Source organism: Cololabis saira, chromosome 13 (assembly GCF_033807715.1).
Source record: "Cololabis saira isolate AMF1-May2022 chromosome 13, fColSai1.1, whole genome shotgun sequence".
NCBI lineage: Eukaryota > Metazoa > Chordata > Actinopteri > Beloniformes > Belonidae > Cololabis > Cololabis saira.
In genome coordinates, this window is record NC_084599.1 from 16,073,296 (window position 1) to 16,201,931 (window position 128,636).

General features: G+C 41.2%; 2 protein-coding genes across 2 annotated transcripts; one reads left to right on the forward strand and one right to left on the reverse strand.

The window, feature by feature from the left end:
• Positions 1 to 481: 481 nt before the first annotated feature.
• rasl11b (RAS-like, family 11, member B) lies at positions 482 to 2,754 on the forward strand. Its single transcript, XM_061737078.1, has 4 exons — positions 482 to 752; positions 842 to 898; positions 1,020 to 1,096; positions 1,630 to 2,754. The coding sequence occupies exons 1-4, from the start codon at positions 638 to 640 to the stop codon at positions 2,125 to 2,127; spliced, it is 747 nt and encodes a 248-aa protein (XP_061593062.1). The 5' UTR covers positions 482 to 637; the 3' UTR covers positions 2,128 to 2,754.
• A 957-nt stretch (positions 2,755 to 3,711) lies between these two features.
• Positions 3,712 to 112,655, reverse strand: scfd2 (sec1 family domain containing 2). The gene is made up of 9 exons (XM_061737079.1): positions 111,749 to 112,655; positions 111,422 to 111,590; positions 97,246 to 97,373; positions 86,595 to 86,770; positions 58,758 to 59,058; positions 20,370 to 20,515; positions 15,656 to 15,790; positions 10,562 to 10,681; positions 3,712 to 4,054 (listed from the first exon to the last, which is right to left on the reverse strand). The coding sequence occupies exons 1-9, from the start codon at positions 112,560 to 112,562 to the stop codon at positions 3,962 to 3,964; spliced, it is 2,082 nt and encodes a 693-aa protein (XP_061593063.1). The 5' UTR covers positions 112,563 to 112,655; the 3' UTR covers positions 3,712 to 3,961.
• Between the last annotated feature and the right edge of the window lie 15,981 nt (positions 112,656 to 128,636).

A 128,636-nucleotide genomic window follows, 5' to 3' on the forward strand; every position in this document is an offset into this window, starting at 1 on the left:
AACTGTTTTTTATTGTTGTGTTTTGATGTATTTGATGTAAGCCCAGTGGATATTTAAAGCTTACAGAAGGCTGCATTTAACTGCTGCTATGTCATTCCTGCAGTATTTCTGCAGGTGTTTTGGTCAGTGCTATTATATGTAATATAATATTATATTATTTGTAATTAGCACAAATTATCTGTCCCAATATGATAAAATCCACCACCCCCCCTGATTTTTTTTTACAACTCGAGTACTGATGATTCCCCTCCGTAAGTCTTGTTTTGTCAGTAAAAACAGCTGCAGCACCCACCTGCTGCAGCAGCATTTCCCCGTCACTGTTTTACACTTGCATGCTTACCCACGTGTGGGCGGGGCCAGCCAGCCCGTCAGCGTCCAATCAGGAGCGAGCTCCGCCGCCAGCGTCCAATCAGGAGCGAGCTCCGCCGCCAGCGCTATAAAAGCGGCGAGCGCGTCTCCGAGCAGCAGTCTGGTCGAAGAGCGTCTTAGAATCTGCTTAAACCCACCCAATATCTTCTCTCTACAACCTCTCTAGCAGGGACAGAGTTTAAACCTCACGAAGAGACCCGGACAGCTTTTTCTCCATTCCCCATTTCTTTCTATTTCTCTCCGTTTTATTGGACATTGATAAAAAACGATGCGCCTCATCCAGAACATGACGACCATCGCGGAGTACACGGCTCCTGAATACTCCGGCCAGAACCGGGTCATGAAAATAGCTGTTATCGGAGGCAGCGGAGTCGGGAAAACAGGTAAGAACAACGAGTCAAACCCAAGTCAACAGTTATAGCTGCATTACTGAGTGTAAATGGCTAATATTCGTGTTTATTGTTTCTTTTAGCGCTCGTGGTGAGATTCCTGACGAGGCGCTTCATAGGAGACTACGAGAGAAATGCTGGTGAGTTCAAGAGGATGGACTCCTCTGTGTCAGCTCAGCTGGCTTCAAAACACAATTGTGAGGTGCTAAACTTGTTTTTATATAATGTTCTTATAAATAACACTGTATTTTGTGTGCACAGGTAATCTGTACTCCAGAGAAGTCCAGGTGGATGGAGAACAAGTCACCATCCAGGTCCAGGACACTCCCGGAGCAGAGGTGGGTCCTGCTGCTGCAGACACAGAAATCAGACACTACGCACTTCAGTTCCTCAGGACTGGCTGCAAGATAGATCCCACAGGGGTTCACCTCAAGGAAAAAGAAATAAAACACCGTTATTCACTGTGCGGCTGTTATGATCATTTAAGCTTCTTTTGACTGGACTCTTTTTCCAAAGCCAAACATGAGAGTAGAAACTTTCCTTTTTTCCCCCCTCGAGCCTTTCATTCTGGCTGTCTAATCTTCCATTTAAACTAATGGCTGTCTGGGGCCACAGTAAATGATACCCTGATCCAGACTTCTCAGTCATCCACATCTCTCCGCTCTGCCAGGAGTAATCCTATCGCTCTTGTCTGGCTCACTCAGCATTCCAGTCATTACAAAATTCGAGGCACATAAAGTCGGAACAATCTGGTCTGAATTAGCTCGTTTTTTTTATTTAATTTTTTTTAGTTGAACATAAAAGCGTTTTTGTATAGGAGTCTTCCTGAAAAAGATCTGATTTAATCAACCTCTCTTTCTTTCCTCCTCAGATGACTGATAATGGTATCAGCCTCCCTGACCATGTGACCTGGTCCATCCAGTGGGCCGACGCCGTGGTGCTGGTGTACTCGGTCACAGACAGCCGCAGCTTCGATCTGATCCAACACTTGCATCAGCTGGTGGCTCGTACCGGCGGCGCCAACGTCCCCCCGGTGATCCTGCTGGCGAACAAGGCCGACCTGCTGCACCTGCGGCACGTGGACCCCCAGCAGGGGCCCGCGTTGGCGGGGACTCTAGGCTGCTCCTTCTACGAGGTGTCTGCCAGCGAGGACTACAACCAGGTGCACGGGGCTTTCCACAGGCTGTGCTGCCAGCTGGCCAAGCACCCGCCACCCCCGTCCGGCGCACCACACCCCTCCGCCAGCGCTGCCACGGAGAAGAGGCGCTCGCCCCTCATCCCACGGCCCAAATCTCCTAATATGCAAGATCTGAAGAGGCGCTTCAAGCAGGCGCTGTCGGCCAAGGTTCGGACGGTCACCTCGGTGTGAGGCGACGTGGCGAAGTGGTCCAGACTGACCACAAAGAAGATTCAAGCTTCTCCACTTGTAGCATCCTAACTGAAGAAGACAGGTGTGAGAAGAGCAGCGGTTGCATCTACTTGGCAGGGTGCAGATGACTCTTTGTAAAAGGTAACACCCTGTTGGCAAACGGGAGTTTGTCATGACATGTGACGTGTAAAGAGAAGCTGCAACGAGCTTCATCATGGATTCAGGAGAAGAAAAGACACCTAAGGAAAGGAGAGCTGACTGTGGCTGACTGAGACAAAAACTCTCGATTAAAAATACAAAGAATCCTGCAAACGAAGCTCTCCTGGCAACAGCAGCGCGGGGACTTCTTATTTTTAGCCCATTGTGGCAGTTCTTTTTTCAGACTGCTGCTGCATGGCTCCACTAAATGCTGGTATTATACCAACCACTTCAGAGCCGTGTGTGTGTGTGTGTGTGTGTGTGTCAACATCTGCCAAAATCATCACTGTGGGCAGGGGGGGTTCGGGTGGGGGTGGGGGGGAGCAGCAGACACAGGATGTAGCAAGTGCTGGTCGTGATCACTGATGCACTTTATAAAGGAATCATCCAAAGGGCTTGTTGTTATTTATTTGCTACAGCTTCACTTTGTGCACAATAAAATTATGATTTCAAATGAAATGTCTGTTTTTTTTTTTGTGTCATGCACATTTGATTACAGTGGCAGTAATTATATATATATATATATATATATATATATTTTAACACTATTGTTACTGTATATTTGGTACATCCACCAACGCCACAGAAATTGCGTTTAAACTGAGTCAATGTGGTGTCCTTGGTTAGATTAGACTCCTATCTGAAGGGGGTGACGCACTCATGTTGTCTGGCGCATGAATAAAGCAGCTTTCATAAAAGGGCTCAATAACAATACAGGTAGAAAAGAATAGCGAGGAGACAATAGAGTGATGAATATACAGCTGCTTTTGATGCAAGTCAAGCTAGAAGCTGCTGCAGTGCTGGACTTGAATCAACTTGACTAAAGACAAAACAAGAGGTGATGTAACTATAAGCTAACTGACAGATTTGTTGGTTTTCACAAAATAGAATATGATATTAAACACTATTTTCTAATAAATGTTTAATGTGTATGTAATTACGGTTGGATCATCCATTCAGAAGCTTATCAGTGGATCCTGAGGATCCTGTTACAACCTGTGAGACGCAAACAGGATCCATACAGCTTAATTAAATGATAAAGATTCTAGTTATTCAGTCCCAAGCGTGGAGGTGGGTGAAGCTACCGCGCTCCAGCTGATGGGACTCATGGAGAGAATAAAGCCAGTGGTGGTGGGGATGAGGAGTGAAAGTGAGAATCCAGGTTTCCAGCAATTACTTATGCTAAGCAGCAGCGTGACACCGTTTGTCAGGCTCATTTGTCACCATAAGATGTGGTGAGGTGATGACATTAACCCTAAGTGTATTCTCTCAGCACGCTCTGTCTTTCACACCATCATTTGTAACGAGTTCACACACATGACTGAAAACTGGCAAACAACCGAGTGGCATATGCAAAGAAACAGTCATCACATGGGTGTCTGAAGAGTGAGGAGCTTTATTGGAACTGAGTATTGTATGGATGTGGTTCATGAAAAACACAGCTAGAAGTCTACACCTTCGTAGAATTACGAGCCTGGAATGTTGATTCAGTTGGAAATCATTTCCTCAATTTTTTCCTGCAGCTTTTAAACATAGAAATCTAATTTCTTTGGCTCAACTCGCACCTGTTCAGGCATTTATGGTGCACATGTGCATCCGTGTGTTCACGTCTGTGCTTTTCCTTCATGGTAGGAATTTAGATGCCGATATCAGGCGCCAGCCTGGAGGTGCTGAAGAGAAGCTCAGGGATATCTGTTGGTCTGAGTAACCGGGTCGAGAGAACCAGCACCTGAAGCAGAGCAAAACACACACATTCAGGTTAAACTAGTGTCATCAAAAAAGTCTCATGCTAATACTTTCTTTGGACCACCATTAGGTTTTTATTGGCACATATACTGTATGATATGGCATCACTTTGATGAACTTATCAACTTAGTCAGAACATTTACTTTGACCTGTTGGTACAATTTGTTTATTGATTCTGCCAAGTTCTTGAATGGTGATGGAAGAGTTTCACTCCCGCTTCGAGTTTTATCCAGAACAGATTAAAGACTGTAAATGGAGTTAAGGTGTGGACCAGTGAATCCTGATAATGTAAACATTCCATCAGGGAAGAAATCGATATATTGATGGAAAAAGCTGCTTATACATCATATCCTGGTTGTAACCTGACCTTATTTATTGTAATAACTCCAGATCATGATATCACCCTTGCAGGCTTGTGTGGTAGGCAAAAGGCATAATGGGCGCATTACTTCATCCACTTCTCTTCTTATCTCGGTGTTCCCATCAGTCTGGAGCAGGATGTCAGACTGAGCGAGGTTTGCTTAGTAAAATGCAGGCTGTGACTTTTTGGGATCTGGATTCATCAGCTCACTCATAATATGGACTTTACTCCAAAGTCCGACTTTATTCGCCTCGGCACATTGAAGCTATGTTTTGGATTGGACTCAGTGAAAAAGATGTTTTCTAAAGGCTACACAGTTATCTAGTCCTAGAGTTCTCTTTGGATTTTGTAGGTGGAAAAGCTCTTTCTTTTATCATCATTCATTTTCATGAATTCTACAGACTTCTTTTTCTGATTTTGCTCAAGTGATCTTTGATTAAAATCATTCAACATTTCTTTTCTGACCACATTTCTGCTTACCACATCAGTTAGGGTTAGATAAGTTGTTTTTAGCTAAAACACATTATACTTTTCAACACTTTTCCAACAGATACGTTTTACGTATTCTCTCTGTTAAAGCTAGGTGGGGAGCCTTTTTTTAATTCTTTTTTGTTATGTGTGTGTGTGTCTGAAGTAATTAAATCAAACTCATAAACTGAGATCCACACAGTTCCTTTTTTCTTTCATTATTCATTATAACCCCCCCCTCCACACACACACACACACACACACACACACACACACACACACCCTCCACACTCCCATCAATATGGCAGCAGTGAACAGAGAGTGAGTTGGTCAGCCCTCCCGCAAGAAACAAGAAAACACAGTCGGTCATTTCTCGTCCAGTCCATGGCGTCAGTTCCAGATCCCCAAATCTGATAATCAAAAACACATAATCTGTAACCAGGAAATCACAATCTCTGAGAGTGCAATCATGTTTCTCAGTTATGCTTTTCTTTTCTCGCCACCATTTCTAAAACCATCTCTGTTTCCAAACTGTCTTTCTCAGATGCGCTTTTTCTTTTTGCAGCTGCAGGTCTGATATGAGTCAAATCAGCGTCGCTAATACAGTCAAACGGGAAATATTCTGAGCGTGGTAGCAGCGCGCCCGGAAAACCTTTGGGACGTCACATCCCCCCAAACAACTAAAATGCATGAAAAACTATGCTATCGTCATATCAGTTCATCTATCCATATATCTATCTTCTCCTTTGATCTATCTATCTAGCTATCCTTTCATTTTTTGTCTTTTATTGTATTTATATCGTTTTTATTTATTTTTTGTGTATTTGTTTGTTGTTTTTGTTTCTTGCGTTTTGTACACAGCATGGCTCATATCAGTCATTATAGCATCAGTTGTCTGCTTTTCTGTGCAAAAGTCCTGTTGAGATTGAGGTTGAAGACAATTTTTGGAGAATCTTGTCTCCATCTCTACCATGGCTATGTCCAAAATGTTGAGCAGAGCTCTCTTCAGAGCCCAGCCAGGAGTCATGGAGTCTTCTGCATGGCCTACAGAGGACATAACTGCACCTGCTCCTGCTCCTGTGAGCAGCGAGCTCATTGCTCTCTTTCTTGTATTAGGTGGTGCAGGCGTGCTGGTTAATGTCTCTCCACATCTCTCATCTGCTTCAGAGCCTGCAGAGATGCACCGACGACTTCTGAAGCACAGCACAGGTCAACAGAATGAGCCTGCAGCATGGCATTTGCAGACTTCAAGGAACCCAGAACGTTTAGGAGGAATTTTCCTATTTCAAAGAAGTGATGCTTCCTTGATCATCAATAGCCCTGATGCCTCTGTACACATATCAACAGCAGCAACAACAGCGGCTCCGTCCTCTGTAACCTCTGACAGGGACACACCAATCCGGGACACACCAATCCGATTACCGACCCACAGTCCAGTCGTTTAAGGGAGGTAACATCATAGTTCTGTGACACGTAATGATGGTGACAAAATGAGTGCAGTGATCCTGATAGATCATAAAAGGTTTTTGCACATGGCTCTGCGTGCATTGAATGGACCACTGCCAAGTGCAGCTGGTGGTTATAGCAGTGGATATAAGGAATATCCTTCCCCACCTTCTTTTGCAATAAGGCCTGAACCCCACAGACCTGACAGAAGCTCCATCATAGCACTGACTGATACATTCAGCTGCACTATAGCCTGAGTCAGAAAGATGCTCAAGAATTTGGGTGGAAATTAATTCAGAATTTAACTGACTGAGGTCAAGCAGACCAATCAGGTGTTCCTCTGGAATGCCTTTACAGCCAAATCTAACCATCACTGTCAGATCCTCCACATTGAATCCTTCCCTAGGTCCATCACTTTTAATGCAAAGCAGCTGGGCTGGGACAGATGTGGACGGCGGGGGCTGCGGTGCTTGTGCAACTAGAACTATAGGTGTACTGGTACTGGACTTGGCACGGAGTTTGTGCCGAGTCGTGGAGCAGTATCACCCGACGAGCCGGGTAATGATTCGGTCTCTGCTGCTGCTATTGCTGTACCACTGCTATACCAGTGCTGACTTTAGCTTTAGCAAAACAGAAAATCTGTGCCTAGTCGACTCGGTTCAATTCAAATTAAAAAAGAGATCGATAGAGAGACGGGGAGATAACGAGAACACCTTGAGAGAAAAAGTAACCAAATAATTCCGGTGACGGACGGCGGACGAAAACTCAGAAAGGTGGCTGAGCTCAGCTGACGGCGGTGCGTCTGTGTGCTCTGCGTGACTTTGAGTGAAACATGGAGTAACAAGCAAGTGCAGCGACTGGCCACGCCTCCCGTTGCATCTACCAATCAGAGAGCGCTCTGACCATTTTTCTTGAAATTTGGGATTTTTTCATGCCACCACGTTTGGGGGGGGGCAGTCCCAGCATCTGGCTCATGCCTATATCTGGCCCCATCTACCATGTAGAATATTAAGTGAAAAGAAAATCAGTAGGTTTTCCTGGTACCAGGTGGTGGTGGTGGGGGCAAAGTTCTCTTCTCGAGAGTCTGCCCAGTTCAAGTCTGCCCACAAACAATGCCATTTCCTTATCTCCTCATGTTGTAGTGCGGCTGCTGTCTTGCTCTCTACTAGGCGCTGGATGGACACAAGCTAGTTATTTAGGGCGCTAACTCTGTAGACATCTCAGCAGCCAAATACAAAGTCATCATTTTCGTGACATGACTGCACTCATTTCTTATCATTCTCTTTCTGTTTCTAGGTTGTTTTGGTAGATATTAACCGACAACTGTAGGAACTGTGACTTAGTGGTTAGCACTGTTAGCTCACAGCAAAAAGGTCCCCGGTTCGACTCCCTGGCCCGGCGGGGTCTTTCTGTGTGGAGTTTGCATGTTCTCCCCGTGCTTGTGTGGGTTCTCTCCGGGTACTCCGGCTTACTCCCACAGTTCAAAAACATGCGTAGTAGGTTGACTGATGATTCTAAATTACCCGTGAGTGTGAGTACGTCTGGTTGTGTGTTTATGTATGTGGCCCTGCGATGGACTGGCGACCTGTCCAGGGTGTAATGAGCTGGGATAGGCTCAAGCCCATGACCCTGCACAGGATAAAGCGGGTATAGAAAATGGATGGATGTACAAACTGCTCCTTTAATATCAGTGACCTAAAACTGCGTTTTGCATATGGACAAGAAGCCAAAATGCAGTTAAAATCCTTTTCCCTTGTCCTTGTGTAATGTGGACAGTGGTCACAAGGTAATTTGGTTTTTATCCCACCAAAGCTCAGCTGATAACTAGAAACTATTACAAAGAAAAAACTCACATTACAAACTTGGATAATGACAACTGTGCAAAATTCCACATATGTAATTTCATACTTGCAAAGCCTCAATCAACTAGAACTGCATGGCATATCAAAGTCTATGTCTGTATTCAGGTGCAGGTTGAGTAGAAAATGGCACATCAATATCTCAAATATCTCATAGCTCTAGAGTTTGAATAAGTAGTCGACAGTTTTCCTATGCTGGATAAGAGCTCCATTTCCCTGGGACAGTGTTGCTTTAACTCTAGGTCAGCGCCTAAACTTGGAAGCGGGTCTGTTTTTCATGGCACCGGGAGCACGCTTCGGGAAGAATTTTGTCCGAGTCCAAGACTGGGACTTTTCAGTGGAACTGTTCTTAAACATCTGGTTCACAGACATCAGCCACTGTGCTGAAACACTTGTGTCTACAGTGCGTTTCACATGTATACAGGAGTGTTAAGAGCGTGTGTGGGCCAGCAGGTGATTGTGTAAGCTCGACTTCATTCAGTTCCCCTGATTACACAGGGGAAGCTTTGATCGCTGCCAGGCCTCTCATTGCCTCTGTCCTACTTCTTAAAGCCTTTATTAAGACAAACCCACATTATTCAGCCTGGTGTCCAATTTTGTCTTTCTCAGACCCCCTCGTGAGCAGAGAAGGCGCATTCATCTGCATGTTTTGTCTGTCAGTGTGGATTGCATATGTAATAAGCACTTAGATCACCCAAACACACAGGCAGGCTTGGGGATACAAATGCTTGCGTATGCAATCATTGCATCAATACATGTAAAGATTAGATGATGCTCTCTCACCTTTTCACCTGATCTGAGCCACCTGTGTATGTGGGCCAGTGATTATGTACGATCATGCAATCGTATCCTCTGCCATAGTTTTCCACGGTTAGAGAGATGAATCGATTTAATCAAATGTCAATTAATTCTAAAAGCAACCAACCGCATGTTAACGATAGATGTAGAGGGTTTAACTTCTACAGATTTGCATTTCTGAATGCAGTTGGATAAATGTATAAAGCTTCAATTACAATAAGAAATCCTTATTAATTAAACATTCACACTAATTTTTAGTATAATAAAAGATATTGGATAGGAGTGGTGGTCACTGCCCTCACACATCAACTGGCAGTGAATTGTTTCTTTTTATACTTTCTTTAACTTTTTTGTTCAGTTAAACTACTCATAAGTGAGAGAAAATGGAAGAAAGACAACATTGCCTACAGTTATGATAAAATATTGGTTATATATGTTCAAAAGCCTTAAAGTGTTTTTCACCTAATTACATTTCCAATGTCATCTTAGCACTTACAAAAGGCTCCAGGTTCTGTTTAATGTACTTGACTATTTTTCATGGTATTGAATCAAATACTGACCTAAATGTGCTCACAGCTCTTCAGTCCTTTGCTATGACACAGACCCTTCTGTCCTTGTAATGTGCTCAGTTATTTTGACCATGTCTGAACTGTATTTTCTCTTATTAACTGAAGTAATGAAACATCTGTGGCCTGTAAATTGTCCCTCGGATAGACGTTTCCACAACAGATGGGTTTCAAATACGTGTGACAAATACAGGTTCTATCTGAGGTTGATTCTCACACAAAAACCTCTGAAATGTTATGCTCATTTCTATATTATCATTTCCTTCTAATGTTCAAAGGAAAACTTGTCAACATTTTTTTTGGGGAAAAATATCACATCTGGAATCATTTTTTTTTTGTTTTAAACACAAAATACTTTTGATTGTTGATTCAGGCAATTCAGACAATTCACTTGCTATGATTTACAAAGGATCATCCCATTAAAGATACCTTTTTAAAGTGGTTGATGTCGTACCTGATGGACAGAGGAGTTTCCGTTAACACAGGCAAATATTTCTCATCTACAGCCCTGCTCACATGTGAAGTTCCTCAAAGCCTCGTTCCAGGCCCACTGTCTGAGCATTTTCTAAGAGCATTCTTTTAGATAAAGAAGGTGTTTAGATATTTCAAGACAGTATTCAAGACCAATTTCTTGACATTGGAATTTCATTCAAGTACAGCTTGTGATCCTAATTTCATCCACTGTGTTTTAATGGGTTTTAAGACTGCTATTTCAATGCATTTGGCATATTTATTTATTGGATTTCTCGTCTTTTGCTTCACTGGTGTTTTATGTAATTGTATTTTATTACGTTTGGATTGTGTAATTTTCAGTTACTCATATTCATTAGTACTTTGAGTGTCAAAACAACCATGTGCCTCCCAGGATCAAACCATATCATGCCATCAACCATTCCATGACAGAAAAAGTAAAGTAATTGGTGTTAAAGCAAGACAAAAAAAAAAAAAGGTAATCTGAAAGTAAAATCATGCCAACTCTTGTGCCTTCTCACCTGAGCTCCTGGTTTGTGAGCGGTAACAGTCTCTCTGATGAGACGAAGCTCTGAGGGTGTGACTCCACCAACCATAAACAGGAAAAGCAGATTGTTGTCGCTTGGGTGTGGACGGCTCACCTGGAATGAAAATGAGACAGTCATTTTATTTTCAGGTCGTCAGAGTTGTTGACTCTGCTTCTTATTATCGACAAGTCTTTAAAAAATAACCAATATTATCTAGGAAAAACTTTTAACTAGGAAATACTACAAAATCTCCCCTCCATCTCATCATGCGTGCTTCTGTGTGTGTCTTATTGCAGACTCCCTGCTCAGCTGGACACCTGTGGTGTTGTGATGCTGAAGACAGTGGACTCAGCAGTCACTTTGGCTGCAAACAAAGCTCGGATGGTGAAGACTCCCCACACTGGTGTCATGATGGCCGACACGTGGCCATGAAAGCAGGTGTACACACCTGCTTTCCTACAGAACACATGCAGACACAAACAAATGTCCCGCATCCTCTGTGTAAGGAGCCTCCCACAGACTCAGGATTTGCTCAAACGTCCCTTAATAATGTCCTTCAAAAGCAGGATCAAGTCAAATGGTTCTGCTGACAGCGATTGGCTGTGGGCAAACAGCGGCAGGGTTCCATTGGCTGCAGCGCAGCAGCCGGGACAAGCCTGTAAATGCTAACCGAGCAATCAGAGCCGCAGGGGGTGGACCTGAGGGGAGAATGGCTGTACACGTGAGGCAGCAGAGGGCTGCTGTGATGCATGTTAAGGATGGCTCAACGTGTTTCTGGTATCAGAAGAACAAAACAATAAGAGGGAAAAAAAGGTGTTAACTAATGTTTTCAAGTCTAATCTCCTGTTATTCTGTTCAGTTTCGACATTGACATATTGGCACTGGTTGACATTTAAAGCACGCCAGCTCCATGTGAGAGCCTGCGTGCATCTATATACACACTGTTTGAACCATGTGCACAGCCATGAGATACACAGGGAGGGAAGGGCTATGATCTGAAAGGTGCTGCACAGTCTGGAAATGAAGAAAAGAAAACATGGATCTCGCTACCAGTCTTCAGTCCCCTTTGACATCATCTTCAATTCACATGTCAGAGACGATGAAAAAAAATCTTTTCACTGCCATCCATCCTGTCAGTCGATTCAAAACAGTGACCTTCCTACTCTGAATAGATGGTGTGTGTGAAACACAGCACAATAAAACTAAATTCAAATATGCTTGATGCTTTGATGTGGTTAAATGCTTTTGAACTCTTTGGAATTTTCAATTTCTATATTTCTGTACAAATATGGCCTTAAAAAGAGAAAAAGAGAACTTAATAAATAAATACAAAAAAGAGGGAAAAATACACTTAGATGCATGAAAGTGAAATGCATGCATTAAGATAAGTTTCATTTAAAGTGTTTTCCACGAATGGGTTGAGATTCAGGTGTTAGTTAATGTCTCAGATTTATTTAATGAGTTTGACCTCCTCAAAACAGGTATGTGAAGGAGTGAATCTTGATGCAAGCAAACTTTTCATCAAGATTCACTCCTTCACATACAAGGGTTGTTCCTGCACATCAGTCACATGCCAATACAAGTGGGAATAAAAATCCTTTCTAGGTAGTGGCTGAGTGACAGAGATTTCTCCTACTTCATCATCATAATGGTATGAAGAGTAACGTTTGAGCAACTTGAGGCCACAAATGGGAGAAGACTGAACAATAATGTGTTCATGGCAGGACACCAAGGAAAAAGCTGCTGTTATTCAAAAGGAGAGAATCCATCTGGCTCAGCATCACATGAATGAACCAGAAAGCTATGGGAACAATGATATTCAATGGATGAAGTAAAAAACCTTTGGTGGAATTCACTAATCTCCTTCCTCCAAACACAACACAGCTCATTTTAACCCCAAAAGAATCCTGTCCTTTCTGGAAGACGGTGAGGCTGTTATCATGCTGGCTCCTACTCTGATGTAAATGGGCCAAGATTCTTATCCTCAAGTTCAATCACAAGTGAGCGTGGGTCAAGGAGCATGATTAGAACCTCAAACACACAGGTTCTTTGACCAGAGAGAGATTGAAGAAAATACAGAGCTTTGGAAAGGTGAATTAAGTTCAGGTGAGGAAACCAAATAACTTCCCAGAGTAAACTGTTCAGTCTAAAGGTATGCACCCAAATGTGTCCTAGGAGCTGTGCAGGACTGATAAACAGCTCCAAGAAATATTTACTCACTATCATTACTGCACAAGAAGTACAATGTAGAAACACTGAGTGGCAGATGAAGGCCAGGATTGATTATTTTTAAGTTGTTCCATTTATTGTTATAATAAGCTACTTTTATTTTCAGTACTTAAATGCAGGTAAAAAGATCAGTTCAGACAAGCTGTAAATATACTCTATCACAGATATCAAAGTGAAAACTTGCACTCATATTTTTCTTAACACTGGCTCAGTTCACCTACGGTGTGAAAGCATCAAATGTGAGGTTCAAAACTAATTGCCCCACACGATTGTGACTCACTGAGGGCAGACACACATGCTGGAAGTTGCTGTTATCTACAGGATCACAACTGATGTCGCTTTCTTGAAAGCTAAAAAAGGGCAGCTGGTCCTGATTCTCAATTATTTCTACCGACACAACAACAGTTGCTTAAAGAAAGCTATAACCCATGAAGTGGCCGACCTTTGCTGGTGTCAGTTATACACAACAACAGTACTTACAGTCATCCAGAAAGCAGATATCTTGTACAACTGGAACTCTGTTTCAGCAAAGACTAAACATGGCAAACCAGACACACAAACAATTTGGTCCCAGACAGTTTGAAACGGCAGTCCCAAGCGATACTGTACAGTGTACAGTATCGCTGTGCAGTTACAAATCAGACAACAGAGTCCAGTGTGTTTGAAGGCATTAACTGTTCAGTGTGTGCTATGGTGAAAAATAGAGGATTTATGGATGGGCCGTACTGCATTAAAACGGTGCTCCTATAGAACACCCCAGAGCCAGAGGTTTATTGGCCTAGTCTGCCTGACTGTATAGTTCATGTGCCAACTGCCTTAATTTATATGAAAGGGGGCCATGGTTACACAACCGATCCAATTTCTGTCCCTGGGTAATCACCACTATGTGAGAGAGCCCAGATGTGGGGTATTCAGGCTGGGGTCTTTGAGCTGCTTGGTGGACGACGCCGATTAACCAACCAACCAACCAACCAACCAACCAACCAACCAACCAACCAACCAACCAACCAACCAACCAACCAACCAACCAACCAACCATCCAACCATCCATGGTGGGGAGAGACACTATGGATCCAATAAAGTTCTTTGAAAGAAGCAGCTGGGGACTTCATGTGAGGACCAGTGTCTGTCCTATTGGTTTTTGTGAAAACAGTCCAACTGTAATGCTTTACTCTCAGATTTGATTTACAAATGCAGCCGTAGTGAATTACAGTTTTTTTCAATAATTTAGTCAATAACATATTCGTAATTCTAACCTGGGCTCTAAGTGCTTAACAATGTGTTTGTCACACTCAGTACGTTTACATGCAGCAGTTCAATCGGATTTCTGATCGTATAAGACATCGTTCGGACTTTTAAACTGCATGTACACCTTAATCCGATCTACTTTGGACCTATTTCGGACATTTAATAATTGGATAGCAACACCTAGATAATTCGTTCAGAGTCGGAATTTTAACGCCATGTATACGGAGACATCGTATATTGCAGTCTGCGCATGCTGGAGAATTTCCTCCGGGGCATTCACCCGGAAGTGAAAGGAGAAGGCGTGTGTTTAATAGTTGTTTAAACACCAACATGGCTTCAGAAAGTTCAACTCACTTTTGGACGGACGAGGAGACCTGGTTCATGCTCCATCAAATACAAGAGCTAAACATTTTAAAATTATTTTTTTTTAAATTTAAGTGGAGGTCAACCGGAAGTGGCTCTTTGTTGAAATTGTTACCATGGTTACAGCGCCACCTATAGCGTCACGGAGTCAGCCATGCTCTGGCCATTTATCCGATTCTCTGAACAGCATGTAGACTCAGATTTAATCTGATTCAAGTGATTCGGTCTTCTGGATGTCTTTATCTGATACAATCAGAAATTCGATTTCTTTGCTGCATGTAAAGGTACTGACTGACTCACAGAGTCCTATCTCAAACCTGTCTGTCTCCAACATTCAGAAGAAGAAGCAGCTGAACAGACTAAACCAGAACAAAGCTGCAGGTCCAGATGGCCTCAGCTGCAGAGTCTTGAATGCCTGTGTGGAGGAGCTATGCAGGATTCTAAAGCATCTCTTCAACCTCAGCTGAACCTCCTTTTTTTGGGCCCAGTGCCCAAAAAAAAGGTGTGTGATGATAGTTTATCTAACATCACACATCATGAGTCCTGGAGATACTTTTATTGGTCCACCCAAGTAAGAAAACAAGCACCTTTCAGGACCCACTGCAATTTACACATCACCATTGGATTAAACCTGAATACACCATCAACCACCTGCTTCAACAATACTGCCATCTGGACAAAGCAGGAGGTACCGTGATGATCACATTCTTTGATATCACCAGTGCATCTAACACCATCCAGCCTGCATTACTACAGAAACTCCAGAAGACACAGGTGGATGCCTCCATAATGTCCTGGATTACTGACTACCTGGCAAACAGACCACAGTTTGCATGACTGAATGGTCGTGTGTCATCACCAGGCAATCAGCAGCACTGGAGCACCACAGGGACCTGTACTCTCACCATTTCCCCCTCACTCTGTACACCTCAGACTTCCAGCATAAATCAAAATCCTGCCATTCCCTGATGTACTCAAATGACTCCGCAGATGTGGGGTGTATCAGAGTCAGACAAGAGATTGAGTGCAGACTACTGGTGCACTGTTCTGTGTTTAGGTGTGGGATGCGATCGTCTCCTCTTGAACGTGAACAAGACAAAGGAGATGATAGATTTCAGGGAGAGCGCAAACTCAAATCAGGTCACGTTCAAGCAGCTGAAGGGGACGTTATTTCTCTCCACAGCAGGCAACAAGAAAATATGACCCCCTTACATGCACATATATATGCATTCATAAATAATAACCTACCTTCATGAACATGCTGAAGCCGGTCTTCAACAGGTCTGTGAGCCCTCCAGACATGTGCTCGATGTCGGGGCATTCAGGTCGGTCTGGGCTGAAGACTTCCTCCAGGATCTGTCGCAGGAACGGCCGATACGTGGCCTGCAAAATGGATTTTAATAAGCAAAAATAACAAACCCAAAAGACATCCGTGGTGATAATACAGTTTTATTTAAGTGTAGAAATATGTCAAGCATTAAATTTTACACCAACTGTAGGAATATAAAAAAATATGGGTAAATTGGATGAAGATCTGCTAGAATCAGTTTTTTCATAGCGTGCCCTGAGTTTACCCTTTGTGTGGTCGTATGAATGGCTTTGGGTGGGTGAGACGGTAGTTATAAACAACTCTGTTGAAGCAAACAGCCCGCTGACTCATGAGTCACTTCAGGAAGAGGAGCTTAAGCACCTCTGCCACCAGGACAGAAGAACCATGCTCTATTAAATGCGGCTAAAAACAGTTCTTTGGCTAATCATGTGTAGGCGGAAAGGGGATAAATTTATTTTAGACCCAACAGTTGTCAATATTATTCAACTATAAGATGATGCAATTTCTTTTTTATATTTATCCTTGTTTTGTTTTTTCAGCCATGCCAGCGATGCCTTTAATTATGACAACAACAGCAACAGCTCTGAAAAGTCTCAACATCAAATAGAAATGTCAGAAACCTAAGCATGGACCACTCAGGACTTCTAGGTACATGAACACATCACCATATGACATAACTCGCTCTCCTGAAACAGACATCTGCCCTACTTTCCTGTAGTTTTGAGCAGCCTTGCTCTCACACTGAAAAATCATTTCTCCTCCCACTCAGTTTATCAGAGAAAAGCGAGAGTTGGAATCAAATATGTCCTTGGAGAAGCAGCTGAACCACAGGGGCTCGATTAAAATCCCAGGTGACTTCTAATATTCTGAGAAGGTTCTTTACAAACAAAGAAAACTAAACAAAAGAAAAAAAATAATGTTGCAGCTGTAGCAAGAACTCAGGTTGTTCTGCCCAGATATCTGAGACAAAATGTACAATTGTTAGCTCTCATAGCTGAAAGATTAAGAAATCAAGGCAGATGTTTTTCTTTTCTCCATCAGAGACGTCTGAGGTGGAGTTAGGTCTGTTGTGAGAGATCAATACAGAGCTAGCTAAGACTTTGCAGAGATTTATCCGAGTAGTCTGAATAGCAGGAATCTTTATATAAACATACTGAATATGTTCCAGTCCTGGAATCCTGCATAACACTTTTCATCTAGATGAGATGAAAGTCAGTGACACTTTGAGGCTCTGTAGAAATAATAGGAGGAAAATAAAAACAAAACTTCACCATATTCATAAAGTTAAAGAAGCATCTGAGCACTCTGACTTCTAAAAAAACCCTGCTGATTCAAGCATTAAAAACAAACACACACCTACACATACAATACTGTTCAAATGCTAATGGCCACAGATGTTTCTGTCCACATTCTTCAGACACCTCACAGCTTCCCATTTCTCTCATAACTGTGGAGCAGCCATATAAGGACAAGGAAGCCCTGCACTCCAAGTTACGTAAACTGATGTATACCTGCATCACTATCCCTCTGATTTATGAGTCAATCTGCCTAAGCTAACCTCAGAGTAAACTGTAATGATCAGCGGCAGACTCAAACAATAGTGATGCGGGTGTAAACAATCAAATATAACCTGCGGGCGTGCACCACCCACTCTCATCTGATCTCTGAAAGGCTAGAAGCATTGCCATTAAATCATTAACTCCAACACCTACATGATAAAAACAATGCTTCTACTAGTCATATGATAATGGTGGTGTTTAATTATTCCTCTGCACATACCCACCCACCTTTTAAGGTGAGGTTCAGGCTCATCACGCTGATTTTATTGGCAGTAATAGATGAGCAAATTCATTTTTCTAAACATTGTAGTGGAAAAAAAAAACAGAAAGGAAAAAACAGACTGGAATGTCTTTTTGGTCAGACAAATCAGTATTTGGGATCCAAAAATAAAAAAAGGGCAGTCCACACTGTTATTAGTACCATGTCCAAAAAAGCCAGAGTCTGTGAAGGTATGCATCAGTGTTGCATTTCTCCATTGATGAGGCTTTGGAGCAACAAAACCTGCTCTCAGGAGAACATCTTCCAAGATATGCTCATCCATTTATCAAATCCTCGTTCCAAACGCAATCAAAGTACAAAGTGTTAAAAGCTTTACTGTCCGACTTGTTTTGGCATTAGTAGTTGCAGGTCTGAAATGCAGTGAGATGAAACGACGTTCAGGAGACAAGAAGCGAAATATCTTGACTATTTGCTGCTGAAAATAAAAAATAAAAAAAGTCTAAGTAAATGTAAGAATAACAATTTCACTTAATCTTTCTAATTTAGGGCTCTTGAACCATAAATAAGTACACTCACCCGTCTTCTGAGTGTGGACTTGAACGAATTACTACCCTGTTATTATGGTTTTAACTGGTTACATAACTCTCCCAGTTTGTCTTTAGTGCTGATATTTCAGACAACCAGGGAACTCAATACCTGCCCCTTTGCTGATGTCTGTATATTGGATCAGAGTCCTGCCATTACAGTTTGCATCATTCATACTTTATAATTATTTTCTGAATTTCAAGTGTTCAGTTCCTCAGATCGTAACATATGCTTTGGAAAATCCTAATTTGATGCAGTTCAAATATGAATAGGCAGTGAAAGGACACCTGCTTTCTGGTCTTATAATTAATTATGACTCAAACCAACAAAGGATTACCGGTACTGAAGCCAACAGATGAACTGCACCGTCCTAATTAACAACCTGATTATTTTTAATCTTACTTTTTGCGCTTTTTGCTCAGCAAATGATTTAGCTACAATGAGACACAAATCACAGTGTATGAAGCATCACTTTGATAAAACGGCCACCCAAAAACACAGAGAGAGCTAGGAAACATATCAGATAGCTGGTGCTCAGCACCGCTCATGCAAAAATACTGAGAAGAAAACATGATCAGACTGAGGTTTTTCAGCATCTGGCAGGATTGTATTTCAGGCTTTGTGGGAAGCTAAATTAAAAACTTACATAACCAGGTGAATAAAGGAGACGCCAGAAAGGGGTTGTGGCCCAAATGTGCCCACATGAATATCTGGCCATATACACTTGATTGAAAAAAGGGGATGGAGGATTATGACACTGGAGCGTCAACTTTCTCTTCATAGGTATCACATTACACATTACATGCTGCTTCGCTCACATAAAAAAGAAAAGAAAAGATGACACAGAACATCTTGATCTCCCTATATTTTTTTCAATGAACTTGGGAAGCCTGCATTATAAGAAAGTCATCTTTGTCAACAGGTATTCGCTCTATTGGTGCAGGAAACACATTCATCTTTTTTTTTTGGCAGTAACTGCCAGAACTCAGACAGCTCAGAACATTGAAAGACTGACAAACATCCTGGTCCTGATGGAAACACAGTGCTGCTTTTATGCTTTTACACAGTCATGTCAGAAACAACTTGAAGACGTATAAGACATTAAAAAGAAATGAAAAAATCAGGTCCTGATGAAGTTTTAAAAGAGGTAAATAAAACCTTTTGGAACTGGGGTTGTGAGACAGTCACCCGTACGGGCTCACGCTCAGTCTTATGGTCAATCAACAAGCAGCATAAGTTGTTACTGAGAGAAAACCCACGCAAGCATGGCAATTTAACAGGCCAACTCCACACCTCCAAACCCCCAGCTGTGATCAGTGCCAACCGCCGAGCCACTGGGATGCCCGTTTCTGATAAATCAAATGTAAAATTCTGGCATAGCTCAAAAACACCTCATGTCTGCTGGTATGGAGTTTCATTAGAGCACACAGCTGTGGGTAACTTGCACCTGTGTAAATGCCCCCATAATTGTCAATGATTTAATAATGACTACATATTATTTGACTCTACTTATGTGAGGAAAATGATGCCAAATCACAGTTGGTACACATCGCTACAGCAGGGCTGAAGTTAAAGAGTCTGGTTGTTCGGACCTGTCAGTAACTGAGAACATCTGGAGCACTACAGGACGAGCCCTGCGCTTGAATCCCTCACTGTATATACTGCAGCATACATAATCCCATGGAGTTTTCATAGAATATTTGAAACAGGGTGAGTGTTGGTGAAACACTTAAATAAGTTAAAAACATTTAGTCTTTAAATTTAGATTGAGTGAGAATGAGGTTTTGTATGTTGTTGCCTGAGAGTTGCGTAAGGGGCTTATGTAAGGACTGGGGAGAATGAGTCAATCACCTTATCTTAGGATAAGATTTACAAGCAACCAATAAATAACAAAATGAGAAATGCGAACCAGAGGTGGAAAGGAAATAGAAGCCTCTGTTATAAATTGTTTGTTCAAGCGCCAATGAAATTTCAAGGATGTTTCTTACACTTTGATGTCTGTTTTTATTTTTTTTTTTAAATTTATGCCCATATCCAACACACACAAAGAAAAAAAACTTTACCTGACTAACTTTTAGTCTCCTCAGCTGCAACGCCATAAAAAACCCAGCGTGAAGTTGAAAATGTCTTACATGAGCCTTTTGTGGACTAAATGTTCAGTTCTGCTGTTACGTGTGCACTAGACAATAAATAAACGTGGCACCGGAGCAGTGATGGTGGTTCATATGTGATATGTCAGGGCTTTCTCGTGTGTGCACTGTGTCTGACCTGATGGACTCCATCACTGGCGGTGTAGACGGAGCGCAGCTGCTTGAGCTGGTCTCTGGTGCGGCTCAGGCCTCTGAGCGTCTTGAACATCCCCTCCATTGCAGAATGGACCCGTTCTGTGCTCATCCCACCGGAGACGGTACAACCTGATTAAGAAGAAAGAACAAATGCAAACTCCTCAGTTTTAAAAGCACATGTGGTTAAAAAAATGGCCATAGAAGTATATTAGTAACGCTTGTCTGAATCGGTGGAGTGACGTGTTTATTTGTGCACAGATTTGTACACAATAACCACACATCATGCTCCTTCTGGCCTGAGCAAATTAGGATAAACGTCAATAAAACACACATGGCATGATGTATTTTGCAGGTCTTTTTCTCTGCTGGTGTGCACTAAAAACCAAATAAGATATATAAAAACAAATGCTTTTATTTGAGGAAACCAACAAAAACTAAGCCAGAACTGTGGTTTCATTTGGGTTTTATCAAAAGGCCGAAGTTGTTCCTGATAGCAGGCCTGAAACTTTGCTGACGCAGCTCTGTGACTGTGTTTTAATGGATGATTAGGGTTGCAGGGCACTTTGTAAACCCTGGCTAAGATCAATAGGTGCTTAACGACAAGGGACCTTTTGACATTTTCTGACAGCTTTATAATGACTACAACTTAAGCTCTCACTTCCTCCCAGTCACAGGCTGAGAACTAGGTCCTGTCTGAAGATTAGACTGGCCCAGTCTGTGATTTAATCAAAACATAAAAATGCATGTGGACCAGAAGGAAAATAAAAAAAAAGAAAGAACAAAACTTGCAAACAGAACTTTTGAGACGATGACAAATTAACTTCCATTTTACCTAAATAGAGAGAATCAGCTTTATGTGAATTATGTCACCTACCAAAGCACGCCAGAGTAATGTGCACCCTTGTCCATTTAATGTGTTTTACTATGTTGACAATGATCTCGTACAATTCTGAAGGGACAGAATGTCTGAAATGATTTTCCCTATTTGTCAAAAGAACAACAATGAAGAAGGGCAAGCAGCTCTTAGATGCTGTTGGAGTGCAGGTACAGAGTTCCCAAGGAGGTCTGAAAAGGAGCTAAATATCTCGACAAAATTGCCAGTCTCCTCTTGTTCCACTACAATGTCACCAGTTCTGAATTTTTTTTCTACTGAGTGGAAAAAAATGGTTGTGTGGCGTGAGAATGTGTGGAAAGAGGCTCAGGTTAAGCGCCCTGAACCTGTCTGTGCACGTGCGATGAGCGTAAACTGAACAATTATCCATCTGAGCGTACATCGTAGATTAAATCCAATTCCACATGTTTTAGTCCTTAAAGCTGTCGTGTAGTGAAGACAAAGCTAAAACATTAAACAGAAATGCTTTGGTCACAGCTAGAATATATTTGACAGCAAAACACATGCACATTTGGTTTCCATGGTTTCTATGTTCAAATCTCAGTAATTATAATCAATTTGGAACTCTGCTTCTGGTAATTTCACAAAATTATTTCCATCTTTTTCAGCACATTGATAGCTGTGTGTGCCTATTTCTAACTTTTTTTTTTAAAGAGGATGGAAATTTCATGCCTTTATCTAATAGTGACGGTGGGGATGGGGAAAAGTGGGGAAAGAAAGTACGATAAAGAAAAGCAGTACACGCATATAAAAGCCAAAATGGAATTCAACACTTCACTTTTTAATTTCCTTTCACAAAACCAGGTGCGCGCTGTTTTTGAAGGCGAGAGAGCGGATCAAAACAGTTAAGCTGTGTGGTGGACACCTAACCACCGAGCTGAAAGTATGAGGGTCTCCAAAGAAAAAAAACAAGAAAAAAAGGCAGCTGAAGATTGTTGGATAACTCTCTCTAGCCTGACGACTTGTCACACTGTTCTGACAACAACATCAGATACACTTGTCACCATGCTGGCGAGCACTGAACTAAGAAACCTGGAAATGTCAAAAACACACAACAGAGTGTGAGCTGCTCTTCGCCGACGGGAGGCGAGTTACCAGGAACTCCATCCTCATCGTCTATGACCGACTTCTGCTGCTGCAGAGTACAATCAAACTGTGGAAGCTCTAAAGCACTTACTTCCAGGTTACATAACAACAGATGAGCTCACATGTTGAACATCTGAACGAAAGCTAAGCCAGACACAGATACATGTGAGTAATATGTGAGTTTTAGGGATAAGACTAAACATGGAACATATGGTAAAAATCTAATTGTACATCCTGATTATAGTGACCGTGATCTAATGTAAAGCAAGCCTACGGAGTGTAAACTCAGTTATCTCACAGGCAACTGTTATCGTCTTAAGATAACCCACACAAGGCTGAAAGCCGACCTGCAAAAATACTAGGTTTTATTTAACTTGGCGTACGGTACACTAAAGAGTATGTTGAGGAATAAGCCAGTATCAGCACAGTTAGGTAAGGCACTCTGAGCAGCTTGGCATTTTCAGGACTTAGTCCCTTTCTTTTTTGTTCTCCGTTAGCTCTTCCCCAAGCTCATATAGATGATATCAAATTTAGCACAGCGAGTCTTTGTTTTGAGTTGCTGCCTTCAGGAATGTAAAGCGTCTGGCTCGCTGGCTTGCCCTCCTGTGCTGCCCGGACAGAGAGGTAAACTTTTGGGAAATGCAGCGAGGGTGAATGCGATAACTGTGAGATGTGGGTCTTATCTTTCCACATGCCCGAAGATGAGAAAAGCATCCTAGAAAAACAACTGAGTGCAAATGCTATAAGAACGAAAAAGAAAAGAAAACACAATAATGTGGATTTCAGGTTGATGAAATGGAGTGCACGTGTAGATAAAAGGAGTGGATCGAACTGGGGCTGCACGGGATTTGAGGGCGAGGCAGGAAGCGATGTTTAAATCAGTTTGAATCTCGTGTGCCAGCTGCAGGAGAGCCGGTTGACTTGCTGCCAAAGCATACAGTGCAGGTCCGGGGGTGGGCGTGGGCCTGCAGCAGGCTGGTGATGCAGGCTCCCCCGAGGCAGTCTGCGGTCTGGATGTTGATCGTGGCATTAGAAATCACGGGGAGGAGCGGGACAAGGTGTTGATCCACGGACACTCAGCTTGCCTGCGAGGCTGAACACCTGCGTCTGCATTCAAGTCACGCGGCGCGTCCATGTTACCGACCACACGGCAGCACACCCCATCTGAGGGAAGGACGTCATCTGACGCTTTCCACTAAACACACCCCACCAGAAATATGCAAACTGAGTCCCGGATCGTTCAAATCCTCCAGTATAATTCCTCATATCTACATGAAAACATGGTGAAGAGTAAATGTGAAGTTATTTGAACATCTTTGCATACAGCTGAGTGGAAACGGCTACGGGATTTTTCTAGATGGAATCTAAGAGATCCAATCCAATCTGGGTAATAGAAACTCGTGTAGTGAGATCTGAGAATAACCTGTGATGCTCTCAGAGAGGAGGGAACCAAGTGCAGCAGCACAGAGGAATGCGTCACCTATGAATGCAGCTAAGAGCTAAGAATAAAAGGGAACATTACACAGTAGGAAAATAATTCAGTCAAATATGACAGTGTTGTGTATTAAAAACCTACATGAATGAACCAGAGCTATTCAAGTCCATCCAAGTGGGTGTAAATAACTTTTATTTCTTTTATTTAACAAGCTGGCACAATTTACTGGGGTCATAACTAAATGTCTGTAACCTATTGTAGTAAAATATAGAATTACAGCAAACAAGCTTGCATTTAAAAAAAAAAAAACAAGTTCCTTCTTCCCTTTCAGTGTCTTTAGAGCTCGTTTTACAGCGACTGGTTTAAGGGGATTAGGGCTAACTATCAGTTCTGCTCCCCCTCCCTTTCTTTTTTTGAGGAGTGCACCTCTTGAGATGTGTCATGCAGCTTTGTGCTGCCCACTTCAGAGGTCCATCAAATACAAGAAGATGTGAAGTTAAAAATGATTGACCGTGACAAAACGTGACAAAACTGTCTGTGATGTCACAGAACTCTGCAAATGTGAATGCCTCAACGGATGACTGGCTTTTCAAGCCTCAAAGCACAGTGACAGGGTTGTTCTGTGTAAGATAGTCTATTTCATCTGTTGGTCACACCAGATGCCTGCTAACATGCACAAAAGCAACCCCCCCCCCCACCAAAAAAAGCCCATTTTCTTCTCAAAAACAATGTCAAGGTGGAAGAATCTAAATAATAATAAGACAAGTGTCTTGCCATTTTTTCTTAAATCTTAACCAATTGCTAATAAAAAACAAAACCATGTTACACCAACTTTTAGAAGTTCCCATCTATAGTGCTTGCTCCAAAGCAGGCTCTGAAAATTATGCATGAACGGAAAGGTTCAATATTTCATATATTTTCAGCTGGGTAATGCTAACTCACTAATTTTTACTGTTTTAGTAAAACCTGCTCAAGCGGTAAAAATATCAATAACTTGATTTAAAAAAAATGAACAAAGAAGCAGGAAATACAAGAAAAAGAAATCAAAGCAAAGTGGAAGCATTTGTGCTCATTATCGTCACTTTGCCATTCTGCTCACAGGAAATAAAGGCCTCTACTAAGGAAAACGAAGGAACATCAAATTAGAAAAAACACAGAGCGTTTCCTCAACAACCCTCAAAACACTGCAAAAGCTCACCTTCTACGCCTGAACCCACAACCAAAACTAATCACTGTACTTATCAGTGGAATGTAGACAATGAGACTACTTATAAATATCCCAGCTTATTTGGAAACCCGAACAACAATTCTATTCTGGTCCTAGAAAAGAATGAGAGTACGTGCTTTTAAGAGGAAGACAAACAGACAGAGAGGGAGACGAAGGACTGCAGAAGACTGTTTATGTTAAAAAGCAATTTATATGAGACGGAGTGATCCTGTGCAGATGGATGGAGATACTCGACTATTGAATCTCAAGATGAAATGGAAAGGTCCCTTTCGCTCTACATGATGCTGGATGCCATGGAAACCGCATCACTAGGTCATGCAGTCATCAGTTGCACGTAGTAGAATCATGAGATTGACGTGAGTAAAGCACTATAGCCATGCATGTTAAACTGCAGGAGGCTGCAGCACAGTTACCTCCAGTTCTATTGGCATAAATACAACATGACAACATAATATTGAACTAATCTGTACCTTTTTCATATTTATTTCGATATTTATTTCATATCCAAGTCTAAAAATGTAGAAAAATATTTGACAGGTAGTCAGGTATTCAGGATTTAATATGTACTAAAATGGTATTTAAAGCTCAAAAGCATTTTCTTAGAAAAACTCTATTAGCACCATGCAGTGATAAAGTTGTGAGAGAAATGTGTTGCACTCAGTTCTTTTACTTCAGTTAAGAATGATAAAGTGGTATCGTAGCATAATTAACTTAAATTAATTTAACATTGGCTGTATGTTTACATTCTGATATTATGATGAGGATTTTATTGAACTGATTAATTCATTTATTTGTGAAATTCTGCACTCTGGTTAAAGTCTGACAGGAAATTTGAAAATATTCAGATTTCGTTTACTATTTTATACAGCTGAAAAAATAAAGCAACCGCCTTCAGTGTTTTTCTTCCTCTCCGTTTCTAATTGGATGTTCAAGTCATGTGTGTTGTGACATGTTTTCTCTAAGTGACAAAAATCACCTCCACATCTGGCATAAAATTATTGACATATATACCCTGAAATATCAGACATACGTAAAAAAAGAACGTATAGAGAGCAACAAAATCATCAACATTATTGTGCTGATATTCAAACCAATTGATAAGCAGTATCCAATGTAGTATTTTAATAGTTTATTGAATATAGGTGATTTTCCACAGCATTCCTTTGCTAAACTGGGACATCACTCCTTGGTAATGTGTTGTTTACGACAGTGTTTAAATGTGTCTGCTTAGAAAATTAAGATGTAATATAATGAATCATATACATAGATTACACTAGGAATTAAAGTCACGGTTCTTAAATTGACCCATGATCAATCAAATTATGTGTGGATAATCAGAGTTGATTAATGTGTGATAATTCCAAATTTTAAGTACTTTATTAATCCCCAAAGGGAAATCAATTAAGATGGACTCTACCACTAGAACACACTAATAACAAGCTGAGTGTCTTTGGTGTCTGGTATTTTTAGTGGTGCACTATACCCTTCTTTAAAATGTCCTCAGGTAACACACTAAAACCCTCGTAGTGAACGACCTGGAAAACCTGAAAAAGGTCATAAAGGACTACCTGGACCGTGCACCACGATGGATGTTTTGTTCTTTTCAGGGCATCTCCCCGTCTCCTTTATGCTCTACTCAAGTGTTTGAAGTGAGAAAAATTGGGCAATGACCGAGGCTTCATGTCCATGCATGTGCAAGACAGTTTTCTGTCGTGACAGGAAAAAAAAACATTTTCTGATTTTATTTCTGATAATGAATTATTTGACATCAGTTTCCACTGAACTGTGATGCATTTGTTTTTATTCAGAGAGACTAAAGTCTCCTTCTCAGTCAACGTTATATAACTCATTTTTTAACTAATTCTCTAATTTCATTGTGTGGAAATCAAATATAAATAATGTTTGCATGTAGTTTACAGGCAAAAACCAGGCTTTTTATATTCAGTGACAAGTGAGTAGATGTTGGGGACATAATTGCCCGAATTAAGGCTTAATCCTTCCTGGAGTGGTCCACTTAAGAGAAAACACAAGACCTGTTAATCTGGGTTGCTTCACAGATTCTGTAGGAAGTACAGACCAATTCCTTGCATACTACTATGACTTTGAGTAGAAATGTGAAGAAAGAAGCGCACTGACATACACCCTGAGAGGCCAGTGTTTCAGCAGCAAGGCTTTAGACCACTGCTTCACGAGCCTGTGCGTGTATAGTGACTGTAACAATCCCACGCTGAGGTCGACTCACTGCTCTGTTGAATGGTTAGAGACGCTATAAAGCTGAATAACCGTGGAGACACAAAAGCCTGCATGTACAGATATCCTCCTACAATGTGAAGGAGGACATGCATACTTTTTGATATGACTGTACATACATTTTGTGTCTGTGTAAATTCAAATCAATAAATAACCCTCATCTAATTTCAACCAAATCTTACAGTTCTGTGATTCAATCATCTGCTGAACAACAATGCATTACATATTACTGCAGTGACCTTATTCACTTAACAAAAACTAGGCCAAAGCAGCGAGTTGGTGTGTGAGAACTACGTACAGGCCATGATTCAAAGCTTGTAGGATCATCCTGAGCCGGAATAACTAGACGTGATCTATAGACTTTACCAGACTCCCACATTGTTATGAAAACCTTTTGGCCCAATTTCCTTTACAGCTTTGTTTCAGTTTACCAATGATGGATCTGGACTCCATCTCAGCCATTGCAGCAACTGAATTGATTTCTTTTTCAGCAATTCTGTTGTAGATTAGCGAGTGCGTTTGGGACCACTGACCTTATTTCAATGAAGCGCTAGCTGCCGTAACGATTGATTCACATTCAACTCAGAATACTTTGGTGTAAAGAATGGTGTGATAACTTAAAGGTGATCTATTATGAAAAACATGTTTTTTCTTGCTTTAACATATATAAAGTGGTCTCCCCTCAGCCTGCAAACTCAGAGAAGGAGGAAAGCAGCCAAATTCTGCAGTGTCTGTACAGCCGCCCGGATGAGCCGTCCAGTCTGATGTGAATTCTACGAGCCATTCAGATTTGCGAATTTTTGTTACGTAACCAAAATGCAAACCACGCCCACAACTATAAAACCGTGTAACTGCATGCAAGCGTCCGACTATCGCTTCGCACTGCGTGACATTGGACGCTCTCTGTCCATCTCCCTCCAGCCAGCTGCCACTTTATTGAGGTTTTTGTAGTGAAATGAGGAGGAATCATAGAGATAACTTCTCATTTCAATTAAATGGATCAGCCGTTCTTCTTCTGTGACCGTTTCCTACAGCGCTTTCAACCGGCTTTCAACGCGAGCGGCAGGAAAGGGCCAGCTCAAAATGCCGCGCCGTGTCGCGCTGCGTCGCTGCAGCCAGTTAGGACAGTCCAATAGAAAATAAAGCAATGGAATTGATTTTGTCGCTGACGCTCGCTCGCATCGCATGCAGTTATGACACGGTGTTAGGACACGGTAACTCCGCCAGCCAGAGCTTCCACCATTTTTTAGTAGCGGTGTATCGCGTCAGGCAGCCAATCAGCACAGTGCCTCATTATCATAGCCTCCCCGCCCACTCAGAATCCACCATAGAGAAGGAGGTTAGAAACTGGGAAGATAAAGACATGGCTCAGAGGCTGAATTTCTAATTTATTTAGCGAAAACAATCAAAAGCTTGTTTTTAAGACATTCAAGGCCTGTTTAAAATAGGGATTAGATGCCATAATAGGTCCCCTTTAAAAGGTGACAAACCGTCACTCCTCCTTTTCCGTACTTGACCATTGATACGAGACGTTCTGATATGCTGTGTTTGGGTTTTACCATAGACTGTAAAACACAATTAATTAGGTCATGTGACTCATTGGTTTCTGAGGAGCGGTTTTGCAGCCCATTTTTCTTCATATGGGCTGCAGCCATGTGGTTCTGGAAGCCCAGTGGATCCCCGCCGACATGTTCTTGGCGGTGAAATCATAATTGACTGCCACATTTAGCCGACGCTGGGTTTGTACAAAAGGCTGGTTGTGCGGTACCATGATGACTACAGACGAGGAAGTGGTAATGGCTAGCCACTGGCAGAGCTGAATGTCAATCATATTAGACATAAATGTATTGCTTAATAAAAATTCCCCCGGTACGTTACAAAAAAAACCAAACATAATAAAATTTAAAAAAAATCACCCCCCTCAGAGTTGTCATGGGTGTGAACTCAAACAATTGAGACCAAGGCCCCGTTTACACGGAGCAAAAACGGAGGCGCTTTCATGCGTTTTGGCCGTTCGTTTACACGAAAATGCAGCTCAAAGCCCCCGAAAAACGATCATTTCTGAAAACTCCGGCCAAAGTGGAGATTTTCAAAAACTCTGTTTTCACGTTTGCGTCTAAACAGAGGAAAACGGAGGAAAATGGAGGAAAACGGAGGAAAACGGAGGAAAACGGAGGAAAACGGAGATTTAAGCTTCAGAACGTCATTGCACCAGAAACTCACCAGCGTCATGTGTGCAACCTGTGTTTACAATTAGTTTGGCCACCGTCAATATTTTCTTGTATTTTACCTGTTTTATATTCTAAAGTCACACTTAAAAGTAACTCCACTTCTCTGTCACTTCAAACGAAAGACTCTCGTTCCGTCTAGGAAGTAAAGCCTGAATTATGGTCCCGCGTTAAATCGACGCAGAGCCTACGGCGTAGGGTACGCGGCGATGCGGGCCGTACGGTGTGCGTCGCCGCGTACCCCACGGCGTAGGCTCTGCGTTGGTGTAACGCGGAACCATAAATCAGCATTAACTGAAAGTTACACGTGTCATTTGTTGATGTTTTTTCCAGGATTCTGATTGGCTGGCATGACGTTAACAGCGTTTTCATGCGGGTCCGTGTAAACGAGGATATTTTTGAAAACGTAGAGGGGAAAATATCAGTTTTTGTAAATACCCGGCTACGTGTAAACGTGGCCCAAAACGTTAGCCAGGTTGTGAATATGTTAATTTCTGTTCTGAAGTTAGCATATAGCGGTCAGTCAAGGAAACGCAACAAATCTTAGTTCTGCATGAGACCCAACCTGGAAATTAATTGGTTATCGCTTGGTTTTTACACATTATGGCCAAACAACTTCATTTTGGTCGCATCTGTGCAGAAATCTTGTTTCTTCAGATGTAACTGTGCAAACGTAAGCCAACGCTGCTATGCTCTTTCCAGACAACTTATTTCTCCTGGCTGCTCTTTCCAAACAAGCCAAAAACTTTGAGCACTAGTACATCCTTTTTTTAGTTGTGCTATCATGAATTTCAACACGTAACATGCTACTTGAGGCCTGGGGAGTGAGTTGTACCTTTACACGATTATTTTTTTGCATTTTCTTTCAGCATTGCACAGTCTAACCTAAAGGTGAGCTTATTGCCGTTTCTCTAGTGAATAATCTTTCTGACTGTGGATTGATGGATTGCAAATAGTTTGGAAATGGTTTTATAATCCTTCCCAGGCTGACGGCCAGCAAACATTTGATCCTCTAAGGTTTTTGCTTATGCTTTTATTCCTTGGTATTGTGTTAACTCACACCTGAATGCTCCATAAAAGCAAACCCTCAAAACGTGATGCCTTTGAAATCAGAAAGAATGTACTTAGTGATTTGTAATTAACTGGTTTTTGATTTTGAGAGTCTCATGAGAGCGTTAACATTAGCAGACTGGTTGCGTTAGTAGATGGAAAGCTGAGCTGCATGTGAGGCCTGCGAAAGTTCCACCGTCTACAGAGCCTAAGTCGCTCAAACAGCAGGAATGAGGAGGATTCACCTTGCTGCTGCCAAATACGCTTCATCTTTGATTTGCAGCAATAAATGATTTAATAATGAAGGTACTTGTTTCTCGCTTAAAAAGAAGTGGGTGGAAGAGCTTTTTGTTCGTCATGAAGGGTGATCAATGTGGAGAAAGCACCTTAAATCATAGGTTAGTGTGTGGAAATGCTTAGTTAAAGAATGCCAGCCCCTAATTTCAACATCTGACGGAATTACTTTTTAAGTAGATTAAGCGGTAAGCACACACAGCAAGTTGCAACTTCTCTCTAGATACTTTACCACTAATACAACATTTACATACAGGTTTTAAATGGAATTCCTTGGTAGACACACGCACAATATCAAGATGTTAAAACAAACTTTGATCAAACCATGATGTGTTTTGTGTATTTTTAGGTCAATGATCAGACCAGCTGAATTTGATTTTGACTTTTGGTAATAATTTTGTGTGGAAATGTGAGTGTAAAAGGTGGAGTGCAACAAAATCATGACGGTTACAAAGGCTCAGTCACCACCAAATCCGGAGATAATGCCCCAGCTCTGCAGCAAATGAAAAATTAATCCAATTCTTCATATTGAATAATGGCAAGCATGTTAAAACAACCACACTCCACATGGATGTCTGGATCAGTGAACCTAATATATGACATTTTAAGTCTTCTGTCTCATTAATCTTCCAGTAGTTACATAACCATATCCCTGTAGAACTGAGGCATATGTCTGCTGCATAATGCCTCTTTTAATTGAGTCAATTCACACTCAAGTCAAACATGCAAATACTAAAACATTTCAATCTGCTCCTTGTTTTAAATATTTACACTGACTTCCTATCTGTCACAGAAGATATTTTAAAATCCTGCTGTTGGTTCATAAATCTCTGGATGGTCTCAGGCCAAAATACATCTCTGATTTCCTGGTCCATTATAAACCAACCAGAACCCTCAGGTAATCAGGGCCAGGACCACTTTCTGTTCCCAGACTTAGAACCAAACAGGGTGAGGCGGCGTTTGATTTTATGCTCCTCACTTGTGGAACCAATTCCCAGAATGCATTAGGGCTGCTGAAGCACTCAATTGCTTTAAGTCAAGGTTAAATACATTTTTATTTACTGCTGCTTTTCAGTAATCCACCATAATGCACTGCAACCTTTATTTCTTGCAACTCATTTATTTTATTCCTTTTAACTGCCTGTCTTTAATATCTGATTTAAAAACTATTTTTAATGCATTTAAAAAATATTTTGGAATTTCCTTGTACACGAAAAGTGCTACACAAATAAACTTTGCTTGACTTCTTTTATTGCCGTCAATAAAAAAGAAGGAAAAATTTAAAGGAGTCTGAATACTTTCCGTACCCACTGTAGTGTGTCACTCACTCACATCCCTGAGACACGGATATTTGCACCGTAACCCTGTGATTTACAGGGTTACGGTGCACGGACAAATATAATAATACCAAGCTGAGCCTGCAGCTGTGTAAAACAAGACACGGGTAACTGGAAATATTACTCTTCTACATGTCAGTTATACTTGTAAGGATTTAATGGTGGTATGTAATTGCAGTATTAAATTACTTTTTTTTTGCTTGCTGAAACCAAAGAAAAAGAAAAAAGAAGATATTTTCATAGGGCAGCTGAAGACATCGTTGTCAACCCTCACAGCTCAATGAGAAGTTACCCACCACAAAACTATGCAAGTCCTTCTGGAGTTACATTTTCTCATAACATCCTGCGTTTTTACATAAATGTTCCTATAACATTAACAAGCACACTAACTCATGTTAAAGGAATATTACACTCTTTTTCCACGAGTTCACACCGTTTCATTGCCATGCTTTGGTCAATAAGGAAACGGTGAGGCAGTTCAACTCCTCCCTTTTCAACTATGCCATAGTATAGTAAGTTTAATCATTATTATTACCTTTTTTTATTTAATTGATTTTTTTAAATTTTACAAATTACACTCTGTAATCAACTTTGAAGAAACTTCTCATTGTATGAAATAAAACCTGGCCTTAGAGCTTACACCAAAGTAAGCTCACATGCTTTGCACCAAACTGACCTCCCGTGCTTCGCTGCTGCTTCATTCCTCCGTGTTTTTAAGGCTCATGTCAAGAAATGTTGCTTGCATGAGTTAGTTTTCACTAATGTTTGCAGGTGGAATTGTTGTTCTCAACAATGAACAATTCAAAGACAAATGGGAAATTGGAATTTCCAAATATAAACATAAAAAAAAATACAAGTTGTAACATTTAAGTCAAAATTCCTTGTCAGAATACACGAAAAGATATACATAGCATCTACAGTATTGAGCATTAAGAATAAATAAATACAAGAAAAGAAACAGGAAAAGTGCTTTGACTTCTCACTTTGAAGGTACAGCAAATGCATTAGAAGTTAAAGTGTGGATGGGAGAAGGTACAAAAATGATTCAATGGTACTCTAAAGAGCTGACTAAAAATCATATTTTTCCAAAGGAATCAGTGAGAGTCATTATTTTCACAAAGTAAATCATTTGTTAATGATGTAGCCTGTTCACGCTGACATGTAACCTTTTTGTGAACCATGCTAATATATTTTAGATTTGTTAATTTTCCCTACTTATCTGGACTTACATTAGTTTTCCCTGAAGAGCCCAATCTATGCTCACTTATAGGGTTGTTCATTTATTTCAGGTCCATAATATGTTTTTACATACTTATTACATATAATAATAATAATAATAATAATAATAATAATAATAATAATAATAATAATAATAATAATAATAATAATAATAATAATAATAATAATAATAATAATAATAATAATAATAATAATAATAATAATAATAATAATAATAATAATAATAGAGTGCATGACCACTGCATTTTCTTCTAAAAAACCTGCCACTAGTCAGACATTGTGCAAGTGTGTTTCAAGGTGATACTACCAATGGGACGCAATGTCTTCTATGGAAATAACCACCTTGGTGTTAAATGCAAAAATATAGTAATACAATATAATAAAATAGGTTTCCACCTTTTGAGCAAACTTGTATTATGCCTTCACTGTAATACACAACACAATTTGCCTTTTGTTCTGGTGCTGAGTCATCTCAATAACTGAGATTTCAAATTACAAATAAAGTATGTTTTGTAACTGATGACGCAAAACTCATCAACGCTTTGTGGAAGTGTGCGTGTGCTTCTAGATATCTGGTTGTCCGACTTCATAAAACGGTGTCACAAGGAGCTTATCAGCAAGTTTGTGGGATTAATGTTTCCGCGGGTGAAAAGGTAGTTGACATAGCAACCTCCTCAGAAAGGCAGAGAAGCCTGCTTTCACTGGAAGGCCACTGTTTACGTCAGGAAGTCTCTGAATCCTCGGGTGCACTTGTGAGCACTTAATTGTACTGCATGTGCAATGTATATGCACATGCAGCATACATGTATTTAAGAGGATTTGATTACATTTTTGGAGACAACAGTAATTTATGATGCAACATGTTGACTATCAAAATGTTTACAAAGAAGGGAAAATATAAAAAAAAAAGTTGTATATAAAAAGATGTATAAAATATTATGAGAAGTCACCAGTTGTAGCTGTTCATAAGTAACAACTTTTAGTGTCACCTGCTAGATTATTGGTGCAAAGTCACAGCTCAGTAGCACGTTAGAAAAACATGCTTTCCTTAGCACAGCATCTCGGTGAAAACATCTCTCTCCGGCAGGATGGGCACCGAACCCAACTGAACCTGCAGAGCGCTGCTGCACAGTCATACCTGCATGTGTGTGAAAGAATGTCATTATTAGCGCTGTGATGACTGAGTGTGTCCATGTGCCAGATTTGGAGAGGGAGAGAGTTGTTTTTTTTCTTCCTCAACTTGGTGAACTATGCTGAGGCTGTGTGCACGGGTCTGACTGAGAGCTCCAGCAGAAGTGTGAATGTGCATGTTGTCTAGTCTAGAGACACTTTTCATCACTCCTCAATTCAAGATCATTCCTGAGACCGGGCGTCACCGGCTGCAGATATCAGGTCTGTCCTCAGAAAAAAAAAAAAGCTTAGAGTTTCCTTTTTTTTTTTAATCTCTCAGCAGACACTGGCCATATCTGAGCACCTACAATTGCTGTTAGGTGGCCTTGACTGTGAAAATACACATCTCAAATAAATCACTTTGACACTCCGTGAAACAAAGACCCCTCTGCTATGTAAAAACAGGCAGTGGGCCATGCAGCCTCTGGAAACATGAAGCACTGATACACCAAAAGTAGCATTAGTCTGTCCTCTAGAGGACAACAGAGACAGGGAAAGTGAATGACATAAAGGTTTAAGAAACAGCAGCTTGTTTTGCAATAAGAATGCAGATGAATAAATAATGTCATATAGGTGTGGGACTGCAATTCCTTGATAATATAAATAATAGAAACATTCATCAAAGAAAAAATGAAAAAAAAACCTTCCTTTAAGTAAAAAAGTTAATTAATTCAGTGTTAGAGAGCCCTCTTTTGGCTGATGGCAGAACAGCACACAGCAAAGTCCTGCCACTGATCAATGACCGATCAAAACTGTAGCTTATACACTGAACAGTCTTTTAATTATGTAGGTAAAATGTCTATTGAAGGAAACAAGCTCATGCAACTACTAAATAAATACAAATGTACTGCCCTTCCAAAATAAAATAATCACATTATATTTTTTCCCCACGAAGGGATAAGCTGAAATCACAGCAAATATATATATGTGACCCTTTAGGATTCCAAAGAAGCACTTTTCAGCAAATGCTCATGTGACTGGCCATCAGGTGAACCTGAACTATTAGTGGCATTCAGACTGATATTAGGATGGAATATTGGTCCTCTTAATGACAAGATAGTTACTTGAAAATTTTACTTATCTACGAGCCAGTTTCCCTTAAATCTGCTGACATTTGTGTGGATTTTCTCTCTCACGGCTGCAACATTTTAATTAGGTTTGATACCGCTTTATTTGCAACTTAAATGCAATTATTACAGCTGCGAGTGAACAATTATTTACGTTTAGTAATGAATAAATGACAGTTCATTAAATTCATAATTATGTTATTTTGTTGAATTTGATCAATGAAAATTATTGTTTAGTTTGGAAAGAAATGTTGAAGTCAAGGCTGATGTATTTAATCTCTTCTACTTGGTGAGATATACAGCTCATTAATTCAACAATAGTATTGGATCGATATTGGGAATTGACCGATTTACAACCCCCCCCAGAGATAAGCATCGATATTGACAAAGAAAGAGCAAATCAGTGCTCAGGACAGACACATTTGGGTTTTACGCTGTTTAATGTTAATGCTATCAGAGTTAATGCTTCCATGGAGCAAAAACAGAGTTTAGTAAAAGATAGGCACGGCATTAGGAGGGTGATCTACGGACCGCTGCCTCGTGGCTTTGCTCCGCTGTACTTTGCTTGTTTTTGTTTATTTGTCACATATTGATGCAATCAACCTGGGACTGCATTAAATACTGCAACATCTCGACTCCCCAGGGACATATGTAAGGATCCTGTTGGTGGACTTCAGCTTGGTGTTCAACACGATCACCCCGGACGTGCTCCACTCCAAACGTACCCAGCTCACCGTCCCGGCCTCCACCAGACAGGCAGGAGGCAGCAGGTGAGAGTGAGAAAAATCACATCCGGCACCCTGAAAATCAGCACAGATGTCCAGATGTGCTCTCCCCCCACTGCTCTTTTCTCTCTACACCAATGACTGCACCTCCAGAGACCCATCCGTCAACCTCCTGAAGTGTGCAGACGACACAACGGTCATCTATCTCATCCAGGACGGAGAGGAGTCTGCACGCAGGCAGGAGGTGGAACAGCTGGCCCTCTGGTGGTCAGAACAACCTGGAGCTGAAAACAATCAAAACTGTGGAGGTGACAGTGGATTCCAGGAGGAGTCCCCTGCTGTAGAAACCCTCAGGTTTCTGGGATCTGCCATCTCCCAGGACCTAAAATGGGCAGCCGACATCGACTCCATAGTTAAAATGGCCCAGCACAGGATGTACCTCCTGCGTCAGCTCAGGTAGCTCAACCTGCCCTAGTAGTTGCTGATCCAGTTCTAAACTGCAAAAGTCCAGTCCGTTCTCTGCACCTCCATCATCGTGGATCAGACACCAAACAGGACGGGAACAGAGACTGAAACAGACAATCAGGACTGCAGAGAGAATCGTTGGTGTTAACCTGCCCTCCATTCAGGACTTATACATATCTGGAGTCAAGAAAAGGGCAGGAAACATCTCTGCAGACCCATCACACCCCGGACACAATCTGTTTGAACTTCTCCCCTCTGGCAGGCGTTACAGATCATTGTCCACCTAAACATCCAGACACAAAAACAGTTTGTTCCCCAGGCCGTCACACTGATGAACACTTGATCAGTCACACCGTGTCAGTAACCCCCCCCCTTCCCGAGTCCAAAACCAATCATTCACTTTGCACTTTATATGTCTCACAATGTCATATCATCCTCACATTGCTCAGTATCCTGGCTGCACATAATTGAACAGCTTATCTTCACTGTAAATAACTTATTTTGTTTTTTCTCTAGGTGAATGTTTGTTATGTTAGGTTTTTTATGTACATTGTGAGCTAAGAAAAACCGGAGTCAAATTCCTGTGTGTTTACTATAAAGCTGATTCTGAGCAACCCTCTCACACTGTCATTTTTTTAAATACAAGCTTAAATGGGAAACATTTGATCAAAGATACATTGACTCTTCAAAGACAATGTAATCAGTCTTAAAATCCATAACTCATGAAAAAGTATGTTTTTAACTGTTTTACAGTGGAAGGAAAGGGTGTGAACCCGTGGTATGAACTGGTTTAGCATCAAATTGCCATAACACGGGATCTGATCCTAACACACCATCAATTATAATTTCTCTTTATTGCAGCTGATCCAGAACACTGCTGCCCGGGTTCTCACCAGAACTAAGAAAGTGGACCACATCACTCGAGCTCTGAGATCTGTACACTGACTCCTTGTGCCTCAGAGAACAGACTTTAAAATACTTCTGTTAGTTTATAAATCACTGAATGGTTCAGGACCAAAACACATCAGGGACTTGTTGCCATGTCAACCATCCAGACTTCTCAGGTCTTCTGGTTCAGGTCTGCTCTGTGTCCAGAACCAAAACCAAACATGAAGAAGCAGCATTCAGCTTCTATGCTCCAGATCTGGATCGAGCTTCCAGAAACCTGCAGGAACGCTGAAACCCTCAGTTCCTTTAAATCAAGGTTAAAAACTCCACTGTTTACAGCTGCCTTTGACGGAAATATTTAAAGTATTCTGAATTTAACTTTAAAGAATGTTGATTTTAGTACTCAATTGTAACTTTACTTTAAGTCTACTTTTTTTAATTCTGCCACTGCAATGTAACTTTTTTTCCCCTCTTCACTTTTCATATATTTATTATGGAAATCCCCTTGAATTGCTTTGTTGCTGAAATGTGCCATATAAATAAACTTGTCTTGCCTTTATTAAACCCACGAATTAAACAGCTACAGTACTGGAGGAAAAGCAAGTGAACCTTTGGGATTAGTTGCTGGTAATGCTGCAGCCTTCAACGCTTTTGGTTCGGACGTTTTGACAAACTTCCAGGTAGAGTAACCATGGTTACTATCTCCATTTCTAAAGAACTTGTCTAACAGCGGTCTTTTGTGAAAACCACAGTTGAAAAAATAAAAAAATAAACAGTTTTTTGAACATGCATGGTTCCCATCAGCAGATGCTTCTTCTGAGCACTAAATTGAGGTGTCTTTATCAGTTCAAGCAGCTATAGACCACACCTCCAAACTCATGTTTCCAGTTGTGTCCAATTAGCTTTTCTTGAAGTAATTAGTCCTTGGGGTCACTGTTTCCTTCAGGTGGGTGAGGCTACATGGGTCATCAGCTTAAACACACTATTTTACTCCTCTTTTGTGAATTAGATGAAGATCAGATCACGTTTTACGTGAAACTAATGCAGAAAACCAGTTAATTTTCCCTGCCACTGTGTCCAAAAATACAGAAACTTGGAGGCAGCACAGCTGTCACAAGTTGGAAATGCTGCATTATTAATGATGAGGGTTCAGCGACAGTTTCTACACTGGGAGGACAAAGTAAACAAAGCCGGTGCTGCAAAAAGGCAATACACAAGCACGGACACGCTTGATGGATTACTTTTCATTTTTATGGGTCACTCTCAACAGTAAAAAAAAGGTGCTGCAGCAATATTATTTGAACTACTTGTCACATGTTGAAGGAACAAAAAGAGGGATTGAAAATTTGAAGGAGAACGTGTACTTGATAATACAGTATTTCAGGATTATTTAGTGCTTATCTATTCAAGTTCAAGTTCTATATTAATGACAACTCCGATTACTATTTGTCCAGATGCGAAGCATGTTGCATTTCTGTCATGCATCTCATTGGACATGACATGCATGTTACGCTATCATTGAACCGGTTACTTGAACATCTGCACTGATGTCATAATTGTGAGGCCTGAACATGCAAATGACTGTTTATGCGTTTCATTGGGGATCCCTTTGTCTAGGAAATCAGAGTCAACGTGGCAACATCTCAACATAGTTCCTGGAAGTGTGACTACGGTGGCACAGTGACGCGTCTGTGGGGTTGGAACCCCTGAAGAAAAGGGAGGTCAGAGACGGGGTTAAATAAGAGTAAACAAGGACTTCCTCCCCGAGGGTAAAAATCTGCACCTGGACTTCTCATTATTGCTGAGCTCTGAGTTGCTCAGCACCAGAGAGCACATGTGGCCCAGAGGAAACAAGCTCGCAGCGCTGCAAGTCTCTAATACGGCATCAAACACAGACAACGGTCTGGGGAAACACAGCTGCCAATAAATGCTCAATGGACCTCCTTGCCAGTTCTAATGTGCAACCATAGTTGCATAAACTTTTGTTGAAAGTAACAACAGAGAGGCTGCTGGGAGTTTATGATGCTCAAGGAGCTTCTCTACTCACAGGGAAGACCCAATACGCATTTATGACCCACCAACACTTTGATCCTCCATTTCACAGTTCACACAGGCTGTTTGCACCCTCTTTACACCCTCTCTACAACCTCTCAGTCCCATCCATCTCCCACTATCAGCACCAACACATCGGGCGCGCCTCTTTTTCTTTTATCTTTTTTTTAATCATGTGTTAATAATTTAACCTCTGTTCATCTTGAACTTTTACATGCAATAAAGATTCAGTGGTCGGGTTAAAACAACCAATGTGATCATCGTCATCATTATGAAGCCTAAAGAATAATTATCATGAGTTCTAAAAGAGCAAAAAGCTTGCTGTTCTTTTCCTCCTCTGTTTTCTCCTTCGGCCTCCCTGAGGTCTTCACCTGGGGTCCTGCAGGGCCCCCGAGCACGAGCTCCATACTGCGGGGAGCAACATCCATCAAAGGTGGAGCAGAAAAAAGAGGCGAGGAGGAGGAGAGGGTAGCGGGGGTGTCCTCTCTCTCTCCCAGCATGGTCTTTTCTTCTTCTGCAGTCCCTCTATCCTTTTAGAGGCCTTTAAATCTCTCACAGCCCGAGGAATCATCTCCTGCCAAGACTCTGCTGTGGTCCAGACGCACACGCACAAACAAATATGCAAAAACAGAATGCAGATCCACCACGACGTGTCCACATGCAGGTGGGACAAAGCGAGTATAGTGGGCAGCCCGTGAATAAGAGAGCCGGTGTTAGAGGTGAGGTCCAAAGGGCCTGGCTCTTATTTTGACAGTCCCAGTGTCCAGGGACAAAGTGAACTCTCTTCTGTTTGCTTTTTCAATAAGAAACATCTGAACATCTGTGGTGTTCCTCTGAGCAGCATGCTGGGTGAGAGTTACAAGCTGCACCGGCGGACAGGCCATATAAACATGTGTACTGCTCTAACACACACACACACACACACACACACACACACACACACACACACACACACACACACACACACACACACACACACACACACACACACACACACACACACACACACACACACACACACACACACACACACACACACACACACACACACACACACACACACACACACACAGATCAGAAATCTGCATGTTTTTAATCAAAGGACACGGAGATACCACAACACTTCTAAGGGAGTCTGAGGAATGTCGTGTCTGTCGGGTCGCTCTGACCACTGTCAACATGCATACGTGTTTGTCTGGCACATGTAAACATTTATAAACTTTAAGAACTGAAACTGAACGGACAACTCAAGCGTCTTCTGGCTGTGGCACATTTGTTTTGTATTAGTGCACTGAACCCAGAAATCCGAGGCTTAAACCAGTTTTTTAAAGAAAACATTATGTAAGTAACTAATTATTTCACTTGGCAAAGAATATCTGGGCTTTGTCACAGGCCGTACTTCTTTTTTTAAAAACAAAGGAAGAAAGAAGAAAAAGAGGTCATGTCTTAAGGCACGTTTTACTCTGGGTGATACAATCGTCTGGTGGAAAACAGAGCTGATGATGTTGCACAGAGCTTCCTCTGAACCATGGGGGGGTAATATGTTTTCTAAACAAGATTTTTTTAATGACTCGTTCCATTTTTGACACAATTTGTCATGGAGCAGTTGTCAGCGCGGCCACTAGGGGGCACTGTTGCTCCGCCCTCGGAGCTCGGAAACTACACGAACATGTGCAAACACAGAAACTCACACGTGTGTCAGCCCCCACTCCTAAACAGGCTGCTGCCACGAATGAACTGTTTTCTCTCGTTCTCCTGAGGGAGATTAGAGTCCCCCCCTCTTCTTTTTTTTCCCTGTGTCTAACTTCTCCATTTCAGATAATACAGCAAGGTTGTGGACCAGATGTGAGGCACCAACTGCAAGCCTGCTACAAAAACAGTCACTTTCCCTTCTTCCCTGCTCTCTGCGTGTTTTTCTGTCTAATTTAAGTCCTTCTGCTTCCCTTGACCATTTGGCGTTACCCTCTTTCCAGTCTTTTTAGACTAATTCCATATTTGTAAGAGCCACAAAAACAGACATTAAATAGTAATTGCTTTTTTGAGGTTCCTGTGGAGTAAAGAACCGATATCTATTTCAAAGATATACACTGAAAATTGAGGTAAAACTGTGCAAATTCATACAGTAAGTACAGATGGAGCAAAAGTATATGAATCAGTTCAAAGAGTCTGTCCGGCTGATGCCTGATTTCCAGTTGCAGTTTCTTCTCGTGACTGCAGTCATATTTCTCTGCAAGTACTTGATTTTTTCTGTGTTTACTTTCAGTTACAGCGATACAGCCTCAAAATATAGACAGTTATAAACATATCCGCTCTTTTATCATACCCATCTCTGTCTTTCAAAGTCACAAGGGGACAGTTTACACGGCTCCAGTTCTTGGGCGAGACAAGCAGGACGGTTCCAGCGCAACGCTTCTCAAACCACATCTGATGGACTGCAGAACCTTGCATAGAAATTGCAACCTGTAAAATGGCAAAAATTGTTAAAATACAGGCTTGACTGCTCTTAAAAAGCATGTTTAGTCCTAATAGGCTGTCATATTGGACACAGGTTGGCATTTGAGAGCCAGTGGGGTGTAACAAAAGAGCCCAGCCCTTCAGTATGAGAGGTAAACCAGAGTTTATAAAACAAAATCAAACTGGTGATACAAACGCATGAGCTACTATTTAATTAAAAAAACGACGACGTCTGTGTTAAAGTCTGCGTTCTGCGTTCTTGATGAGGAAAATGAGCTGTGCGCTGAAGCAGAGCGTTTCGGCAACTTAGACGCTTGTGAACACAAGTGTTAGCAAGTTCCAGGTTCCACTTTTCGAGCCCGTGTTAAATTATGCTGCACTCAGCCAGATCAAGATGGCTAGAAATTGCTCCCCTTCACGAAAAAAAAAAATATCCCAGGAAATTACTGAGCACTCGCAGCTTAATGCTGCCATTTTCTCAATCTGATCTTGCAAAAATCACGTAAAATAAGCCCAAGCCCTTTGAATGTGCATGACATGGCGTTGGCAAGCGATGCGCTAAAAGATTAGGTGCTGGCACGAGGAAACCATGCCGACAGAAAAAAGAAAGCCGTCGAGTAGCAGACTTATGGTGGACAGAGGTGCAGAGGAATGTCCCAAATATCTACTGTAACACAAGTGGTATTCCTTGATGAATTAAGGACATCTACAGGCCGGGACTCTCTAACTCTCCCAGATGATGAAATGAGTAAAGTTTTAAAAACTAAGTGTCCTAGAGGGTCAGAATGGAAGATTTTGAGAAATTTAACATGAACGTCACGGACTGAATCATTCCTGGCATTCCCCATGTTTATAGGAAATTATTATAGCTAACTGATGAAACGTTAAGTGATTCCTAATCATCCACCCAAAACTGTTTACCCCCACCCCTACATGTATTATCTAGAGATGGAGCTATCACCATGAGGGCATGATTCATAGAGTCCAGGAAGAGGTAACGGGAGATACCGGGAAGAATAACCACTTGTCTTGTAACTCAATAGATGCTGAAAAAGCACAATTTCAGTGTGTAAAAAGAAATAAAATCATGACAGGAGACATCCCAGTGCAGTTACCGGAGACGGTCCGAGCATAAACCCGTCAGTAATGTTTGCTGCACATTCACCAGATCTGTGTATGCGAGTACGACTCAAAGATTTACATCCAGGCTGAGGCCTCCGACATGTCAAAACCTCTGCAGGCGTGCGCTGCATCAGCTGGTAAAAGTGCTCAAAAGAGCCTGATGGCAGACGCTCAATCCCACACACCAGGAAGCATGATAATGTGATAATGTGCATGGCAGCCCAGACTGCCCAGAGAGCTGCCCGGCCGCTGCCTCAGCCCAGTCCCACAACGCCACGCTAATGAAGAGCTGAAAGAGCGGCGTGGCCGCGGGCCAACCGCGCTGCTGGGGTTATCATCAATGAACTGTGGAGCGAGGCCGGCGTAATTCATGGCGAAATATCACTTTTCATGGCTGCTTCACTGCCCGAAGGAAACACTCTTCAACAAAAGATAACTGATGGATCTGTCGTGCAGTTTGAATACAACACTTTTAAGATATACTGTACTCTTCAAGTGTAATGTCTAAAAGCTCAACAGATGTACTTGCATATTTCTTTTTACAAGCCCAGTGCATGAACTGTTGACTTGAGAACTTTCTCACAGATTAATATTTCTGAACAGCAGTTAGGAATTGAAATCAGTGTATTGCAGAAAAAGCATCACATGAAATCATTTATTTGGACTGAAATCTGTAGTTTTAAAGTTTTGCTGCCAGATCAACTCTGTTTCAGCGTGGGAAAAATGCCCTACTTAAAAAAGGATACTGCGTGCAGCATTCAAGCACTTAGTTGTGAACGTTCACTGCCCTTTCATGCCCCTGACCCGTTTCTCAAGTCTCCATCTCAGGATGAACGGGGTTTTCTGTAAATCTACACCTTCTGGATGAGTAAGCACTTCCAGCTTCGGTCAGTTGTTTTGAGTCTGAGATATTAAAATGAAATTACACCACAGTATCGCCGTCTTTATAAACTCTGAAAAAAACCCCAAAAAAACAAACAAACAATCAAGAGCAGGATATTCACTTGACTTCCAGACGCTCAAACATGCAGTTAAAATCTCACATACTTATCAAATTATGGAAAGGCTGTGTTGCACAAACTTTTTTGGAGCATACATCAAATTAATAGCCAATCATACAACAGCGACAGAACCACTTGGTTCTCATTAAATCACCTTGTGTAAGCAGAGAATCGGAGAAAAAATATCCCCAAGATGGAGAAGAAAACAATGGAGGAGGAGGACAGAAGAGTTTATTTAGAGTGTGCAAGCAAAATGTCCACCAGTGAGGACAAAACAGACACAACCGCAGACAAACGTCTGCTCGTACGCATGTACACACAACTTCACACGCGGATATAAACACCACCGCCAGACAGGAGGAGGACAGATAGAGGAGAGGGTGGTGCAGCTGATGAAAAGAAATGATTAACCTTTGATCTTCACTCCTCAGCTTGTGCATGTGTGTGTGTGCGTGTGTGTGTGTGTGTGTGTGTGTGTGTGTGTGTGTGTGTGTGTGTGTGTGGCATTTGTCAGAGTGAGAGCGAGTGTGTGTGAGGACTGGCAGAAAGAGAAGAGAGAGAGTGCGCGCTGAATGATAACCGGGCTATGTGCGGCGCTGCTCCCGAGGGAGACGGTGATAGATAACGTTGACGTTGCTCAGATGCTTTGATAATGGCACCAGGGATGGAGCAGGGAGGAGGTCAGTGGAGGTGGCCGGTGGTGTAAACACGCGTGTCTTGATGGGCGTGTGTGACATGTTGTGTAGCCTCAATGCTGCGGTGGTCCCTGGATGACGCTGCAGAGGAAAGCACAGATGGATGGATGGGAGAAGTTTCTACACCGATCCAGGATGGTGCTTGGGAATATTTATGCTTTAAATGCGCGAGTGTGTATGTACGTAAAACTGAAAACGGGCAGAAAAAACGCACGCAGAAAAAGCACTAGTGTCTGTGGGAAAGCAGAAAGAAGAGCTGTGCTTCTATGAGTGAAGGACACAGAGCTGTGTATTTGTGTGAACAAGTTCATGCATGACTGTTTGTTAGTTCAACAAAACTGCCACTACACGGTCACAACGAGCCAATAACCATGATTCTGAGAGAGCTGCGGGTTTAATTTGATACTTGAAAGACAAATAAACAACCCAGACCTGGTAGATCTGAACCAAACATAATAAACTTGGCTGATATTTGAGATGTTGGATCTGTTTACTAGTTGATCCGTCAACACGCTGGAGAGGCATGTGCACATGGAGCAGCCTCGACGTGTTCCTAAAGAACACTGCAGCATCAAACTCTGGCCTCTGTCACGAGACCTTTAGAGCCATGCTGCTTAGAGAAAAAAGACATTTAAGAAAACGAAGAAGGAGAGGACAAACTTAATGTGGAATCCAGTGAGAAACGACTTGTTTTGAACCACTAAGACGTCTTCGGTGGTCACGAGTCTCTCTGAAGGGTGAAAAGAGGGGTGGGTGCAACAGAAAGCAGAGATTGAAGCCACATGTGGAGGCGCAACAGGCGTCACACGCAAACACACAGATTGATTGATTTATCTGGACACTTTTTTTCCCCCTCTCTCTGAAAATTCCCCTTCAAGACAGGCAGCAATGTGCTCCTCGTACGCTGCTGCACATTTAAAGGGATTCATTTGCCTTCCTTTATCTCTCACTTTTGTGTACAGTCACACACTTCCCTGTGACTCACACTCCTCTCCTCGATGGGCTCATTGAGACGCAGGTTGTGGTGCTGAGGAATGACTCACATCGTCTCCACGCAGGAGACCGATGAGCTGGAAGTGAAACTCCGGAGAACAATGAGATTGAGACCAAATCCTCATTTTCAGCTCTCAGATGTGCCAGAGAGCTGTAGAGGCGAGTTCATAAAAGTGTTATATATCACTCCTACTGACAACTGGTTTAAGCGTGGAGGACGTTTATGATGCCGCTCACGAGCGCTGAGCACGGGGAACAGGTTGCAGCGGTGGGTAATCTCACGCTGAGGAGGTTTGATGGGAATGAGCAGATCAAAAAAGGGATAACAACTAGCAATCTCATTCGATGTAATGCTAAAGTGAGACCAAAGCTGGAACGAATGCATAAGTAACTTCTGCAACACACACCTGCCGTCGTTCCGAATAATACATGCTTCCAAAATCAGACTGAAAGATCTGCTTACTAACCAGCTTGCATTCAGTGTTTGTCCTGATTTGTCCAATCTAATTATTCATGCATAAATCTTGCAAACATCAACCAATAATTGTGGAATAATTTAAACCCGACCCCTCACAAATAAACATTTTCAAATAATCCTGCAACTTTACTATTGTAATGTACAGTAAAACATAAAAAAAAAAAAAAGAAAAGCACCGCGATGTCAGTTTTTTACAGTATCTTGTATTTAGTTGAGATACCTTGTAAGACAAGGGGCTTCTCGGAAGATGTGAGCGATCACAGTCACAGCACAATCAATTTAACACGACTACAAGCTCCCTGCGGCCAGATGAAATCCTTGCACTAGCAGCTACGGGCAGTTTTTAGGCATAAAAACAGTCTACTATGGCAACTTATCGAGCTCAAAGCAAAAGCTATAAACATCATCAGTTAAAGAATTTGATTTCAACAACTAGCTTCACTCGGACTCTGTGAAGACAGCCTTAAATTAAGTTTCATCTCCTAAACAGTTTCCAAACGTGACATCTCAACCGGTTCTGTGCAACATATCAACTGGCCGGTCAATCAAAGAGATACGCAAAAGTGAATGAACAACTTTGTTTCCCTCCGGTGTACAAATCACCGGGGTTAGATGAGACTTTGTTTCCTTTTCTTTTCACATTTGATGTGAACATCTGATCTATTTAGCCAGCGAGATAGAGAGGAGTATGAGGAATGAGAGGGGAGTGGGGGGTAGGGGTGGATAGGAAGGTGAGTCCCACAGACACAGAGGAAGCCCCCTATCACAGGAAGCTCCTCTTCAAGATGTCAGAGCCGCTTAATCACAGCTCCACTTCCTGATTCGCTTCCCTGTGCTGGACAACATCATATGCCCTCGTGCCCACAACGTAGCAGGATCCTATACTCAACCATGCAGGCAGGAGGCCTACACAAACATCCCATCCTGGTGGAGCTCAGGTCCACACGGAGTTGATTACAGGGTGGATGAGGCTGGAGCTGCAGTGACCACTAGCAGAAATACCACACATTATTTCTGACCTTGGGATGCTGATGTTCCCTAAAGATTTAAGATTCTCACATTCACATAAATACAGGCATGTGCAAAAATTAGTACGCCCTCTTTTAATAATATGTTGCGTTTTGTATAAACACATTATAATACCCCCGTGGCTCAATAGCTTGCAGATCCACCTTTAGCAGCAACGACGTGAGGGAGTTGTTTCCTTGCATGACTTTATCAGTCTCCCACATCATTGCGGGACATTTTTTGGCCCATTTTTCTTTGCAACTTTCCCTTTCATTGAGATTCTTGGGAAATCACTTATGCACAGCTCTTTTATGTGTCTCCCAAAGCATTTTAGTGGCGTTGAGGTCTGGACTTCGACTAGGCCACTCCACAATCTGTGATCTTTCATTTTCACTACACCCTGATGTAGATATGCGAGTGTGGTCGAAATCGCTGTCTTCTTATGTGATTTTTCGTCTGATTTTTAGTTGTTAGACAAACTGCCTCACATTTCCCTGTAGGAGACTTTGGTGTATATAGAAAAGTGTGTGACTGCCAGGCACCCAGGTCCTGTGGCTGCAAACCAACCCCAAATCCTCACCCTCTACCACCATGCTTGATGGTGAGGATGAGATAGTTCTGATGCAATGCTGTGTTTGGTTTTTGGCAAACATGGCACTGAGCATTACGGTCTTACAACTCCACATTGGTTTCATCTGTTAATAGGATCTTGTTCTGAAAGTCATAATCTGTTCAGATGCAGTTCTACAAACCTTGTCTGTGGTTTCTTGTTCTTTTAAGACAGAAGAGGCTTTCTCTTGGCAGCCCTTCCAAACAAAATGCATTTGTTCGGATGTTTTTTAATTGAGCGACCCTGAACTTTAACATGCTCATTAAGGCCTATAGACTCTTATATGTAGCTCTTGGTTTGTTTTGTATTTTGCTGAGCATTCCACAGTCTGTTGATTTTACTGTCTTAAATGCTTTTATGTTGCAAACAATCTTTCTCACAGAAAAACATTAAACTCCAAATTGTCTGGAAATTGTTTTTATAACATTTTCCAGATTGATGTGTAGCAACAATTCTTTCTCCTGCTTTTTCCTCTTGGCATTATGTTAACACACTCCAGACAAGCAAAACTGCTGAAACTGTAATTCGTATTTACCCAATTCTAACACCCAGTACAGTCATGTGATTTTTTAAATACAGAAAAATATTGCATTAAATTAGTGTTTTTTACCAAGTACAATCCAGCCATAATAACGTCAAAATAACATTTGCTCATGAGCTGTAGTGTTTCATTTCTACTTATTTGCAAAAACAAATGCCGACCACACATGCTCATAAAGCACACCACAACTGGAGGATCACTAAAACATCATAATCCTATCATCCAAGACGCAAGCCACTAATCTGTTCTTGCAGTATGTCCCTCCAGAGAGCCGTCACCAATGAATGGAAACACTGCATCACCAAAACACTCCAAAAAAACAAAACATGTGGACTGCAGGGCTAGTTAATTTTAGCAGTCAGATCAAGAGTGTGTAACGTTCAAGCAGGAATGTGTAACAGCTATGTGTGTGCATGTGTCTCTCGACTGGTGCAGTGATGCATGGATTTCTAGCAGAGGTCTGCTGCTGCCACCTGAGAGGCAGACGGATGTGTGTGGATCCATGCCTGTCCACGCGCTTTTGAAAATCAGTAAGTCTAATGTCCCTCCACCATTGAATCGAATTCTAACCATGCATTAATTCTAATTTCATGATTTGCTAAGAAGAGTCTGCAAGTTGCATGACACATGACTCAATATCTGCAGACCTGGTAGCTTTGTCAACACTTGGATGCAAGTAGGCTAAATGAGCGTTAAAGGCAAGAGGTTGTGTACAAATGTGAATGTCTGTAGTCATGTTATTGAGGAACTGTGAATACTTCCAGCAGCAGCATGCAGGGGGGAAGTCTTAAGCAGGGAGGGAGGTGCAGAATAAAAAAAATAAATAAATAAAAAAAAGAGAAAATTAAAAGCATACATCTTTTTCTGAAACCAACACTAACTATTTGAGATTTTCTTTGGAAGAACTGTAGCTACAGTATGAGAGGGAAATTAAAGCACAGCCGAAAATAGTAGGCGCTTGTGTATTTTGGGTCATGGACCCTAAAGAAGGAGCCGGGGGGGGGGGTGTAATTGTGATACGTGGTTGCTTTGGCTTTAAGGCAACTGGGACACTGCTGTAAAGGAGGTGTGTGTGTGTGTGTTTATATATATATGCGTGTGTTCTAATGTGTTTATTATCTGCTAAGCTGAGTTCACACTGGTCTGACTGCAGCGGCCCGCACTGTAGATGGTCATTATCACCATCTCACCGCCCACACTACGGGGATGATAACGGCAGGGATGATGCTCTGCACTGTAACGTTTCATACCCTTATGAGAGTCAAAGGAGGAAGTGTTCTCAACAACCCCGTCATTCATCTTTCAGTCTCTGCCCATCAGACGGACATGTTTACCTGGACTGAGAGTGGGCTGAGTCGGATGTGATAGCGAACGCGGCGCAGACGCCAGGCGGCCCTCAGCAACAAAGAACAGAGAGCCATGTGATGTCTTGAGAGTGTGCAGGAAAAAGAGAACGGGATGAAGAAAGACGGTATTGACCGCAGGATTTAAATGCCAGAAGAAATCTTCTGCAACAGCAGCGAGACTTTTCTAACAAAAGGCGGGAAAAGTATCTGGACAACCCTGCAATCAAGGCTGGGCAGCAGCACGATACTATAACAAGTGTTCAAAGTCAACACCGAGGGTTAATAATTCAACTTTATTTATACTTTGATCAGTTATTTCCACATTATATCATCATTTTGGTAATTTTGGACTGCACTTTGTTTAGGAAAGGTTCTCGCACAGCTGCTTTGTGTTAATGCAAAATTCAACAACGAGGCAATCAGAAAATTCACCCCCTCATCAATAATAACCCCCCCCCCCCCAAATTACTAATCTCAAACGTTTTTGTGAGAGCTACAGAGTTTGCCAGGATGTAAAGAAAATTTATGTTGGAGAAAAGAAAAACATTTCAAAATCTCAGTGGCAATATCTCTGTCCAGAAATCCTGACTTGTTTATTTAAAAAAAAAAAAAAAAAAATCCAGAAACCTCACCGTCATTAGTTTACTGTGGGAAATATTTTGGTTTCGACTGGATTAGAAGCAGTTGGAACAGACTGAAGGAGGACGGATGAAGGGATCCTTCCTGTCTCAGAGTCACCGAATGTCGACATAAAAGCACGCTCAGGGACTGAGATGCAACGTCAACGGTAAACTTATCTCCACAAAACAGCTGATACAGATACGCTGTAATATATTTATGTAACCACATTTATTTAAATCACAGTCCAGAGACAAAGACGTGACACCAAAAGTGGTGTAACCCTGGAATGCCAGCTGCGATCGATGCACCTGCACCCGTATTCAGAAAGGACCGTCCTGTTCCTGACAAAAAACATCTGCACATCTCGGACGATGTGGTGACCCTTTCAGGAATCTCCTGCTCTCTTGAGTTCAGGATCTGTTTTTATTTTCCAAAAATGACTTTGATCCACAGGACCAGATGGCTTAATTTCCACCACTAAGTTACTAATCGCAAAGTCCTTTTTTTGTGTGCTTAAAGCACAAGATGCCACAAGTTTATATTTAAGAAAAGGCAAAGATGTTCCTTTCATCAAAACAATTAAGAAGGAAAAACAAAGTTTTCCTTTAAATTTAAAGTAAAATGAAACCTGCACAGTCTAAATATACAGCTTCTGCTCTCCTTAAGCATGAATGTTATGGTTACTTGTAATTCTGACAGCCGTTCCTCCTAAATAATGGCGCTGGTAGTTAAAAACTGCTTTCCTGGTCACTCGCGTGCTCTTATTTCTGAGCAGCTTGTTAAAACTCCTTGGAATAATTAAAACCAAATCATCTGCTAAACATGAGACTACAAAGATGATGAAAAAACAAAAAAGAAAACTCATGGAATGATGCGGTGCGACAAGTCCGCCCGAGTTTTACACTTGGAGTGTTTTCCTACTAATCTGAAGTGAATACTCTCTTGCACAAGTCCACATCCTCCTGGCGTGTAACTGTAAATTAATCTGTTTAAAATCCTGCGCAATGTGTCACCGCCGAACGCTGCACAGACGTTTAAGGCCTGTGTTTGGTCAGGGGGGAGGCCCGTGAGGAGGTGGGGCGCGGAGATAAGGCTATCTGCGTCTGCGTCCATCATATTCCTCAAGACACAAACAGACACACCACAAAGGGACCAAAGACCAGTTTGGAAGTTAGTCATTCCTTATTATCCTCCACTATCTATATGTAGGACCTGCAGTTCTGAGTAAAGACACTTTGATAACATGATTTACAAGCGCCGAGATACGCCCAGAGTGGAGTATCCCATGTGCTAAACAAAGCTGGAGCAGGTACAGTATGGAAGACAAAAGAAGATACACTAAAAAGGGGGAAAATAGGGGTGGAGAGAATAAAATGCGTATTTCTTTGCCTTTTTGCTAGATGACGGATTGTAAGAGGAGAGGGGGCCATAAAATAAAAAGGAGGTGGTGGTGGTAGGGGAGTTGGGGGCGTTCCTGTTGGCTCAGGCCTTGATTAACACCAGGCCTCCTGACAGGAAATGACCGGGCCAGCTCAGAGCGCCAGGAGAGCTTCCATCTGGTGTTGAGGCCATGGAGGAGTTCTCCACCCAGGAGGACTCGGAACTGAGCAGGACTAAGCAAGCACGTTTCACTTCTACGACTTAAATAAGTCCCGCCGCGTGTGCAGAACGGCGTCAGGGAAACCATCCTCCTGCTCCCGCTGTTACTTGAGGGCGTTGACGAAGAAAGTCCTGCAACGCTCCAGCGTTTCCCTCCAAACCTCTGACACTAAAACCAGATCAGCATAATAGATGTTACAAGCAGTCAACGGGGAAAAAAGCTGAGAATTAAACTTCCAGGGATGAGAATGAGGTGAAAGTAACTCAGGCAGTTCCTCTGATTTTAAAATAAATAAATAAAATAAAAAAACGCAGGAAGTTGCATGGGGGGAGGCAGAAAGGGGACAGTTTGGGGAGGAAAGCGGGTACATTAGGACAGGTCATCTTTCATTGCTGCCTGGAATCCCAAACGTAAACAAGTTCTTCCGCACCAACAGATAAAGCGCAGATATACCGTAAAACTGAGTGGGTCTGGTACAAAGCAGACTCACATGAAAACACACAGTGACCTACAGTCCCGGTCACAAGGATTCTGTTCAGGGATAATTCTGTGGTTTCAATTTTTTTAATGCACAATTTGCCAGCCTATTTTTGTACTTCATTAACTTTTAATATTTTATTAAAATGCTGCAATTATACAAAATTGGGCTATTTCTGAAGATATTCCAGATTCCTCGGTTATACTCCAGGGAGCGATTCATTCGGAGTGTACTGTACATAGATCTACTTAGATAGTCTTTCATAACATTTACTTCTAAGTCGATCCAACTAATAAAAAAGTGCATAAACGGACAAATGTGCAAATCCATTAAATAAAATTAACCATTTTGCTGCAAATTTTTAAAGGGCAAAAACGTATATATGCAAAGTAAGCAGGACGTTTCCCGGAGGAAAGATGTGACGGATGAGTGGGAGTGTGCTGGCCAGACTCACTCCCTGACCCTCAGTCCCAGGGTCGCCAGTCGACCCCAGTCTGCACTAGCGCGTGTGCAGGGGCCAGGGGCCGCTGTCTCTGGTAGGGTCCCACTGGAGCCGGCCAGTATGTAGGGCTGTGTGTGTGTGTGTGTGTGTGTGTGTGTGTGTGTGTGTGTGTGTGTGTGTGTGTGTGTGTGATGCATTTCTGCCTCTGTTTAGTTAGACAACAGTGTATTTGCAATTGTGTGTGGGATCATGATATTGTCCTTTTTCATTGATGAGCCAAATTCCCAGCAGAGACATAAACGCATACGAACCTTTACGATGTGCATTTCCTGCTATAAACAAGAAGCAGAGGAACTGTCCTCCACGAGCGAAACACAAACACCACAGCGGTGCCGATGCACACTGGGTCAGCTCGGAAACCCAGCTGACAAACCATAGACACTGCTGTCTTACAGAAGATGCTTCTTGGTAACACAAACACAAACACACACACACACTACACAGCACTTTGAGAAGCCTCAGAACAATTAATAAAACATGTCTAACACTATGGTGCAGCCTGCTTTGTCTCATGTATTTAACGGCTGTCCTGAAAGAATAATCATTTTTCCAATTCTGTTTTAGTTTGACTTGACCTGGTTTCAGGCTGCCGGTGTTAAATATTGAATGATTTTTGAATCATAACAGTACATCCAGCCCGATACAGTAGAAAAATCAGCTATTCCTATTTTGTCAATCTGCTCATCCCTGTATTGATCCGTGTATCCATCCACTGTATCAGGTTTAAACTTTCAAACTGGTCCTAAGAGTACTAAAATTACCACTTATCCAGTTACTTTATCTAAATTGTAGATTTCTGTTAAAAAGCGTGGTCAAGTTAAGCCTTTTGGCCTTAATTCTATTTAACTCGTAGAACACAAGACGGAATATCTCTTAATTTAATGTAGTCAAGTCAAAAATGTTACTACAAACCTCAATGGAGGCTGTGTAGTTCTATACGACTTGTCTTTTTAAAACAATGATCAGCCACTATATTAAAACCACTACTGGCTGCGTGTGGCCCAGCCTGTTAACCAGGCCTGCCTGGCTCAGCAGGAGCTGATGAGACGCTCTTAATTAAAGCCTGAACTCCATGTCATCAGATTATCTGATGAAGTGAACCAGGGAGAACAATGCCACTGGCTGCTTTGGTCACCCTGAGGTCTACTGTTCTCCCATCATATGTGTGTATATGTCTGCATTTGTTTGTGTAACAGAGGAGGAAGTAAGGAAAGACCACCAATTAAAAATAATTGGGAGTAATTTCATAAACACAGTGCAACAGGGGAAATATATTAAATCAGGCGCAATCATTAGACCAACTTATGCACTACTTCCTTTGCTACCGGCTTGATGCTTTGGGGGCTTCTGAGAGAGGCGAGGAAGGAGAAGTAGAAGAAAACAGAAAAGCAAGGGAAGCAAAAAAAGAGTCATGGAAACATGAAAAAAAACAAAAGAGAAGAAAATTATAAAAAAAAAGTAACCAGACGGAGAGGTGGTGGGCAGAGTTATGTGTGATCTCTTTCATGTCCCTTTACTGGCCCATGTTGCCGTGCCAACCCAAACAGCAGCACTGGGGAGGTCCGGCTCCCCTCCTGCTCCCCTCCTCCTGGCCCTATGCACACCCCACTGACGGATGAATAACAAACCCAACGAGACTGAATCGTGACAAAAAAACAATTCAAAGTTATGAAATTCCAGTTAAAATTTCCAGTTTTCTCTACAAATGTAATTCCTTCTCTAGTCACTGCAACTAATAAATCATTATAATCAGCGCCAGATAGCACTTGGGACTTCACGTTCTCACTCTTGAGCTGTACGTACGCCCACTTGCTGACACAAGGACACAAAGTATGATCCGTCATGCTGAGCTTGCTAGATGTCCAGAGGACTGGAGAGTTGGGAGCGTTTGGCTTGGCCAAATTCTCGGTCTACTCTGCCCCAAACACAGAAAAACGAAAAAAAAAAACAAAACAAATAAAGCAAGGAAAATGTTTGATTTTGTACCAAAGAAAACCCAGATCCACCAGGAAGCTAATCCGTGTAGCAGACTAAAGAGCACTAATTTTTTCCCCCTCCAAGCATCATAAATGTAGTTTTTCCCACAACTGAACGAGGGATTAACAGTAACTGCTCGGAGCTATTTACAACCTGCACACATCAGACACCGCACCCATGTAAACTGCAGACCGACGGGCAGCAGCCAATCAGAATCGAGCTTTTCAAGGAATCCCAGTTCCTCATCCAATCCCGTCGCTTGCTCTGGCTGAACGGTGTTGCCCACAACCAATCCAACTTTCCCCACATGTGGTGTTGGCTGTGGGGCATTTGGTTTAAGAGCTCATTTCCCAGTCTGCAATAAGCGGAACCATTTTCTTGGATAAATATGGTTCAGCCCTTTAATAAAAACCATGCCCTGAGACAACAATACTAAGAGATTCTGCGCTGAATAAAATGGAATTATATTTAGCATGCATACACTCACAGTGATTAAATAAAAAAGGTTGTCCCGTCCTGCAGGCCTACAAACTCAAGTCTCAGTTTACATTTTGAGTGGTCTCTTTTGGGTGTCCTGATGTTTTTCTTCGCTTGGTGTTAAATGAGGATAGATGGTCTCTGTAAATAAAGCCCATTTTTATAGTTCCACAAAGGCAGTAGTTTGCATTATTCATCATCTCACAAACCAAGAACAAAAGTACCTTTAAGTATGACTTATTAAAAAGCCTTTAATAAGCCACACTGTTGCACTGGCTAACATGTTCCCTTATTAATACAAACATGGCCACTGACCCGCTGCACCAAATCTGCTCATTAAAAAGCTCCCCCGACACAATTTATTCCAGTTTCAAGGACTTTCCTTAAAGCTGCTCAGGTGTTTCAGGAAATTATTATATTTTGTCCTATTTTGGGATAGAGACATAATAAAACTATTGAGCTTAGGAAAAGCTGAGAAGTTGGAGAGGTCAAAGAGTTAAAGTCACATATTGTTGATGTTAGAGAGTTCCTAGGATTTAATGTACAAGGTTATAAGTCCAGTGCTCCCAGGCTGAGGGACTGGACCCAACAGGGTATAGAAACCATTATCGCTAAATATTTGATTTTACAGGCCGACTGCCTCCAGCTGACTGAAGTGCTGTAGCTGCCGTGGCAACTGTGTCTGCAAATATGTTCAATTAAAAAACAACAACAAAACAACTGATGCCTAATGATAACCTTGATAATGTCCTGTTAACTTATTTCACTACAAAGAAATTTAACTATGGGCATTTTTGAAACTTCGAAGAAAGTACTATAAAATTATAAAATAAATAAAAATAAATTATCTCTCTCATTATTGTGGCATTTAGCAAAATAAAATAATTTTGGTAATCCTGACTGACCTGAAACAGGACAGGGTTAGTCTGATTTAACTTGTGAGATAAAAAATGTTATGTCTTTTTGCACACTCTTTGTAAACTTGGTTTCAACTGTAATTTATTTTGGCCACAACTAAGCACACAATCTGCAGTATGTGCAAAGATAATGAGAACTGTATTACTTCCAGAAAGATTTTCCTGTCTGCAACTGACCAGTCCACCTTGCATCCTGCATCCCATCATGCACTGGGCCACTACAGCAGAGGCCGGCCACAGCAGTCACATGACCGGCTTATGATTATGCTGTGGCTTCATCACTTTTACTGTTGCCAGCAAAGGCGACCTCTATATCAGTATGCAGTACATACTCTATACAGCACTGCACGCATAGTACTCAGTATGTGGTTTTGGAAGCTGCATGCATTTATTCTGTGTGTAACGTTGTTACACCTGCTTCTTCCACTGTGGATGATTGAGCTCTCTTGCTGCTCAACGAAGCGTGTTACTGGAACACTGCTTGTTCAGCTCTCGAGGCACAAAGTCGGTGTCTGCATGATGGGCTGACAGGAAACATGTACTAGAAGACCAAACTACAGTGTGGGGTAGTCTGAGGAACTCTATTTCCTGAAGATGCTCTTTAATTAAGTTCCCAGAAGGGGGTAATTAACCAGCTCTGGGTGTGTTCCACTAGTCTGTCCTGCTTACTTTCCAAAAATCACATGTTCTTATTGGAGTCCTGTCTTTTTGGCATGCTTGCCTGTGTATATTGTTCTTGTGTCTCCTCACCCTGTTTGTGCATGCACTGTGTGTATCTGTGTCTCTGCAGAGTGTAAGCCTAGCTTGAACTGCAGACTGTAGCCAGGGGGGAAACAGAAAAGAAAAAATTTGTAAAAAAAAAAGAAGAAAAGAAAAAAAAGGGGGAAAAAAAGCTCCCAAGGCGACCAGGTTTCATTCAACGTCTGGTTTCCATTTGAGTCCTTTAATTGGGGAGAATGTCACAATCAATGTTTTGCTCTGGATGCTGAGACAGACGACCTCCTCCTCATGTTACCCCGACCAACCACTTCTTCGGCTGCAATAAAAACGTCTCTCGCAGACACCCGTGCACGCACGAACACACATTCAGATTTAAGAGAGTGCATGCGCTGCCAGATTCCTTTGAATGGGCAAGACGTGAACAAATCCTTGGGTTTTTTTTCTGTCTGAAACACACCTGGCAGCCCATGACAGGCTTATTTCCAATGAAGTGTTTATAACACAGTCGGATTTTTTTTTTCCTTTTTCTTTTTTTAACACGAGCCACATCTCTGAACCGGGGTCTGCCAGGAGGCCCCTCGGGTCCAGACTAAACTTCGCCAAGTAGAACAGGAAGAGAGAGAGATTGAATATGAGAAGGGAAAAAGAAGAAGAGAGAGCTCAACAGTCTTCATAAGTGCTTTACATGGATTTATAAACCTTAGACAATGCGATGCAACACTACATGTAAGATAGTATAAAATCCCAAGGTATTACTCCAGGGCGTGTGTTTACGGTGGCGTTAGCCCTAAACTAAAAGAAGGACTAATTATAAACTATGTGGCACAGGAGTAGACCCTGAGGTTAAAGATGCCATTACTGAGGGAGGTACAGCCGGCTGTGGTGAGGTGGGCTGGACCGGTCACTCATCTAAAGCGTCGGCCTTGGATCTGGTCTACCACACAGTAACCAGGCCAGGCCAACAGCAGAAAGTGATGTGTTAAGAAACGTAAGAATCAGTATGTGGAGTAAACACACAACCACTGTTGCTAAGTAGCTACAGGATGAAATACTTGGTATCTTAACAGTAGTAAATATTAGTCAAAACAGAAGATAAAGTGAAATGTTATCTCTCTTTCTCTTACACTTATCTGAAAACACAAAGTTAAAACATTTCCACACTTGAGTATTTGTGTAGCTGCTTCCCCGACTGACGAGAGAGTGTGTTGGTTTGTGTGCAGTGGAGAGTGTGACAGAAGAAGTGCAGGAGAAAGATGGAGTGTGACGACTTTGGTGATAATAATACAAAAAAAAAATTCCCGGTTTATCAGCCCTGAAGGCAGAGAAAGGGGAAATTAACCATCAGCTGCTCACACCTTCTTAAATCAAGTCTGCCGAACTGTGCATGCTCCTGAAAGCGCTTATGATGACGGCATTAACTCTCACCGGTGAGTTTCTGCAGCAGCGGGCTGAGCTCCGTCTCCCGTGTTATGACCAGGGTGAGGGCTCCTATCAGCTCCCTCTCCAGCTTCTCCAGCTCCTCCTCTTCCTCCTCAGAGTCCTGGCCCGTGTGCTTTGCTTCATTAGCGAGGGAGTAGAGATAGATCAGCAGGAGGATCAGCTCATCGGGCCCACACTCTTCCTCCCCGGACCTTGACCCCAGGGATGAGCCGTCCTCGCTCCCACGGGGCTTCATCAAAGGCAGCAGCTGCCTCAACACGGCGGGGAAATCAGAGTCCCCGAGAGCCTATGACACACAGACACAACAAACAAATATCAAAAAGTGTTGTGCCTTTTCTACATCCACTCATTAACACAAACGATGACCAGGCTCTTGACTCAGACACTGAACAGTTAAGGAAATGTAATACCATCCTTAAGTATGCATGCTCCACCAATAAACCACCAACTCAAAGTCAAACTCTCAAACTGGAACAAACTCCTGTTTGTGCACATTTGTTTTTCATTTTGTTTTCTATTTTGCAAGCCATGCTGTATTAGTTTGAGTTTTATGTCTCCCAGTCCCAATCTTCCCATTTTGTTTGTAAATGCTCCAATTTACAAACATACAAATTTAAGACACAGCTGATGGGGAACAACCAACATCTCCTGCCAAACTCAATTAACCCTCCGCTGAATCACAGTCTTGCAACTTGCATCACATTTGGCAGATTGGTTTTATTTCTATGCAAAATACAAGTAAGCTTCCTGTATGAAAGATAAGTATGTTACATTTTTATCTTTTAGGATTTGAGTGATGAAGAAGAAACTTTAACAAGCAGCACTTTGTGCAGCCATCTAAGAGATGTTTTTGCAGCTTTTATTTTTGTTCACTTTTGCAGCAAAACACAGAGAACAAGTAAAGCTATGATCTCAAAGGTTATATCTCTTTGAGATGTTCTGATTCTCAGTGATGTATTTGTCTCTACATTTTGAGGGTCAATAAAAGACTGATGCTATAGGAAAAGGATGGATAGATAGATGGATGGATGGTGGAAGCTCTCCTTTTCCTTTTGTACATGCAATTTGACTTGTTGAAGAATTTGTTCCTTCTTTTGTCAGTCTGAATCATGCCCCGCGCCACTGGCTGCACCTAAAGCTCAGCACAGCTCAGACGACTTTGACTCTGTATCTGACACCTTTTCTACGGGATTATTTCTCAAGTCTTACTTGAACTCACTTCTTTTATAAAGTTTTGATGCAAAGGAATCAGTGGAGGAGCTTGTTTTTGACCCACGAGCTCAGCCTCGGGTAAATGTTCACTTGCAAATTTATGTTTATTGAATTTTGTTGTGAGGATTGAGGAAAGGCTTTCCCACGGAGGGTTTTTATTTTTCCTTTGATAGGTGTTTCAACAGAACAAAAACACCCCTTCTTAGTCTCCTAAATCTTTTCAAGGTCTTTTGCAGTCACACAGAGGCTTTGAAGACTTCCACAGCAATCCCAGAAGAATCACAAACTTTTCTTGGTCTTTCCCACCTCTGCTGAACCTGCACGGTAACCAGTGAACTGCCATGACCTGAAACTCTTTGCCATCTCTTTAATAGTGTTTTCATGCTGTGTGAGCCTAAACTAGTTTCATATTAAAGTAGTCTTACAGGTTGATGATTTTCAAACATGTTCCAGTAAAAAAAGCATTCATTGACAAGTCTGCAGGGTCACAACACAAAGTTCATGTGACACGAACCCTCCAACTGGAGCTTTATACATACGACTGCCACACCAAGCATCTGCTTAGAACAGGGGCCTTCAACCCCGGCCTTCCAGAGCCCCAATTCAGCACGTTTTAGATGTTTCCCTGCTTCAACACACCTGATTCTGATTAATTCTTACCATCAGCAGGTCATCAAGGTCTACACAACTCTGTTGGTGACAGCCATGTCTATTAGGGGTGTGATGAAGCAGGGAAACATCTAAAACATGCAGGACAGTGGCTCTCCAGGACCAGGGTTGGAGACCCCGGTTAAGAAGATCCCCTGACTGCTGGCCACCTTTACAATGTTTGATGAGGAAGAATAATTACAAAGCTTTAAAGCTTTGAATTAACTTGTCTTTCACAACTGCCAACAGCCTAACAGTGTCATGAAAAACACAATTTAACAACCTTGACTCTCTCAGTGCATCCAGACCTTTGAACAGTGTTCACTATTCAACTTCAAATTATATAAAACAAAAATAATATACTAATCTAGCTTAATGTCCAACACATATAACCCTAGATAATATCGGAGGTCACAATAGGGTGCCAAAATATCAAAAAAACACCAACAGAGCCACAACTGAAACCTTACTTGAAGCCCTTAAAGCGGCATTTAGAGACAGAATCTGTGAAAAACAAAACATGCGAGAGCTTTTGTTATTCCTTGCTGTGTGGCTGACATTTGAGTCAGTTTACCTGCTTTACAAGATTAATAATTAGAAAATGAATGTGCAATCTTTATTATGCGTTTTTGTTTAAAAGTTAAAAAGGTCAATCTGAATACAGTATAAGTTATCAAGCTCCAAACACAAGTCCTGTTTACATTTTCAGCATCCTGCTCCATCTTCTCACGGGTTTCAGCAATGTATTGACAATATTGTTTGTTTTTCTGAGCAGCTTTGCCTTTAACGGCAGTTCAATACCCTTAACAGCAACTTTTTAGCCTCAACTCCATCAGTTCAAACGATCCAACTACCCTCTTTTTTTAAAACAAAAAACAAGTTTTACGCTTTGGGCTGCAATCAGATGATATTACTCAGGCATCGATAAACAGACTTCTTGTTTAATGTTGTTGTTTTTTTTTGATGTAGTGTAAAAGTGTATAAATTGTGGGCTTAGTGAGCGACCTCGTTGTTGCATTGGTTCATTTTACAGCCCGGTGAGAGATTGAGGTAATTTTGTTCATTCCGTTAATTTGAATGGGTGCTGGACAGTTTTTTTTCCCCCTTCTCTATCAATAGTGTACATACACAGACACACACACACAGACAGACAGACAGACAGGGCAGTTGGAGCAACTTTCGGTGCAGTGAATTGTTTTTGTGAAGCTGTCTGAACAGTCAGTGTCTTACAATAGCTGAATGGTGCTCTGGTTCAACAAGCTCTAGACCACAGGAGCTTTCACACAACACTGATCACTCTCACGACAATAGTGAGCTCACAAACAACAAGGGCGGAGAGCTAATCTGTCCGATGGAAAGCATGAAAAACAGGTTAGAGACGGGGGGGAAAGCGGGCAACGGGGTCAGGATGATGGGAACGGTGAAAAATAAAGCACGGCTGAGAAAGAAACTTGGGTTTTACAAAAGGGAATGTTGCTTTCGGATGACAGGATACAGGAAGTTACTGTTCAGAGAGGAACGTACATCTGTGTCTGATGAAGCTGCAAATGCCTGTGTCGATATATTTCATTTTCATGCTGGATTCCATGATAAAGGGCTTTGTGTTACTCTCATCAAGGAAAACAGGCTCTAAGAATGAGGGGCTTTAGACGTTATAGTGGCCCCGGTGGGGGACGTTGTGTCTGATCCAGATAAACTCATCACTGAGCCAAACATGAAATACAGTCCAGAAATAGAGCCAAAGCCATAGAACTCACTGACTGTCCCTGAAGAAGTAGAGTTTACTGTAATATTGTTGTTTTGGAATTACTGTCGGGAAAGGAAACCCAATTGAGGGTCAGCCTCGGCGACTTTGTTAATGCAATTTCCTGCATCATAAATGAAGGGAAAGCGACATCAGTCCATCTTTGCATCTTCGGCGTCCAACATTCAAGCCATCGCAGCACACGTTCTCATCTGTTCGCTCGAAGGAGGCCTCTCCAACCGCCCCGGGCCCCAGCCAGCCCCTGGAGATCGCTCAAACATAATCTCACTGCACATTTTTCTTCTTAAATGTTGTGAAATCAAATACCTCTCCACGTTGTGCTCATTTGAGCTACCAAACAATGTTTGGGATCTTTCCCGTGCTCATTGTGCTGGACGGGAGTGAGGAGAGAAAGACAAAGAACATTACGGGCTGTTGAAATGCCCAGTGCTGAGAACTTTCTCCTTCATTTCTCATGTTAGTACATCTATCGATCACCAACACCTCCAATCGGCAAATACAAGGAAAAAAGAAAAAAAAAGACCTGTGTTTGATTCTCTAGGTTTGTAAAGAAGCATGCTGTGGTCGGCAGAAAAAAAGAGGAAAAAAGAAGAAATCATTTGAAAACTCCATGTTGCTACGCAACTTTGGCATCAGACGCTCTGTTTAAGGCAGCACAAAGAAAATGAGCTGAAAAAGGAGACCTGGAGGGACTGTGGGCCTCCGCATCGTTTGTCAGGAACAACCTCACTCAAAATGTGAGATGTGTTGCCTCCCAGAGCTCTGAACACTCCAACGGTACATGTTTTCCCTTGTAAGAAAGCATTGTTCAAGGTTTTGCTCTTGTTCTTCTTAAATTGTTTTGTGGCTCACAACGGTTATTATGATTTGCATCTACAAACATAAAACCTTATGTGATGTCCAAGCATGAATGCAAACACCCAGTGTGAACTGGATTTGTATGTTTTTAGAGAAAAAAAAAAGTACTTTTTCTTTTTTAATTGATGTTTTCAATACAATTACAAAAGAAGACTTCATGTGAGTATTTGCAGAGAACTGCAGTCTTCCACTCCCAGATCACAGATCTCTGCAGGTAGTCATTGCACCTCCACTTAGATCAATTACCTCAAGTGAGAGATTACCGCTTTTTGTTTTCAGTTTTTTTACATTTTTTTTGTCTTGTCCTCACAGTCATAATTACTTTCTACAAATGCACCGCAGTATGGTTTTACCAACTGTGTGCACTGAAATATCTGTGTGCAGTTGGGTGCTGTGTGCATATGTCTGCACGTGCCCGACGGAGCATGCAGTGTAAGTGGGTCCCTGCAGGAGACGTGTAGAAGCTGCTGTCAGCTGCGTGCCATGGCGCCAGAGCAGGAAATAGAAGCCTTTGCAAGTCTACAGAGCTGAGACTGAGCTGACTGAGCGAGGCTTAGTGGGAAGACTGACTGAAGCCCTTTCCAACACTGGGGCTAAACTCAACAATGTCCGACTCACTGCTCACTGGACAGGCGATTGAGAACTGTACACCTCTGTAACTAGAACGGAGGGGAATACGTCCTACCTCCTCACGACGTTTAAAATATTCAAGGAGTTTCACTAGAATTCTGTCCTTTTTCCCTTGTTTTTAAATGCATTTAACTTCAATTACGCTTCTCCTTTATGAAGTACGAGCATTTACAAATCACAGGATACAATTATTAACTGCAAACCATTTCCATTTATAAACAGGAAATCAAGTGCCGTTTGGACTGCCTTTAAATATGTATCACAGTTTGCACATCGCTGCAACAATTGAAGGCTCCAAAAATGGATCATTCAAGTATCTAATCGGTCGGCAAAAGTTTCAACTCAAGCGAATCTTGATCTTGACAAGCTTTAGAAGAGCATTTGTTGATTTTTTGGGAAAAAAATAACCTCATTTAGTATTCTCCCAAGAGACCCTGTGAGAAACGCTCTCAGTGACAGCAAGAACGATGCCTACCTAGAGGACCGTGCAGATTCAGGGGCAGCGCTGCTTCCATGAGCTGCTGCATTACTGCCATAATAACAGGAAGCTAACATTATTATTACGACAATTACTGAATTCACTAGCCTTGCTGCCATGCACTAATGTCACCATTACACACAATTACAGAGAACAATGGCATTACTCTGTCAAAATATTCCTAATTTTAGGGTTGCAATTCCTCAGATACAGCCATTACTTTAAATGACTTGAGAGTTTCTTGTCATGACATAATGAATCTCAAAGAAAACCTGACTTTGTATTAAATATAGACCCTCTCTTTGTTCACTGAATAGCCTCAGCAGATTGGTCGGCTCTAAATTTAGCAGGAGGTTATTGGTAGAAGGCTGCAGCCTCACGGGCCGGGCTCGGGCCTTTGCACCAATCACAAACTCCCTCTTGCGTGATAATCTGGTTCGAATCTGCTTGCCAGTGATTGACAGATTGGTGTTTGGCAATTCCTACCATTTTGGGGTCCATAAAGGGTAAATCTCAACCAATCACAGAGCCAGGCCAAACTCCGCCCATGCCCAGCTCAGCCTGCACAGGAAACCAGCTCCAGATGCAACCCCCGGAGGTAGGTGAGTGTTTCAGATGCATGGCAGTGTGCTAACCAGAACCAGGCCCGACTTGCTTTGCGCGCTGACTGCACAATGAACCTTTTTCGAGGCCTGGAGGCAGTGGGAGGGGTGGGCATTGGAGGTGTAGGCTTTTGAGAGAACAACAACAAAGTTGGCCACTGGTCAGTTCTACTTGTTGACCAAAATCTCTGGGTAACCAGAGCTCCACTGAAAGAGATGGTGGAAACGTAGTTACTGCCATAGCAACCATTAAAAAAAACAAGCTAATTTGCATTCTTTGAGAAATCCACACATGTGCTTCATTTGCAAATATATAATCACATCCAATTTACATTAACAAACAACAACACACTAAGCTGGAAGGGATACAAGCAAACATCTAAAACAAAATTCATAAATCTTTAAACCAAAAGACATCAAGTAAACTTTGGCTCTAAATCATGCACAGCAAGCTTGCCATTGATTCTGAATAAAACAGCTGGAAGACAAGTACGTGTTCACACTCAGAGCGGCTGGCAGGATTGTAAACATGTAAACACCACCAGAACTTCAAGCAAAATCACAAAATCTTTTCCAGATATTCTGTTAATGAGAGCAGTTGGCCTCTCCTGCGCAGTCGCGGGTGTACGGTATCTCTGCAAAGGCACATGCTCTTTGTAACCTGCGGTGATGACAGTGACGAATCCGACAATGGGTCCATCGGAAGAATTGTGTTTATCAAAAGACGGAAATCTGCCTTAAGATCAGCTGAAGTGGAAAATTAAAGGTTTATCTCTGGGTTTCTTTTCGCAGCCATTATTCTGTCTTGTGTGAAAGGTGCGGACAACGCAGCAGGTCTTTATCACCCGGGGCGGAAATATGACTCTTAACACAAAGAAGAGGTACAGTGTGCACACACGCTCACATGACACTAGCCAGCGGACACTTGCTGATTAATCAAATCCACGAATGTGCTCAAATTTCATTCCGTTTCCTCTGAATCCCCAACCCTCCAGCCTCTAACCTTCTCTTTTTTAGACGTTTTTATGTACCGGTATTTATTTTAAAGAAATGCAATGAATGACTCAGAGGAAGAGAGTGTGTGCTTTTATAGATTTGAAGCTTTCCAGCAGTGTCACAAGATACTTGTCAGCGAACATTTGTGGAACATCTTTGCTTTTGGTCAGCATCATGTTTTCAGTATATGCAGATCACCATCTGACATCTTAAAAAAAATAATCTGGAGTTACAATGACATTGGCTCTAGTATTAGACACTGTAAGTAAGTGTTCTTTCATTAGGAAGCAAAACAACTTGAATCCAAGTGGTTTCACTTGGAACAGAATATGTCTTTGCAGCAAAATGGTAATTAAAGTGAGCGCAAGTGGTAATGGAGCTATGACACAATAAACCGTCTGACAAGACACAAATATCCCGCTCCACTGAGGTGATTGTGTTCATAGCATCCACACCATAACTTAAGTGGACCACTGGTATATCCGTCTGGTTGCTGCTACTTTGTCATAAGTCCGTCCCAGTCGACGTTCAAACTACTGTCAGAAGGTTCTGCATCAGACCCTCACCGATCCCTCTTCCTTTTCTCTACATTTATATTAGCATGAATGACATCAGAATCTGGCTTTTACAGAGTTATGACAAGATGGTAACCATCAGATGGAGATCCCTATACAAACGATCCTTTTTATACACATACAAAGTTAAAATGACCTCGGTTATGTTTATAGGGACCATATCCACTCCATCGCTTAGGTACACTTCTTGCCAGAAGCTTAAAATAGCTATTTATTTTGACATAGCTCCATTGCCAACCCCCCCCCCGTTGTAACTCAATTATGGCACAACTGCTTCGAGTTGTGCCGTTTTGGTCACTAAAAAAACATTGCTCTCCTTGGAACGTTCCTTTAATATTGTCAAGCTATACTTGCTGTTCGATAATAACTGTAACCTTCATGAGGCTAAAAGGAGAGCGAGAAGCTGTGCAGACTGCCATCTGCAAACACCAGTGTTTACTTGCCCTCCTTTATCTTCTGCTCTTTAGGGGCCGTGCCAAGTTGTTGCCAATGCAGGCATTTCTTGATGCCACTGAGAAAACAAGACGCTTTCATTGTGAAGCAGCCGGAGAAAAAGCAGAGCAAGGTGGCCAACGCAAGTGCGTCTCGCTGTTGTGAAGGATCCCTCTTTCGCTGAGCTTAGAATGCATTCAGATGATGTTTGCACTGAGCACAAGCTGCAGCCCGAGGAGCGTTTTGTTTGGCATTACATCACATGTGATGTTACCGCAGGTATTGCCAAATGCACTTGGCCTGAAATCCCAAGGGTTACAATTTTGATGTCCGTCTGTACTGTCTTCTCCAAACTTTTCATCACCCGGGTGACTCGATGACAAACCGAAACACTGCCCGGAAGCCGAGGGGAAACAAGCAAGCATTTTTAAATGAGTACATTTGAAATATGGAATGTACAGCCTGACGACCAAATTCTGTTTTCTCCATCAGCCGGTAACTCATCCATGTCTAAGCGTGAAGTATGTTAGTCTGAGAAGCCAAGTTGGAACCAAAACACAACAAAGGAACAGAGGGGAAAGACAAGCTGCTTGACTGATTGGGTGACTGGACAGATTGTTGTAAAGCACAACATTTTGTGGTTGCCTTGAAGAGGAAACGCATGAAAACATATCAAATACAAAACAAATCTAGCTATCTTCTTCAACAATATGACAACACCGGTACAGCATTAAAAAAAAAAAAAAAAAAAAAAAAAAGGTTGCAAACACTGAAACCCAACAAAGTAATGTGGTTTTCATGTTTGGTTGCACTTTCCTTGATACTTTTTTTATTTAAATCTTGGAATTTAAATTAGCATTTTCTGAAGGTACAATGGATTTAGGAGCTTTTGTGGTCTGAATCTATCATCCTGATGAGAACAAAGATCGTAAATATGTCATTAAACGAGGCTTTGATGACCACAGAGTGCGAAGTGAGTGGTTTTGTACCTCCACAGGCAAGTGGTAACTGAACTGTTGCTGGATTGTTTGTAGGGAGGGGATCAATAGAGAACAGCACACAGAGACGCACAGCTGAAGGTCGGCTTGCCAGAAGAGAGTTGGACAAAGAGCTGCCTCTCTGTCAGTACATGAAAAAGCTCTCAATAGCTTTTATATCAGTCAACCCGTCTTCCACCTTTCATCCTCTTTAATTCGCTGTCTTCCTCATGCATCTCTACGTCTTTTATCTGCATCTGTCTCTTTCACTCTGCGTTGGCAAGTTGGTGTTGCTCAGACCTCGAGGGCTACAATTTGGAAGAGACACGGGACCCGGTCGCAGACACAAACAGTCCACGCACTCCGCCCCGCCACCGCCAGCCAGCCACATGCTGGTCACTGCGGCTGGATTCTGTCTGCCAGGCACACGACACCCCGCCTGCTGATATCGCTCCTGAGCTAAGGTCTTAACTCCCTTGCATAGGCTTTTGCATGAAAAAAAAAAATAGCATTTCCTTTTTTTTTTTTTTTGCTGCAGAAGCTACAACACAAGATGATGTCATTCACAACCCTAGGTCTGCATAAAAACATCCTGCACTTTTCTCACAATGAGACCGATTTAAAATCATTAATGAGTAGGTGCATGCATGCAGGCAAGTGCACGGAAATACACGCATCCCTCTAAAACTGCCCAGGATAGTACATTACATCCACAGCTAATTGACTGAGGAGGCACCGGCGGGGAGAAAAACACCCGCCGGTAAAGAGGCTGATTCTGCTTTGTCTTGAAACAAACACAACCGCAGTTTATCTGATGAACCTCGAGGCAAAACAACTGACTTAAACATTTTGCAGCTTGTCAGTTTCACTCTGCAGCGTGGCCACGCAAAGCCGTTTGATACCAGAGATGACTTTTAAATGTTGCCAGCCAGAACGCTGAAGCCGGTATTGTTTTTCACCTGTGTTTATGCATGCGCAGGCATGTGTTTGGGGCCATGGCAGAACATGGTCGGACATTTACTGAAGGAGGAACCACCAGAAATGAAGTTTTGAGTGTTTTGACAGGTTTATGCTTTATGTCTGCCCGTGAACAGATTTTGTCAACAATACTGCATCCCAACTGCGCAGTTGGGATCAAAATAAAGACGGAGCTTGGTGTGGCCCGTGAGCAGCAAGTTCTTATGTTATAATCTGGTGGTTGTTTATGTTCTCATGGGTTTAAAAGGTCAACATGCTGACTGGCTCCAGTCACAGGTTCGTCACTAATTCAAGCGTCTGTCTCATAAAATGGAGGAGAGGGAGCTAAACACGTCACCAGCTGGTTCAATAAAACACATTAAACCAACTAAAATAATGCCTTTTTTAAATAAGAGTAAAATTTACAGTAACAATACAGAACTGATGCAGATCCCAACATCATAAAGCGATCCTGCTGGGTTTCTTTTAGGCATAATTTATGTCTCGGAAAGCATTTCTTAAATGAATAGTATGTTTACTGTAGGTCAGAGAGAGACAAAGGTTTTGTAAAAGATGCTGCCCCTTTATCCATTTTGAGGTTTTGTGGAGGATTGAGGTGAAATGGACATGAGGGGGCACTGTTGCATCGTGCCGGGTCCGTGACCCGCTCAAGCCCAGGCTGCATGCAGCGAACTGGATCCCTGTTTCTTCCCTTCGAAAATCTGTCCTGGAAAAGGCTTAAGAAGACAGGAAACAGGCTGTAAGTTGAAATGATGGATATTTTTAAACTATTAGCTGCATTCTAGCTGGATCCCAGCTGTGTGATGGTGGATTCTGCATGTATGATCTCAGCTCGGTCCACGCAGTCACTTCTGACTGAGCGGAGTGTCACTGTGGGATGATGTACAGATCTGGGAGGTGTGAGTTTCTGTAGTGAACTTTGAACAACACATGGGCGACCAGTAACGCAGCTCTTGCTGGTTTGCCTGTCATTACCTTGAGGTACAGCTGGTGAGTCCCATCAATTACACGTTTGTGTTGCGGACATATAGTCTTGTGCCACATGTGGCGGGAGGCAGGGCTTCTCCTCTGACCTACCATTAACACACAGGTCACAGAGGTAGCACGGTATTTATACAGCAACTCCAAATAAATACAAAAGAAGGGGTGTTTTTTTCCTGTTTTAAAGTAACAGAAGTGAGGGAGCCGGTGTACTTGTGTGTGTTTTTATGATTTTCCCCTCCACATTTTTCTGTTATGTAAATAAAGTCTCCATCATAATCTACACATTCCCACCAACATGAGAATCTCTCCAGGATAGACTGACAAAAACACGCCTACACGCGGCTGGTCTTCCCTAAACATTTATAGAACGGTCATTACGGAGAGGAGAAATGGAAAACAACTAATCTCCCTCCGCTTCCCAACACGTACACACACCTGGGTGGATGCTCAGATCTAATGGAACGTTGTTTAGGATCTTAATTACAAATAAAAATAGAAAACTTCTGGGGAGGGGGGAGGAGCAGACAACAAGCAAAAAAAATAATAAATTAAAGAGACAGTCCATGACTACGGGAAATGAAGGACCTCCTCTGTGAGATGTTATCGCTGCAGTGACGGAGGACTGAGTGTGCTGGCCGGGTCACATGATGTTCCCTGATGACAACACTTATTGCGTGACTCAGACTAATTCTTTATCGCTCAATTATGACCCACAAAATCATTTCACCGTCTGGACAGATGGATACAAGAGGAGACCTCTGTTTAAACATGATAAACAACCTATAATTGAATGTGTGGGAATAAACCATGAAGTTAAAAGTATTAGTGACTTCATAATAAACAGTCGCTGTCTTTTTGTCTGATTTTGAGCGGAGCCCTGAGTCAGACACAAAAGAGAACACTGAACGCTGAGAGGAAGGTGGACATCACACGTCTCATGAACAATAAGTTGATTCAATGGACAACCTTTTAACATCTGCTGTTTTTGTAATAAAAATATACGTGCCATAAAGTACTGTACATCATATGATGATGATAATATATACAGTTAATGTCAACGTGTCAGTGTAGAGTGATGCATTGTTACATCCCTAGTGGTGAGCACTGACTGACTGAGAAGCAACAATTTTAATGAGAGAGAAAAGATCGTCACTTTCTTTTTAGAAGTTTTGATCTGGTTTCAAACTTAAACACTTCCCAGCCGTGCAGTTCTCTTCACTTTCATAATATAAGAGCAGTGACTTGTGAAGCTGATGCCATTAGTGTGTAATCTCAAACTAAAGACCCACACAAACACACACACACAATAGCCCTGTGTCTTGTCTAACACAGGCTGCATAGAAGCACCGTGTACACTACAAACTCAATCTGACACCGTCCCTCTTTCTCTCTCTCCCTTCCTCACACACTCCAAAATAAATGCAACAGAAGCAGTGTGTTAAGCTTGTGCGTGCATTTGTGTGTGTGTGCGCGCCAAAGTGGCACAGGGAGGGCTGCATGCAATATATATGCCTAAATGAAAGAGAGCACAGTCAAACAGCGGTCTGTCTGCAGACTACACATCTACATGTCTGCAGCCTAACACCCGCCACTCTGCTTGACTTCCATCTGTAATAACACGTGGAGGATCACTGGTGCTAAGGAAGACTTGTTTTTGACAACTCAATTGAGCACTGACCCACATTTTATGAAACGGGCAGAGATCGACCGGCCGCAAACACGGATAGGGGGGAGAAGAAGAGATGGGATTTTGGGGGTCAGGCTGGAAACAAATGGAGTGAGGAGAGCACGGTTGGTTTCTCTTTTCATGCCAGTGTTTGTGTGTGTGTGTGAACATGAAATGTAGCCCCAATCTGCTGACACTGGTTCAGCGCACAGGCTGAAATAGAACAATACAAATAACATCACCCAGGGTTTCTTCTGCACAAACTTTCCCACCGCTTTAAGCCCATAGCTCAGCTAAAAATCACAGGGAGGAGGAGCATCGAGACAAGCTTAGGCCACTAATACAGGCTCACACTATCACATTATTATTATTATTTTTTTCTATTTGTCTTGGATACAATACGTCATTCTTTCCGTTATTGTCTCTTTCCCAGATTTCTCAACTCATTCCCCAATGCATCCCATTCTCTTACTCTCACCGCTTTACTTGTACAGGCAGAACTTGTGTTCAACGCCAAATCCCACGGACCTCTTATCTGTCATGATAAAACAATTCTCCAAGAGTAATATCAGTTGAGAAATCATAACTTACATCTCTGACGAAATTACAACTGCCAGAACTCACATGCAGAAAAGCACGAACTGAATAACAGCTGCACTAAGGCCGAGGTGCTGACCAAAGGCTGGAGGCATGAATGGACCGCTCCGCCACACGTTATTATTATTCTTAGTCTTTTTAACCATTTCAATCCTCAACTTACACTACCTTATGGAAGAATGAAATCAAGTGGTCTTGGGGACCAACTTTACTTGGTAAAATGTGTGTGTCACAATCTATTCAAGATGTTGTACACAGCTGGAGACCATGACAGTGCCGTACTTTTGTCTTCTACAAGCCCATCAAAGTCAAGATTCTAGCTGTATTTTTCAAACACTGGATCATCTCGAAATGTTGGCAGCTGCTTTCAAAGTCGACATCTTTCTTTGTTACATTTTGGGTCTGCAGCCTTGAACATGACTGGTATCGATCTGTACTAGTGCTTCGCAGATGCATGTTATATCGTGTTGCTGCGGTCTCAGAAATAACTTCAACAATCTGAGGTGGGCTGCTCTTGGTTGTGTTGGAGGGCGGTTGTTAGTTCATTAGATATTGTGTACAGTTGAAAAGACACGAGTCAAAGGCAGATGTGCTGTTTAGGTCCAGTAAAACTCCAGTGCAGACAGAAAGTGCTGCTATTGTTCTTTATCTTTTTTGTGCTTTTCGCTCGTTGTGTTGAAACTGGCTGTTGCTGTTGTCACTTGCGCAGCCACATATGAACCCCAACATGCCCTCGTTGAATCACAATACTGACCCCCCCACCACAACTGAAAAGGAAAGGAAAAAAAAAAGTTGTTTCTTCATGCACCATAAAACTGTCTCTTCCTCAGGCTCTCCTGTCATGTCTGTCCTTCCTAAACAGATGGTAAACACATCGCTAATACCCCGTCTGTCTGTTTAACTGTCCTGTGATGCAGCGCAGAGCTTCACCATTAAATGACAACAAAACACATCACCACTAAAGAAGTGGAGCTTCTCCAGACACCACTAAAACAGAGAATTATAATATAACTGTATATGATCTCGGCCCCTCAACGCTCCGCTTTTATCACTTAACTAATCCATGTATTTTTAATTGATAAGCCTGTGCAAGTCCCCTATCAACAGTGCAGTATTGCTGGGCTTTTAATATTTTCAGGACACATTAATCTTAGTTCAAACTTATTAAAAACACTAGCTTATTAATTCATCAAGCAGTAGACGGAATGGTGCAAAGTAGAATATTAGTAACATAATAAAACTGAGCTTTAAACTATTTAATGGGACAAAAAGGAGTCCATCGATTTAAAAAAAAGATATAATCAATCAGTTTTCTGAAGACTCAAATGTAAAAAGAGGGCTTTTTAGGAAATAGTTAACATTGACCTGATATTCAAAAGTCACAAATATTAAAAGAACAACAAAAAAACATACAATTATTTTAACAGTTGCATAAAGAACGACTGTTGAACATCCCAAGGGATTTGGGATTGTATTCAGGCGAGTTAAGATACTTAAACTATGTCTCATCGATACGATCGTTCACTGTCACGACTTGGAACGGACACGCGATGCCAATCTTTACTGGAATCCATAGTCAAGTTGACTCCTCTGGGCAGCGAACCAACACTCAGAAAATAAAAACAAAAACTCAGCCATCCAAAGTAGACAAAAGGCTACAGTACGGAAAAATACTAAAGCATCCCAGATCTGTCATTTAGTGTTAAACTGGGACCGCCAATGAATTCAGTCAGACGTTTACACAAGGAAACAAGTCTCGAGGACAGATGAAGGTGAAACAGAACCTTCTGAATACGAAGAGGAATCGTACGCTTGCAGAAGTCACGTTATGCGGTTCTTTTGGAGTCAGATGTGCTTGAAATATTTCACTCACAGTGAAGGACTGATTCCATGAAATGTGAAGCAATTTCTTTAAGCAAACACCACAAATACTGAAGGTGAAAAGAGAAAAAACTTCTACAGCAGGATAATGACCCTAAACACACCTCACAATCAAGAGTGGGCTATCTCAAGAGGCGACAGTTGAAGGTTTTGGCATAGCTCTGAGGCCTCTGACCCTGATCTGTCGACAGTCTTCACAGTAAAACATCCAAGACGGTCCAATGAAAGTTCTCCAAAAAAAGAAAGAAAACAAAGCTGTAATACTGTACTTGCTAATGGGGTTTTACTAATTATTTCTTCTACTTCAGGTCCATGAAGGGACAAGACACTGATTTTAGAAATTTTACGTGATGTATATATTCGAATATGAATATATTTTATTCTTTAACTTCTACAAAGCTTTCTAAAAAAAAGGCTACTTTTTTTCAAATTTAGTCAGAAACCACAATCACAAAACTTAGTCAGTATCATTTAACAACTGGTAAGAGACTGGATTGGCGATGTTGACTCCAAACTGTATTTCAGGGGGTAGCTCAGGTCGTCGAGTGTTTATAGCAAGAGGGTGCATATCTTCTTTAAGTCTTTGGTGGAAAGTGCAGCTCTGTCTGTAGTGATCTGTTGGGACACGATTATCAGAACGAAAGAACGAAAAAAACTTGACTCAAAGGCAAGCCAAGTTCTTTTTTCTTGGTTTTTGAAGCCTTTGACAATCACTATAACCTGGATGAGAGTCTACACCACCAGCCCCTTGAACTCTACGTTTGAGCGGCATAACGTATTCCCAGTGCAACTCAGGCCCACTGTCTTTTTCATCTTACCTGCTGTGATGTTTAAATACAATGTATGCAGTGAGTTCATTGTACTTCTTATTTGTGAAGACGGTGAATCACAAGCTCTAGGTTAAGAAATACTGGCATTGAAACTGCATTTTAAAATATTTACAGTAAAGTAAATTTCATCCCTCCCCACCTCGGCCTTGGACCTGGAGGGTCCTACACAGTGGAACTACAGCCAGAGGAAACAGAGAGTGGAAAAACAACAACTCTCTGCCAGCATGCAAAATCCACAAAACACAATTTAACCAACCCCCCACAGGAGAAACAGTCAACAACAGTCCAACAGGCACGGACAAGTTCATTTAAAATGTTCATCTGGAACAAAACATGTTTTGCACCCTACATCAACATGCTTTGGGATTGGACGGCGGCGTTTTGTAACGTTTGTGGTCTGTAAACAGAGCAAAACATTTAAAACGATATGAGAAATTCTTAATTTAAAAAAGCCGCAGCCAGATGGACAAACATCATCTCTATCTGATCTCAGAAAGATTTTCACTGCGTTCAACCTCGGAGACATGCTCCCAGCAGGCACCCCAACACATCCATGCAGAACTATGCAAACATAGAAAAAAAGCTTCATAGTAAGTGATGAGTACATTCGTAAAGATTTAGTGGAACCAAATGTATTATCCATTATTTTAAAAGGTTTTTGTGGCACTAGTGGCCTTTATTGAGAAAGTAGGTAGACAGGAAACGGGTAGAGAGAGGGGGGGGTAGCGGTATAGAGCGACTTGCCCATACGAGGACTATAGCCTCTACAAATGGCACCAGCTCAACCCACTGAGCTATCCAGGGCCCCAAAAAGTATTATCTTTTTTATTGTTCAAATGTAGTGGAGTGACGGTGAGCTTCCATAAAAGTGATACTTATGTACTTGGGCACAATGACCTAAATACTTTTGCTTCAGTAATATACTATCCGGCCAGTGATTATGTCATTTCATCATCTTGTGAGGACGTGGTGTGGAAGCGTGTGCCACCTGCAAGTCAGTGGTCCTTTTCATTCAGCTTTTTTTTTTAAACACACAGTAAACCACTAACATGGATTCTATTCATTTTCTGTGGAAGGACAGGAGCCACGGTCCATGCCTATGCAAAGCATCTTGGGAAGGCAGCACATCCAGGCAGGACGTTTAACGGTTTAACAAGGCTCAAATTTATGCAAATCAAAGTGTCCAACGAGAGTAAGTTACCGACTCAAAGTCGACTGTTATCTAGGTCATTACAGCTGATCGGAAGTTTCTCTTTACACTTGGCCATGGCAAGTTTACCACTTTATGACTCCTCGTTGCCATCAGGACAACGTGTGACGGCATGAGGCTCGGAGGAAGGTGGCAGAGGCGTTTTAGTTTTGTAGGGTTATTTGGTATCATTCATTACTCATATTTATGTATAACAACATAAATAAGTAAGAAATGAAGACGTGGAAGGCTGTTCAGAAGTAATACGTTTTATTGAAACAAAAAAGAAAAACAAAAAAGAAAGTCCAGAGTGCTCAGAAGGTTCATCTAAATCGTGTGACGAAGGTGCTCTTTGGTGGGAAAAAGGATATCAAAAAAGAAGAAAAATCCAAGGCCACGTGGCTGAAACGCATGGGCTGTAACCCACTTTTCTACATGAAATAGCCAATTTAAATAAAGGCTTTTTATATTTGCAGAAGAGTGCCTTGGATTTTTCTTCTTTTTTAATACGTTTTATTGTTTTGACTTATAAGCTACAGTACTGGGGGAAGTTTTACAGCAGAGCAACAATGCACTCCATCAAGTATACTGTATATGATGATCATCGATGACTTAAGATCATGCCACCTTTAGCTTGATCAATATGAACAGCACAATGGCAGCATGTTGGCGATGTTTGGGATGGCAGTATTTCAGAATCTCAGTATAAAAACAGGCACTAAGCTACTTTCTCTTTGGATGCTACGGTTTTGGCAGCTAAGATCTTACTTACAAGTTAGTAAACAGCATGCAAAAGAGGATCCTGTCCCTCACTGGTTCTAATGTCATTTTAAAAAGGTATTTTGGAATTTGAATTGAATTAAAATGTTGAAGAAAATATGTCGGTTGGAAAATGTTATTTCAGTTTGTAATTTTTTTCATCAACCACAGGATAAAAAAATAAAAAAGTCCAATTAAGACAGGAGTTTAAACAACCTCCGTCAATGGAAAAAAGGCAAATACTGACCAAACGGCAAAACTGATGTGTAAAGTATACAAAAAAGCTGAGATGAGCATTTCATTATTATATTAGTTTCCATGTGCTTAAGAAAAACAAAAAGAAAAGAAAATTCACATATCCATTGTGTGGTATTGAAATTTGACATTCCTTATTCCATCTAAACCACTGACTTACAATGAATGAGGCTCTTTGATCATGAAAAGTACAATTAACAAATAGAGAATGGTGTTATTAAAAGCAAAAATGTATGAAAGTATTTCAAATAGTAAAAAACAACTATTAGCGGTTAAATGATCTTTTAATAAGCAGTAAAAAACTATTTAAACATGAGGATTTACTGACATTTATCAAAGTTAATCAACAGTTATACCGAAAGTTATAGTGTTGTTAACTTTACAAGGTTTTAAAATTCAGTCTACTTCCAATGACATGAATTGGAGATTTAAGAAAACAATTTAAACAAAAATAAATAAATAAAAAACTTCTGCCAACAATAGCATCCAACACAAAACCCTCTGGAATTGCCTGAACAATGACCAAACTCCTTAGTGAGGCTGACCAATACTGTATTTTCTTCCCAAAAACAATATGATTATGAAGTTCAGTTTTCAAAGTCATGTTACTTAGGAAATTTCATTTTCATTAATTCATCAGGTAAAAAAGAAAAGAAGTTACTACTCCGTCAAATATCATAACATGCATTTCAGCAAAACCTTTGAGCCACAGTTTCGTCTTTAAAGGGAAAGAGGAAACTGAGCCATGGAGACTCAGCTGATCACCTATGAAGTCATGCAAACTTGCAGAATAAAAATTAGATTCTGCAGTTTCTCTTCTGGACTGTTGTGTTTTCAACAGGATGTGGAGAAGTGGTTGGCGCGGTATAAATGAGGACAACTGAACCTCTGATCTCAACAGCCAGATGTGAAGCATGTATCCAATGTGTTATCAGAGAAAATGCTTTGCTTTCTCTACAACCAACTGCTAATAACCACAATAAATAACTGACACTCATGCTAAAGCTTCTGTCCGTTTGAAGACGAGCATGACCACCCCGACCATACGTGATAGTATTTATTATGCCTCACAAGAAGACAATATGCTGCGTATGAAGAGGCATGAACCCCATCAGTGACAGACGAAGTTAAATGTGCAGCTTAGACGTGGCGCATTAACAAAGATGCATCTCAACTGCGAACATGAAAGAGACAATACACACAGCATCTTAAATACCTCAGAACAAAAGATTGGGGGGGGGGGGGTGGAGCAGTGAAGATTTAGGAGAAGAGAGACTGGGGTGAGAGGGCACATGGCAGGCGTATGAGCAACCAATATGCCCCTTCTTCTCCTCCAAAGCCCCCCCCACCCAAAACAAAAAAAATAAAAAAAAACAACCTCATAATTAGCGGTTCGGCGTCTGTGCTCATTTTGGGTTAGTTTTATTCCTTTTCCCAGTTCCATCAAAACATCAGTTAGGGCAAACGGGCCCCACATGTGTGTCAAAGCTCTGCGAGCTTAGAACAATAGAAGAGGAGAAGTGGGGCATGTGAGTTCACTCCAGATGAAAGCGACAGAGGGAAAACGCAGGAATCTGTGAGGTTTTTCTCTCGCATGTCTTCAAATCAAGTTTTCCTACTGGAACAACTGTAGTGCGGAGAGCTGGTTGTGAGGAGCTTAGTTTTGGCTTTGATTGGTATACACCATGACAGGCTGTGGAAAGTTTTCAATGAAACTCCGAAGGGCGTTCACAACGCAGCACTGTCCAACAGGCCACATGGTCAATTATTTTGGTACACTCCAACCATGTATTCCTGTCATGTATGGCTCGCTGAAATGCATCTTGATGGGAGTTTTATCGAGATAACGTTTGACTGATTCTTTCTGTCAAAATTGCAATAAAATACCCAGTATTTTCTCAGATGCTCTGAAGCATTTCTCCTCTATTTACAAACATTTTGTCAGCCTGCACATGCTCGTGCAGGCTGCAGTCACTCTTACACTGTACCATTAACTCGTTTGCTGAACATAATGACTCCAAAGATTTAATGAGACAATTAGCAGAACTAAACACAAGAGCAATACAATTAATATTGAAAGATAAAAGGATTTGGGGAGGAGGGAGACAAATGCTTGTGGATGAAGAAAACCTACATGAAAGAAAATTAAAACCAAGAAAGCACTAATAGTGTGGAACGAGAGGAGTAAAAGGAGGATTTAAGCACTCTAGACCCCAGCGGAGAGCCTGGGGGCAACTCCTTATTTTCTCATCCTGATGTTGATAGTGCTACTGGTAGAAGAGAAATCCCACAAATTATTCATTTCATTTATATACAAGAGGACTCCAAAAAACAACAAAAGTCCAAGTACTCACACATGTATAAAAAACCAGAAGTAAGCTGTATTGTATGCGTTTTTTCCCACACACATAGGGCACAGAAAATTCAAATACCAACTTAAGGTCAACGATGTGCTCACTGCCAGATATGGCCAGTGTTAAGCAACCAAGAGCAGTGCTTGTCTGAGCATCCCGAGCCACAGATGCCCTTCTCTGAGGAAAAGGCTCCCACGACTGAGATTCTGCGGGATTTGTCAAACCGTTCCTCCACCATGAACTATTCAAGCGTTTAATCATCTACAATCTTCCCTGAAAATCAGAGGTCATGTTACTTTTCAGAGGTCACAGGATGGATTTGAGTTCTTATTACTATCCTGCCATATCTCTTGGACACACTACAGTTTCAAACTCTCTCAGAGGGCGCCCCCCCCTCTCATTTAGACGGTAACAAAGACAAGTCTGATGCAGTCATTTCAAACGAATGGCACACTTCACCCAATCATACATTTAAACCACTTGGATCCAACCACCTGAGCGATGGGGTTCCATAACCCCCGGGGAAGTTTGGGTAATTAATGACAGAGCAGGGGTGTTAAGATTTGACCCTTGCTGCTTGGTTACCATGGTGACTTGTCAGTCTTGTTTCCCTCTGGGTGACTGGGCGAATCCTTGGAGTGACAAGTTAGTGTGCAGGGTGGGTATGAGTGAACAAAAGGGTGCAGACCAGGGTTCACATGGGTGCAATTACACACCACAGCAGAGTGTGGTCCTTGTATCACTTTTACTTTCTGACCTAAGGGGGGTGGCTGCCGTATCCACCTTAACCCTGTTATAACATATTACATAAATCAAGCCATTACCCATTCATTGATGGGTAATGATGTAGGAAGGACCAATTTCTTATCACTGATAGTCAAATTAACTGATCGATCACAACAATCTTTAATCTGGGGAGAGATCTTTCATAATAAAGTCAAACAGTATCTAACGTGGAAAATCAAAAGGACCTGGAAAGGTCCTCTGTTTCCAGTTCAGACACAGGAGACATTTGTCCTGTGGGCTGTGACCTCCCTGGCCTGCACTCAGCAGGTAGTGACAAATGACCTGCCAGTTAATTTGTCCTGAGGTGGAGCTTTGTTACGGGGAACAGAGGGCCTGTTTGTGACAACAGGAAGTGGAAACAATGTAGCAAGAATAAGCATGTTCAAAGGATGTACATGCATGAATACCTGCAAGCACACACACAAAAACACATACACACACCTTCCCACAGGCAGATTTGAATATAGTTTCAAATGCACAGATCATGGAAAGAATAGCCCATTATTGGGAATCAGCAATATGTGAACTCAAAGAAGCTTTGTGTGCCAGTCAAACAAGCACAGAAGTATAAAATGTTTAATTGGTCAGCTCCATCTGGGACAGCGGGTTAGTGTTGGATATTTTACAAATACCTGCCATCTTCCTTCATGGCCAGCTCTTTCCCATGTTAACAATCCAAGTGTGAATACTGGGCATTGTGGTTCTTTCCCCCGTCTGTGGCGTCTTGCTGGAGCGCGTTCAAATGAGGTCTGACGCCAGCCGGCCAAGTCAGCAGACCACACTGACCCGATTCACCAGGTATGGGGAGGGTTAGTTTGAACTTCAGAAGGCCTTCTGATCGTGCACGCGAGAGTGCCATGCTCAGACACGAAGAGATGACAATGCAGTTTAATACAACAGAGTTGCGGAAGACCACAACCGTCAAAGTGGATGATCTCGAAGAAAGATCGACCATTTTATTTATGCGAGTCTGTTCCAAGTCAGGGTGAGGGTCCTCGGGCTGAGGCTGTGAAAGTCATTCAGTTGAAATGCTGCAAAACCCTCAAAATAAAAACATTGGCATGAAAAGAAAACTAAAAAAAAAAAAATATAGCACATAAAAAAGTTCTTTGGTAGTGAAGGGCGTCATGTCTGCAGCTTAACGGCTACAACAAACAATAGGGACCAGTTTAAAATACCCAACAGATGCAGACATGCAGCAAAAACAGCTATACAGAGCCATGCCCCCCAAAATAGGATAATCAAAACTTTCAGTAAAAGATAATGCATTTGGTGTTTAATTCTTTCACCTTTGACATTCAGGGAGTTGCAGCCTTATAATTTTGAAGCTATTAACATCAAATCAATTCTCACATAGTTTCAGTTCAGTGAGCTGAGATATAGATTTAGAACAAAGATGCTTAGTCGAGCAGTTAAAATGCAGCGCATGCAAATGACTATTGAGCTGAGGAGGGAAGTTAATGAGTTTTAATACGAGACAACTTTATTGCTCCTGGATTTTCCAGTAGAGACGGAGCGAGCACAACCAAAGCCAACAGGATGACCAGGTGATAAACGATAAGTAATGCAGACGGCAGAGTGATTCAAACACCTACTTGTCAGAGACGAGAGGTAATGATAACAGGAAGTGAGATGAGTCCGTGTGGCCCTTTGGCCTGCCAACCAGTCACCTCTGTTAAAAAGGTCCCCCTCTGTAAACAGACATCTCTGCCTATTAAACAGATAGTACATTAGGCCCGAGCTGCGCAGAGCAATGTAAACACAGCCGTCAGGGTGCTGTCACAAGTGGGGGGGGCTATTCCTGGGCCTTCCTGGGAGTGAACTCCATGCTGCTTTTCTCTCTTCTTCTAATCCTTTTCCAACTAAACACAGGAAGGAAGAGATGGGTAAATAGCTCGGTCTTTTGATAAACCCAGCTATGTGTTCTCTCTTCTGTAGTTTAACACGCGTGAGTGTAAAAAATAAATAAAAAATACAAAAGTGAAGACTTTAACAGAGCACAGGGGTCCATGCTGAGCACTTGAGTATATGTCATAAGGCATAAGTTTGGTGAGTGTATAGGAGAAACAAAGTACACATATCCAAAGAAGCTGCAAGTCTAGTTGAAATTTAAATAAATAAAAGAAACAGAGGGACGCCACTTAATTGAGACAAAAGCTTGAGATGATCCCGGACCTCCTGTGGTGCGTTCTGTGAGCAGATCTGCGTTGCTGCAGGGGTGGATGAGAAAGAATGGTACATAGAAAGTGGATAAATGGGTAGACGGTCAGTCCAGGTCATTTCAGATGTGAGGCTGTTAAACAGTGGGGAAGTGGACGAGGTCAGTGCTGGACACTGCGGGGCAGAGCCCCGAAGTCATACTCGCTCCTTTGTCGCCGCGGTCGGCAAAGCACGACAAGCGCAGGGCCAGAGTAGAGATGCAGGATGAGAGAGATTCTCCAGGATGTGGAGACAAGAACCATACCCTGGGGAAAAGCCAATTACTGGCTTAAAGCCCCTTGTCCGTCTGTGGCATGCAGCTCAGATAAGATGGATGTTGCTCAGGACAAATATAAAAATCCCCCCTCCATAAGAAACGATACAGTCCAGATTTTACACATACACAACTGCGTAATGATTGTCAATCTGAGGATTGGCGTGCTTTCTCACAGCTTCACATATTAGGAGATTACATGGGCTTTAATTGTCAAGCCACTAATATAATGCAGATCTTCAGGTTTAAGCTCCTGCAGGTCAGCGTATGTCCAGGAGGGGTCAAAGGATAGAGGTAAGAGGTCATGAGTCCTGAGGCCACAACGCAGTGACACTGCCCTGGGAGTTGTTAATGGAGGATGATTCTGTTAATAAGACCTTTGGGTCTGACACTTTACAACACATGCATATGGAAAAAAACACAACAAAATGCCCAGTCCTGTGCTTCTCTTTGTGGAATGCAGTTTATTGAAATTAATGAAAAACTGGAATTTGGCGCGCTGTGAACATCACAGCATGATCTCTCATGGACGATCATGCAAGCATGGCTGGACCTGCTGCCACAACAACGGGAGGAGCAGTGGAGCAGAGCACAGCACAGGCAGCGGGAACGCCACCGCGCTCTAATCAAAGTAAAGACAATCGCTTCCTGCTTTACTAAGATCATCACTCTTCAAAAACACTGAAAAACAACATATTTATATTTGATAGTTAAAGGCAAAGTCGTAGTGGGATGTGGATAACATTTTGACTTTTAAAAAATGTATACTAAGTTTTGTATAATTTCATTAGCTGACAAATGCAAAACATGAACTAAACAACAGTTGGACCTCACATGAGCAGGTATGAAGATAAGCCTTGATCCAGAAGGAAATCGATTCAAATTATTGAACGTAAGAGATGAAAGCTGACACTGAGTTGAATCGTGAAATTACGTACCAACTCAGCTCCACGATGCACAATAAAAACACAGGAACCAGTTCCAACTTAATTCATCTGACCTACTTCAGTTTACAATGTTTTCTTCCAAGTGACAGCAAGTAATTAGGGCATTCTTCTGTTTGCACAGTTGTCTTTTGTATTGAGCTTAACTACTGTAAATTGAAGTCAAGGGTCCTGGGTTTAAACGTATAGCTTAATTTTAAGTCCCATTTTCACATCTTTCAGACTTAAACACAAACAGAGCAGAGACGGAGATAAGAACCAGACAGGCAGCTTCACTGACCCATGGGAGATGGGGACATACAGCCGAGTGCAGCTCTCTGTGTGAGCAGTGCTGTGACCAGTAATAACTCCGAACTTGGATGTTTGCAGAGGCGTGCCCCGCTAATCCCAGCAGAGTAAAGCAACAGGCCGGGGTGAGAGGGGTTAGACCCTCTCCACTGGACTGCTGTCATCACAAAAATGTTCAGTGATGTGACAGACTTCTCAACAGCATACGGCAGACACAAAACTGGCCTTCAGAAAGCCTGCGAGTCCAAAAGAATGCGCTCCGGCGTGCCCCGTGCCTGTTCTCTGTGGGAGGGATATCCACTAGATGTGGACGTGTTTGGTTTGGTGACGCAGAGGCTCGGGCCGGAGCCGTTGATGGGAAGGTAGTGTTGTGCATTTGTGATGTTCTGGGAAGTGGTGAAAGAGTGAGTCTGTTGAATTTTGCTTTGGCTGCACCACCCCAGTCTAGTGCTGAGCCCATCAAGCACACACATTCTTTAACTGTGGGCTGGAGCTCGACCAAGTCTGCTCAATCTGACCCATTCAGACCTGGAGCCAGATACAAGCCAGTCAACCAGCGCCCAGGGCAGCGGGGGGGGGGGGGGGGGGGGGGGCAGCTGAAAGCAAGGTGGTAGTCCCAAAGAGAGCAGATTTGGCCGGCTTAGACAAATGTAAGCACTATTTTAAGAGGTTATAGATCCAGTGACAGTATAAACACAATGCATCATGCAAACCACCTTTATATCATAACCATACATAGTTGTCAACCTCCATTACCACATCAGTGCTCTCTCTTATTAACCTCCCAGCTGCAAGGCTCTCACAGGTATATTACTTTTCCAGTTAAGGCTGCACTTTCCCCATGTTCATTTCCTGATAAGTTTTTGGCCGTTCCAACAGAATTACCTCATGAGCACGAGACCAAACTGCAGCAGAGGAAGTGCTGTTCAAGTCACTAAAGAGCAATGACACTATTACACATTAGCTATCCCACATTAATTTCTTCTTCTTAAAAAGTGCATGCAACTGTGCAGAGCTACAGTATGCCCTGAACCCGGCAGCCTTTTCGTCTTAAGTGCTGCTCTGTGCACCACGGAGCAGTTGGCCTGGATGAACTCAAACTGTCCACCAGCGACGGAGTGTCCAGCTCCGGCCAGCCGTCCCCACAACAGCCCACAAACACACTCAGGCACAGCAAACACATCTCGACAGCCAGCAGAACCGAAAGGCATTTCATCCTGCCGGTTTTGTAGCGTAATTAACTTTATTTCCCATCCTGGGTAAGCCAAAGCTTGAAAAAAAAAAAAAGAATAAGAATAAAAACTCTTGTCATGGAAATCAAATAAAAACAAAAGGAGGCAAAGAGGACAAGCACATAATTCCATTTAATACCTCAATAAAACTCACAAACACATCTTGAACACGAGCAGAAATGCTCACATTGTGCTAAAGGGTTGATTGTGAGATTTAATTCCCCAAGATTGTACTTTTGATCCCATGCCAAGTCTTTTCATAACCCTAGAATAAATGAATCACAATGCAACTTTGATTAAGAGAGCCGCAATCAGGTTTGCTGAGACCGGACCTCACCTAAAGAAGGAGTAAAGTTCATTCTCACAAGTTAGGAAATTAAAACTCATTGCAGTAAGAAAGTTGATTATAGATTATCTGGGTGTGGAACTTGATGGAAGTGGAGTCATTAAGTAAGGGGATACTGGAACGATAAGCCCTCGTGTTTCCCTCCTTCATTTAATAACCACGTTGTCCTAGTTGAGCACAAAGGTTTAAGAGGTTGTTCTCAAAGTCCACTTTGGCATGGGGCATGGCCTAAAGTTTGGTTTATTCTGCCCTGATTTTGTTTGATAAACTTCTCAGTGGGTTTTTTTTTGTTGTTTTTTTTACAGCTCTGAGAGTATATGTTATCTGAGTAAAAACAGCAAGGTAAGAGCAGGAAATGGTTCCGGTATTAGTTAGCTCTTAAACATGGTATACTGTGCGTGAGAGAGTAAAGCGTATGTGCTGAGCGCTGCTGGAGACGTGAACAATTAATGACGGTGTGCACTCTACTTTTGATTTATCCTGATTACTCCACGTCCCCCTCATACCCTCTGTCTCCATCTCTCCACCAGACTTGATCTCTGACCTTCCAGAAGTCAAAACACACGCGTACATACAGGTCCACCCTTCCCTCTGAGATACTGTAGACGTTTTCCCTCTTTAGAGTAAAAAAGCCTCTAAACAAAATGATGGAAAGCTGATATTACTGCTGTGTTTACTGGACCTGAATGTTTTCCCTGCAAACAGAACTGGCTGTGTTTACGAGGGAAAGGAATTTGTGTTTTTATTTTTTTACTTCTCCTCTTCACTCCATCCCTGTTGGTTTAATACAACATTCTAGCCAACGTCTTACAAATCGCCCACTTACCTGATGAGCCTCTGTAAAAAACAATTATAAAAAAATTTAAATTATATACATTAGCTATTTTGTTAAACCTTTCTCATGAAAATATGTGCATATTCTATATTTATTTATTAATATTCAATATTATTCTGCAGTCAAGAGGTCATAAAAAGTTTCTTTCAAGTTGTCAGAGCTGTTATCCCACTGTTAAGTGGCGGATACTCCCCAGTTTTTACTATCTGTAACACATATGGATAATACATTTGTGTTAAGATGAGTGCGCACCTGCAGCAGCAGCCTCTCGAAGGCCAGGCAGGCGTCCCAGCGGGGAAGGCAGGGGTGTCGGAGCGCCTGGGCCGTGGCCAGGCCGAGCTGGAGCACCCCGCAGTGACTTTCCAGGGACTCCCAACTGCTCCGGAATAACTTAATGTAGGAGCACAGCTGCTCGGGGGTCACACGGCCTGGGACAGGAGGATCAGAGGTGGAGAGATGAGGAGCGTTCACAACAATTCACCAATCAAAGTACAGGATATACAGTTTATACTGTACGTATTAAAAAGAGGATACACAGTTGTTGTTCTTTAGTTTTAGTTTATCCACATGTGGATACACGCAGACGCACAAAAACAAGAGGGAGAAACCCCCCCCACAAATACGATTAAAAAACAAGTTCCTGCAACCAAGAATAACAACACTTTTTAATATATTATTACACTTTGGTTTGGTGGAGAGACAATGACTGCGTTTACATGCAGTCAGTAACCCCTTTAAAACGGGAATATTAGCAATAACCCGAATTTGCATGGACATATAAACACCAATAACCCCTTTGAATAACAAGAATTTGCTCATATTCCAGTTTTTAAAAACCCAAATATGACCCCTGGGTTACTCCTTTTAAAACCTGAATATTTGGTCATGTAAACCCCAAACGGGATATCCCGATCAAACGGAACGTGAATTTGTTTTCTGCGCACGCTCTGTTCGCAAGGAATCTTGGTCTTTTGAGTCCAGGAAGTTCTTATAAACACGTGGAAACGAAAGACCACGCCACACTTTTGGAGTGAGGAGGAGACTAATCACATTATAAATGTAATGAAGGATATGAACATTTTTTATGAACATTTTGGCATTTGTAGACGGTAGAAAGTGCCAGGATAGCAAGATTTACAAGAAGGTGAGCGAAAAGTTGCACGAAGCAGGATTTGTACGAACGCCAGACCAGATCAAGCACGTTGAAAAAGGGGAACTACAGGGCCGAGAAACAAAACGACTTCTACTGGGCTGTTCATTATCTGCCGTGCTGGTGTTATTGTTTTGAATTTGGAAACGGGAAGAAGAAGCGTAAATGACGGGAATTGCGTCATGACGTTCTCCGCGCATCGCTGTTTTGATCGAGATATCCCAAATGATTAATTACCATGTATACACGGATAACCCTTTTGCTTACGCATGTAAACGGAATATTCTGAATGTTTCAGTAACCGGAATATTAGCAATAACCCAAATTTTGACTGCATGTAAACGTAGTCAATGACTGAAAATAAAGAAGACTATAATACTGTCTTCATAAGTGAAAGTTCTCCTGGGTAGGAGAGGGCAGGAACCACGCAGGTGTGAAACTGTGAGCCGACCAGGAAGCTATATCGTCGACACGGTGTGTACCAGCCCTGTGTAGCGGTGCTTTCACAGTCACAGGTCTCAGTGACATGTTAGTCACCCTATACTCATTATGTGTGTGTGCCCAAGCTTTAGCATGTCTACATATAGCTGAGGGGAGTGATTGTGAGAGCAGACTTATTAGTCACACTCAAGACGAGCTCCTGTGTGACTAAGACGTTCAAATCAGAGCTTTTCTCTGATTATTTATAGCGGCTAAAGAAAGAGAGGGCAGACTGCTGACAACATTTTGGATCCTCTGAATCTCCCCCAACAACCCTGCTCCACCCCCACACAAAGATTCACAGCGGCAAAAAGGAAGGGCAGCAAAAAAAGGGTGTAAAGGTTGGTGGGGGAGCTGTGTACATGGTGGCCCAGAGAGCGAGCGGGCTGTCAGGGGCCGGGATGAAGAGAGGGCACAAATTGACTCTCCATAAGACCTACTTCTTCATGTTGATATTCTGAACCAACACCAGATGTGGGAGTATTTCCTGTTGGACTACATAGGCTATGTTTTCTTTAGTGAGGCCAAACATATGACTGCAAGAGAAACAGGCAGATAAAAAAAAGGAAAAAAAAAAGTCACAGAAACCTAGAGAATGCTAAATGGTATTTGAAATACAAAGCAACTTGTGGCTAACATCCTGAGGAACAAGAAGCAACAAGTCAACTTCAAGCGGATGACAAGTAAACCTGACAACGAAACACATTTACGCGGTCCTGCCCGAAAGGACACGGACCAAAAACAGTATTTACAAACGGGAGCCAAGTTTCTATCTGAAATGACAGCGTTTTTGAAAAAATAAGCTTCGGTCCAGACAAATTCAGAACACTGAAAAGCTCTATTGTGAATATAACCAGGCATAAAAATCCCGTCAGTGATGCTTGAGTTCATTAAGCTTGATGTGCCAACCATATTTAAAAACCCAACGCAGAAAAATACACGACCACAGCAAGCAAAACGTTCGCCCCGGAAAAGGCAACCAAGGGTCGGACTATACGTGCCAAAATTATTCAGCCTTTGCATCTAAAAACGAGACCAGATGAGTCTGAATGAGAAAATGTTAGACTTTGGAGGAGAAAAAAAAAGAAAAAAACTCCACCAAACAGTTAAGCCAAGAAAGCCACACCAAAGCCTGCTTTCCATTACACAATCAAACAGTTCTGGCTGAGTCTTAGTCTTATCTATGTCAATGAACTTCCCTCAAAACAGTTCTGATTCTTCAGGCATATTGTTGCCATATGAAAGAGTGATCTGAGGAAGTTGATCTGTTTGCTGAGCTTTTATTTCACGCACGAGTTTCAGCAGGATGAGAAGTGCATTGAAGAATTTGCTTTCTCTGTTCACTTTCCATTTCTTATTTTAAACTATAAGTCTTTTTTAGAGCTTAATAAATACTGTAATAAACAGATATTTCAAATAAAAATTGGAATGCCAACTAATCCGAGGGAGCATAGAGTTTTAGTCAAATGAATGTTGTGCAGATGAGGTTATTCCAAAAAAATGTGATTCGTGACATCAGTACGTCCCCTTTGGCCATAGCTGCAAGGTGCCAGAAGGTCTCAGGTAACTAGAGTATAGCCACTTTAATTGCTCTCAGCCTTAGATGCATGGCTTTTTAAAGTCCATTGTAGTCCATTTATTGCAGGAAAAAGCCATAAAACAAATAATTTTGATTCTCATACTAGAAACTGCTTGAGGTACTTCCATTTCAGCCTTATGTGTATGAGTGGCAACTGAATCATGGCCATGATCAAAGTCTTCAGCAATGCAAAAAGGGGCAGGAGCCAACACTGATTTAGTCCTGTTACTGGAAGGTAATTTACATTGTAGGTGAGCAGGGTTACACAGAGGTTAAGTGATGTCTGGTGTCAGAGCCGATCTGAGTGGTGGCCTGCTTCAGCAGCTGGACAGCCTCATAACTAATTCTACAGAGATGAAGGACACGGGAACGTATGGTGACTTATGGATGCACTCCAAAGAGTCCTCCCTGTGGAACACGTCCTTAAACTTTTATTTGTGAATGCATTTCAGAGCCATTCTCAAACCGTTACTGCACATGTGCCACTGCCACATGACTCAGAACTTCTCAACTGTCTGTGTCAAAAATAAACGTATTCCTTGATTCCCTTCTGTAAAATTGCCATAATAACTTGTTAACTTTTATTGTATAACTTTGATGAATATCATGGCTTCAAAGTGAAAAAATAGCCTCTTCCAGTGACACAATGTATAGCTTGTCATAAAATTGATGGTGTTAAGGATACTTGTTAAAGATAAAATGTATATTAAAAGTCTACATATCCTTACAAAATTACGGGTTTTGAAAAATACAAAGAATTAAATAAAAATAACCTACATGTTAGAACTGTCCCATATTTAATGTGATCTTCCAAAAAACAAATATACACAAAATATTAAAAAATTAGGGACGTTTAAAGCAGAGAAACTTAAAGTAACCTAATTGCATCAGTCTGCCCCTCTCAGAGTTAATTAGACATACAAAATGAGGCTTGTTGGTAAATTACATACACCTCCACCAACTAAAATTAACAAAAGTTAGGTAGAAGTTGGCTGTTTGCTTCAGTGTTTGGGTTTGCATTCTGCTGAGAGCCATGGGCTACAAGAGTTGCCAAAGAAACTCTGAGACTTAATCGTGGAAAAGTATCAATCCGGAGAGGGATGTAAAAGGATCTTGAAGGTACTAAATGGACCATGAAGCACTGCCAAAACCATCTTCAATATATGGAGTAAATGCTGCACAGCAGAGGTATGGCAAAGATCAGGTTGACCCTCCAAAGTTGATGGAAACTCATCAGCAAGGCTACCAAGAGGCCAGCGGCATCACTGAAGGAATTTCAGGAATCTCTGGAAGGTGCTGGTCACCCCGTGCATGCGACTACAGCGTCTTGTATTCTGCACGAGTCTGGGACGTGTGGCGTAGGGTGGCAAGACAGAAGCCGTGTAGTATGCAAACGCATCTGAATGATACAAAAATAAATAAATAAAAAGTCATCCCAAACCATGTGGAAAGATGTGTCATGGTCTGAGCAGATTAATATTAAACCTTTTGGCTTTAATTCTAAAAATGTCTGAAAAAGTTTGTTTATGAAAAGCTGATACAGAGCATCATCCAAGAAATGCCATACCGACAGGGAAGCATGGAGAGAGTAGCATTATGAGGTTGCTTCTCTTCGGTGGAACCAGGGGACCTTGTCAAGATAGAGGGGAAAATGAACAGCTCCAATACCAATTACTTTTGGTGCAAAACCTTCTGTTCTCTGACAAAAGGCTGAAAATTAAGAGGAATTTCACATTTCAACATTTCATGAAAAAATAAAAGCCTTGGAAAAGCCCAGTCAGAGCAGACACCTAAATCCCATCAAAACCTCTGGAATTACCTAAAAAGAGTTGTATACAGGATATCCCGTCACAATATTAAAGCAACTTTAACTTTGTTTTACAAAAAAAAGAATTTAATAAAATTCCAGAGTCTATATGTGTGAAGTTGTCAGAGACCTATTCATAAAGACTTCATCCTGAAATAAAAGGCAAAACATGCTTGCACAAAAACTATGATATGGGAGGGGTTTTCCCGTTTATTTCCGCTGGATTTCTATAAAACAATATTGATAAAGATATAACAAGTCTGAAATTTTTGTAATTATTTCTGTCTGCATAGTGTAAAAACATGTCATTTCGTAATGGTGTGTAGATTTTCTGTTATCTCCACTTTATAATATTATATATAATATATAATATAAATGCTTGTATATATATTTTTTTTCTTTTTTTTTTAAAATACAATACGTGACAAAAGACAAACCGTTTTCAACTACCCCATCAGAAGCGAGTCAGTAAAGCCTGAATTATGCTTCTGCGTCAAAATGGCGCCGTGCCTACGGCGTGTGGTTTGGGTCGATGCAGACCATACGCCGTCACCTGCGCCGTCACTGACGTGCACCTCCTGAAAATTGTAACTACGCGTCGAGCGACGCAGACCAAACGCAGACCGAGAGGGCTGTGATTGGTTCGCTTGGGAGCAACGCATTTCCGGTTTCCGGTTTGAACCAGTAGTGAACTTTCAGGGCTCTTTTCTTCGTTTATGTGTGATTTTTTTTATTTTGTTTTTTTGCACAATAGTTGTCCTCATCTCTTTGATTCGCTGTGACTGGAAAAAGTCGGATAAACCATTCAGAACAAGATCGCTAACTAGCGGTCGCGGGGGGTACTGCACCGCGACCAAATGGAGAGACGGAGAAGTCCGAAGGGTTCAATACGGCGTTACGGCTGCGGCGTGTGCTCTGCGTTGGTGTGACGCAGAAGCTTAATTCAGCCTTAAGTGTTAGCTTGCTTACGCACTCCCAATGCCAATGCTAATATGAGTCAGTGGTTTGTCAAAATGTTTACAAATTTGACCTCTAGGCACCAGTAGCTGTGTAAACAACTTGGTCAGAAAGGGTTACTAAGGCCTACTAAGGATCCGGAGCATTAAGGTGTGTTCTAACACAATGCCAACAGAGAAAGATAAACTTCTGGTCTAAGAGAAGCAATTGTGCATCATGAATCTACAAAGAATAATGAAAGCAATTCCAACAATTTGGACTTTAATAGAATGATTATTCACAAGGAGAAAGGATCTACGATATTTGCCAATCATCCCAGGGGTGGACATCCCAGCAAATTTCACCACAAGGTAAAACGGGGTAATGCTCAATATCTAAGACCCAGTAGGACTTCCAAAGCATGTTCAATTTTAAAGTCCATGACGGCACAATCAGAAGAGTACTGAACAAGTACTAACTATTTGGAAAGGTTGTCAGGAGAAAACCTCTTCTGTCTAAAAAGAAGGTGGAAGCGTGACAAAACTGCAACTCAACAAACCACAAGACTGTGTTAATAGATAGGTGGGACCAAAGTTGAGTTATTTAGCCTTAATCTCCAGTGCTATGCTTTCTAAACCCCAAATAACATTTAATCAGAAACGCCTCATACCCACAGTCAATCACAGGAGTGGAGGGGTGATAATTTGTGGGTGTTTTCCAGTCACAAATCTTGGCAACTTGCAGTCGACTGTGAGCTCTACAGGCTTGGGTGTGACCAACTGTTTGACCACTAAAACTAGGTTGAAATTCAGTTACATAAAAAGTGACAATGATGTAAAGCACACCTGCAAATCTACAGAATAAAAGTCTTGAAATGGCAAAGTCAAAATTCAAATCTCAATCCAACAAAATGTTGTGAAACCTTAAGACAGCTGTGCATAAGTGAATAAACCAAAACCTCAAGGAGCTGAAGCAATGTTATAAAGAAGGATAGCAGACGGATACAACTCCTCCCAATGACATGAGACTAATAAAGTCGTATATATATATATATATATATATATATATATATATATATATATATATATATATATATATATATATATATATATATATATATATATATATATATATATATATATATATATATACACACAGTATATATATATATATATATATATATATATATATATATATATATATATATACACACAGTATATATATATATATATATATATATATATATATATATATATATATATATATATGAAAAAATAAACATTATTGATTTTTGTGAGGGTGTATTTGCTTACTACTAAGACCCAATGGGATGAGATGATTTTTATTGCAGTGGAATTTGCCTTTTAATTTTCGATGAATGAAAAAAACTCATATTTGAGAACGAGTCTGAAATGTTGAAAAAAGTACAAAACCTTAGATTAAAACCAGATGATATGCCATTTCAAACTTTTTTATCTACCTAAATTTCATTTCTTGACATGATGGCTGAAATCAATCAGCCGAATGAGTCTCAGTCCTCTCTGCTCTTCGAAACCCAGCGTGCACCAGAGAAACAAAGCACTGTCAACAAATCTCATTTACTCTCCAGTCATGGTGTGAGTACAGAAATGATACAGTCTCGCTACACACACACATGTGTAAGCACACAGAAAGATAAACGCATGTTTATTGACGATGAAACCGTAGCTGTCTGAGTAACTCCCTGTTAAGAGTCAAAACACCCAAAGACAAACAGTTGACTGATCCGCACACACAGAGGAGTTTCATCATCCTCTTGTGCTGTGACCAACGGGTTACATGGAGACTCTTATTAGGGCCCGAGCACCTTCAGTGCGAAGGCCCTATTGTATCTGTAGGAATTTTTCTTTTTTCTTTCTTTCTTTCTTTCTTTCTTTCTTTCTTTCTTCTGACGAAAGGAGGGCCTTTTTGCCCCCCTAAACGTGCCCAAAAAGTCACCAAATTTTGCATGCAAGTCAGGCCTGGCGAAAAATTTGATATTTAATGGTTTACATTAATGGGCGTGGCAAAATGGCTCAACAGCGCCCCCTTGAAAACTTTGTGCCTCAAGCCCCACAATACGGTTTGACGTACATGCACGAAAATCGCTACACACCTGTATCAGTACACAACTTAAAGAAAAGTCTCTTGGCGACATGGCCGAAACCGAACAGGAAGTCAGTCATTTTGAATTAATCGTGTCACTTTGGCGCAATTTATGCCATTCCTTCGGCAGTTAATACGGCCCGAACCGTAACGTGCCCCCAAGTGTGTTATACATCAAAACGTGCGTCTCCATCCTGCGACAACACGCATTACTTTTCTCTTTCAAAAGCGTTACCGTGGCGACGCTAGACGCCAAAAAGCGCGCCCACCCTTCATCTGGTTGGTTCAGACAGAAAAAACTTTGCGCCTCAAGCCCCATAATACGGTTTGACGTACATGAACGAAAATCGGTACACACCTGTATCATGTCGCAACTTAAAGAAAAGTCTCTTGGTGCCATGGCCGAAACCGAACAGGAAGTCGGCCATTTTGAACATTCTGAATTAATCGCGTAATTTTGGAGCAATATGAGCCATTCCTTCGAGAATTAATACGGCCCGAACCGTAACGTGCACCCAGGTGTGTCATACATCAAAATGTGCGTCTCCATCCTGCGACTACGCGCATTACTTTTCTCTTTCAAAAGTGTTACCGTGGCGACACTAGACGCCAAAAAGCGCGCCCCCCCTTCATCTGATTGGTCCATATTTGATAGTTCCCCAAAAGTCACCAAATTTTGCATGCAAGGCAGGCCTGGCGATAAATTTGATATTTCATGGTTTGTATTAATGGGCGTGGCAAAATGGCTCAACAGCGCCCCCCGGAAAACTTTGTGCGTCAAGCCCCACAATACGGTTTGACGTACATGCACGAAAATCGGTACACACCTGTATCATGTCGCAACTTAAAGAAAAGTCTCTTGGCGCCATGGCCAAAACCGAACAGGAAGTCGGCCATTTTGAATTAATTGTGTAATTTTGGTGCAATTTATGCCATTCTTTCGGCAATTAATACGGCCCGAACCGTAACGTCCACCCAGGTGTGTTATACATCAAAATGTGCGTCTTCATCTTGCGACTACGCGCATTACTTTTCTCTTTCAAAAGTGTTACCGTGGTGACGCTAGACGCCAAAAAGCGTGCCCCCCTTCATCTGATTGGTCCATATTTGATAGTTCCCCAAAAGTCAACAAATTTTGCATGCAAGGCAGGCCTGGCGATAAATTTGATATTTCATGGTTTGCATTAATGGGCGTGGCCTAACGGCTCAACAGCGCCCCCTAGAAAACTTTTCTCTACCATAACTTTTGAAAGGTTTGACATAAAGAGTCGTGGGTGGTGTCATGGGACTCTGTATTGAGTCCTTGACCATAATTGGTGAAAATTAACCCCGCCCCTTCTTCTGATTGGTTGTCCCTTTTTTCTGCTATAACTTTTGAATGGTTTGACATAGGAAGTCGTGGGTGGTGTCATTTCTGATATGCTTATGGGGGCGGTGGCCGTGAGTGCGAGGGCCCGTTCATCGCTGCTTGCAGCTTTAATTTTCTTTGTTTCTTATTCCTTTTAAAAGCTAAGATGGGTCTTTGAACATGTGAAAGTCGGGGATTTGTACTGCACTGGCACAATCCTTTCTTCACAAAAGCCACCAAAAAAAAAAAAAACCACACAACAAAAAAAAAACAACAGTGAGAACACGCTTGGGTGTTGCTGAAAAAATGTTACTCTCTGTGAGAGCGCGTGGGCACTGACACAGCAGATAGGCATTACTCCTAAGTGTTTGCTGTTACTGGGTTTAGCTTGGTCTCACTTGAGCAGAGCATAATGGAGAACTCTGCCGGCGCTGCTGGTGTGCAGGATGGGAATCGTGAGGGGGTGGGCTGAGAGATTGGGAGGATTGGAAGACTCTGGTCCTCTGCCAGCAGGGTATAAAGGTTCACTGTGTGAGGGGTCTTACGGTGCCCATAACTTTCCCTGCTTCTTCATTTTCTCTTAGCGAAGACATAAAGTCAACAGTCTGTCACTCTGCAGGCTGAAAACTTTAATGCAACACGTTCCTCTAAGTTCTTGATTTCACTGTCTCTTAGAAGCTGTATGTTGTGCATTTGTCTAAATACCTCTGCAAGGTAGCATCCCTCCTGAGTTCGAAGGACTGCTGTTTATCATAAAAGTGTGAAAAGAAACTTTAATGTGTAGATTTAGAGTCTTGACAGGTTGGGTGTGCGTATATACGCGAGTGTGCGTGAGCGCCAACATATTACGACTCGCCTGTTACGAGAAGACCTTCCTTACCTCGGAGATTATAGGAGCTAAGGGACCACACCACCCCTCCCTTTTAACCCCCTCCTTTTCTGCCAGATGTTAACCTGCATATTAGCCCTGTGTGTGTGTGTGTTGGTGGGAGTGTACTACAACCATTACCTCCATGAGTACGAGGGTAACACAGGGGTGACCGTGCACGAGGCCAGTGTACATTTCTGCATGTAATGGCTCTATTTTTGCGTGCCTCCACATATTTTTATCCCTCGCTTCAGCCCACCTTTGCTTCATTAACGAACAACAAAAGTTTTTCAAAACGCAGCATGTGTGCAAGAGAGCATGTGTGTTTGTGCGAGTGTGTGTCATGCAGCCAACATGTGGTTCAGATTTCCTCTGAAACCATATGGACAAACACACGGCAAGGCAGAGAGGTTGGACCTCGGTAGGAGGCGCTATGATCCTACTCCAAAACACTACCCAACACATGCTCCTCCTTAAGTATATACACATTTCTACAAGTGATGCTTTCATGTGATGCAAATGTTTACATTTCTTCTGTGTATTGTATAAATGTATTTAATGCTAAATGTGGAAAAAAACATGTTCTCAATCTGTGGCGCTCATGTTTTTACCCATGCTCATCTTGATTGGCAGCTTCTCCTTGCTGGCTGCCTCCACCAGGTGCCGACGGACCTCCATCACCGCCTCTTTATGTTTACTGGTCAGCATGGCCTCCCACATGGTCCTCGCTGCAGATGATCTGATAGAACAATCAAACAGGTATGTTTAGTCATGAGGAAAAAAAACAAAACAAAAAAAAAAAAATCTTCCAATACGCACAATACGTATTGCACAATTAATTTTTGAACCATTACGACAAGCAGCTGTTGTGACTTCTTGCTTGTTTTTCCAGAGTACGCAAGCTCCCGTGAACAAACAGGAAAAAAAGGACAACACGGACGTGATTGAATGGCTGTCTCGTAGATGGAGGCCACTGGCCGGGGAGTGGAGACTCCCCAGTGGGACCTCTCACAGGAAAAAGTTGAAATTAGCAGAGGGATCATAAGGAATGTTCTCAATCCACCTAAAATGTCCTTGTGCCAACATTCTTCAGGACTGATCAGCGCCGTCCTCATATCAGAGGCAAACATGAGAGTCTGGAGAACAACACGCCTCTTGGTGCCATTGCAGAGCACATCTCAGTCCCTCATCTCATTATCCCCGATGTTACGAAACAGGCTGAGGAGCGTTTCTAATGGGAGAGGGACAACATGGGATCAAAAAGTGCCTCATCATCGTCATTAAACTCGGCACAAAAGGGCAATTTTCTCTTGAAAGTTGTTTCTGTAGCTGACTCCAGGCGACAAACGCATTTTATATCTTGGTCTTAATTTGTGTCGGTTCAAATTTCTACCCGTGTTAAAGATGCAGACACTCGTTAGAAGGGCATAAAAGCTAAAATCTCTGCCTTCATTTTGACAACTAGCCATACGAGTGATCTGTGTACCCTCAGACGTGTCAAGAAACCAAAGGGGGAAAAAAAAGATAAAGGAAGAAAATGGACCAAGGACAGTGAGAGAGGGGAGGCAGGAGGGACAGCGTTGGCAAGTCCGCTGTTTTTCGTTTCTTTCTTGTCTTTTTTCTCCTCTCGCCTTTTCTCTTTTCTAACTGCTGCCATGTGTTTAATATCAGATGTAATCTGTTCCAGACCTTGGGCTGGGGCTAGATGGGGAGTAGTGGGGCTCAGACTGGGACGCCCGCCATCTTCACAATAGAACTAGACACAAAGACCTGCAAAAACACTGAACCCCGGACAAGTTGAAATTAAAAACTGATATGGAAAAAAAAAAGTTCATATAAAGAACTAAATAAATCATTTTTTTTTATTTTATTTTTTTTTATATGAATGAGCGTACTGTAGCGATTGGTCAAGAGATATGACAGGGGGGCACGTCAGGAGAACGATTTTCTATCTTTTAGAAAAACACCTCCCAAACACTTCATGACACATTACACAAATCATGAAGTCCCACGTGCTTGTCATTGCTGAAATACCAATAGTGTGATCTGACCGAGCCATATGCAAGTGGTCATGAGTGTGTTTGTGTCTGACACTGCGTGCACATGCATCTGTATATATTTGCACACAACCCTGTGCGTCTGCGTGTGTTCTTGGAAGTCGGAGGGGGCTCTGAAGAGTGTGGATGAAATATGGTTCTCATTTGGCTTTTTGCCCACCTAGCCCCCCCACCCTCCCCGAAACAACACCGCTGGCCCACTACTACGATGCCTTCCCTGGGCCATTTGGTCAGACGGAGGTGGGGGAGTGAGAGAACTAGGTTTATATTGGCAGAATGTGAGACGGGCTACAAACCAGCCAGAAACCTTGTTGAGTAACAACTCTGCTATGGAGCAGGGGTGGGTGGGCGTTGTGGGAAAGTGGGATACGTGTGTTTGGCCATCTGCGGGGCTGTGTGCGAGTGTGGACTGGTTCTCCTTAGTGAATAGGATACTCCGACTGAAGGGGGCACTCTTGCTCTTGCCATGTGTGCACAGAGGGGGAACGTCCCCACCAGTTTGCTGTAAAAGGCTGAGCGGGTGTGTTTGGAGAGTGTGGACAAACTATATTTCATTAGATGGTTCAAGAATGTCATAACATTAAAAGGTAGTTAAGAATCAAATGTTGCTGCTTATATGAGAATGTGTTGAATGTGTTAACAAATGAGCACATGTGTGTCTAGTAAAGCGCCTCCAACCATGTCCAGGTCATTAGTGAGAGAGAGGGGGAAAGGGGAGCTTTGTTCCTGGAAGTATATGACGCAGAAGACAAAAATTGCTAAAATCGTTCTGACTCAGGATTTCTTGAATTTACTCCTCATGTTGAAGCCCCCATCATTTGGTTAAACATCCGTACGTGTATGTGTGTGTGTTTAAACACATTTAAAAGTTTCTTCAGTCCCTCTTGCACAACTTTTCACCACAAAACTCAGTATCAATGGCATGACTCAGCGGTGAGTGATATCGGTTGTCCATAGAACTAATAACGTTAATTGCAGTAATGGAATGCAATATTGTTTTTCTTTTTAAAATAGTTTCCACATGAATAAATTAATCAAACACAGATTTACTGGGCCTAGTAGCTGTCTCGGAGACAAATATCTAAAAATCTTTGTAAACAAATCTCACCACAAAATACATCAAGAACAAGGTTAAAGATTCCAGTAGTATCAATTTAGTTAACTTGGCTCTCGAAAAAACTAAATAAATCAAACAGAACAGTCCACTCAATAGAATCTGATCAATTCAGGTCACTTTTGTTTAACTCAAATATAAAATGTTACATTGAAAAAATAGATAAATAAAAAACACCACGAAAGGCTAAAGATCACAAACCGCAGACTGAAACCAAAGTAACAACCTGTCCAGTGTACAACTTTGATTATCCAAGATCTTTACAGAAAAATGCTACGTGTAACCTTTGCAGCTAAACACTGCAGAAGTGCACACAAACAGCCCCAGTCGTCAGTACGTTCATTTATGGAGCGTGTTTAACAGGGCAAAAACACAGTTGGTTTCCTGTAAACATCTTCGGGTAGCACAGGACATAACTTGAGAGGAAAAGGGAGGCTGTTGGACCAAAATCAGACCTGGCCTTGAGTGTCTGTGTGTTCTGGCAAGAGCGACAAATGACCCAGCAGATTTATGCAGAGACGGGAGGGAGAGGAGTTCAGCAGGAAGTAAGGAAGTAATAGAAGAGGCGCATCAAAAAAGGAAATCTCACTGGTGAGTTTCGGTCACTTGAACATACAGTACACAAGAGTGTTTTCAGTCTAAACTCCCTAATCCCTTGTTGTAAGCTAAAATCAATTGAGAAATAAAATAATAAAATGATATTTGACTTAGGGGAACTCCAGATTTTACTCAATGAAGGCTGTCTACAGGCTGTTTGGGAGTTGTGCTGCATGTTAAAATTGCTGGGCGAAGCCTTTTGTAACTCCAGATGGAGCACAGTTAGGTCAGATAAATTCTCTGAGGTGATTCTTCTCTTGTTCAGTGCAAATTTAGGACTGACAGCTAAAAAAAGTCAGGTTAAAAATGGATGGAGGGTGGGGGAATGAAAATAAAAACCTGTCAGTCTGCCAAAGATGTGTAGTCTGTTCCCCATCTCTTCTTGTCACCTTCCAAAAAAAAAAGTAAAGTAAAATAAACTGCAATTAAAACCGTTGTATGAATGCACAAGTTCTCTGGATGGCTCAAGACTACTCTTCTTATGTGACCAGGTTTTCATGTGAACAGAACGTGGTTTTGGACGTTCTTGTTTAAAAGAAAATGCATGAATACAACCGGAAAAGATTCTGTCTTAAAGGCAGAAAATATCACTCCAAAATCAAGGTTAACATTTCTGCATTAATGTTGCCATCATACGAATGTAAATGACCTTTAACAAGGTCACCGATACAGCCAACATGACAGAGCCTGGCTTAAGGGCTTGTTGCTGACAACAGTGATAGATGTCGTTTCCATCTTTGGACATGAGCATATAGTGTCCATCTCTGTCAAAGAGATCTGGTATACTGACTTGTCGATCCACCACTGTGTGATGACCTACCGTATTTTCTGCACTATAAGGCACACTTAAAATCTTTAATTTTTCTCAAAAATTGGCAGTGCGCCCTATAATCCGAGGCGCTTTATGTATCAATTTTGTTGTGTTTACTGACCTCCAACCAATTTTATGTGCTACACTGCCCTCCAAAATCTGTCAAAATGTTTTAGTGCGACTTTGGTAAGCAATGAAGCGGCTCGCTTGATTGATTGTCGGACTGTTCAGCTGACACATTAAAGTCGGTCCTTGGTTGGATACGGGTTGCAACATCAAACAACGTTAGATAACTAATTATGTAGCGCTGGCAAGCAACCATCATCCAACATCTGGTCAATGTACCTTACGATAATTAGACGTCAAGCCAACGTTAGGTGTTCAAATCTGTATCATAATCGAATTATAATCAAGTGTTGGAGTACAACGTTGTTACAAACTCACATTAACTTCACGTGTCTACTATCTATCGCTGGCAACGATCAGAGAACAGGACGTAGTACGACGCTTAACTCTGCCACTTTTTATTTTTGGATTTGTGGAAGAAGAATGATTTAAAATGCGAGTGTATTTTTCTGTATTAGTTACTGCTGAACAATATTCTGTGCTATCGTGTATGAGTTGAATAAAGTTTGACTCACTGTTTTGTTTCGCTTTATATATGTTTTATCATGTGCCTTATAACTCGGTGCACCTTATGTATGAAAATAGACTCGTTCATTGATATTGCGCCTTATAATGAGAGAAGTCATCGATGCTTTTGGACAAGTTTAATGTTTTTTTTCTTACAAAAGCATTTTAAGTGGCACAGAAATGTGGTGAATGACAAAGGTTTCTCAGAGTAACCCCCTGCCCATGCGATCAACGGTAATTAATGGTGGTTCTTGATGCAGCGCTGTCTGAAGGATTGAAGATCATGATTGATCATCTTAGGCTTGCTCCTTTGCCCTTTACATAGCAGGATTCCTTCAGAACATCGTTTTTGAAATATTTCAATCATTTCTTCATGGATTTCTTAACAAAAATTGATATTCTTGATCCATTGCTACTCCCTTAAGTCTCACACATTTTGTGGTTACTGCTTTTGTATTAAAAGTAGCAGGGTGTAAGATTAGAGTGTAGATCAGTGTGTAGATTAACATATCCCAAAATCACATAAAACAGCAAGATAATGTAAAGAAATAAGCACAGTCATGTCACAAAAATGATGACTTTATATTTGACTGCTACTCGAGTTAGCATGCTAAATAACTAGATTCGAGCTGTCTAGTCTCGTAATACCAGTTCCTGCCATGTGTGGTGGTAGCGAGTATCATAGTGGCGTCAGTACATCATGATGAGATAAAGAAGTTGCATGGTTTGTGGGCATACTTGAACTTGCTGTCAGTCATGTAGGTACCGCCCCCAAATGACCATTTTAGGATAGGTAAACCGTGCCCCACCCCCGTTGGAGGCAGCTCATGGACAGCAAAGAAATGAAGTCTGATGTTGAATTTGCAACATTTAGTTTGATGATAATAAACCGCTGCTGATTTTTGATGTAAGAGCCAGTCAAGTTACTATTGTAACAATGTAACACCAGATGTATTGATCTCGACTATGTCCCGCCGTAGATTGATGCAGCACCGATGAGATTTGTTTCAGAACTGCAACGAAAACAAAAAGAACTCAACTGAGAAAGACTGCTCAGAAATGGAGATGGTTTTATAGACGACGTGAAAAGAAAAGTGTAACTGAGAAAAATGATTGCACTCAGAGATTTTGAGCTATGGGTAACAGATCCTGTGTTTTGATTTTCAGATTTTAGGTTTTGAGTCACAATACATTTGGCGTTGAACTGACCCCTTAAAATTGGCGAGGAGGGAATGCAGGATTTCTCGTTTCGAATGCGAGGGTAGAGCAGCAACTCATGTTGTGCAGCTACAGTATACTGGCCCAGTTTTGATTGGATTGTGGAGTATGGATTTAATTTTTGGCCTCACATTACATATTGCTCTTTAAATCCTGCTCACCTTGAAATAACAGCTTAACGTTTTCCATCAGTGGCTCTCAACTGTCCAAATCCCTTAAACTTATTTATTAATTGGAATGTGCTGCTTAAAATGCATGGAAACACAGGAATGGATATATTCACAAAAACCTTCATCTTCCCAACCTTTTCTCTCCTTTTTCCTTCCTCATTTTAGGTTTTATCCAAGCACAACATTTTGTCAGATATTAATGACCACTTTAAAAAGTCCAAGAGGATAAAAAGTATCATTATAATATGAAGCAGCATCCATAGAACACATGTGAGATAACGTCAAGAAATCCAAAGAGGGTTATAGTTAGAAACCCTTTTACAATCCAGACAGAAGAGTAAAAAATCTGGATGTGGGGTTGTAAGGCAAGAATCTTCTTCCTCTCATATGTCTTGGCTATATGACCATTTAAAATAAAAGCCAGCGGTAGGGCCTCTTTGAACGAAAGAGCCTGAACGAATTAAGGAGCTATCTTCAGGACCATTTCATCAAGCTACTAAATAAATCCACAATGACCCTCCAAAATAGAAAGTGTGCTCTGAAGTGAAAATCAAACCACAGAGCAGAAGACAGCACGCAAGACAAAATAGGTTATGCTATCTCACTCTTGATGGGAACATGGAGTACAAGCTGTTCAGGTGAAGGTAATCTACTTGATTTATGTACTGAGGGTTTCAGCCTGTGATACCATTCTACAATAGAGGAGAAAGCACAACTGGGTGGTGAAGGAGAGAGACGTAACACGAAGAGGTGGACATGGGAAATGAATATCAGCCTCATCAGTTTATACATTGACTTATACGCTTTTGCTGATAAAAGTCACAATGATAAAAGATTATTGGATTAAATCATTGGATCAGCCCAACTGTTGCTCTTGGAAACAGATGTTTACCATTATGATCGAGCACATCGAAAAAATTACTTTTACGGCTATGAAATGTGACACAAAACTAAGACTCACACTCTGGGAAAACATTTTCTCTTTTAGGTGAATAGGTTTACCATGTCCAAGGCAGATTCTACATAAAAAACTAAAACTCCATCAGGGTAACATTTATTATTCGAGGCAGATTCAGCCATGATGGGAGTAGAACATGCCTAATTCCTACAAGGATCAAGTTTTCAACGTACAAACGAAAGAACCGTACGTTTGGTTCCTGGATCAGCATCTTGAAATGCCGTCAGAGTCCAACAGAGCTCACCTCCCACTCAAATAAACCTACTATGCACCCTATTCTATAGTTATCTTCAAAGGCAAGTTGAACAGTGTGTAATGACACAGCAGTTGCTTTTTAGACAGTGAATCCCTTGCAAGACTTCACCTTCATTCTTCTGTTTGTGCCACCCTTCTGCCTCCATGGTCTCTGCACTGGAAGAAACTGTCAGAGAAAGAACAACTCCTTTTTTCTTTTTTTTTAAATGACCATCTTATTTTTATTGGGGTAAAAACAGGGTTAGCTGCGCTCGTCTGTTTATCTTTTATTCTTTTCTCTCCACACTTTATTATCTCTGCTGCTCTTGTTACTTTTCCAGAACCAGCTTCTACTTAAAAGCAGTGCACTTGGACTTTCATTCAAGCTCATATTTCCCAGCTGAGACAGAAATAGGTGTACTTCCTCTCTCCATGTGCAGGGTCTGCATGGCAGATTTGAGGAAATGGCTACCTTTCAGTGTTGTTTTTTTTTTTTTTTTTTTTTTTAAATCATGGCAGGGTGCGGTTGGTTTCTCTGCCTGGTTTGATCTCAACAGCTCCTGAAGCAGGCCCAGAGCACCCTGGCCACCCGTACTCTTTATGGCCACAATGCAGACGCTGCCACCACAGCATCACGGCCCAGGGCGGCAAAATGATGGAAGTACAGGGTTTGGTTTGAGACTGAAGGGAAACTCTATGACCTCAGCCAGTGGGGTTCATATGTCCTACTCAGGATCAAAAAATGGCTGTGGATCCAAACACAGCAAATTACGCAGACTGGGCTGGAAGGAATATGACCACAAAGACACAAAGACACTTTCTTTAACATCACTTTATATACCACAAACGGTGCACTGATTAGAAAATCATCAGAAAAGGAATGCCAGCACTACAAGAGTGGGCACACTCACGCAAAGTATACATTCTCTCTGGCATGACCACTGAAACCACCGAGGGAAAGTCAGGTTGTAGGATATGGAATATTCTCAACAGGTTATGAAAGACAATACAACAGTAATTGCAAAGTAACTGTGGGGTCTCGCTCGTAGAGCTAGAATCAACAACCACCCACAGAATGTTTAAGACACAGTAATCTACAAAAATATCCTGGAATTACTGAGGAAAATATCATACAAAAAAAAAGGGCCACATTAAGTCCAAACCTGATATTTAAAAGTTTGAGATAGACTACAAAACAAAACAAAACCAACCAAAACACACTGTAGTCTGGGCTAAAAATATCTTAATAAGTCAAAACTTGCATCAACATCCACTAGGACGGAAATTATTATGCTACTTATCATGAGAGGGAGTGGGCTGTAATGGTTTACAAAGTTTCATATCATGCAACAACATTCCCTAGGAGAAATAATTGATTTCGTAACTTGAAGAATCAGGAGAAGTTAGCAGTTGGGCGCAACACACCTCTGAAAACATGCTTTGACAGAGCTCCTGTTTGGAACATGCTGGAGTGATTGACATAAACAGTGCCTGCAGCGATATGTGCACTAACGCAGTTAAATAAAATGGGAACTCTAGTCTTCTTTCTTGCTCCGCCTCGGCAGCTCTTCAATCTCCTAAACATCTGTGATAAGGCTCAACGGGGCCATCTGCTCGGAGATAGCACAGGCAATAATGCTCCTGCTGATCCGGCTGGTCCTGATCAAACACATTCTGCACACAAGCACAGCCGCTGCCGTTGCTTACTTATTCCTGTCAGCTGCACTTCTTCCTCTGTAGGTTTATGTTTGAGAAACTGCAAGAAGTTGCACGCAGTATCTGAACTGATCATCTAAAATGTTGTGAGACAAGGCATTTGGCTCCGACTCCAGTTATAATTGGCACAAAAGATCTTAAACAATGGTAGAAAATGTTGCTGCTGCAAAACTATCGCTCTGTACGTTGGATGCGCTGTCTGAAACTTAACCATCCTTTTTAAATTGATCGTCTGACAAATAACCCTTTTTATATAATATAATGGGGACTGTGCTTGGTGCTGCTGAGTTTAGCACAAAATCTGAAATATTTAATCCATGTCGAGCTTAGCTGTGTCATGTAACCACAATATTAAATACAGTCACAATCACTGAGTTTTGATATGCAGTTCATTAGAGTTGACAAGGGTGTAGTATGGCAACGTTGTCTTTCTGTAAAAAAATTTCCTGTTCACAGCCGACCTGGTGCTGCACAAGTTTTCTGTAGCTACTCTTAACAGTCAGCTGTGCGATGACCCAGGGAGAAGTAATGACGAACAGGGGAGAAGGAGTTTGTCGCTTAAATGGAGGGGAAAGCGTTTGCAGGTGGACAGAGGGTTTACCAAAACAAAGGTAGCATTGATCTTTCAGAGTCAAAGTTGACAGTAAAAATGATGAAAACTTAGCCAGAATATGATCATTTTGCATGCGTTTGTTTCAGGCTGTAGTCTGTAAAGTGCAACAGAGTCAATTGGACGTCTCAACAAATATGGACAATCCCATTTGAAGAAGCTGGACTGGGACATAACTTTGCTGCAGCAGCTGGACTGAATCATAATAAAATATAAAAGGTTTTTTGAGGAACATTTTTAAAAAGTAACTAAAAAGTTACTGTAAACAGGTAATGCATTACTTTTTGGTGTAAGTAATCAACAAAGTAACTGAGTTACAGTTTGAATTAAGTAACTAGTAAGTTTAACTAGTTACTTTTTTTTGTCAGTAATAAGCACAACACTGATGGCATGACAGCTGGGATTTGCTCCAGAAAATGCAATCCCAAATCCACCAATCAACTGCTCTGCTTGCTAGTAGGTATGAGGTGTTTAAACTGAAATAATGATTATTTCACCAGTCTGTGCTGGGCGTTAAAGCCAAACAATTCCACTTTGGTATCATCTCTCTGTAGGATATTGTTCCAAATACTTTTTGGTTTGTCCAGACGCCATTTTACCATGCTTGTTCAGTCCACTTCAAATTATGCAGTTGTGGACTTCAACATTTAACATGCGCAGTGAAGAATGCAGGGTCTGAGATTAAACCTTTGTGTTAAAACTGCTTGGACAACAACTCCTGCCAACGGCCTTGAATGCTTTCTCACTGTCGAACACTGAACTCTAAATTATTTGGAAATGGTCCTTTAAACCATTCCATGCTGCCATGCAGCAACAATTGCTTCTCTAAGACTTATTTATGTCTTTCCCTCTTGGCATTATGTTAAGCACTTGAATGCACCAGACCACTAAACTGCCAAAAACATCTGCTTTTACAGGAGGTCTAGAAGCACCTGATTGCAACTGCCTATTAAATCTCTTGGAAGCAATAAAGGGTATTTAGGGCAAACCACGTGTTTTTTTTCTTTTTGACTTAATTTTGTTAAATAAATAAAAAGGTGAAACACATTTTTGAAGTAGTTATTCATCTGTGGTTACATTTTTAAGCTTAATATTCAATAATATGCTGTTTAATATTGAGACCCACTATGATCAGATGATTTTCATTATGTTTTCACACACAAAAACAAAGATGAAATGAAATTAATCTTATGACTCTATTTTATACAGAGTCAACTGACAACAGGACCGCACTCTAACCCTTGTTAAGAAGCACTACAGTCCAGTGGAACTCACATCCAATGGAATGAACTGCCTCAAGAAACTGGTGCGGAGTCTTATTATAGCCAGCCTGCCACCGGCTCTGGATAAACATCAGTTTGTCCACAGAGCCGACAAAACCACAGAGGATACCATTGCCACAGTTCTCCATGCTGCTTTGTCCCACTTGGAGGAGCTGGGGGAGTGCCGTGAGGCTGCTCTTTGTGGACTTCAGCATGCCCTTTAACGCCTTCCTTCCCCACAGACTGGTTTCTAAGCTAACTGACCTTGAACATCAGGCTGCTATTAAATCATGTACTTCCTGTCCCATGGGGTTGGAGTAGGCTCCCATATCTCCACAGCACTCCAGTCTTAGCACTGCTTTCCAACAGGGCTGCATTGCTAAGCCCGCTACACCTACACTTGTACCCCCACCCACCCCATCAATGCCTTCATAAAGTTTGCTGTTGAGACCACCGTATTCGGAGTCTCTGGCGGGAAAGCGTCTGCTAACAGGGATGAGGTGGAACAGCTGTGCCGATGGTGCAGCCACAACAACCTGGTCCTCAACACCACCAAGACCAAAGAGCTAATAGTGGACTTCAGAAAAAACAACACTGATATTCCACTGCTCCACATCAGTGGGGCCCCTATGGAGAGGGTCTCATCCTTGCGGTTCCTGGGTTCACAGGTTGAGGAAGACTTGCCCTGGAACGCTAATACCACAAAGCTGATCCCAGCAGACCATACGTCCTGAGATCTCTCAGGAAGAATCCCCTCTCAGAAGTTACAGGTGACCCTCTACTTCTGCTGCATGGAAAGTGTCCTCACATTGTATGTGTGTGTGTGTGTGTAAGTATGTGCGAGTAAGTGTGTGTGTAAGAGTGCAGGTTTTTGGGGAGTGAAAGGGCTACAGCAGCTGCACCTTTGCACAGAGAGGTATCAGCTGCCCTCAATCAAGAAATAGTTTCTTAAGCCCAAAAGTCCCAGGACACTGTGTTTGAGCTCCTTCCCTCAGCCAGGAAATCCAAGACTATTAAATTAAAGGACACATTGATTGAAGAACTGTTTCTATCACAAAGCAGTCGCATCACTTAGTGATGATTAAATACACATAAGCTGTTGTTTCCCCACCGCAACATGAGGGGTATGTGCAATATGCAAAAAGCCAAGTGTGTACAAATGTGATTTATTGTTACTTTTTACTGTGTTATTTTGTTTCTTTTTAAATGCTCCATTCATCTCCATTAATGTTCTTTTTTTAACTAATGCTCTTTTCATTTTTTTTTTTAAACATTGGACAGGATGCACTTTAATTTCATTGTTGTGTAAATGACAAAGTATTTCAAATCATCTGCATCTATAACATGCGCAAGTGGAATTACCATGGGCAGACATAATTCAGTACAGCTCAAGGCACAAAGCTCTTCCTCTCAGTCTTTTTTTCCTACAGAAACCACATAATGGGACAAAACCCAAGTGGAACACATGATGTAGGATTAAATCCTGCCATGAAAAACAGTCCCACCGCAGGCGCCTAACACAGGCACCTGCAAAGCCAGGACCAACCGGGGAGAACTAGGCCAGGAGAAAACAATAACACAGATAAAATGCAAACTTTACACCAAAGTCCTGTTTGGGGTTTTTTTTGTATTAAAATCTGTCCAGAGCAATCTGATCACAAGTGAGCAGCTCAAAGCACACCTGCTCACACCTGGCATTATCATGTGTTTCTTGAGTGGCACCCTGTGATCAGATCTCTTCCTATATGCAAATATATAGACAAAGGTATATGATTTCCACCTGTAAAGACTTTGGGGAGGGGGTATATGGGAGGCACCAATGCTCGAAACCACGCCTAGTCGCCAGAAAAAAGAGCAACACCATCTTGTATAAAGGACTTCTTTTTTTACCAGCCATATTAAAACGGATGAATCATACAAAGATACAACAATAAAGGGAATGAGAAAACATCCAAAAATGCCTTTGAAACAAAAAGGGTCAAGAGGATTAAAACAAAAATGCGATGTCAGAAATTTAAAAAAAAAAATAAAAAGGTAGGCAAATCAGAACAACACAGACAAGTCCATGACATTGTTGTGTCTCGTTATGGCTCCTGTTTGTTGTTTCAGACTATAATTTTGAGACTGGTTTTCCATTTTACTATCATCATGACTTGATTAAGTTTTTCCCTATGTAATATATAGATATATATATTAATAAAATATATATATATGATATATATATATTATTATATGATAACACGCTACTGAATGAAACAAGTCATTACTGATTAGATGAAGTACAAAGTGCCAGGGGGGACATAAAATTTGCATTAGGAAAAGTAAAATGCTCATCTGTAGGCAATATTACATGTGGGATTGTGCCCTTAAAATGCAAGTGGAATGAACCAGAAATCATCAGTTTAATTACAGTCGATCAGGATTAGAAGAAAAATAACATATAAATGTTGCCATGACTGGATTATAAATATCTATTAGAGCATTAAAAAAAGAAACACACGAACAAAAAAAAACATAAAATCTTGAAAAGTTGAAAAGTTAATTTCAATTATGTTATGTTCTGAAAAATTAAAAAAGGGTTGAATTTATTTATCTATTTTAATTTTTTGTTAAATCTCATGTTGAGATATCTCAATAAATATATCAAGTTCTAGTAAATAATAGTAAATTGATTTACCACATCTCATGCACTGCAAAAATCATTTAATCTGGATCTTTATTTGCAATATATAGAAATAGATAAAATTAAAGCAAAATACAATGCATGAAAATGTTGCGGTTTTATTAATCATGGGAGCAGATGGAGGAAGCTAGAAGAACGATCACTGCAGTCTGTCACTAGATGCCATCTATATGCAAAGCTGTCAAACTCATAAAAGTTTTGCAACAGCTTTGCAGTCATGCAAATAATAGTGATTTTTGCTTAAATGTAATTAAGAACACATTTGTAAACACACACACACACATTTCTCCTTGCTTATTAAACTTTATACATATACATTCAACTGGGTACATGCCTTTACAAACTCCACTGCCTTTACTATTTGCTTTTATATTTGAGTAGGTTAATATAACTTCTTTTTCTCCTGTAAAAGCCCTATGGCTGCCAATTTGACATATCCAGTTGGCAGCTGTGCTCTCCTTTTTTGGAGCTTTACAACTATTTACTTACTTAACATTAATATTGATATGAAGAGAAACTGTGGAATTGTAATGGAATATACATTTTCTTTCCATTACATCCTGTTATTTTTGAACTTCAGAGAAGCAATTGCAAGAAATAGTTTTAGTCATATCAAATTCTTTAAACAATTGTATACCGGTAATTTTATACACACTATGAGTGTGTAAAACAGTGCAATTTGTTACTGCTGTAAATAAACTGTAAAGAGATTAAATGCACTTACTCAGTTTGTGCAAGACAGCCAGGAGCCAGGATGGTGGGGGAATGAGGGGTTCGCTGTAGACTTGTAAGCTCCAGCATGTCCACCTGTACATCAGTCACATGTCCAGGTAAGGGTTGTAGTACAGTCAGAATCTTCTCAACCAGGTTGTCACCGTGATGGCCAACAGCTCCTGTAAATGAAGACAAGGAGGATTCAGAATGAACAGCAAAACTGGTTGATATTTTAAGTGTTTTTAACTTTTTAACTGGACAGATAATGATTCCTAAACAGCCTTGCAGTCTTAGTTATGACCTAAGCCTGTAAGTTCTGTACAAACATAGGCTTCACCTGTAAGATCCATTGTTCGGTCCACAAAGATGATTGAGGCTTTATTAGGAGCAGTCTTCCTCCGGGTTCTGGCTTGAGGAAGACTGGCCAGTTCCCCTGCTATGATGCGGCTCATTGGACCCACGGCAAAGCTCTCTTCCCTCGTACCTGTGGTCTCAAAGATTGAATTCAATGCCGAAACCAAGGATTTGACTTCAATTTGCAGTTCAACAGGAAGAGAGTGTATGTCTACATCATTCAGGCTCACAAATCTTTTCTTCTCTGGACGTTTTGCATTTATTTTCTCCAGATCTGGTGTGATCAGGGGAAACAGGTGTGCAAATGTTGGCGTGATCATCAACTGCTGCGAAACAGGGGAGAAAATCACAGGAGCATGCATGACTTCTGCGGTGTAGTTCATGTTCCCCATCCATTCACAGAGCTTTTCTTCAAACTGCTCAAACACAGGATTTCCTTCCATTTCTGCCGTGACATTATTGGCGAGCAGGTGAACAGAGTGGGCGACACTGGTCAAGACAACACAGTACTGGAAGTGACTGAGGGATATGATGTCTTTAATTATATCCACTGTCCTGCCCTTCAACAAAGTGCTCACCACGAAAACAGCTTTAGGCTCATTCGCGCTGCAGGCTTCGAAACTGGAAAACTGCTTGACATTTCTTGCTCCAGCCTCGAGTAACGCAGCAGCCCCTCCGACCCAGTGCAGAGCCTCTGCACACCTGTCATCCATAAAAACAACCGCTTTCTTTACCTTCGACAGCACCTTCTCCCACATTTGGAGCGGAAACTGCGTAAAGCCCTCAGCCGTTAACATTTTGCCGATAATAAGTGCTGGCTAAATGCAATCAAATAGGGGAAAAAAACAGCATCAGAGATGTCAGAGTGGCTCCAACAAAACAAACACACACGTCTCTTAAAGGTGACGTGGCATGCGCGAGTCGCAGAAAATATACGTCACCCAAGCGTTGCTATGGTAACTATAGCGGCTTGCAGCAACTGGCACGGGCAGTTGTGACAAATATACATTAACGTTATCAATTTTGCTACGATTTTTTGTATTTGTGGGTTTGAAGAATTGTCTACCTTTATTGGTAATAGGAAAATCATATAACAGCAGACTGAAGTAAAAAAAAAAACATAATAAATAATATGTAATTTAATTTCTACTTTTACAGTGGCCGTTAGTCTACTTGGCTCGAGCCTGTTTTCCCCATCACTGAGCTGCCTTAAAACCGTCAGTCTGTTCCGTTTTCCACATTTTTAACAAGAAGCAAAGTAATAAGTTAATTTATTCTCTCAAATTTGAGCTCTGGTGTACATTCAATTGAAACAAATTTTTCGACGATCAAAAGTCCAGATTTAAAAGGCAGGGCAGGCAGGAATACACACTAACTATTGTCATGGAAGTGAGTGGAGAGGAAGGTATTTACCTTTAGATATTCAGTAAATGTTCTGTAATGTTGTGAACTTCAAATGTAAAATAATTTATCATACTTTACGTGGCTCATTTGCATTTTTAGTCATATATAAACCTCAAACTAACGATAAGAAGATGATAATGCAATAAAACTTCTACTTCTACTACTAGTATGTAGGGTTGCAAAGGGGTGGAAAATTTCCGGTAAATTTCCGGAAACTTTCCGGAAACTTTCCATGGGAAGTTAAGCTGGGGAATTTTGGAAATATTCCAAATTGGAAACTTTCCATGGGAATTATGGGAATTTATGGGAATTATTGGGAATTTATGGGAATTTATGGGAATTAACTGCAAATTGGGGGTAATTTAAACAAACTGTATCATATCCAAACATAAATGTATATATTTATTTTGTCATAAGAAGATATCCATGCAATACAAAAACATGACATTTCAACAGATTTATTTGAGTAGAACTTTAGTTTTTATTCTTGTATGAACAATTATTTTAATGAAAAACAAAAACATGAATGTTGAGTAAATACTAACTCACCCCACTCCCCCACCCAATCAAAAAGTAAAATGACCCCCCCCCCCCCCCCCCCAAAAAAAAAGTCCCATTCAAAATGTTAAATGAAAGGAGCCCCACTCCCTCCAAAAAAGTCCCATTCAACATGTTTTTTTTATTTAATATTTGCAAGTTAAACATTAATACCATTATAGATCAAATATATTTACCCCATAATATTATCAAAACTTACTTGACTTTATATAGTCCGTGGGCTCAAATGTGTGGCTTCAATAGTCTTGTGCTTTGAGCTCAAATGTGTGGCCTCCAGGCTTCAAGAAATCACCTGTGCATGTGATGGAGGAATGCACAGTGCATGTAGGGGGCGTGGCCTCAATAGCCCTGCAGTAAGCAATGTGCTGTGTGCATGTGATTGAGGAGTGTACTTGCATTAAATCTGGTTGTTTTAGCCAAGACTATTCTACAATATATTTCCCCCCAACTATATTTAAGTTCCCTGTTAAGGGCCAACCTTCAATTCTGTAAATTTCTTATTTATTCCCGTTAATTCCCGTTAATTCCCATATATTCCCGTTAATTCCCATATATTCCCGTTAATTCCCATGGAAAGTTTCCAACTTTGAAAATTCCCGGAATTTTGCAACCCTACTAGTATGTAGTAATTGTACATGAGCAGAGAAACACACATTTAGTTACAAAAAGTTATTAAATAAATGCATAAAAATAACTTTTTTTTTAGTGTGTGTGTGAGCTTGGAAGTGCAAATATGACAGATGTATTCATTTATTTATTTGATTACATAAAGGTGGTACATTAATTATATATTGTCTGCATTGTCAGGCTTGTGCCTCATGAGCTGCTGTTAAGAGTTACATACCTCAAAGCTTTCTTTTTTTTATTTGTTGCATTTTTGTAATAGCAACTGAGATAGAATTAGACAAGCAGCAACAAAAAACAACAAACAAACAAACTATGTAACCTCAAATCATTAATGTGCAACCCCGAAATTTTGTAAATTGTAAGCTCAACAATACAGCTATTGAGTCTAAACCAGTCCATATATGTTAAACACCTTAATGCAACCATTGTGAGTGTGTGCAAAGTAGAAAAATATAAACGTCTCCTTTGTCAAACTTCTTTATCTACATTTTTTGCCATTTAAACTGTGTTGCGTCACATAATGCATCACATAATCATAATGTATCCAAACTTCATAAATGATAAGATTCAGTGAGGTGTTTAGGATTATGCTATCATATGGGAAGAATGTGCATGTTGAAACAAGTAATGAGATGTTGAATGTCACATGCAGTGAGACTTGAGCTATGTAGAAAAGGAGAGCAGTCAGTAAGACATAATCTTTGTATCATTTTTGAGCTACCTGGACCAGTGAGGCTAATTCCACATTGTGTAAAAGTTGTCATTACATTGAATTTTACATGCTTTAGTCAGTATTTTTTTAAACCGTAATAATGCAATATTTCTCCTCGGTGACTGCACACAACAGATCTCAATGTGCTTTAACATATCAGCAGACTAACCGTTTTTGTTTTCTTCGTGTGTCCTCTGTTTTATTGGATGATTTAGAAGCTTTCCAATCATGAGTACAGTGACACAGCTGACAAATGATTTCTATTCAACTATGCAGCCATGCATGTGAGAATACAAATGTTTACCATCCATCTACTGACAAATAATGATAAATCTTTACTTTTTTGCCTGTTGGGGATAATCTGAATTATTTGTCATAAACCCTCATGCATAGCTTTGAGGTATTTTCTTACTTTTTTCCCTCATTATATCAACATAGAAGACTATGTTGTTTTTCTATACCAGTATTAAATTGTTAAGTCTCATTCCATATTGAAATGTTTCTCATATTTAAATTTACTGCCAAGATGATGGGGACAGCAGGTGATAATGTTTGACTTCTTTTAGTGTCACATTATTTATTTTAGCTCAGGCTACAAACCTGAAAGGAGGACACAGTCATTTGGTAAGAAAGTGCGATGACAAAACCTTTAAAATCACCCAAAAGCGAAGAAAACATATTAAAAAAAAAAACACTAGCGCAAAAGCAGAAAGACATGGATTTAATATGTTATTCGGTTTTATAACCCTAAAACCTTTATCAATATTGTAGTTTTCATGTACACAAAGAATAATGGCTTCATTAAACAATTCAGTTGAATAATGTTTTACAGGCACTCCAAGGACGCTAGACGTGGATGTATCGGAGAAGAGCCAGAAAGTCATAAGAAAAAACAATAATGTTTGGTCTGTACAGCAAAAACCTTGGAAAAATTCTGGTGAGACACAAGATGTCAGACACAAGATGTACACAAATCATCCCAGATTTCCCTTTTTGGAAACAGATTATGTTTAATTCACAGATTATATTCAGACCTGTTAATTGCTATTTATGTTTTGATTTTAGGTGCTGATATCTCGGATTACTTTAACTATGGCTTTGATGAAGAAAGTTGGAGAGTTTACTGTGAGCGACATGCCAAACTTGGAACATTCAAAAGAAAAAAGAAAAAAAAGACAAAGAAATTCATGGTAAAATGAAACCTTACTAATGGACTTATTATGAGAAACCATGAACTTAAGTGGTAGAAAATAGTCGTCAAACATGCATCAAAACCAGATGCTACTACTCTTGTTTAAACTTAAGCTGGATATGAGTTTTTATTATACTAGAGTGTAGAGAATTACTCAGATTTTGTTATTTTACAGGGCCAGGCAAGGCATGCTGGATGTGAGAAAGAAGAGTCTTGTCATGCGTATTCTTCCTCTGCCGGACAATCCATTTCAGCATCCAGGTTAAGAAAACATATTTTTGTCCTCACTGTCATGTATGTCTCTAATGCAGCACTGTACATTATATAACCATTCCTTGCTACAGCTCTAAGCTCTGTGTTTGTAAGTGACACAGCAATCACCTTGCTGGACCCATCTGTTACTGTGATCTAAGGTGGACTTAGACTATCCAGGTTATTTCAGCAAATTATATAATAAGTCATTGTGATCTGTTAAAAGCTGAGGCATATTTCCATCAAAGTTCCATTTTATTTCCCCAAATTTGTCAGTTTTCTCACTTTATATTTCAATCATTGAACTTTACTCTGCCAACAATATCAACAATAGCATGTCTTTTTTGGCAGTAGAATGCTGAATAGTAGGCTACATTTATTTTTTACACATTATGCTACTTTATTATAAAACAACTTTACTAGGGAATACTGACATTTTTCTAAAATGTGTGAAGTGTAAACTTAATGATTGGTTTAAACTTTTACTTAACAGAGAAGCATACAAACAAAACTATATTTAGTATCTTCAAAGGCCAACTCCTCTGTGTTTAGATAATCTTAACTTAAAAAAGTTGTGACAGGATTGTTTGACATCCTTCTCACTAAAACAATCTCTTAATGGCTTTGCACCCCTCTGCATAAGTGCTGCTTCACACATATGTAGGTCACATACGCAATGGGCACTTTAAGTACCTCTGTTCACAGATACTGGCTTTCCATCTTCCACTGATAACAGCTTCATTGGTCTTTCCAAAACAGAAACTGATCTATTGATTCATCTGAGACCCACTGGAGCACATCTCCATCCATCTGAGATGAGCTTGTGCTCAGGAAACATGGCAGAGTTTCCATCCGTCCTTCCATCCATCTTCTATACCCATTTAATCCTGTGCAGGGTCACAGGGACATTGCAGAATTTTTGCAGTACAATTTCTTCCTTTCAAGTTATGTTTTTGGATTCATCAGCATATGATAGAATGACAGGGCTTTTTAAGACATGCCTAGGCTCTTTTGGCTTAATTGAGCGCATGTGGCATAATGAGTTTTGAAACACTGCCTCTAAAGGACATGGACGTTGCATTATGTTCCTTGACTAATTCTTGGATATCTATGCCCTGTTTTTCTGAAACTTTGCACTGAGAAATATCTTTCTTAGAATGGTTCAATTATTCTTTGACACATTTTTTTGCACAAATCAGTGACTTGCATGTCAACAATAAATTTCTTATTGTAGAATCTTCATGAACATTGTTACTTATAAACAGCTCTTCTTTTTTCTGTTTTTAATATTAAACTCTCTAAATAAATTGCACATGGTCCAAGAGGACATTTAAAATATTTTGCATCTGTGGAAATGTGGAAGAAAATGAAATGTGTTTAATCTGTTCTGGCCCATTTTTTAAATAGTAGGTTATTAAACTGTGATTTGTTAATGCAGAATATATATACTTTTGCAGATTTGTATCATTAGTGAGGAAGTTTTGCTTTAAGAAAAATTATGGAACATTTTTCAGAACAAAAAGAGTGTTTTTCAGTTATGTGTCTCTTCTCTCTTGTGGGATGAGGGGAGGAGTAATGTTAAAAGAAAACAACAAATGCAGCTCCAAGGTTTTATTTTATGTTTTTCTCAGCAACTCTTGCATAAAGCATAAATATCGTCCCTTTGAGTGAAGCTCATTCTTGGTATGAAATAACATCCAGGCCCTTCATGGCTTGCATGGGAAAGTGTACTGCTTTTCTCTGTAAAGCGAATCCTTTACTCACTGCTATTTAGTTTAACTGTTAACAAAGCTGTCCTTTGGAGGCCTGACTGTTAGTTTGGCCCGAATGCCAGACCACGCCACTTGATATAGCATATCCATCATTCTTTGATGATGTTCTTCTCCATCTGCAGGGTTACCACTCAGGGACAGTCATATAAATCTGGATGTTTTGTGGCACTATGCATCTCTCTCTATTCATGTGGTCAGAGGGGGAGCAGGAAACCATGCTGTAGCATGTCAGAGACAAATACTTACACAGTGTAATCCAATGGATAAGGTCTTAACTGAGGTATGGCTGGAGTTTAGCTCTCAGAGAGTCAGCTGCTTAAAGAGGTTTATGCCATGTTTGTTGTTCTGAAAATGGTGTTCTCGGATGGTGTTGTGTGCCATTCAAAATATTTGTCGCTTTTGAGTATAAGTGAACCTTTGACAACCCTCCCGTCTCAGTTTTAAATTTGTGTTCTTTTTTATTTAAACATTTATAAAAGCTTGAACATATAGTAATAGCGAAACTAAAGAACTGCATGTATATTCTTAATGAGTTGCTGTTAGATGTAGTTGTTTTTATTCCCTTTTTTCTGCATTTTTTTTCCCTCCACTGTTGACTAAGTCCTAGTGACAGAAAGGGGTTAGTGTCCCATCTGTGTGTGTCCAGTGATGATGAGGGTACGGGAGGTGAGGACAGTAAAGGGCGCTGTTGTGTGAAGATGCAAAATGACCTAGATAAGGATGTTTAATGCATTAATGGACCTACAGGGGGTTGAACTAGGGACATAGTGAATGGGATTAGACTAAACTGATGTACTGTTTTAAAATGTTATGAGTGCACATCAGCATAACATATGTTCGTGTTTTGAGGTAGGCCTGAAAAAGGGATTATCCCCAAGAAAGCGTCATTTGTAATTTCATGCCAGTATATCAACATATTGCAGGGATGTGATGTTTGTACTTTGGTCATTTTGTATTTGTATAATATTAATTTTATTACCGGACCAACAGAGATTCAAATGTTGGTGTGAGTGGAGTACAAGCTGGATGCAGCAGCCGAGAGGAACGTGGCCCGTGCTTCAGTGACGGAGCCAACCATACTCAGGTAATGTATGATAGTGAGCTGCCAAATCCTGGTCGCTGGAGCTAATACTAACTGTAAATGGGTAAGGGATTAAAGGAAAATCCTGAATCCACCACTGTGGGGGTAAAAGTTTGCTGAACTTGTTATCCACTTATCTGTATAGAAGGAAGGATCACTGCAAATCAATGTTAGGTTCTCATGAGTGTCCACCTTTATCAAGCGATCCTGATGGGAGCAATCTTTTTCAGGGTGACAATATCTACATACAGAGAGGCGAAATATGTCCCTGATAGTGCTGTACAGTAGCAGATAATGGCCTAAAATATAGGTGGCATTGTCCTAAAAAAAAGTTGTGAAACTTCTATGCATTTTAAATGTACAGGTCAAATCAGACTGTTGTGACTGTACCGATGTGGATGTTGTAAACAAGGAGGACTCTACCAAATTCCCATTTTGCATGTCTTGTGCATAACACCGTCTTGCGTGGACAGGTAGTTGGCTTCTTAGGAGCAACGGTGGGACAGGCATCATGCTCCCCCCTTACCAATGTTCTTCCTCAGCCAATGCTGTTGTTCTCTTCACCTCACTGTGAGCTTTCATGTTGGCCTTTCATTAAATTGGTTACTTTGCTGTATGTTTACATTGCAGGTTGTTGCTGAAATGTCCTGCAAGGAGGATAATATTTCTACCTATCATCTGCCACCGAAGGTCAACTTCAAAGATCAATTTGCATATGTTCCCCCACCACGTAAGTGACATAACCACTAGGCTAGAGCAGCATGCCTATTTATATAGATCCTCATTTGCAATATCTTGATATAAGTCAAATATCCTCAAAAAATCCCTCTGTTGACATTATTTTGGATGGAAGAAGGTTTTATTTTAGCAAGTAAAGGATGTTTTGATTGAATACAGAGTTTCAGATGAAAGAAACCCCAGGGAACCTCCAGTTATCAACATGGCATGTAGTGTAGCTACGCAATGACTAACAGCAACCTGAACATGTGCTTGTGAAGCTCTAACATGTCAAAATAATTGATCTTTTAGAGGTGAAGGACATAGGTGAACACTGATGAATTTATGCATGTGTATTTGTATTTGCATGCACTTGAAGACTGGATTCACAGTGTGCATGACTGCAAGATTTTTGCAGTCACATGTCTGCAGGTCCATTCAGAAGAAGGTCCAACAGGGCTGCCAGTTGTTAGACTTCCTCTTGGTTTTTGTAGTAAATCAGAAGGAAATCCAGAATGGTTCCCTGGCGCAAATGTACAGATGAACACATGCCACATTTTCATCTTCAAAGGTTCCAAAATAGAAACACCAGCTTAGGCTTCGTTCTTACTCCTCACTCTCGGAGCCCCATAGTGTGCAGCGAACTCATGCCAGGACTACTAATACAACCAAAATATCAAACATCCTGCCGACTGCAGCTTTGAACAGCAAACACCAGCTTTGAAGCGTATGTGCATAGGTCTTATTAGAAACTCCCCTTTTTTAAGTTATTGGCTCCGCCTCCTTTTGTGATGCAAATGTGTAACATGATAAAAATAGCCTCTGGAAAAAAAAAGTGCTCGGTCTGCAGATTGTGGCACTAGAAATGTGCTGAACAGACTCACCGTGGGGAATAGGGCAGAGGAAAAGCAAGGGCTCATTTTAATTTCATGTTTGTTTTTCAGTGAGGTCATATTAGAAGCCTATTGTTTTAGTTCTGAAATAGGATCGTGCCATATCATGGTTGTGCATCACTTGGGATGTTTAAGTGCAGTGCAGCATTCAGGTCAAGCCTCAGTTTCTTGCTGTGTGGTTCAGTTTCTTCTTTTCTTTTTTCTTTACGTTTTTCAGTGAGCGATAATGTCATTGCAGTCAATAAGGCCACAGAGCACTTGAAGATCAGACCTGATCCAATGTTCTTTCTGAATAACCCCATCCTCTTAAATACTCTCATAAGACCCAATGATGAGATGTACCAAACTTTAAACTGAAGTGAAGTGGTGCTCAAGTCAAATGATTCACATGAATGGGTCATTAACAGACTTGAGCAGACCTTGGTGATGGAGTCAGATTTTTCTCCCGGGATGGTTTTTATTTGCTACTTAATATTTACTAATATTTAAAAATATTGAATATGAATTCAAATCAGGTGTATTACAGCAGGGGAACTTCTAAAACATGCAGGGCAGTGGCTCTCCAGGACCAAACACAAGGAACATTGCTCTAGTGCTTTTTAAAGTGAAGCTTGATTAACTGAGAGTAATATTACAATGAGGTTCAATATCCAATACTGCTACTGCATCATCCTTTCCAGAGCAACATCATTTAACTGACTAAAGTCCTCTTATCATGGTTGTGTCCAAACAAATCCTATCATCATTTTTTATGTTTGGATGCTCAGGCCTTATGTATTTATAGGTAATGAGAGTTCATTAGGCCCTAATGAACTCTACTAGGCCACTAAGCCACCGTGATGCCCTAATGATTAGGGCATCACGGTGGCTTAGTGGTTAGCAGTCTCCAGTGTTGTGCTAGTTACTGAAAAATAGTAACTAGTTACCGTTACTAGTTACTTCATTAAAAAGTAACTCAGTTAGTAACTCAGCTACTTAGACCAAAAAGTAATGAGTTTCTTTCTTGAATCTTTATTTCGGCTTGTACAGAACAAGATGAAAAGGAAGAAAAAAAACAACATTTCTTTTGCCGAAAATGTGTAGGCTGAAGCCGTAGCTTATAGTGCCTACCCTTTTTTCTTATGATCAGCAAAAATATGAGACATTAGCTTTTACTCAGTGAAAACAAACAATACATAAAGAAGAAAAAAATAAGTAAGACAAAATAAATACTTACTTAATACTTAATACTTAAATACTTAAAAAAAAACAACATTATTTTAAATGCTCCCATTAATACCCCTCTAGCCTTCATTTCAGCATGGTACTGTATGGATTTGAATTGTGCATCGTATTCTGCATTCTGATTGGCTAAACAGTTTCCCCGCTTCTTCACTTCCTGTGTCAATAACATTGGTCACTTAGCAACAATGTTGAGAACGGCCAATAAGCTTCAGCAGCAGCTCAAGAACGGGAGCCTTTGATGAATCGTTCATTAGAGTTCTCAGATATAATCCATGGTGGCATGTCGCTTTATAAGAATAGTTTTGCCCAGAAGAAAAAAGAGCGACGACAAACACCCATAACTATGTTGTTCTCTGGAAAAAACACACCTGCACCGCGTGCTTTAGGAGAAAAAGACGCTACAGAGCGAGTCAGGATAAAGCGGCATCAGAAGAGCAGTGAAATACGGGCGAGGCGGTGCTGATCTCTGCAATTTGAAGCCTTGTATAAAAAAAAAGGTTGCTACTTCACGGATTTTACTTATCACGGGTTCTTTTTGGAACGTAACCGCCGCAAAAAACGAGGGATTACTATAATGACAATATCTCCACATTGCAAAACTCGCCTTCTCTTGGCTCGCCATGACCGGTCATGGTTTTGAATGCTCACACAAACACGCCCTCTACGTTTCTTCTGGTCTCCGCATGTGGGGAAAAAAAGCTTCACTGTAGCTGGCCAGAAATAACGGAGTAACGCACCGTTTGGTAACGGTAATTGAGTTACTGAATTTAAAAAGGAATGCGTTAGAGTATTAGTTACCGCCAAAACTAACAGCGTTACTGTAACGTGTTACTAAATAACGCGTTAGTCCCAACAGGTATATTTCAGGTATAGAAAATGAATGGATGGAGAGTTCATTAAGATTACCTGGTCCGGGAGTGTTGGCGAAGCAGTGTGGCTTTACCCGTACCAAAGAGAAACTTTGCTTTCTCTTGTTTGCAAAACATAAACCAGTTGGCCTACGGGAAATATCAGCTCGCTCTAAAACCTTGTGGTCTGAACCTCTGTGAAACATTAGCATGAAAGAGCAACCCATGCAAACGCAGTCGGTGGTAATTAGCCCTCAGCCATTAGCTCTCTCATATGCTGCCAAGCATGGAACTCCAGCCCTCATCAAACACTCACTGGAGATGACTCCAGGTAGAAACAATTACCCGCTCATACTAGCGGCAAGACATGTGTGTGTGCAAGCTAGTGTTTTATGTCAATGCATGTTTAAGTGTGCATTCTTGTACATGATACACACACGGTTTACCTTTTGTAATTTTTTCTACATGCAGTTTTGTACATTGCAGTCATTCATATTAAATCTCATCCACTAACCCAGGGCTAGGCAACCCTGGTCCTAGTGACAGTCCTGCGTGTTTTGATGTCTTCTTTCATCACCACACCTGATTCTAATTAATGGCCATCATCAGCTTCTCATGCAGGTCTGTAAAAGTCTGTTAATGACACAGTCGTTTGTATCAGGGTGTGATGAAGCAGAGAAACATCTAAGGCAAGGCACATTTATTTATATAGCACAATTCAACACAAGGTTATTCAAAGTGCTTTACATTGACATTAAAAGCGGCAAGACATAATTAGACAGTAAATAACAAATAAGATTGAAAAAATTAAGAATAAGATGATAAGAAAAGAAGTCAAATAATAAAAAGCACAAGTTGTTAAAAATAAGGGCAGTAGAGTACAGCAGGTAAGTATTTAATTTAGGAGTACGCTTGAATAAACAGTAATGTTTTTAACCCTGATTTAAAGGAGCTGACAGTTGGAGCAGACCTCAGGTCTACAGGAAGTTTGTTCCACCGGTGAGGAGCAGAATAACTGAACGCTGCCTCACCTTGCTTGGTTCTGGTTCTTGGGACAAACAACAAACCAGATCCAGATGAACCTCAGGGGTCTGGGAGCTTCATAGGGAACTAACAGATCAAGCATGTATTTTGGTCCAAGACCATTCAGTGCTTTGTACACCAGCAGTAAGATTTTAAACTCTATCCTTTGACTCACTGAAAGCCAGTGTAGTGATTTCATGACCGGTGTAATATGGTCCAGTTTCCTCGTGTTTGTAAGCAGCGTTCTGGATCAGCTGCAGCTGCCTGATTGATTTCTTCTTAAGGCCTGTAAAGATGCCATTGCAGTAATCCAACCTACTGAAAATGAATGCATGAATAAGTTTTTCCATGTCTTGTTTAGACAGAATCCCCTTAATTGTAGCAATGTTTTTTAGGTGGTAATAGGCAGATTTAGTGATAAACTTTAGATGGCTGTTGAAGTTCAGGTCTGAGTCAATAATTACACCAAGATTTCTGGTTTGATTTGTAGCTGTCAATGACATGGAGCCAAGGTGAGCGCTGATCTTTTCCCTTTCATTTTTAGGGCCAAAAATGATCACCTCTGTCCTTTCTGCATTTAGCTGGAGAAAATTCTGCCACATCCACTCGATTTGGTGAATACAGTTACACAATGAGATCAGGGGACTGTAGTCATGTGGTGACACTGAAATATAAAGCTGTGTTTCATCGGCGTAAGTATGGTAGGAAATGTTTTGATGTTCCATAATCTGAGCTAGGGGTAACATATAGATGTTGAATAGAAGCAGTCTGAGAATGGACCCTTGAGGAACCCCACATGTGATCTTGGTTCTCTCAGACTCATGGTTTCCAATTGACACAAAAAAAGGCCCCATCTTGCAAGTAAGATTCAAACCATTGAAGCACAGTGCCGGTAAGTCCCACCCACTTTTCCAGTCTGCTGAGAAGAATGTTATGATCAACTGTGTCAAATGCAGCACTCAGATCCAATAATACCAGAACAGAGGATTTCCCTGCATCATTATTCAGATGAATATCATTTAAGACTTTGATGAGTACTAAAACACTGTGGCGGTGGCTCTCTAGGACCAGGGCTGCCTACCTCTGCACTAACCTCATGTTTTAATGTGTCATCACAGCTTTTTTCAAACACCACTGTCGGTGTTCTTGATGACTGACACCATTTTATTTTGGTTTGCCTCCTTGAAAGCAATTGCCTGAAGGCCATCAGGACTAAACGTTGAGGCTTTATTGTTAACAACAGTTTGTGTATGCATTCAATTTTGCTCTTCTCCTGGGAGTCCATCCGTCTCAGATGTCAAAGTCTTCCACTGTCAGTCTTCCACAGAGTAGTTCATGCCCTCCCAACTGGATGGACTTGGAAAATGCTCTATATTTCACTTATTAGGCAGGGCATCCTGACCCTTGGGGAAGCTTAAAAAATGGGCTTTATAGCTCATGTCATTATTTCTTCTGTTTATGTACTTATGTACTTTTATGTACCTGTGTTTTTTTTATCCATATGTGAATATGTGTTTGTGTCTTCACTGTTCAAAAGCGTCTGTTTGTGCAAGTGTATGTGTTTGTGGGTGTGTAAATGTGTGTGTGAAAGAAGAGAGATTTTGAGTTGGTTGTATTGCTGGGTCATGTAAAATCTAAGCATTATTAGATGTGGGGCCATTAACTGTGAACTCAAGCATTTGGTTTTATTGATGGAGGACACGACAAATTGGACTTGCTACATTTGTTGTTGTGACATTTTGAGGTTGCTCCAATTATTCTACCTTAAAAGGTTTTACACCGTGAATTATATTGTTGGTAATAGGGAGTGTTTCTGAATTCTTTGGCTTGTGTTTCAGCTATTTTTTGCCACTACACTTTAAATGCATACCAACCCTTTGTGATTTCTTAGTTATTTGTCAAGGTGTGGATCAGTAGGACCCAGATGCAGGAGAGCGAGGCAGCAGGATTCCAAAAAACATGATTTATTTTTAAACTTAAAGCACTGCTGAGCAGAAATTAAAAAAAAAAAACAAAAAAAAAACAAAAAACACAAGCCGAAACCTGACAAATCTCCAAAAGTATGACATGACACATGGAGGAAGAAACAGTACAGACCAGCAGGGAGCAAGGGAAAAAAGGCAAGACAAGATATACACAGAAGACTTGACGAGACACAGGTGTAGACGATCAGGGCAGATGGGAACAAGGGAAGTCAATACATAACTTAAATACAAGGACACAGGGTTTTAAAATAAAACAGGATGTAATTACAAAAACCAAAACTCTGTCATGAACTCGAAACTGTGACATTTATATAACTCAAAATCTTGAATTTGCTTGTAATATTATATACAACACTGACATCTTCTCACAAACTCTTTACATTAGTATTCAAATTTTTGGTCTGTATTGAAAACTGTAGATTTGTACAAGGCTATAAACTAGCTTGATGTCTGTTAAGTCTCAAGGCAAGGGAAGCTTTGTCAGGGTTGTGGTTGAGAAGGACCCAGATGCAGGAGACAAGGAGGCAGGAGTTCCAAAAAAAGGTGATTTATTCACTTAAAACAAACCAAAAGTGCTGCTGAGCAGGATTCAAAAACCACAAGAGCTTAAAATGACTGTATCCCCAAAAAACTGACAGGACACGTTAAGGGTGGAAGCAGTACGGACCAGCAAGGAGCAAAGGAAGGACAAGACAAGATATACACAGAAGGCTTGATGAGACACAGGTGCAATTAATCAGGGCAGAAGGCAAGGGAAGTCAAGACATAACTTAAATACAATGATATTGGGTATGAAAATAAAACAGGAACATAACTAACCAAAACTGTGAAAAACCCAAAACTGTGACATAAACTCGAAACTGTGACAAGTTTATTTGTGTAGTACATTTCATGTACAAGTAAATTCAAAGTTCTTTACAAAAAATGAAAATCTATTTAAAAGTTAGCATTTAAAAGCAGGCATTAAAGACAGACAGACTTAAAGGGGACCTATTATGGCATTTAATGTATATTTTAAACAGACCTTGAATGTCTTAAAAACAATTAAAAGCTTGTTTTTTCAATTCAACTCAATTCAATTTTATGTATATAGCGTCTAATACAACAGGTGTTGTATTGATGGATGGATGGATATTTTATGGAGACTCGTGAGAACAGCGTTACAGTACTCCAGTCTATTGGATATAAAAGCATGGACGTTCCTGCTGAGACATCAGTCCTTTAGTCCTTGATATTTTCTTTAGGTGATAATAGGGAACAGAGGGCCCAGAATTGAACCTTGAGGAACTCCATATGTTATTTTTGTTAGCTCCGATTTATGGTTACCTAAAGACACAAAATAGTCCCTGTCTTTTAGATAGGACTCCAACCAGGCAATTGCTGTGCCAGAAAGTCCACACGCAGTCTCATGTGAACTTTTTCATACTGATGTTATGCATATTAGAATATGCACCATATATCCTAAATGTGTGTCTATGTGTTTTAATCTAGTCATTAAAATGAATGTCTGACAAATGAAGTAATACATAAACAATTATTACGAATACATCAAGTAATTCTATTTCATTTTCATTTCTATTTTTATCATATAAAACTATGTATTTATTTTTATGGTGGGGTTGGTGCAGCGGTCTCAGAAATTGCAATGCAATGCAATTTTCATGCTTATAAGTAGGGGGTGCCCATGGCGTAATGGGTGGGATTGGTTAGTTTCCAGTCAGTAATGCGTGTTGGAAGGCACATGGGCCAAAGTGTCCCTGGGCAGGCACTGAACCTGGATTGCCTCCTCTGCCCCAGTTTTTACTAATCGAGCATTGGCTAAGCACAGCGGTCACTTATGATTTTGCCACTGTAACAACATTTGAAAAATTGGAAGATCCTATTGAACAGGTTTTCCGGCACTTCTACAACTCTGAAGGAGCCGAAGGAGACCCTTCCAGCAGAAGCCGTGTTCCAGCTGGCTTCCAAGACCTTTTTGCCTCGCCCATCTGTAACATGGTGCAATGCAGCACAAGGAAAAAGAGGCCTGAAAAAGCATCCTTCAGAAAAGGGGTGACATCACAGGGAATTTGTCTAATTCGAATATAGTCTCTGGCTAATTCATACAAAAGGAAAAAGCTGAAATAAGTTGATGTGTGACTAATCGAACATAAAGTTTCATATCGCCAGAACATCTTCATAGCGCTGTTTAACTGTACAGGAATGCGGAAACCTTCATGTTTCCTCCTGTACAAAATGTCCAAAATTCTTCATGCATTTTTACTTCTTCCCATGTTCATTTGTAAAGTTGCCAATGATAGGTGTTGGTCTGTCTTGGAAACTGAGGCATTTCAAACTGGGGAAAGAACAAAGAAAGACCAAAAATATTTTTCTGGAACAAATTATTCTAAATTATTGCCGGCCTCTAAAGATAATTAAGAGCACTTTAGTTTTACTCATGGTAAAAACTCAGCTGGCCTTGAAATGGCCTTGGCCCCTAGGGTATGAATGACTCTGCAGCCTTTGTCTTATTCTTGGTGATCTGTCAATATGCTAATCTGACACCAGTTCTAGTAGTTCAGTTCAGTTCAGTTCAGTTCTAGT

What these genes read in the sequence shown, in the direction of transcription:
- rasl11b (XM_061737078.1), top strand. Translation starts at nt 638, where the DNA reads ATGCGCCTCATCCAGAACATGACGACCATCGCGGAGTACACGGCTCCT. An exon ending in AGACTACGAGAGAAATGCTG is followed by an intron (nt 899 to 1,019) that starts GTGAGTTCAAGA and finishes TTGTGTGCACAG; the next exon opens with GTAATCTGTACTCCAGAGAA. An exon ending in AGGACACTCCCGGAGCAGAG is followed by an intron (nt 1,097 to 1,629) that starts GTGGGTCCTGCT and finishes TTTCCTCCTCAG; the next exon opens with ATGACTGATAATGGTATCAG.
- scfd2 (XM_061737079.1), bottom strand. Translation starts at nt 112,562, where the DNA reads ATGTTAACGGCTGAGGGCTTTACGCAGTTTCCGCTCCAAATGTGGGAG. An exon ending in GCTGCTGCAGAAACTCACCG is followed by an intron (nt 20,516 to 58,757) that starts GTGAGAGTTAAT and finishes CTTCTTAATCAG; the next exon opens with GTTGTACCGTCTCCGGTGGG. An exon ending in CTCACAAACCAGGAGCTCAG is followed by an intron (nt 4,055 to 10,561) that starts GTGAGAAGGCAC and finishes GCTCTGCTTCAG; the next exon opens with GTGCTGGTTCTCTCGACCCG.